The sequence below is a fragment of the Notothenia rossii genome (assembly GCF_949606895.1).
Source record: "Notothenia rossii genome assembly, chromosome: 10".
In the NCBI taxonomy this organism is placed as follows: domain Eukaryota; kingdom Metazoa; phylum Chordata; class Actinopteri; order Perciformes; family Nototheniidae; genus Notothenia; species Notothenia rossii.
Genome location: NC_136908.1, coordinates 20325544 through 20468847, shown reverse-complemented (window position 1 = coordinate 20468847; position 143304 = coordinate 20325544). Strand labels below are relative to the sequence as shown.

The window sequence follows — 143304 nt, the reverse complement described above, 5'->3', positions numbered from 1 at the left end:
TATTGTGCATCCATGGGTAAAGACAAACTTATGTAGTACTGAACATGTCACATGAACGTGCCGGGCGGCGCGGTCCCGCGGGTTAGATGCGCGTTCATAATGCCGAGGGAAATAACTCTCAGAATAACGTTTTAGCACATTTTTACAACTTGAGGAACGAATGTTTTTAATAAGGGCTATACAAACGTTCATACTGGGTAGTTTATTTAGTTTAAAAAAAATTATCCAACGAGTTACAGACCACTCTTTCCCAATGTAAGTCAATGGGAAAAAGTGTTTCCGGGACCAGCAACCAAACGGAAGTGTAGTACCGCCGTTTGGCCACAACTAATATTCTCATCAGACTCCGGCGCACTTCCTGGGGGCTTGGTCTCAACCTATGAGGCTTGTTTGAGACGCGTTGCGGCTTGCCTCGAAAGTAGACGAGAATAGCCGATCGCAGCCGGGGGAGGTCTCAAAAAGCTCGCCTGAAGTCGGACAGCTCCGAGTCGGCAGGCTTGTTTGAGACGCGTTGCGGCTCGCCTCGAAAGTAGACGAGAATAGCCAATCGCAGCCGGGGGAGGTCTCAAAAAGCTCGCCTGAAGTCGGACAGCTCCGAGTCGGCTTCTTCTTCTTCTTCTTCTGCTGCTTCGCCTTCTTCTTCTTCTTCTTCTTCTCTCAGTTTTTTGGCGGATTGCAAACAACTTTAAGGTGCATACCGCCACCTCCGGAATCGGCTTGACTAAGTTTGCATTTATAAAGAATGCACACATGTGTTTAATCGTTAATGTCAGATATGTACTTAGTAAATACATTTGTTCCTGCTCAAGATTAGATTGAACTCTATTTTTATTGCACATATTACAGGTACTGAGACAACGAAATGAAGTTTAGCTTCTAACCAGGAGTGTAACAAGCAGTAAAGTGAAAAGTAATCTACAGAATAAAAGATAGAATGAAGTGAATGATGAATAAACAGTGAGGAGGGTTATGAATACACTAGATATACACAGCAGCCTGTGAGCAGTATGAACAGTGTGTATGAATATGCTAAGATATATAAAGTATAAAAACGGTAAGCAGTGCAAGTATAGTATAACATATATAAATATTAATTTCATGATGATAAAGATTGTGGAACAATGATGAAAAATATGAATGGAAGTGGCAACGTAAAACTGACACAAAACAACAACAAACTTTTGCCGAGCCAATTGGGGAGTTTCATCACCAGCACGGGGTAAAAACCACAAATGAGCGCTCAGCTCGAGATACCAGCGAGTCGTTTCCAATCAAGCATTTAGCTTCCGCAGCCCGTGGAGAGGAACTGCGCCGCCTCGCCGCGCCTCGCTCTCAAGGCTGCGGGCGTCTTTGTCCCGCGAGATTTCAACGTCTTATGTGAGCGAGCCTCCAGAGCAAGTCGGACAAAATGATTAACCATCATGCAACGCACGAGCAAGACGTTGATCGAAATTGCGCAGGTCTCGCTTGTCTCAAACAAGCCTGGCTTCTTCTTCTTCGCCTTCTTCTTCTTCTTCTCTCGGTTTTTTGGCGGATTGCAAACAACTTTAAGGTGCATACCGCCACCTCCGGAGTCGGCTTTACTCGGTTTTCATTTATAAAGAATGCACACATGTGTTTAATTGTTAATGTCAGATATGTACTAAGTAAATACATTTGTTCCTGCTCAAGATTAGATTCAACTTGTTTGTTATTGCACAGATTACAGGTACTGAGACAACGAAATGCAGTTTAGCTTCCAACCAGGAGTGCAACAAGCAGTAAAGTGAAAAGTAATGTACAGAATAAAATATAGAATGAATTGAATGATGAATAAACAGTGAGGAGGGGTATGAATACACTAGATATACACAGCAGTCTGTGAGCAGTATGAACAGTGTGTATGAATATGCTAAGATATATAAAGTATGAAAACGGTAAGCAGTGCAAGTATAGTATAACATATATAAATATTAATTTCATGATGATAAACATTGTGGAACAATTATGCAAAATGTTAATGGAGGGGGCGACGTAAAACTGACACAAAACAACAACAAACTTTTGCTGAGCCAATTGGAGAGATTCATCACCACCACGTGGTAAAAACCACCAATGAGCGCTCAGCTCGAGATAGGATTCAACAGGATATCAAGACACAAAATGTGGTCTACCAAATGGTGGCGCTGGCTAATAAAGGGTTAAGGTTTGAAATTCAGTGGTAAAATCAGCTAGAAACATAATACTGACCTTTTCATGAAGGCCAGCGACGAACAGATCCCTGAAATGCTGTGGTTGTTGTATTATCATCTCACACAAGCCCATGGGCGCGGGAAGGGGGGTGCTGAGGGCGCTGCAGCACCCCCTAGCGGCAGGCAGGGGGTGCGGAGCTCCCCTGTCTGAATTATTATTTGACGGTTATTGCTGCTCCCGCTGTGCATAATCTGTGTAATATGTAGCCAATAAATTCCACATTGTTGGTAAAATAATATTTTGGCCTGCCCCGAATGTTTTTTCTGTAGCCCCGGACAATTCTACCTCAATAATATAATACATTAACCGTGCTTTACGTGAACCTCATCAAGACACTAGAAAGGACGGCAGGACTGTAATTTCCCGTGTTCAGTGAATGCAACAGAGGCAAGACACCAGACCAATCAGAGAGTTGCATGGAAATAAAAGTGTGCTTGTGTCATTCAAGCTTGCGGCTCTGTGTGTGTGCGGAAATAGCGCATTTAGTGTGTGTGAGAGAGGGAGAGAGAGAGGGACCGGTGCCAGCAGCAGGGACCGTGTTGTTAGCATCTGGTTAGCTAGCTGCACTAACGGACATACGGAGCTGTTTGTTCCACAACAAGCTGGAGGAGAGCTCTCCTCTCAGACTGAGAGGCTCAGGTGAGCTAAAGGACTCTCTGAGTGTTTAGATAGTTAACTTTAGTCTAAGTTATCTCAGTGGGTCTCAAACGGTTAGGTCAAAAATTATTCAAAAGATTATTTCCGCGGCACACCTTCATATGATCATTATAGTTATAAAAAAAATAAGAGAATAAAGGAAAAACAGTTATGAAATACTATATGGCAGTAAAACAAGAATACAGTTTGAAAGGCGAGTGATTTGTAAAATATCCATAAAGAAAAAGAACATCTGCTTACAGTTGTGTTTCATCTGGGTGTTGAAAGATCCATAGATCTCTTAATGTTGCTCTCAAAGTGCACCAGATTGATGCTTTAAACTTCAATATTTAAAAAAAATCTTCCCAGGGGAGCATCCCCCCGGACCCCCCTAGAGGAGGTGAGGTCCGCTCCCCACTCGTAAAAAATAGCACTTTACCCCTGCCTATATGCCGTGAGCTGATTATCGAGCCTTCATTGTAACAGTCGCGGGTTTACTGTGTGTTTGCGTGTGGGGAGTTTTTTTGTGTGTGCTCTATAGTGCCCGTAATAGTGTTCACTGGAGTCCAGCACCTCAACACCCCCACTCAAAATACCTTCCCGCGCCTCTGCACAAGCCATAGAGCTTCATGCCTGAGCATATCTGCTGCAGCATTGGTAGAGTGCGGACCGATGAGTGCAAGATAATTGCCCTATAATTCAGTAACAGATAACAGCAATAATATAAAATCATACATAAAAAAGGGAAAGAGTGACTGCACACTCAATATGAAGTATGAGTGTAAAGGAATAATTTATTGGTTTTAAACATGGGTTGTTATGGGTTAAATCACTTAGCATATATGTACATACTTTATTATGTCTTCCTTCCTATCCCACATTGCAGGACCACTGTACCCGCATGCTGTTATCCAATCCAGAAGGTCGTACATAGCTTCAGGTTCAGCTATCTCAACCTTTGCAATTAGAAAAACAGTATCACACAGTAAGTCATGGGAGCCTTAGCTTATTTTAAGAATTAGAAAATATTCACACTACAAAGAGGTGTGTGTGTCAACCATACTAAAACAAACGTCATGTTATATGAAGAGTATCTGAGGAGAAGACAAATATTACCTCTTCCATAAGCTGGCTGAGCTCTGGATCAGTCACATCTTCCTTGGAAATGGAATCTCTATCAATCTCCCCAGTGGATATGTATCCATAGCACCACTCTCTGAAAAAGTTAGGTGGAGGACCACCTTGTACTATACTGACTGCCATAATCTCTCCAGCTGTCCTGCATTAACAAAGTTTAATCAATGCATAGACATTATTAATAAATGAAATAAACATCGAAAAGACATTGCAGAACACAATTCTACATACTTGAAATGCTCTTTGTGGTAGTCAGTAATTGAGTACTTGGGGGTTTTCCCTGTACTCCCTCCCTGAAAAAACTTCCTTTCAACACCTGCCATAATTTCTATAATTGAAAGGAAAAGTGGATCAATAAATACATTGATAATCTCAATTAGACCACTGTATATGTTAAAGAACAGCACGCGTCATGCAAAGCCCTTAACCTGTGCAAGCACAGAAATTGCATGCAACCAGAGAACCGCCACACACTGAGGAATATTTTCATTTATTATAAGGAGGTAAACATATACCTGTTAAGAATTCTTTCCTGAGAGCCCCATGGTCAATTCCAGACTCTCCAATGAAAGACACTCGGAGGTTTTTTTTGGGAGAAGACCTCTTCTGACGTCTCCACTGCCCTAAACCCCTTTCAAACATGTCCTCCCTAGTGACACTAACATTAAAGAGTGTCGTTTTCTCCACTCGTCCACTAAGTGTTTCGATGGCTTCAGCAAGACTTGAAGGAAACAATTAGAAGTCGATTAGACAACTGGATTCAAAACGTTTTCCCTTAAGAGACCCCTTTTGCATCATTGAGTAAACTGACGACCCCTGACTGATGTAAAGTGGCGTCTTTTAAATGATATTCAAGGCATAACAATAACAATGCAGGGCAACTGATGAACAGTACAATTAACACAAATAGTGAACACAATAACTGCAGGACGTTTTTGTTTAAAATAAGCAATTACAGGTACATTTTAAGCATATTACCTTTTCTCTTGCCCTGTCAGTTCTTCACTGCCATGTACTTCCAAATCGATAATTTGTGTCGACTGCAATGTACTGATGAGGGAACAAATATTTCAATGGGGCATGCCTTAATCATGGTTTACAATATCTAACACTGCAAGAAAAAAGTATATAAAGAATGTGCATAATAGGAGAAAAAAAAACCTTTCTCTACAAGTGCTGGCATGTATTTCAACCAAATACTCAGTAAATAACTGAGCACAATGGACAGGCCACCTTTAAAAATACAGAAAAAGCAGAGCAAATATTCAAGTGAATTACTGAGACGCAGAAACCTTCATCATCTGCAATAATTTAATTGATAAATATTGCCCTGATTTTACCTTAATATCGATTTTAGAACCGGAGGTCCTACACGGGAGCACACTTGGAGAAGCCTATAATAAAATGTAGAAAGACTGCCAATTAATGACACATACAATGAAAATTGTTTAGAAACAAACACCTACAATATTAGTGAGCTTACATTCCCAGGATTGCTTGTAGCTGGAGACTCATCTAAATCTGGGTCCAGATCCTGAAAATCGGAACCAGTTAAAAAAGCTGTCGATTCAGGATGATAATGATCCTGCATAGTTATTTGTGGAATAACATTACCGGTTCCAGATCCATGCGGTCAGAACAGCTGCTTGGTTCACACTCTTGTGCATGTAAAGCCAACAGCTGGACAGGCATGCTTAGATGACACGTGGCATATCTGGCTTTTGGCATATTTTCGAACTCCTTCGATGAGTAGGGCAAGGGGGAGGTGTCCAAAGTGTCCTGGATGGGCATTATATAGAGACAGTCTTTTCCACCTAAAGCTTTGGCAAGGTAGGCCCCCGTGTAACCCTCTGTCTCAGGTGCCAAAACACTTAATTTCCGCTGACCTGTTCCTCCTATGTGGGAATACAAACAAGTTGATGTTACTTAATGCACAGAATGTTCTAGGGGAGGCAGTTGATTTTAACAAGATGCACACTTGCAGCGTTAGGCTTTCTCATGGATTGCTTAAAACAAGAGGGTTGGTAAATATGCTAACCATCAAGGGCATTAATGAGCTATTATAAGAGCAGCTATTGTAGGAGAAGATAGAGGGTATAAATAGGATTTAACTGCAGAAATACTAGACCACAGTTGAATTTAATAAGGGAGATTGTATCTTACCAGCAGCTTTATGTAGCATCCAGGCCCCTTCCAATGGTACCATTTTGGAATATGATTCCATAAGTATATATGATATCTATGTGGGAAGAGCAAAACAAGTGTGCAGTTAGAACTAGGGATGTCCCGATCACCTTTTTTTGCTCCCGATCCGATTCCGATCATTTGATTTTGACAATTTGCCGATACTGATTTTTCCCGATCCGATCTTTATGCAATGCATTTAGAGAAAAAAAAGAAAAAAAGCATTCAAGTTGTCCCTTAAGGTTATTTTTTTAATTTAAATTGGATATTCTATCCAACATGGATATAGCTTCTTTTTCGATGTAATTTCGCTGTACTTGTTACAATGACAAATAAAGTATCTACCTATCTATCTATCTATCTAAAACAGACACAAACCAGAAATAGTCAAATTGATTGTCACAATCACAGTGCAAAGACATGTCATCTTGTTTATCCAGATCTGCTAACAGTTAACTTTAGCTAACTTGTATTATTGCGGGCAGACAGCTGTGTCACTTTCTTCTTATACCGTGGCTTGTAAATAATGCAATGTCAATATCTTAAATGCCCGTCAAGTAGATAAAATTATAGTTATGTTAAACCATTGTTTTCTATATGCATAGCTAAAAGTAACGGTTTTTGTACGTACCTCCTTGTCGTCAGCCATTCTTCTTCTGCTGGGCTTTCCCGCTCCGATATCCCTCTTCATTTGAAATCGGCCGATCATAAAAGAGGAGGGGTGTAACCAACTAGATTTGGCGTTACTGGGACACGGTACGCCCACTTCCTAACATTTCTCCGCGCGCGAGAGCAGGCCAGAGTTTCACGAGCAGAAGAGCAGGAATTGCTCGCGAGACCGCAGGAGACCAAGGAGAGCTCATGTAGATGCTGCACATGCTCAAGGCATGTTTCTCCCCTGCAGGATTCAATATTGCTCTCGCGCGAGTGCCGTTTTAGTGCTCGCGAAAATAATATATGTCCGCGGCTGCTTGACTTGTGCTCGCGTGGATCTCATATTCCCTCGCGATTTATGACAGAGATTTGCCGCCATAGTTGCATGATGGTTAGTCATTTTGTCCGACTTGCTCTGGAGGCTCGCCTACATGAGACGTTGAAATCTCGCGGGACAAAGACGCCCGCAGCCTTGAGAGCGAGGCAAGGCGCCGCAGTTCCTCTCCACGGGCTGCGGAAGCGAAATGCTTGATGGGAAACGACTCGCTGGTATCTCGAGCTGAGCGCTCATTGGTGGTTTTTACCACGTGGTGGTGATGACACTCTCCAATTGGCTCAGCAAAAGTTTGTTGTTGTTTTGTGTCAGTTTTACGTCGCCCCCTCCATTAACATTTTTCATCATTGTTCCACAATGTTTATCATCATGAAATTAATATCTATATGTTATACTATACTTGCACTGCTTACCGTTTTCATACTTTATATATCTTAGCATATTCATACACACTGTTCATACTGCTCACAGGCTGCTGTGTATATCTAGTTTATTCATACCCCTCCTCACTGTTTATTCATCATTCAATTCATTCTATATTTTATTCTGTAGATTGTGTACATTACTTTTCACTTTACTGCTTGTTGCACTCCTGGTTGGAAGCTAAACTGCATTTCGTTGTCTCAGTACCTGTAATCTGTGCAATAACAAACAAGTTGAATCTAATCTTGAGCAGGAACAAATGTATTTACTTAGTACATATCTGACATTAACGATTAAACACATGTGTGCATTCTTTATAAATGAAAACCGAGTCAAGCCGACTCCGGAGGTGGCGGTATGCACCTTAAAGTTGTTTGCAATCCGCCAAAAAACCGAGAGAAGAAGAAGAAGAAGGCGAAGAAGAAGAAGCCAGGCTTGTTTGAGACAAGCGAGACCTGCGCAATTTCGATCAACGTCTTGCTTGTGCGTTGCATGATGGTTAGTCATTTTGTCCGACTTGCTTTGGAGGCTCGCTCACATAAGACGTTGAAATCTCGCGGGACAAAGACGCCCGCAGCCTTGAGAGCGAGGCGCGGCGAGGCGGCGCAGTTCCTCTCCACGGGCTGCGGAAGCGAAATGCTTGATGGGAAACGACTCGCTGGTATCTCGAGCTGAGCGCTCATTGGTGGTTTTTACCCCGTGCTGGTGATGAAACTCCCCAATTGGCTCGACAAAGTTTTGTTGTTGTTTGGTGTCAGTTTTACGTTGCCACTTCCATTCACATTGTTCATCATTGTTCCACAATCTTTATCATCATGAAATTAATATCTATATATTTTATCCTATACTTGCACTGCTTACCGTTTTTATACTTTATATATCTTAGCATATTCATACACACTGTTCATACTGCTCACAGGCTGCTGTGTATATCTAGTGTATTCATACCCCTCCTCACTGTTTATTCATCATTCACTTCATTCTATCTTTTATTCTGTAGATTACTTTTCACTTTACTGCTTGTTGCACTCCTGGTTAGAAGCTAAACTGCATTTCGTTGTCTCAGTACCTGTAATATGTGCAATAACAATAGAGTTGAATCTAATCTTGAGCAGGAACAAATGTATTTACTTAGTACATATCTGACATTAACGATTAAACACATGTGTGCATTCTTTATAAATGCAAACTTAGTCAAGCCGACTCCGGAGGTGGCGGTATGCACCTTAAAGTTTTTTTTGCAATCCGCCAAAAAACTGAGAGAAGAAGATGAAGAAGGCGGCGAAGCAGCAGAAGAAGAAGAAGAAGAAGAAGAAGAAGCCGACTCGAAGCTGTCCGACTTCAGGCGAGCTTTTTGAGACCTCCCCCGGCTGCGATCGGCTATTCTCGTCTACTTTCGAGGCGAGCCGCAACGCGTCTCAAACAAGCCTCATAGGTTGAGACCAAGCCCCCAGGAAGTGCGCCGGAGTCTGATGAGAATATTCGTTGTGGCCAAACGGCGGTACTACACTTCCGTTTGGTTGCTGGTCCCGGAAACACTTTTTCCCATTGACTTACATTGGGAAAGAGTGGTCTGTAACTCGTTGGATAATTTTTTTTAAACTAAATAAACTACCCAGTATGAACGTTTGTATAGCCCTTATTAAAAACATTCGTTCCTCAAGTTGTAAAAATGTGCTAATAACGTTATTCTGAGAGTTATTTCCCTTGGCATTATGAACGCGCATCTAACCCACGGAACCGCGCCACCCGGCACGTTCATGTGACATGTTCAGTACTACATGAGTTTGTCTTTACCCATGGATGCACAATAACAACGGACCATATCGCCTTACTGCCATCCCACGGAGCTGTAATAATGAATATATTGCACATGTTTGCTGTAATTCATCATTTGTCAAATATTATACTACATGGGCTGTATGATGTAAATCTTGTAGCGTAAATGTTGTATTACATAAAGTTAATATTACGTTATTATTAAGTGGTTTCATATACAACCCACACAAGTATCATGCTAAATGAAGCTCTGTTGCTTGGAGATCACTAGATCCTGATGCCAGCGTAATATAAAAGTACATAACGATTGATGTGTAACTTAGCATAATTTACTAGCTAGCCGCGTTAATATAAATCCAGTACCATGCTGTCATGAACGCGCGGTGCTGTTACGTGTATATAAATTCACGTGCTTGATGTGAACGAGCCTTTTGGGCGGCGTGGTTAAAGTTGCGCATACTCTATGACCGCACATACGGGTACTTCTCAGGCATGCCGGGTAATCTGTGAAGTTTCGCTCTCTCCAAAGTTGGGCCATTTTGTCGTCATGCGCCATTGAGCAACTCTCATAGGAATGAATGGGGCCCCGCCTCCCACGCTGTATCCAGTTCTTATTATACATCCATGGTTGAGACGTGTTGCAGCTCGCCTCGAAAGTAGACGAGAATAGCCGATCGCAGCCGGGGGAGGTCTCAAAAAGCTCGCCTGAAGTCGGACAGCTCCGAGTCGGCTTCTTTTTCTTCTTCTTCGCCTTCTTCTTCTCTCAGTTTTTCGGCGGATTGCAAACAACTTTAAGGTGCATACCGCCACCTCCGGAGTCGGCTTGACTAAGTTTGCATTTATAAAGAATGCACACATGTGTTTAATCGTTAATGTCAGATATGTACTAAGTAAATACATTTGTTGCTGCTCAAGATTAGATTCAACTGTATTGTTATTGCACATATTACAGGTACTGAGACAACGAAATACAGTTTAGCTTCCAACCAGGAGTGCAACAAGCAGTAAAGTGAAAAGTAATGTACACAATCTACAGAATAAAATATAGAATGAATCGAATGATGAATAAACAGTGAGGGGTATGCATATACACAGCAGCCTTTGAGCAGTATGAACAGTGTGTATTGAAGTATTATTTGAGTTATTTGAAGTATTAAAGTAACGTGTTATGGCAGGAAAGTTCAATCTGGTATATTCATTTTAATGTCACCTTATATAGAATATGTGTTAAACTTTTGATTTCTGCATTGAGTGACTTCTGCCTAGCAGATACCAAGAAGAGGCCCCTAGGGTCTCTCTGTTAATTATCAATAGTCCTTGCAATTAACAGGGGAAGTCCCAGATACATTTTCAGATAATGTAGTTAAAGTCTTGTAGAATTAATGTTTATCTCCTACACATCCTGCAGGCCTGGAGACTTGGGTCACCCAGCAGTAACCAAGATAAACGTCCTTTTGAGCTTATCAATAAAATGTATTCATTCCTAGTTAGCTGACTTTGGGGTGAAGGGAAGTTCAGGGAAGCCATTAAGCCACAAGAACAATTAAACTTCTGTTAATCAACCAAAACTCATGACTTTCAGGGGACAGGACATTCGGACCTATAACAAGGGTCACTTCCTAGAGAATATGTGTGTGTATTTCTTACTGTGATCAGATGTCCTGTATAATCATTTATCAACTATTCCTGTATTGGTGTTTTATTTGATTCCTCTGCTTTTATTCTTTCATATGTGGGTACTGGAGGGCTACAAACAGTGTGGAGAAATTAGCTTAAACATGTTTTATTACTCTATGGGAAATGGAAGCAGCATGTCAAATGATCAGGGAAATCTACTTGTTTTAAATATATGTGTGTGGTTGATTACTTTGTATTAATAATAACAGTATGTGTAAAGGAAGCTGGAAATATGCAATGTGAAACCTTTTATTTGAAATAAAGATTCTGCAGGGAATATTCTTAAAGAACAATAGCTCAAGTGTCTGGAAGAGCTGCAGGCTAAATGAGTGTGCGGTACTTTTTACTGCTTGAGATCAGAGCTGATGTTTTCCTCTTGTTATTATTGTTTGAGGTTAAGGTAACTCACATGTGTTATTTGTATAATCCAACTATAAAAAACTATATCTTAAACCTATCTTTATAAAATGCCAAAAGTATGTGAAACTTGCAAGGAGGGGTTTGTTATCTCGAATGTAAGGGTCGCCTCTGGCTCGCGCTGATTGGCTGTCTTTTCTAAGTGGAGGACCCCTCGGGGGGGGGGGGCAGCCGCATAGCTCCTCCTGGGGTTTTGGATATAAGCCGATGCTTTCTTTAGACGAGTCTCTTCTTTTCTTCAAACTGACCAGATCCGTGAGATTGGAGGAAGAGCAGGAAGTACTTCCTTTGTGTTTGTATTTGTATTTGTATTTGTATTGTTACTTTTTATCATTAAAACAAGATTATTGTTTAACTTGCATTCTGGTGTTTCTTAATCCCTTCCTTTTTACGAATTTACCCAGCTTATCAAACGACACGCGGAGACGAGGTTGGTTTTAAACATCCTCCAAATCTCCAACATATGGTGACCCGACGTGTCTGAGTGGGGTGTTTTCGGGGAAGAGACCACCAGCAGCAAGCGGACGGAATAGTCCAGGGCTAAACATCTCGGCCTCTTCTGACAACTAAAAACAGAGCTCTGTACAATAAGCTACCAGGTGAGCAGACACGATTTAATTCGAAACCTGTGATTTGACCATATTCCAAATTTTAGGGTTGTCAGACGAAGTTTACAGTGTTTTTATAGTAACAGTACAGATACATATTTTAGATAGGTAGGAAAGTTATATAACATAAAAGTGATTCAACGAGGCATGTAAGACGAAGGTGAAAGGCCCCGTACTTTTTTCAGAAAGGAGACGGCTGAAGACTCGTTGGGGGACGTCCAGTGACCGTTTTCAGACGGCATCCAGGAGACGAATCTGAATAACAATTCTTAGGTTCATAGGAATCGAAGTTGAGTTATAAGTACATCCAAAGGAGAGAAACGCAACCTTCAAAAAGCAATTTTGAAGTGACCGGACCTCATTAATCCTTTGTTCTGTGGGGGTTGAATCTATAAAGCCAAACGTCACGATAAAGAGTTCTGTAAGCCTTGGTTACGTCAGCGTCACATCGTTGAAAGACGGTGTTGAAGCGCGCCGAGAGGCTTGCTAAACTTGTTGGAATAAACATCGGACAATAAAAGCTGAATAGACTGTACGGGGAAAAAAAATTCTGTGAATATTTACTGGTACCAAAGACAGTAAGTCAGATCAATAGATATGAAGTCTGTGAATATTTACTGGTAACAGAAACAGTCTAAGTCAGATGAATAGCTCTATACGAATTCATAATGAAAGGAGAATTTTAACGAGAGGAGCGTGAGTTAAGAGCTTACGAGGACAGTGGGTTCAAGCAGAAAAATTGAATAAAAGGATAGCAGAAGTGTTAATTGTTGAAAGAAGCCCTCCTTTTCCAAAGGAGGCTGAGAGCTACAGCAGGAGAGAGAGAAGGGGGTGTCAATATTTGTCTGTGAGAGTTCCCCCCACCCTTTTTCCTCTCGAGAGCAGCAGCGGCCCGGAGGGTGTCTGCTTGCTTTTGTCTCTAGTGATCTGAAGTTGGACTGAAATACATAGAAAATGAACAGATCAAGGTGTGATTTGAAGTGGTAGATATATTGAAATTAATAAACAATGATTTGCTGTTATTTAAATATAGTCTTTGAGAACTGATTGATACCGTTGCATTGCGTTGTGAATTTCATGGTATTTATCATTAACTAAGGATTGTACTTAATTATACTTCAAGGAAAATTATGTTACATACAGTAACCTTAGGGGAAAGTAAAAAGAGATTTACTGAGAATATGAAGTACATTAAAGTTAAGGTTTTATTCAAATTAAATATGATAGGTGGATTTTTCCATCTAGAATACGACATGGAAAGAGGAACATTTGTTAGACATGAAATAACGAACTCATTGGAAGAAATATATATATTGTGAGGTTATTTAGGAGTTGTTATCATATACAGTTACTCTCAGTTGATGGTTGTTTAAAGTAGATAGGAAACGGAAAACGTAAACGATTCACCACAATGGTGTTTTTTAGTTTATGAAGAAGAAGTAGAAAGTAAAAATAAGGTTTTTGTAAATGTGTCAGTCAGAGGGAATCTGTTCATGTTTAAGCATGACAGAGGTCCTGCACGAGGTTTTGCTCCAGCCATCTCACACAGTTTCACAAAGGGGTGATTTGTGAGGGGCTGGAGCGGAGGCAGCTGCAGGGCGCAGTGAGACAGAAAGACAGGAGAAATGAGACGGTTTGAAGAAGTATAGAGAGAGTACAGGTTATATAGAGTTACTACTATTCTGGAAAATGTCATATTGTTTTGTGAGTAACATGAAATAAGAATATATTTACTAGATATAAGAACAACAGGCTTATCTAGGTTAACAGAACATTGCTATTAACCAGTTTCAGCTGCAACTATCCTATCTTTGTTCTGAAGAGAACGTACGTTGCATTTACAATTAATATTAAGAAATGTTCACAATTGATACCATTAAAGACCGTTTGGGATTAATAGGACGAGTTTGTCATAAACATTCGTGCTTAGATGGAATAAAAGTGTTGAGAGATGTTCTCAAAAATGGGAGTTTTCACAATGCTTTTAGTTTTTATTGAAACAATTAAGTAATAAGGACAGAAAAATGTTCCGTGATGATTTATTTAGGTTTCAGCTTTAGTAATAATGAAGATTACATTTTGTAATAATTCCTTTAAGTGTTCCAAAATATATTCATTAACTGTAGTCAGATTACTTGTTTTAAATATATAGCGCTGGATACAGTTAGTTTTGTATTCTGTTACAAATCTAACCATGCTTGTAACACACAACTTAGATAAACAATTTGAAAAGAATAGAATAAGCAAGAAGATTAAAGATGAATCTATAGTGGTTAAGAAAAGTTTTTTGTTTTGCCTATTAACTGAGAACTGAAGTAATGAAGAATAGGAAGACTGTTACCATTAATGGGTTTAACATTCACATGTTTCAGCATTCCTGACCATATAGACACTCAGCTGTTTTATTTTGTCACCCGCTGGGGGAGAGATTTACATTGAGTTTTTCTCAGTAGCTGATTTGCTGTGATTACAGCAGCATTGGATAGTTGTGCGCCACCTTTGGGTTGTACTCTGAATCGGTGTGTTGGTGAAAAGTTGCTCATTGCAAACAGAAGAACTGTGCAAAGAACACATCTCAGAGGAGGGTTTCACAGTTTGCTTGTGCCTCGTTGTCAAGGCAACAGTGGTGTGAAGAGGTACTGCAGTTTTGGGGGATTTCTGCGGCACAGAGGACAACGTGTGTCTGCTGATTGTATCACATTGATCCAGAGGTCCCTTCCCCCTCAGGACATCACAATGCCAGAGAGAGTTTCCTTGGAGCCCACTGACCAGGGCCGGTTCTAGCTTTTTGGGGGCCCTGCCACTGACTACAGCTGAAGAGGACAATGAATCATTGACTGTTTTCAATATGACAAGATCTTGAGACAGGCTGGTCTCAGTCTATTCAGACTCTGAAGAAATCATGCAATGATTTTACAGCATAACTGTGCAAGAGTTTATCAGAAGGTGGTGTAGAACGATATGCTTAGTGTTTAGGAAGGGAGGCTGATTGTTTAATGATGGTCTGGAATGCTGAAAGGGTTAAGGTTTAATATCCTTGTTTGGCAAACAAGACATCTGATTATTATGTCACACATGATAATCTTGACATAGTGACTAGCTATGGGTAAACGTGTGGACGTTATACCATTATTATCATGAACTAAAAATAAATAGGGAAATAGTATCTGGTTAAAGATGAATGGATTTCATATCCTAGAGAGGATTAGTTATATTGTGAATACTTCACAAGGTATTTACTAATGTATTTTGAAGAACACACAAGAACACAGGTCCAGTTTTGTTTTGTTTCTGGATTAAATTTTCCATTACCAAAACTGTTCAGCTTAGGTCTAGCTTTAGACTTTGATAGTAAAAGAGTATTTAGGCTTATTTTTGTATATCTGACATTTTTTAAATATGTTGGCTATTCACTAGATAGAAAGATGGCATTACTCTCTATTTGTTAAGAACATTTCTGAAGATTAAATATTTGTTTCATTCCTAATATTCCTATTTAGGATGTAATTTGAGAGTAACAAGGCTGATGCTGAAATTGGAAAATATGTTAGTGGTTTACATGATGTAAACAAAAAAAAGGTTTTGTGTGTTCAACCTCCAGTTAGATCTGAAACAGTAATAATGATTGATTTGGCCAAAACTTAGTTTAACATCCTGATGTAACATTATGAGGTATGTTCACTTCTAAGGGTAAACAAATTGATAAAATGGATTATTATTATTATTGATTAATTTGGAATATTAATTCGAAAGGCCGTTTTCTGCAGGTTCACTTAAGAATGCCTTGCATGAACATTTGTCAGGTATTGTGTTTCCTAGGGGCGGTATATTAATAAAGTGTATTGATCATTTGTTTGTTAAAAATCTGAAGAAAATGGTGCTGCGAACACGAGAAAAACTTTGTTGCATTGGTTGACATCAACACAATGATGTCACCAGTACAACTCCAGCTAGTAGAATATTAAAGTCTCTGCAGAGCACGACACATGGCCAATGAAACTGAGACCAAATGACCTTTGACCCTGACTGACAGTGTGACTTGAGAAAAGCACTATCAATGACTGACTCTGGGGCTGACCGAACTTGACTTTACTACCTGACAGAGTGAGTGTGAATGTATTTCTGCATGTGATCAGTGCAACTGCATGATTCTAAAACAATAACTAACCGAGCATGTCTTTGGACTAACATATTATTTTGGAGCTCCAAGGGAAACATAGGTTTCCTAAAAATTCTGCAAAAGGGGGTTAACCACATGTGACCCGTTTCTAATTCCCACAGGAGTTGGCGGTTTGCAAATGTAAAACTCAAACTAAAATCTAAAGATTCTGTTTCTTTTAGGACTGCCAGCTGGAAATGAATACTTATTTTCCCTGGAGTGTTTACTGTGAAAGATGATGGATGTACTTTTGTGAATAATGTTTGGTATTTTCTTATAACCACTGGTTACCTGAAGGTTTTCTTCCCATACAGCAGTTTGTTACACATGTGTACATGGGTAAAAAGGGGGAGTGTGGGATTTTTTCATTTAGGGACTGGAAGAAACCTGCCGCCCCAACTCAGATGTTCAATCTGACCATTGATTGACAGTTTTAGATTTAACCTGCTCCATATCTGGGGATAAGATACTGTTTGATGAATGTTGACATGTTTCTAATATTGATTGAGTTATAACAGGTAACACAGATGCAGAATCAGTGGCCGAGGGGCTACTGAGAGAGGTAATTCCAGAATGAGAATGAGAAGGTGAACGGTGATAATGAAAACAATTTTGTAATATTTCAACAGGTATTAAAGTAACTGAGGTTTGAAGTGTAGAAAGAACATATTACAGCTAAGTTAAAACATAGTAATGTAATGAGATAGAATTTAATTTAGACAACATCTTGTAACTAGCCTGGTAAAGAAGTAAAAGCCATAGACTTTTTGGATCATTATTGGGATGTACATTTAATTTAAATTCATAATGGAAAGACAGTTGATGACAGTATGTTGGATTTCTGTATTCATTTTTCAGCTTGATAATATCCAAGCAGTGACAGGTAGAAGCAGTCTCGCCTGGAAATTATTCACTTTGTCAGTATCATGATTTTAGTTGTTTTTAATCCATAACATTAGTGTGTTCCATTACCAGAGACATTAGCAGTTCATATTATATTTAGATTTTAAATAGGATCTCAAGGATTTCATTTAAAATAACACAGATGCTTGTCAGAAATTCAGAGCTATTGAGATATGTTATTTAGTTCACCTGAAGATGTTGGGGTTTATTTTGTTGACACAGGCCAAGTATTAGAATTCTGAAGCGGCCTACCAGTGGTGGGTCAAACACCTGAGGGCCCAGAAGCCCTGAGCGTAGACTTGAGGGGTGGGTATCAGATTTCTCCACACAGGTTGCTGACGCCAAAAGGGGGACCCGAGGAGCAGGAGGCCGACACAGCGGAGTTCGTCTGGCTGAAGGTCAAGAGGCCTACGTGGCTCAACTCCAGGTTCTCCGGCCTCTACAGAGTGACCCAGAGGACATCTCATGCAGTCCGCCGAGGAGCAAAGGGGGACATCTGGTACTACTGGAGCCAGTGTGCGGCGAGGAAATCACCGGCTAGGACCATGGAGGACATCAGGACGGACCTGGCTATCGTCAACGAGGACATCCCTACAGCAGACGACTTGGAAGCAGGCATCAGCGGACTGGAGGAGAAGGACCTCGCGGACATCCTTACAGCAGACGACTTGGAAGCTTCCATCAGCGGACTGGAGGAGAAGGACCTCGCGGACATCCTTACAGCAGACGACTTGGAAGCAGGCATCAGCGGACTGGAGGAGAAGGACCTCGCGGACATCCTTACAGCAGACGACTTGGAAGCTGTCATCAGCGGACTGGAGGAGAAGGACCTCGCGGACATCCCGACAGCAGACGACTCGGAAGCTGGCGTCAGCGGGCTGGGGGACTTCTCGAGGCAGCAGAGGAGTCTACTTCTCTCTGATCAGATTCATCAGTTCAACCTTTGATGGAAAGGCCGCATCTCCCCCTCCCTATCAGCTGCCCTTGTTGGCGTTTTCCGCTGAGGGGGGGGGGGGAGCCCTGAGGATTCAACAACACGCAAGGATGCTGCTTTCTGGCACTCAGGTTCGCACTCTGATAGTTCCTTCACTGACATTGAAAGTTGTGTTCTGTTCACAAAGGTATACTGTTGGGGAGCAGACACAGTGGCAAGGAAGGACAGTAGTTGTGTTTCAAATGTCTTATGTGAGTTGGTCTCGTGGCGGGGAGACCAAAAGGGGGATTGAAGTATTATTTGAGTTATTTGAAGTATTAAAGTAACGTGTTATGGCAGGAAAGTTCAATCTGGTATATTCATTTTAATGTCACCTTATATAGAATATGTGTTAAACTTTTGATTTCTGCATTGAGTGACTTCTGCCTAGCAGATACCAAGAAGAGGCCCCTAGAGTCTCTCTGTTAATTATCAATAGTCCTTGCAATTAACAGGGGAAGTCCCAGATACATTTTCAGATAATGTAGTTAAAGTCTTGTAGAATTAATGTTTATCTCCTACACATCCTGCAGGCCTGGAGACTTGGGTCACCCAGCAGTAACCAAGATAAACGTCCTTTTGAGCTTATCAATAAAATGTATTCATTCCTAGTAAGCTGACTTTGGGGTGAAGGGAAGTTCAGGGAAGCCATTAAGCCACAAGAACAATTAAACTTCTGTTAATCAACCAAAACTCATGACTTTCAGGGGACAGGACATTCGGACCTATAACAAGGGTCACTTCCTAGAGAATATGTGTGTGTATTTCTTACTGTGATCAGATGTCCTGTATAATCATTTATCAACTATTCCTGTATTGGTGTTTTATTTGATTCCTCTGCTTTTATTCTTTCATATGTGGGTACTGGAGGGCTACAAACAGTGTGGAGAAATTAGCTTAAACATGTTTTATTACTCTATGGGAAATGGAAGCAGCATGTCAAATGATCAGGGAAATCTACTTGTTTTAAATATATGTGTGTGGTTGATTACTTTGTATTAATAATAACAGTATGTGTAAAGGAAGCTGGAAATATGCAATGTGAAACCTTTTATTTGAAATAAAGATTCTGCAGGGAATATTCTTAAAGAACAATAGCTCAAGTGTCTGGAAGAGCTGCAGGCTAAATGAGTGTGCGGTACTTTTTACTGCTTGAGATCAGAGCTGATGTTTTCCTCTTGTTATTATTGTTTGAGGTTAAGGTAACTCACATGTGTTATTTGTATAATCCAACTATAAAAAACTATATCTTAAAACTATCTTTATAAAATGCCAAAAGTATGTGAAACTTGCAAGGAGGGGTTTGTTATCTCGAATGTAAGGGTCGCCTCTGGCTCGCGCTGATTGGCTGTCTATTACAGGATAAAGGAAATACAGAACTGCCGTATGCACATGCAGGGAAGACGCCGAAGCCGACGTGTTGCACTTATCATTCATATCACATCATCAATGACATCATCGGTCATATAATATCATAATATATCATATATTTCCTTATGAGTCAGCTTCTTGAGCCGTATCTGGCCGTGCAACACAGTGTCACTGTTACGTTCCCCATTGGGCTCGGGGTACCAAAGGGAACAACACGACCAGAGTAGAATTGGTAACAATTATAAGTGGCTTTATTACAGCAGGTGGCAACAAAAGGACAAGCAAGCAGCCTGAAACAACAACGGCCACCAGCTGATGCAACACAGGAGAGAACTTCAAAAGGAAGTTTATAAGGAAACAAACCCTCACGTTACACGTGGTACAAAATAGGAATGAGGAAAGCTGCACACACACAGCTGTAGCTGGTCTACAGGTGCTAATCACCTGGGTCTAAGCTAACACGTTTACACAGATAACAGCTGATCAACAGGTGCTAATCACCTGGGTCTAAGCTAACACGTTTACACAGATAACACAACAGCTGATCAACAGGTGCTAAACACCTGGGTCTAAGCTAACAATCCTAAGCAAAGTTACACAATATAAGAGGCACAACACACTACTTGCACTCTGCTAAGTATTCTACGGATTACAAGGGAGCTAACAGCATAAACACACGAGTAGAGTATCACGAGGCTAGAGGCGTCTGTCTCCCAACACAGAGCCTCCAGAATGATTTCCATTCCCAGCCTTTGTACTCCTCCCCCGGGAGATGTAAAGGAAGGGGCGGGGATTGGATGACGTCTCATCCAATCACCTCGTCGGATGCAGCGAGGGCGGGACGTCGGAGGAACTGCGCCGCTCATGTGTACACACACACACAAACAGGTTTAACAGCCTTAACAGCCCCAGGAAGGCAGCGGCTGTAACACCCCCTCCCTTAAGACAAAACCCCACAGGGTTTTTGATGAAACATAACACACAGCAACATAACGAACACATTACTACAGTCTGGACAAAGCATCTGCAAACACGTTCTCTTAACCCTTTTTGTGTCGGATCTGCAGGTTGTAGTCTTGGACGATCAGAGCCCACCGCATGAGACGCTGGTTGTGAATGTACATGCGGGACAAAAAGACAATGGGATTATGATCGGTAAATACTGCAACTGGCAAAGAACTGGATCCGACATAAACTTCAAAGTGCTGGAGAGCTAACAACAAAGCAAGGGCCTCTTTTTCAATGGTAGAGTACCGGACCTGATGTTTGTTGAACTTACGGGAGAAGTAGCAGACAGGATGATCAACTCCATCCGCATCCTCCTGCAGTAAAACAGCACCGCCCCCACTGCACTGGCATCCACCTCTAGTGTAAAAGGCTTAGCAAGATCGGGAGCAGCGAGCACAGGAGCGTGACTTAAGAGTGTTTTTACGCACTCAAATGCATATTGGCACTCAGGGGTCCAAACGTAGTCCACCTTGGGACTTATCAAATTAGTTAGCGGTTGGGCTACAGGGGAAAAGTTGCGGCAGAAACTGCGGTAGTAGCCTGCCATGCCGAGAAAACGGCGGAGGTCACTCCTGGTGCCGGGCACCGCACATTCATCCACCGCAGCAACCTTAGCTTCCACTGGTCGGACTTGGCCTTGCCCAACCTGCTTCCCTAAGTAGGTGACAGTAGCTTTCCAAACTCACATTTGGCCAGATTCAAGGTAAGAGATGCTTGTGCGAGGCGGGTGAATACCTGACCCAATATCTGCATGTGCATCTCCCAGGTGGGAGTGTACACAATGAGATCATCTAAATACGCATTACAGTTACTTATTCCTGTTAATACAGTATTCACCAGTCTCTGAAACGTGGCAGGAGCGTTACACATACCGAAAGCCATGACTGTGTACTGTAGGAAACAGTCAGGCGTAGCGAAGGCGGAGATTTTTGAAGCACGGTCTGTTAAAGGTACCTGCCAGTAACCTTTAAGCAAATCCAATTTACTGACGTATTTGGCTGAACCTAAATTGTCGATGCAGTCCTCCATTCTCGGCAATGGATAGCCATCGGACACCGTAACAGCGTTCACTTTACGGTAGTCCGTGATAAAGCGCGGAGAACTGTCAGATTTAACCTCTACTAGGCACGGGGAGCACCATGGGCTAGAGCTCTGTGTAGCTAAGCCATTAGATACCAGATATTCAGCCTCCTGTTTCATAAGGGTGCGCTTGGTCGGATTTGCACGGTACGGGTGCTGCTTAATCGGCCTCGCGCCTTTTACATCGATGTCATGCGTTGTCACATTGGTTTGTGTCGGGACATCCTGAAAAAGGTACGGGAATTGAGCCACTAACTGGGTTAAGTCATGCTGCTGCTCTGCCTGCAGATGGCTTAACGTAGTGGGCAGCGTCTCTATCATCTCCGAGTTACATAACCGGGCACCCGGCTGGTGATGGGAACGCATCACCAAACCGTCATCAGATGGGCCGGAACTATCTGTAACAATTAATGCGGAAGCAGCTACTCTTTGATTAACCAAACCCCCAGGCTGGCTGTCAGCAGCGGTGCGCAAATGATAACGCTTTAACATGTTAACATGGCAAACGCGCGTTTTACGTCGTCTCTCCGGAGTGCAAATAACATAATCGGTGTCACTAAGACAGTCACGGATTTCGTACGGCCCGAGGAATTTAGCGGAGAGCGCAGCGCCAGGGATAGGCAATAATGCGAGAACCTTGTCACCTATCTCAAAGTGCCTAGGAACAGCGGCAACGGTCATAATTACGCTTCATGACAGCCTGTGAAGCGGAGAGCAACTCTCTAGCGAGTGAATTTGCCCGGTGCAGGCGCTCACGAAACTGACTAACGTAATCCAATACGTTCTTATCTGGAGGAGTATCAGCCGAGAGAAACTCATCATGTAAGATTTTAAGGGGGCCGCGGGGCGTATGGCCAAAAACGAGCTCTGCGGGGCTGAATCCTAATGATTCCTGAACAGCTTCACGAGCTGCGAACAAAACGAAGGGAATTCCCTCATCCCAGTTTTTTTCCGTTTCCATACAGTACTTCCGCAGCATGCTTTTTAGGGTCTGATGCCACCGTTCTAACGCACCCTGCGACTCTGGGTGATACGCGCTGGAAATAACATGTTTCACCTGTAGTGTTTGGAGGACCTGTTTGAACAACTTGGATTTAAAGATCTGTCCCTTGGTCACTCTGAATTACACGCGGTATTCCAAATGTGGAAAATAACTTTGTCAACGCCTTAACTACAGCGGCGGAAGTAATACTACGCAGCGGAATAGCTTCAGGGAAACGAGTAGACGTACACATAATGGTGAGCAAATACTGTTGACCCGTTTTTGTACGCGGTAAAGGGCCAACACAATCTATCAACACCCTGTCAAAGGGCTCACCTATAGCCGGTATGGGATGTAACGGAGCTTGCGGAATTTTTTGATTAGGCTTACCGACAACCTGGCACACATAACAGCAGCGGCAAAAGCTAGAGACATCCTTCTTTAAACCTGGCCAAAAGAAATGTTTGAGAACGATCTGATAAGTTTTAGTCACGCCCAAGTGTCCCGACCATTGACTCTCATGCGCTACAGATAGTACATGTTGACGGTATGGCACAACTACCTGATGCACTACACTCCAGTCAGCTTCAGCAGTAGCAGTGAGGGACCATTGGCGCACTAATATCTCCTTATCCAGCACATAAGCTACCTTCTCACCCCTTGCTTTGTTATTACTCACCACCTGCTCGAAACACTTCGCAAGCGTCAGATCGGCCCTCTGCGCAGCGAGTAAACGCTCTCGGGTTACCGGGAGTGTCGAACCGTCAACAACTGGGCTGGCAGGTTGCGCTGGCGCAGCGGCCACGGCAGGGAAAGCGGAAACCACAACTTCTGGTTTTTTCTCCGGCATCTTGTCATATGTAAACAGTGTCCCAAACATAGTATCATTTAAAGACACATCTGAGTCACTCTTACGCGCCTGCGCACGGATGACAGCACAAATGGGGAAAATGTGGGCATTTGTTACCTCAGGCAGTACAGCCTGCGGAGAATCCAATATTTCAAGCGCAGGAGTTACCTTACCTCCTGCAATGTCATTTCCCATTAGGAAAACTATACCACGTATGGGTAATGCTGGACACACAGCAAAAGGGAAAAATCCAGTAATTAACTTAGATTGTACATGTACATTGTGTACGGGCCGGGGCACATAACCCATTTCAATGCCACATAATATTGATCCATACCCACACGTTGATTGGTCGGAGAATGGCAGGGCAGATGCAACAACCACTGACTGGGAACCTCCAGTGTCTCGTAGGATGCGGATGGGTCTCTGATCATCCGACTCACCTGTTAACGATATCAATCCCTCAAACACAAAAGGCTTAAAGCAGGGATCTATTTCTTCATCATGGTCGGAGGAAGGAATATTGGGTGACTCCGCATTAATTAAACCAATGCCTTTCAGCCGGGTCATGCTCGGTGGCTGCTCCTTACGTTTAAGAATCATGCAGTTAGCAATAACATGTCCAGTCTGATGACAATAGTAGCACTCTCTCTCCTCTTTATTTACAGTGAAAGCTTTCGCTGGCTGACCAACAGGTGCACCGGGCATACGGCGAGGTCTCTCGGCAACAACCGGAGAGAACACCGATTTATGCATCAGCACGTATTCGTCAGCCAGTACAGCATCTGCGGAGAGAGACTGTACTTTCGGCTCGGTTATATATCCCGCAATGCGGTCAGGCAACCCCCTTTTAAATTCTTCCATGAGAATTCATTCTTTCAAAGCAGAGTACTCTGCAGCGTTACACGAGTCAATCCACTTGGTAAATAACATCCCTTTCCCCCTGGCAAACTCAACATGAGTTTGATTAGAACCCTTTCTATGGTTCCTGAACTTCTGCCGATAGGCTTTGGGAACTAGCTCGTACACCCCAAGTATGGCATGCTTCACCAGGTCGTAACTTAAGCTGTCCTCTAACGAAAGAGCAGAAACTGCCTCTTGAGCTCTCCCGTGAAGCTTACACTGTACTAACAGCGCCCAGGCTTCAGCCGACCACTGTAATGCCGCAGCAATGCGTTCAAACGCACCAAAATATGCATCCACTTCAGTCTCGCGGAAAACCGGCACTAATGCTACATCTTTCCCTACATTGAAGGCAGGTGGATGAGAAGGAAGTGGAAAGCTTTCTCTAGGATTGCCAACAACACCAGATGCGCGCAGTTCGGAGTCTAGCTCCATCTGCCGTATCCGGACTTCCTTATCTGCTTCGATTTTTTTTATTTCCAACTGAAAGTGCCTGTCTTGCTCCCTGTCTTTAGCTTCCAACTAAAGTTGCCTGTCTTTTGCTTCCAACTGAAGTTGCCTGTCTTTAACTTCCAACTGAAGTCGGGCGAGGCAGACTTTAAGTTTATTCCCTTCCCGGGAATCTGTACTACAAACAGGAGAGGGTGGACATTTACGAGGCGGCATGACTTAATGGGTCTGCAGTTAGAATATTGGACACTGGGAGCTCAGCAGGTACAGCCAGTACTAGTAATTCCCTTCTCACCATCTCATCCCCTACCAATGCCTTCAACTCTTCTTTTAAAATTTGCCGACTTACCACAAGACTGAAGTGCCGCGCTATCTCTATCAAATCGTCCTTCTTACACCGATCCAGCTCCTCATAGGACGGCCAAACTAAGAACGACTCTAAGGCAAAGGACGCCATTCTTGGGTGTACTGCCCCCACGTATTACAAAAAATGTTTTGTTGCTATAACAAACCCACCTATAACCCCAGGAATTCTGTTAAAAATATCCCGGACACGAGACCCCACGTGTTACGTTCCCTATTGGGCTAGGGGTACCAAAGGGAACAACACGACCAGAGTAGAATTGGTAACAATTATAAGTGGCTTTATTACAGCAGGTGGCAACAAAAGGACAAGCAAGCAGCCTGAAACAACAACGGCCACCAGCTGATGCAACACAGGAGAGAACTTCAAAAGGAAGTTTATAAGGAAACAAACCCTCACGTTACACGTGGTACAAAATAGGAATGAGGAAAGCTGCACACACACAGCTGTAGCTGGTCTACAGGTGCTAATCACCTGGGTCTAAGCTAACACGTTTACACAGATAACAGCTGATCAACAGGTGCTAATCACCTGGGTCTAAGCTCACACGTTTACACAGATAACAACAGCTGATCAACAGGTGCTAATCACCTGGGTCTAAGCTAACAATCCTAAGCAAAGTTACACAATATAAGAGGCACAACACACTACTTGCACTCTGCTAAGTATTCTACGGATTACAAGGGAGCTAACAGCATAAACACACGAGTAGAGTATCACGAGGCTAGAGGCGTCTTTCTCCCAACACAGAGCCTCCAGAATGTTCTTCTTCTTCTTCTTCTCCTCTTGCTTTTGGCGGATTGCAAACAACTTAAAAGGTGCATACCGCCACCTACTGTACATGAGTATGCATCATCAAATCATTCCAAGTCATTAACCTATGTTCTAATCAAAATAAAATTAAAATAAATCAATAAAACCATTAAATAAATAAAAACAAAAACAAAACAAATCTATGTTCTTTCCTGACCGAATGTTAAATTATTTTTCCTACCCCAGTTTCACTCAAGAATTTAAAGAGCATCTTGCAGGTTTTTATTTTTTCTACATTTATGCTTAAACTTGCTTGAAAATTACAATTAAAAAAGTGAATGCTGGATTTGATATGTTTTACGAGACATAAGGGCAGGAATTCAGAGGGAAAGGAGCAATTTTGAGCTCTGCTCTTAAAAACTGCTTTTTTTTAAGGTCATACGTTAAACGCGTCATATTACATCACGCAGGGGACACATCTCCGCTCTCTGACCGCGGGTATAGTAGAGTTGCGTTGAGTAGAGCGGTTGTGTTTTAAGGAGCTGGTATTTTTCGGTAGTTTTACATTGTATTTCAGCATTTGTAATCATGGTGCAGTATTGTGTTTGTGCAGGTTGGACAAATGCCAGCCTGTCAGGACATCGAGTCCACAGTAAAAAGGACCGGAGCTAGCGTTCGTTCCTGGGTGCGTTTTGCATCCACCTCCCTGCAGCACATACTCTCCACAGCTTTATCAGGAAACCGTATTACTTCTGTCTCCCCCCCCTTCGCTGCTCTCTCTCTCTCCCCTCCGGTACTGTGTTGTTTGTGTGTGCGTGGTGGCTGTCACTCCTGGCTCCCGGCTCAACCTCCACTCACCTGCTGCAATCAGCTGTGCACCCTCCCCGACTACACACCTGCTTTCCATCAAGCCATTTACAACGACATCTCAACGGAGGCTCCACAACCTTTCTCCGCCAGATCTTCAAGTATCAGCCGTATCTCGCGTCTCTCCTCCGGTACATAGCACCGTAGTGTGGAGTTGCATTAGGTAACGCGAGATACGGCTGATAATTGCGCATTAGTTTCTGCTATGGATCAGTATCAACAGTCCTGCCAGTAACGTTACTATATTATCAATGCTACGTTAGTTATAGCCTGATATATGATAGCTAACTTTACAATGTTGTGATGTGACGTTAGCTAACATTCTGTAGCTAACGCCGGTCACTCACCAAGATAGCTGCCCAGTTCTCTACTGGTTCTCCTCACACCACAGCTCAATTTCTCTCCGATGGCCGTTATTTCTTCTAATCCTTGGCTGCTCCTGGTCTCTTGGACGCCTAGCAGGCTCATAATTATAAGGTTGTGGTCCGTCATATGCATTCGAATATTCATGTTCAACTTCTTCTGTGTCGAAACTAGCATTGGGATCCATGTTTATTAATACGTTACACCGGCCGCTCTCCCCCTTGTGTCCCCCGTGTTACGTCACACGCGGGAGGTCACGTGCCGAAGCTTTTTTATGCGGAAGTGAACATTTCTTACAAAAACGACGCCATATGTCACTGTAGTGTATATTTCTGTATATTTTTTTGAAAATCTAGTGTATTCATCATTTTCCTACACATTTATTCACAGGTTTCTTTAACCTGGAAGTTGCTCTTTAAACAGTGCCTTTCTGGTAGCTTTTACTCCCTCTCCTTTTGTTCCCAAAACACCAACCACACTCCACTCCCTCTCTGCCTCTAAGACTTTAGTCTTTAATTGTTCTCTTTCCGCTTTATAGATGTCACAATGTAACAATATATGTTCTACATCTTCTTTTACTGCACAGTTCCCACACTTGTTACTGTCAATTTCCTACGGTGGCCCTGAGAGGCCAGGGTGCTGCAAATAAAAGAACGCTGCAAATAAAAAAACCGCTGCAAATAAAAAGAAACAGAAATGCCGCGCAAATAAAAACGCCGCGATGCAAATAAAAAAGCCACAACGGAAGTGAATTACCGGGGACTATTATTGCTGATGCACATACGACGGAAGTTAATTACCGGGGACTATTATTGCTGATGCACATGCGTTTTTTTATGCGAGAGAAGAAGAAGGCTGGGGGATCTCCGGGAAACATCTCATGGGTAAGTTTATAATGTTAAAGTTACACAGGATGTAGATAATATCTGTCGCTGCCGTATTTATGACTTTAAATGACGTTATTTTGTGTGTGGGAGCAGATTATGTGTGTAGTGTATAATGTTAGTAGAACATAGCTTTGATCAAAACTGCAGAAAGCTATTTTCAAGTTGTTTGCTTGTCTGTAAAAACTGTTTGATTCTGCTCGATTTATCCGTGCAGCTTGAACCGTTTTAAATCTAGACCACACACACACACACACACACACACACACACACACACACACACACACACAGTATTCTTGCATGTTTAACTGCCGGAAACTTGTCTTGCCCTTGTCAGTGGGGAATGTCGTGATTAAGACACACTTGCAATCCATTTTGGGAGATTCCTTGTATTAAGCCAGCGTTGAAAGTAGTACTGATTAGTCTTTCCAAATGTGTTAGTGTTATTTAAAAACTAGTGCAGTGCCCGTTCGGGGCATGGCCGTTCAAAGCTTGTGCCTGTACTAAGCGGACCGATTGTTTGGCTCCCATAATTGCTGCTTGCAATGTTGTCCGGGGGGCGTACCCGATCGGAGCGCGTAGATTCGTCAAAAATAAAGGTTTAGAAAAATGAATCCCAAAAAATTCTAAATGAAGGATGCAAATCATCATGCAATCCGCAAGCCATATCCGAAAGCTTAGGTCGATCTGACAAACAGTCAGAGAGATATGCGAGCCACAGACACACACACAGACACACACACACACACGGACATTTCTTGCTTTATATATAGATAGATAGATAGATAGATAGAAAGATGTTCATGCAATTGAAGCGCAAAGCAACCTAATGATACTTTATTTGTTTTCTTGCAGGTCATAATGTATTGTCCTTTTTGTGGACAGCAGCAGGACTCTAAATCAGCCTTTTGCTGTTCATATGGCAAGGACCTCAAATTCCTGTGTGATGTTGATAAAACAGGCACAAGTGGAGGTAATTTTTATTTTTTTATTTTTTGAATTAGGCTTAGGCAATGTACACTCTATATCTTATGAGTATGGGTGAGAACACTGTATGTCTCTCTGTTCTTTGTCATTGACGATTGATTGGACTCTTATTTCAAGCAGAGGCTACAGGAAAAAGCACACTGGAGTTATTCCGGACTTTCCGGAGTGTAAAAGAGAAGGAGAGACGAGCAGGTTTTAAGAAAAAAAAAACACCATCAAAAGACAACCTGAAGGTTGTGAAGGTACATTTTTTTGCTGAGATATACTAATAATTTGCCGACAGTCCATTCTGTCATGTATTTATAGTGTCACTGAACTAGTTAACAGTCGCCTATTTCGTTGTTTCTCTGTAGATTTCAGTAGGCCTTATGAGGCTGAAAGATGGTGTACTGAAGACTGTAAGAGGAACAGTACTTCCCCTTTTGATGCGACCAGAGTCGGATGCGGACGAATTGCAGAGAGCTGCTGAGCAAAAAATGAAGACCTTCGACAGAAATGTACATGGTGGTCCCTACGTACTGCTCTACCCTGACGGTACAAAGATAACTAATATACCAGGAACAGAAGTACCCTTCACTCTAAACGAGTACAAAGAGGTAGTGGGGAAGGCCTACCAACGTATCACACTGTACATTTGTACAGCTGAAGATTTCTTTACATCTTGTAAGTAATTGTGAAATTAATTACCAACCAAGAAGAGCTTTTTAAATTGATTTGTTTGTCAAGGAAAGCACTCTGTTGTTCTGAGTAGTCTAAAATCCTCTTATACCTGTTCTTGTATTTCACAGCTCAGGAAACCAGCTCTGAATCCAACTCATCGGATTCAGAGGTGATCATCATGAGTCCAACTTCTGCAGAATTCAATGCAGCTGATACATTAGTGAGTACTACATTTGTTGTATCTTAGATCGCTTATATTGTAAATTCTATCTGGAAGTGAAAATGTTTCTAGATTTCACATAGACGGCATATTTTTACGATGAAACATGTCCCAAAATAGCATTTTAAATTGCGGTAAATGTTGCAGCGTCCTGGCCTACACATATTATACAAACTTAAGAAAACAACTTTATTTAGTGCAGATCCCTGCAAAATCACACCATAATAATGTGTATGTTTTTCACTGAAAGTAATAATGTAAGAAGGATCATTCCCCCTGGCGCAAATCACATACACTTTCTGTCAGAATAATAGAATTCAATATTTATGTTCAAATGTGTTAAGCTCTAGTTCTGTCAAATTTGAAGTGTCACACTGATATATTGTTTTTTACTTCCAGGTATGGGAACCTGCAGAGTCAGGCAGTGATTCAGCAGCTCCGGTAATTGTGGCTCCAAAACATTGTCTTTTGTTCACATTTAGCCTTGTCTGGAAATATTGTCACACAATTAATGTCTTAAACTACATGAAATAACGTGTCACACTGACCCAGAGATCCACGTTTGTGTACATTAGAATAGTCTTTTCTTTCTAGATCAGCCCTCAGATAGCCATGATTTAAAATACTTCAACTTACCTGTCCTATCCCTGTTATGGTTTGTGATTCAGGTCTTATTTTCTGACTCACAAGAGGGCCCAGGAACATCAGGAGGTGTGCTGGAAACTGCGTGCTATAGGTATTATACTTTCCTTTCTACAATTCAAGTATGTTTTATATGAAAACATCAACAATGTAAACTTGTGTATGTCAATTTCTCAGCAAATATACTCAGCTGTATGCGCCCATTGTAATAGAGGATAAGGATGACTCAGAGAGTGTTGAGTGCAGTCATGACATTCCAGAGGATACAAAGTAAGAGAAAAGTTACCCTTACTTCAACTGTGGTTGTTATTTTTCCTGATCAAAAATGTGTGCTATGGTGTACCATTTAACATGGTCATAATTTATCTGATGACAGGGTGGACCAGCAATCACTTTCTGAGATAACTGCAAACCTGGCCCTAGAGATTGACCATCGAGCTGTCAGCAGATTTAACATCTGTCGCTCGAACATCTGGGATGGAGCAGTCAGAGGATTCAAAAGGGCAACATTCTCAGAAAAGAAAGACATCCTGGTGAAATTCTCTGACGATGAAGGGAGGTTTGAGGAAGGTCTCGATACAGGTGGCCCCAAGAGAGAATTCCTCTCCCTTCTCATGAAAGAGCTGAACAAACGGCCCATATTTGATGGACCTGTGGAGAGCCGCTACCTGGTCTACAATTCAACAGGTTCTGTTTTGTGTATAATGTTTTAAAAGAACCCATATTTCAACCTTGCAGTGTTTTCAAATATGGAAACTGATTTAATATTTCTTTATTCTGCATTATCTTGGACAGCTATCAGAGAGGATGAGTATTATTTAGCAGGGAAGATGATTGCTGTGTCCATTGTGCATGGTGGACCTGGTCCTAATTTTCTGTCAGAGGATCTGGTCAGCTACATCTCAGGGCAGAGCAGTTTCAAGGCATCTGTCGGAGACATTACAGATGAGGAGATAGGGAAAGTCCTACAAGAGGTCTGAGAAGGGTGTGAAATTCTAGAATAGGTAAAGAGAGAGTTTTGTCCACTTAAACCATTCTTTCAAGATATACTTCTGGCATTACCATTTTTTATAATTACGTGTCATATTTGAAATGTGTGGGACTCTGTTATCTCTTCTTTTAGATTCAGAATTCACCCTCAGTGGAGATCCTTCAGGACTTGATGATACGGAACAGTGCCATGTTGCAGACTGCTGGGTGCTTCAGACATGTCAGGTCATGTGAAGAAAAAAAAATGATAGTAGAGGATTACCTGAAGTGGTACATAATCCACAGGAACAACACTGCAATCGAAAGGTAGGTTTTTGTATTTCATGGTTATTGCTAAAATAATTATGAAAAACGTGTTGCTGTTGTCCCATTTTCTTGCTTACTTACTTCTACATGATGCACATGTATCTTTGCATGCATCTTTTAATTGTATTTTAGATTCAAGGCTGGACTTGAAAGTTTGCAGTTTCTGACAGCTCTGCAGCAGCATCCGACGGTCCTGACCCCTGCTCTCTGTCATGCCGATGTGAAGCTGTCTGCTGCAGAGATGGAAAATCTGTTCCAGCCTGAATTTAGTCAACAGGGAAGCAACAGAAGGGCTCAGGAAGAGAAAGCTATGAGTTACTGGGCAGATTATCTTCTCGATTGTGAAGGTTAGTCAATTTGCTCTTGTCTGATTTTTATACACACAGATTATAAAGAGTTCCGGTGTTGATGTAGATAGTATTTACTGTCAATTGATTCCAATGTTCTCTACTTTTTAGAAAATGACAGCTCAGTGACCTTGGAGGAGGTGTTAATGTTCGCTACAGGTGTGCCATGTGTGCCTCCTGCTGGTATGAGTCCTCTGCCACGCCTTCAGTTCCTATGTTCTACAACGTCAACATTCCCAATGGCAAATACCTGTGCCAACATTTTAAAGCTTCCTCTTTTGGACACTTATGGTGCCTTCAAAGCCAACATGAACTTTGGCATTAATAATTCCCCCGGCTTTGGGTGCCTTTAAACAATTAAATAACTTGTGGTAAAAGTTAATGTTCCCACACACAGTAGCTACACAGTCCGTTGTTTTAATGTTGCGATCTGTCAGACCAAAATGTTGTGACGTAAGAGAGATGTGAGTATTTTTCATGGCAGATTTGTCCTATTTCATATCTAACATGTGAACAACACCACACATTTGTATTGTATTGTTATTATATTCTCGTTAGGTAGGTAAGGTAGACCGTGGTTAAATCAAGAGTTCAGAACATGTGTTAAGATGTTTTACAAATATTTACATAAACAGTAAATAAAGACTGCAAAAGGCACCTTGTTGTGCAAATGTGCCAATTTTGTTTTGCCCATTTTATCAACATGTTTTTACATGGACTTTGTGAAAGAGTAAAGCTGAATGACTCTTCATTAAATGGTTTAAAAGTGTTTCATTTTAACGTAAGGACTTGTTTTTCTACGTATAGCATATGTTACACACTCGCTACAAAGATGACACGGCTGTAGCTGGTTCACAAGATTTTATTCTCAGATCCACTGTGAAAACAGAAATAACAGTAGCATATGTGACTGATGCAATGAATGAATGTTATTGTTGATTCATCAATTTGTTATGGGCTGTGTCTGAAATCACTCAATACTCCCTATATAGAATTCCCTATATAAGGAGTAGGGAGTAGTGAATGAGAGTGATTTCGGACACGCCTTGGTCTTTAAAATGTCAGAAAGTGAAGCCTCACAGAGAACAAATTAATCCAGCAAATATTCACATTTTAGAGGCTGGAACCTGCTTATATTCAAAATTAAAATCAATTACCAAAATATTAGGTGTATAATCTTCTGACGATCGACCATTCAACTGATAACACGGATGTAACACTAAACATGTTTTACAAAATACATGAATATGGTGTATGTCTATTTAAACAAAGAAAGGTTTCAGTCTAATGACTTATGCAAAGATACAAGCTGAATATTTCACTGGACTTATCTACTAAGAATTGCAGCATTCTAAATAATATTCAACCTACATTGGAAACTTGTACACACAAAAAAGGTTCTGGGGGGCTGGTGGGGCAATGTATTCTACACTCCAGACATGTTTTTCATGGAAATGTAATTCTGAACAGCAGCTGTCCAGTTCACTGGTGGAGCCAACCCACTCCGTCTTTGCAAGTCCACAAAATGAATCTCCAGATTCTCATCGCCACACAAATTGTACTGGGATGATGCTTGCATGATGCCATCAAAGTGGTGTAGGGCTTCCCAGGACACTGGAAATCCACACTCCCTTCCGCCAAACCTATGACCAGTCATAAATTGAAACATGAGTCAAGTGATTACAAATGGATCATTTAACCCCCCAAACATGCTAGATAAGCATTATAACTAAAAATCCATTGAGTCAGTTCTTCGTTAATTAAATCCTAAACAAAGAGCTTTGACTTGAGAAATTAATCTCAGGTTGACAGCAGCTCTTTCAGTCAAATATGGTCATTCTACTCACTTTCTAACACAAGGTACTTTTTGGAATTGAGTAAGATAAATCGACAGAATAGCTTTGGATATCTTCTGATTTAGGTTTTGTGTTGGAATCCATTTTTAGTCGTTTAAGACTTGAAATCATTTTTGAAATAATGAGTTTTCAGACTAAATGAATCACGTTATTTATCAAGTGACAAACTTGTCATATTGGGCTGATACACCAAATTATATGAAGTCAGATATATTTTAAAGTAATATTACCAAACAATTTGAATACAAACCTGTGAGGCAGGTGGTACATGGCATCAGGTTTACCTGATGGACACTGAGACAGGCGAACAGGTCTGATGGTGTGGTTGTTCCACAGCTGTCTGTACTCATCGAGGTCTTTTTGGAAGATGCCCAAAAACACATATCGCAGCAGACACTTGTGCTCATGGCTCCCATTGAAGAGGTGCCTCTCTCTAAGGTCACTGAAGAGCTCGATCCAGAACTGAGTCCTAATGGTGGAATTCAAAACTTTTGTATTTCATGAAAAAAAGACAACTTCAAGTAAAAAGTCACAATATTTCTAGAGATGTTGAACATTTCTTGGTGCGCTCCTACATTATTTCATTTGGGAGCACATAAACTCCCTTGGGAAAATGTTAGTGTACAGCTCTAATGTAATTTCACAATTTTTTTTCATCCAGATAGATTTGAAGTATTTGGGCACCTCTGTGTACACACACACACACACACACACACACACACACACACACACACACACACACACACACACACACACACACACACACACACACACACACACACACACACACACACACACACACACACACACACAATTGGACCTGACCTTAAAAGGCTATACCTTTGCTTTCTGAAGAAAGACCACCAACTCTCGATGCGCTGGTTTGCAGTTGAGGTACCATACATGTGACTGAGGGCTCCTGCAAAATCATCTGTGTGTTGAGATCGTAATGTGCAGTTAATGGCTGCCATAGTGCAGTTTTCAGTTCCACAGTCAGTGCGAAGGCGGGCTGGAAGTAGTCCAAACTCCGATACACACTGCAGGTAGTACTGCGCAATGATGCCCGGATCGTTGTTAGTGCTGCCACTCCTGAGCCACATAACTTTCCTTGAAAAGCCGTCGATGCAGCCACTGATGGCAATACCAAAGGGTTTAAGTTTATCATATCCATCAGCGTGCCACACTTGGTTTGGTCCTGCTGTGACGTATCCCCTTCGGACAAACCTTCGCCTGGAACGAAGTTGAACACCAGATGGATCTAGTCTGGAAATCGTCTGTCTAACATCCTCCCTTTTTACTGTCAGGTGATACTTTTGTTGCAATGTCTGCCACATAGCTCTGTAACCCAACAGCCGACCCGAGCCTCTCAGTTCATGTGCAACAGTTTGGTGTACAGTGCCAATGGGAGTGTAGTCTGTCCTTCTTGTTAAGCCAGCGTTCTGTAGCCTCCTCTTTAAGGTCCTCAGACTAAGAAATGTTGTGTCTTTTTTCTAGAAAATCAAGTATCACTTCATAAGCGTGTCCCTCCGTGAAGTACTTGTGGATGAGGCCTGCCTTGATTCCTTCATTAGATGCTGTGACTGAAGGGAAAAGACAACAGTGTCATTAGGAATGAAACTTAATAACAAAAAACCTATTAAGAAAAAAATGAAAATGTATCAGTAATGAGGAAAATACCTGAAATGTTTGATGCATAAGTGTATGTTTTCAGTATGTTAAATTCGTGAACAATTCCAGACATGAGGAGCAAAAAAGAAGAGAAATAAACAGGCAAAGGACAACATATTGGGATACTTACATAATTGGTAAGGATAAAAATACATATCAATCTAGAGGTAGCGAACAAAAAGGTACCCTTTTAATGCCTGTATTTGTGCATAAACGCATCAGAAGGCTCAACCCTCAGCACATGAAGGAGCACATAATTGGTCAACTTTGGTATTTCACCTGATTTTTTTACTTGTTGGCATTTTTTTTTATCAGTAGTTCTAAAATCATGTTGAAATTGCCATGACTGACAATAATATGTGTATAGCATATATTAAAATGGCAACAAATCATATACAAATAAGACATTATCACTGTACTGGTGAAATTCTTGACTTTTAAGGAGGAGCTTACCATCTTCAAGAAAGGGAGCCAAACATTCAATGTTGCTGCCACAGGAGCCGCAAAACCTCCCAAAACACCCAGCAGTCCCACAATATGGACAATACATTGCCTGTGGAAAAAGAGCAATGTGAATGTTATTCATTTGCAATTAAGTAACAGCTACTTGGTAAGCTATTGCAGCAGGTAATGTTACCTGCAAACAGCTGACACTAATTTAACAGCAGATATCAGCTGCAATCACTTAATATCTGAACCATGCATCTACAATGTCAAAATACATTAAAAAAAAAAGAAAGATTTAAAGCCAGTACACTTCTCAAAGGAAGCACGTCTTGGATAGGATAGAGACCCTTCTCTATCTCTAAGCAGGATAAGAGACCCTCATTTATCTCTAGACAGGCACATTTAGATGACATGTTGATGGAGTCAAGATTGACTACAGGATGTTAGTGAAGATCTATACTTGTATGTATTCAATATAGGGCTGGGCAACGATTATAACGCGTTAACTTGCCCAGCCCTAATTCAGTAAAAGTTGTTCCTTCAGAGCATGTTGAGGAGAGGACCCGAGCTCGTCTGTTGAATAAAGGCATATTCAACTTACTTTGTGTGTCTTAGCATCATCTTTAAGTCCCGGTCGGCTCAGATCCGTTTGTTTAGAAAACAGCTAACGTTAGCAGATAAAAGTAGCTATGTTCTACTAACATTATACACTACACACATAATCTGCTCCCACACACAAAATAACGTCATTTAAAGTCATAAATACGGCAGCGACAGATATTATCTACATCCTGTGTAACTTTAACATTATAAACTTACCCATGAGATGTTTCCTGGAGATCCCCCAGACTTCTTCTTCTCTCGCATAAAAAACCGCATGTGCATCAGCAATAATAGTCCCCGGTAATTCACTTCCGTTGTGGCTTTTTTATTTGCATCGCGGCGTTTTTATTTGCGCGGCATTTCTGTTTCTTTTTATTTGCAGCGTTTTTTTTATTTGCAGCGTTCTTTTATTTGCAGCACCCTGGCCTCTCAGGGCCACCGTACTTTTCCCCATGATATACAGCGTACTGTTCAAAGCCGTTTGATTTATTCGGAGTCTAGCCATCATGATTTCCTCCCTTTTGTTTCTTTTTTTATGAATATTAATTGTAATTGTATTTTGTACTTTGTGATAGTCCTTGCCTTTCTGGTCTTTCTCCCACCTTTTCTGCCAGATCTCCATCCCTTTCTTCTTAATGACTGCTTTTCCTTCTCCTTTACCAAGTTGAACTGGTAATGTTATTTGCTTTTGTAGTGCAGTTTTTGCTAATCTATCAGCACACTCGTTCCCTTTCACCCCCTCATGTGCAGGCACCCAGCACAACTATAGATCTATGTCGCTTCTGTGCAGTCTTAACAGGCTATGATTCAGTTCTATGAGAATGTCTTCTCTAGTAGTTGTTGATTGTATGCTTTGTAATATGGACAATGAATCTGTACATATAACCACCCTATCTGGTCTGACCTCTTCAACCCACTGCAATCCTATTATTACAGCAAGCATTTCTGCTGTATACACTGATAATTGATCAGATGTTCTTTTTAAAATAGATATTTTAAAGTCTGGGATGTATATGCCAACTCCAACACGCTCTTCCTTGTTCTTAGAGCCATCTGTATAAATTTGTAGGTAATTATAGTACTTTTCGTTCAGATACATACTTGTTTTAATTCCCACTTCATTTATTTGCCACTCTTTTTTCCTTTCTACAATACTCATATATATTTTAGCTTCTGGGAACAGCCATGGGGGAACACTGCTAAATGTGGTTGCTTTGGCAAACGTGATATTCTCCACTCCATATGCCCTTGTTCTTTCCTTACTCGTCCAGCCAAACCCACGTCCCTGGAATTTTGCATATTCCCAGCAATCCTGTAATATTCTGTTTGGAATATTTTCTTCTCCACTACCATGTAGTCTGACCCAGTATGACAGAGCAAGTTTCTCTCTTCTGATCTCGAGGTGTCTCTCCTGCTTCTATCAGAACTGCATTAATAGGGGATGAATTTATTGCTCCAATACACAGCCGCAATGCTTTATATTGTATTCTATCAATTTTTAAAAGCGATGTTTTTGCTGCTGCTCCATATACTATACAACCATAGTCTATTGTGGACCTCATAATTGATCTGTAAATGTCTATTAATGCTTGTTTATCTGCGCCCCAGTTGCATCCAGCTACAGCTCGCAATAAATTTAATACTTTTTTGCATTTTGTTTCCACTTGATTAATATGCATTTTCCATGTGTATTTGCTATCAAACCACAGTCCTAGGTATTTGAACTCATTCACCTTTGTCATTGGACGCTCATTTAGTGTTAGCTGTTGGCCATCAATCTTGCGTTTGTTTGTAAATACCATGTAGCATGACTTGCTTTCTGACATTTTGAATCCCCAGTTATATGACCACCTCTCCACTTTTGTAATCGCTCTAGCTATATTCTCCATTACGTATGGGGCATTTCTTCCCCTCATCCAAATAGCCCCATCATCTGCGTACAGAGCCGATTGTATGCATGTGTCTAAGCAAGTAAATATATAATTAATCATGATGTTAAATAATATTGGACTGACTGCACTCCCTTGGGGAATACCATTTTCTATTTCAAAATAGTTGGAAATATCTGCTCCAACCTTTACTCTAAATGTCCTGTCTGTTAAAAAGGCCCATAACCAATTGTACATTCTCCCTCCAATACCATTCTACCCAATTTGATCAGTAACCCATCCCTCCACATAGAGTCATACGCCTTTTCAATGTCAAAGTACACTATTGCCATTATCTCTTTCATTTTCAATGTTTTTTCCACATCGTTACTCAACTCTTACTAGCGCATCTATTGTGGAACGCCCTTTATGAAATCCGCTCTGAAAACTTCTCAGCAGCCCTTTCTGTTCCAGTACATGTGAGAGCCTACGTACAATGATCTTTTCCATCCATTTACATAGGTGTGATGTAAGAGCTATTGGTCTGTAGTTACTAGGGTTAGCTGTATCTTTCCCTGGCTTATTGAATGGTAGCACAATTGCTGTTTTCCACACACTTGGCATATCTCCTTCTCTCCAGATTTTATTGAAAAGACTCAACACCATTTTCATAGTTTCCATAGGTAATTGTCTAAACATAGCATAGCATAGCTGGTCTTGTCCTGGGGCTGTATATCCTGTACCTTGTAAGGCTATTTTGAGTTCTGACATTGTAAATTCCACATCCAGAGCCGACCTATTATCCTGTCTCTTCTCCTTCACGTTTTCATTCTCTTCTAGTAACTGCTGTTTTTGCTGCCTATGAATATCACTGAGATGCTCCCCACTATGTACTGCTGCAAGTGTCCTTCCTAACATATCTGCCTTCTCTTTATCTGTCACTGCCAGCCTCTCCCCATCCACCAAGGCTGGAATTGTAATGGATTTCCTTTTCCCACTCATCCGCTTAAACATGGTCCAGACATCACCTAATTTAACTCCTCTGCCAATGGTAGAACAAAATTCTCTCCATGTTCTCTTTTTTGTATAATTAATTGTCCTTCGAGCAGCTGCCCTTTTCCTTTGAAACTCTATAACATTATTTTGCGTCATGTTTTTCTTTAATTCTCTAAATGCATTATTTCGCTCTTTAATAGCCCTGCTGCATTCCTCATTCCGCCATGGCACCACTTTCTTCCTACCCTTGATTGTTGTTTTGGGTATACTGTTCTCTGCTGCATTCAGTATATGTTGCGTTATTTGGCTTGTAATGACCTCTATGCTTCCCTCTGATGTTATCAGGTGTACCGACTCCTCACACCATATCCTAAATTTCCCCCAATCAGTTTTAGCAAAGCACCACCTGGTTATTACACCTCCTTCCTGCACATATACATTAGTATTCATTTTAGTAAGCACTGGATAATGGTCACTTCCTACAGTGGAGCTATTCAAAATAAACCATTCGCATGTATGAACCAAACAGTTCGACACTAATGTCAGATCCAGGCATGAGACTTTCCCCCTGTGTACATCTACTCTTGTGCCATGTCCATCATTAAGGCATACTAGTGTTCTTTCCTCCAGCATTTCTACCACTATATTTCCGTTACTATCTGTATGGTTGCTGCCCCATAGACTGTTGTGTGCATTGAAATCACCACACCAAAATTCCTTCCTATGTTTATTGCCTATTTCTTTAAATATATCAGTGGTTAGATTTTTACATGGGTTGTATAAATTGATTATCCTAATGTTATCTTGTTTCCTAGGGTTGCACATTTCCACTATAATACACTCTATATCAGATTGCACCTCCCTATATGCCACACCATCTTTGAGAAACGTGGCACACCCTCCACCATTTTGACTATAAGCTCTATCATGCCTTATACAACTAAATCCTGGAATGACAAAGTCTAATTGAGGTCGTAACCAGGTTTCTTGCACACATATTACCTCAGGGACCACCTCTAGCTCATATATATATTTCTTGACCATTAGCTATGAGGCTTCTTGAGTTTCACTGTAATATGTGCAGAACCATGATTAAGGATCTAACCCTCATCCTGATTTTCATTTTCCCCAGCTCCATTTATAGCCAACATTGCATGTATCTGATCTGCTTTAATATCTTTCATGTCTAGGAATTTTCCAGCTGCCTCCACAATGGCTTTGATTCTATCACTTTTCTTTTTTAACTGTAATGCAACATTTACAGTATGGCATATGAATACCACAAAATTCACCTTTTTCACTCCTAGAACATCATCATCCTCTTTACTCTTGGTGGCGCTGTGGGGTTGGATTTGAAGATTACTTTTTGGTGTGTTCCTGCCATTTTGTATTGTAATGCTCTGCTCCATTCCACTAGGGGTCTTATTGATTGTTATTGTTCCCCTTACTTTCTTTATTGCTTCTGCGTATGAAACTTTGTTTGTAATCTTAACCCTCTGCACCTCTCTCTGCACTTCACATCCTCCAAACGCAGCACTGTGATCTCCTCCGCAGTTACAACATTTAACCTTTGCATCCTTTTCACATTTTCCATACTCATGTTTTCCTCCGCATCTCGCACACCTTAGCTGACCTTTACATTGCTGCGCTGTGTGCCCCATTCGTTGACATGCGTAGCACCTGAGAGGTTTGGGAATGTACTCCCTAACAATGAAGTTCAAATATCCCATTTGTACTGCCTTAGGTAATATTCTCTCAAACTGAATGAGAACTGATAATGTTTCTTTGAGTGTGCCATCCCGTTTGCTTTTAAGCCTTGTGACTTCCACTACTTTGCCTCCTTTTAATTCACTTTTAATATCTTCCACTGACATGTCCAATGGTACTCCTGAAATTACTCCTCTCAGTTTTGCCATTGCTCCACATGCACCTTCATTTTCTCCCCATTCAGTGAGTTCATTCCCAGAATCTTTTCCTGCTGCTGTTTGTTATTGGCATGTATCAAAACCCGCTTGTTGTTCATGAATTTAGCAAATTTAATTTTTCCAATCTCTTTTTCAATTGCTTTGGTAAGTTTAATCGGGTGGTAATGCCCACCATCCTGATTGAATTCTATTACAACTTTCCACTTGTGTTCTAGTTCTTTATCCAACATTGCTTGGCTGACACTTTGACTGATTTTTGATTTTTTGCTTTGATTAGCCTTGTCTGCTTCACCCGACCAATCCGACCAACTTCTAGCTCTTACTGAACTATCTCTTTCTTTCAAAGATCTTTTCTTTCTCGCAGCTTTGGATATCATCCATTCCATATCGTCTCTTTGGCTACCATCTGAGCTGGTTGACATGATGAAACACTCAATGTACAGTTTATACAAATCCGCCCAAAAATAACAGTCCAATGCTACCGTTTCTGTATCCGAGTTTTCCGATTCTCTCTGAGCTTTCTGTCACGCGTCTCCGACTTACGGCTCGTGTATCGCCCTCATGTGACGTCCGTCCGTCTGACCCTCAGCACAACAAGAAACGGCACTTAAATATACAGACTCAGCCTCCAGAATGTTCTTCTTCTTCTTCTTCTCTTTTTTTAATGGCGGGTCGCAAACAGCTTTTGGTTGCATACCGCCACCTACCGTACACGAGTGTGTATCATCATGTCCAGCCTCCAGAATGATCTCCGTTCCCAGCCTTTGTACTCCTCCCCCGGGAGATGTGCCGGAAGAGGCGGGGATTGGATGACGTCTCATCCAATCACCTCGTCGGATGCAGCGAGGGCGGGACGTCGGAGGAACTGCGCCGCTCATGTGTACACACACACACACACACACACACACACACACACACACACACACACACACAAACAGGTTTAACAGCTTTAACAGCCCCAGGAAGGCAGCGGATGTAACAGTCACATAGCCTAGCTGTATTCAGAAGTATTATTTTAAGCAACACGAAGTTAAGTTGACGAAAAACTCTACTCAAATGTAATTAAAGTCGGATCCACTCGTGTCTTAGATGAGGCAGTGATATCATAAATGTTCATTTAGGCCTACGCCTAAACACTCGGTAATTTATTCGTTTTTTAACCAGCTGTTCTGTATTCACCTTGCATGTGCAACTATGCTGCTTTTATCCTCGATAAAATGTTTAAGTCATGGATGTTTAAAGTTTAACTTCTTCATATTTGTCTAATATTATAGTTTAATTTTCATTAATGAAGTATGACGCTGCGCTGTCAGTACGCTTGTCCATCTTTGTGATTGGTCAAATGTTGCTAGCCCCGCCCTTGAACGCGCTCTCAGCTGAACAGAGAAACCCTGGGTTGATTTACTGAGTTGATAACCAGTGTCGTAGGACCATGGATGTATAATAAGAACTGACCGCTTAGCGAGATCTCGTTTGTTAGGGTTAGTTAATATAACTCAAACATATCCAGGGTATGTTGAACTGGCTTCGTAGTATGGCTACAGTTTATTGGTGGCTGCATAGCAGCGCTATGTCAAAGACACAAACATTATACATTAGCCTATTTACCAGGATGCAGTGACAAACATATTCACGAAGGCTCAGCCTTCTTGATGTGGAAACCCATAACTCACCTGAAATAAATGGAAGTGAAACTATTATTACCAATAAAAGTGCAAACTTTGGAATTATGTAATGCAACTTGGAAACGCAGAATATAACTCCCTGACTTATTAAAGTAGGCTAAATAAAAATACATTTTTTATTTATTTTATTTTATTATATGGTAGGGGACCAGCTGGAGTCTCAGGCTGTCTGGTGTTGGGTGTTTTCCTAAGGGGCGTGTCGCCACACCTGATATCTGCATACTGCACAGAAAAAAGGAGGCAGCAGCGGCATGTCATCTGTCAACAAGTGCCATCCGTGCACTTTCCCCACTTCGCAGATCAGGTTAATAAATCGACCATAAGCGGAAAAGTAGTTGTGACTCTGTGTAAGGACAAATACCCTCGGTGGCTTTACGTACAGAGGCAGAGATGGCGAAGAGTTCCTCCAGAAAGTCTCTGAAAAGTTTGTTCTCCAGAAGCGAAGCCAACCTGACAGATTCGGTAGACAAGGACAAGAATGAGGGAGAGAAGAAGATATTCAAGTTCTTAAAGTTCAAGACAAAGCCGAAGAGTGACCCTGCCCCCGTGCCGGCTAATGAGAGCCAGCTGCTGCACAGGTTAGTCGCACAATAATCTTCATTGCCTGGTTTTCATGCCTGTGTCTGTGTCATGTTTTCTCATAGCAGCAAGATGAAGTAGCGTCTGACGCTTAAGGAGACATACATCTGCAGTTACTTACAGTGCTCCTGTAGGACTACACTTGCTCCAAATGTTAATTGCTTTTCATATTAAACGTGTTTCAGACATACAAAGGTTTAGCTTAAAATGAACCCACACTAAATTGTAGTCTTCATTAAGCTCCAATAATTAATCTTCTGCACATCATGTATTTATTTTTGCCATGTATATAACTGTCATGTTCATAAATGTTGCATGTGACCGGACTACGGATGGAAATTAGCTCAAAGCTAAAATCCGGCTAATTTACATTTGAAAACATTATTTTGTTTAAAATGTTCATCAATGTGCATTGTCCCGGTTCAAATAAACGATTAAAAAAATAGTTAAAAAAATAATGCAACAACTGTGTGTATCTTGAAGTGTTACTCTTTAGTTCCTGGTTAAGACTTCCACATAGTTGTGTGTTGAATGAGACATCAGTGCCATGCTTAATTCTGATCTAATTAAAGAGTAGTGGTCCTAAAGTCAGTGCTGAAATGTATCGGGCAATAAAGTATTTAATGAAGTTAATGATAGCTCCACCATGCCAAATCAATTTCCTTTGAATTACCATGATTGTGAAGATGATTGAGTTAATGATTTAAGATTGTCCCCAAGCACATTTTTGTCTAGACAAGACTGTTGAACTTTGAAATTCATAAAGTTGCAGTCCATTCTTTCAGATATTATGTAATTGTGCAAAAGAGCAAATTAGATGTGAAACCTCCAGTTCTCTGAGCTTGCAGAGTCATGCAGGGAACATACTGTAAAACAGCTCATGGGCAGACTTGGAACAACTAAAATGCATTAAAAGCCCTATTAGGTGTGAATCTTTTCAACTTGCATTATTTTTACTATTATATTATATCATTTTAGGGGACAAGCAAAACTCTGTTCCTCCAAAATGTTAAGTTGAAACTGTTGATCCGTTATAGAGAGCTGCAACAGAATACCAATCAGCAAGTATTTTGACAATCTTTTCCATTCATCTTTAAGTTAAAAACCTCTGGCTCTAACTTCTCAGTGTGAATATTTTAATTAAAAGTTATTGTAAGCAAAATTGGAGCAGACCCACTTATGTTAAAGACGCTATCCGATACTGTTATCTGCTAACAAATGTGTAAAAGATGCAAGTCAGGCTCCCTCAATTTGACCTGAGGTACTCTTAGTCATGGACTTTTTAAGTGTTGATGCTGCAGGTCGATTTCTTTTTTTTTTTTTTACAGCTGAGCAATAAAGTAATGATTGTAAAAAGAGATAGTCACAACATCTGCTCAATTGCAAACAATGCAGGCTCCTCTACAAGGTAGACAAACATAATGCTCAATGTATGATCCTCAAACAAGGACCAGGGTTTCTGAATTACTACCAATACATTATGTGATTAGCCAATATTGACAGATAGTTAGGTCAAACCGTCTAAACCAGCAAGCTGCTTTCGTTCATCTCTGCTACTATCAGTGGACAAACCCTTAATATCTTTTTACTTTCAAAACCACAAATGAGCTACTTTCTTTTTTCCTGGTCATATGTAACACATGAAAACATGACACCACACAAGACAGTAGAATATTACGCAATGTCTCTGCGAGATATCGCATTTTCACCTCTTTTAGTTGGGTTCAAGAAAGGACTGAGGTGAGAGATGGATGCATCTTGTAAACTGCAGTTTTAAAAGTCAGTTTTGAAGTCTGTCAACTTTACCGTAGCGTTGTTAAATGTTTCCGAAGGATATACAGCGCTCCGTTTGAATCTTGCACAATAAATAAGCAGGGGGTGTGAAGATACACACAGGTGAGGCCATGGTTGAGCCATAAGTCATAAAACAGGACAATGTAATCATGTTGTCCATGTGGTGGTAGATCAGACTTAGTGACAGCTTGTGTTTGCACAAGGAAAAAAAAATGATGGGCTGACCCTGCGAGAACCGCCTTGGCACACAAGAGCTTCATACAGGGGTTATGCAAGGGTAAAATGTAACAGCAACACAATCAGTAAGTGACCAACAACAATTCCTAATAACAGTCACTTCTTCAAATGAGCTTTATTTTCTCTTTAAGTGATTTGCAGTGTCTTAGTGCATTCCTTAATTGTTGACAGTGTAGATGATTGTCCTAGATCAGTGTTAATTCCGGACAAATGCAAAATCTGTTTTTGTTGTTAGTTAAGGATTTAGTTTTAATCCATATCCAGGGTTTAATCCCACCAAGACTTGAGGATTTCAGGGTCTAAGAAATATATGTATTGTTTTTGTTTTGACTCTATAAAGTATTTCGTACAGTTCAAGGGGGATGTCAAAGTCGTATTGGATATTTTTTTAACTTGACCTCCCCTTTTATGAAATGACAGGAAAACTCAAGTTGCATTTTCAAACAAGCTAAACACAACCACATTTGTATTTCCTGTTAAAGTTAGGCGGGTTTCCGAATGGAGTTATGAGTGAATAAGTCCTGTGGAGAAACCAGCCGTTCCACATGCCTACTACTATTTTAGCACAATACAAATAAACACACACATCATCATTGTGCCAAGGGATACTTTGGCAACATCTTAGTCTCAGTTAAAGCTTACATGTCTTACCTCAGCGATGATAACACGTCTGACCTTATTCCAAACAATAGAGGTCATTATGAGTCATACCCGGAACCTGTTTTTTTTAGTATGAACTGTTGTGTTTATATAGAGTGAGTTTGTTGAACTCTTCCCTGTAGAAATAAACGATCATCCTCACGCATGTGTCAGTGCTTTAAAATTGACAAACTTCCTGACAATGTTATTTTCTGTCTGTATTTCTGATTGTCTTTGGAATAGACAATAGCATCACAACTGTGGAGCTTCAAAAAAACAATACGGAAAACAGATGAGTAGTTTAGATGAACCTGAGTTTGAATATGGGTGTGGACCTAATGGAGGCACCAGAAACAGGGCTGAGGAACCCCCATCCCCCCACACACACACACTTTAACCTTTGGCCCGATTTGGCGTTGCGGCAAGTGTAATCTCATTACAAAATGGTTTCCAGTAACATTTTGAAATGTCTCTACTGTCCTTGCTGCCATTGGGGTATCTTGTTACTGACTGATACCAATATATCTGCAAAAAGTTAACAGTGGGCGATATATTTGCGAGGACATTTCTGCTTGTCCGATTTCTTATAAGTTCTTTAGAACTGAGATCATCTAGTTACAGATGGCCTGTGGAACTGCCAGTCAGCTGTTCCTAACGCTGACTTCATTTCTCGCTACGCTTCCCTGCAGTCTCTGGATTTCCTTGCTCTCTGAGTCCTGGATTACTCCATCCAACACAGCCACCCCAGTAGCTCTCTCCACAGCATATTCCTTCACCCATACACCCAGACCCACTGGCAGAGGAGGCAGCACTGGTCTCCTGCTCTCTCCCAACTGGAGCTTTTCCCTCTTCAAGCTACCTAACTTCACTCCTTCCACCTTTGAATTCCATGCCGTCACAGTAGCCCATCCTATTATTAACCATTGTTGTTCTCTACCGTCCACCAGGCACCTTGGGAGACTTCTTGGAGGAATTAAGTAATCTTCTCTCACCCATCCCTGAAACTGGCCCTCCCACTGTACTTCTCAAAGACTTCAACCTCCAGACAGAGAAGATATCTGAATTAACATTTATTTTAACCACCTTTGCTTTCTCACTGTCTCCATCCCCACCAACTCATAAAGCTGGCAATGTCCTTGATCTCATATTCTCAAGGAACTGCACTACTTCTAACCTCTCTGTAAACCCGCTCCACACCTCGGATCACTTCTTCATTTCATTCTCTCTACCCCTTTCCAAACATAACAAACTAATCTCTTCTAACTCTGCACTTGTCCGCCGTAACCTTGTTCCCTCTCCCCCTCTACCTTTTCCTCATCGGTGCTCTCAGCCCTCCCTTCCTCTGACTCGTTCCAACTTCTGCCTCCAAACTCTGCTGCAGAAACTCTCCTCTCTACTCTCTCATCCTCTCTGGACTCTCTCTGTCCTCTCACCTCTCGGCAGGCTCGTCAGTCCCCTCCTGCTCCCTGGCTAAATGACGCACTGCGTGCTAATAGAACCATCCTTAGGGCAGCAGAGCGGAAACGGTGGAAATCCAAACACCATGACGACCTCCTAACCTATCAGGCTCTCCTCTCCTCTTTCTCTGCTTCCATCTCTCAGGCAAAAAGCACCTTCTGTCAAGATAAGATCCATTCTTCCTATTCCAATCCCAAAAAACTATTTTCTATCTTCTCCACCCTCCTCGACCCCCCCAAAGCCCCTTCCCCCTCCTCCCTTCTTCCAAGCGACTTTGTTAACTACTTTGGAAAAAAGGTTGATGATATTCGCTCTTCTTTTTCCGGCTCAGCTTTACTCACCGCTGGGTCACCAGTCCCACCGTTCACCCACACACTGACCTCCTTCTCCCCTCTATCTCCAAGTGAGGTTCTTACCCTCATTACGTCTGTCCGTCCTACCACCTGTCCTCTGGATCCTATCCCCTCAAACCTCCTTCAGACTATCGCTCCTGATATTCTACCGTTTCTCACCCACTTCATCAACACTTCTCTAACTTCTGGGGCCTCATTTATAAAGGGATATACGCTCAAAAAATGGCGTACGGCAGTTTCTACGCAATGTTTGCGATTTATAAAATACTAACTTGACGGAAACCGTGCGGTCCTCCACGCAACTCTAACCCATGCTTACGCACTAAGCACAAAAACGGGAGAGAAGAGAAACTGCGACACCGTTGGCAGAAGGAAGAATGGAGAGAAATATGTGGAAATAATACCATAAATAAAATGTTACCTCTCATTTATATATGAAGAATTCATTTTCAAACATTGATTAAAGCCAATCTTAAAATGATTTAACAAACGCCTGTTTGAGACTCCTCAGTACACACAAAAACATAACTCGGATAAATAAATAAATACGGATATGTTATTTAAAACCACCTCGAATATGTTGTGTTAATGTTATGAAATGTTTTTTTCATAAATGATGCGGTAAGCAGGAGGACAGAATTACGTCTAAACTGACGCTGTTTTGCATTTCTATAGGTTGTAGATACGAGCATGGTTTTATATATGTTTAATACATGTTTAATCATGTTTTATGCCGTTTGCCAAGACTTGATAAGTCGCTCGTAAAACACAGGAGGTATGGAAACTAAGAGCACCATATGTGGTAAATTGTACTGCTAATATAACACAACACATTAGTTGTATTTCCTTTAACTGGTGGATATAGAGTTGCTGCGGGGGGGGGGGGACACAAACCGCCAAATACAAAAACATAATTCAGATCCAGTCGTCATGACTCCACTCCGGAGGGATTCCCCGATCATTTCTTACAGTTTCTCATCAAGGGGGGGTCTCCTGTCCCCGGTACACACACATTGCCTGAGGAAGGCTATATATTTTTTGTCATTAACCTTTTTCGGACCACTTATTTATTTATTTTGGTGGCGATCCGACCTCCATGCTGCTACTCTGGTTCAAACTGCATCCACCAAACAATATGATGTATCTCGACCTCCCCAAAATAACCAAAATCTGACACGGTGTGAGATATTTTTTTTAGCTTTTCTGTCGTCATTTCCTGCGATCTTCGCCATGCAGTCAGTCGAAATTAATGAATGAAAGGGCGTTTCTTTGATTATTTCTAGGCAAACATGGGCGTTACGTGAAGCCCGCAAAAGCTGCACTGCATTTCAAGTCGGTTGTGATTTATAAAGGGAAACAGGCGTAGGAAGTGCCATACGCACTTTCCTCGCCGGTACGCAATGTTTGGTGAATAGGAAAGTGGCGGAAAATGTATGGACCTATTTTTCGGATTTCTACTACGTAAGCAACCTTCCCACGTCAATCCTACGCACGGCGTTATACATGAGGCCCCTTGTCACTTTCCAAACAGTCTCAAGGAGGCAAGACTAAACCCTCTCCTAAAGAAACCCACTCTCAACCCGTCCGATGTTATAAACGACAGGCCTGTCTCTGCGCGCTGTCTTTAAACAACTCTCCTGTTATCTCCATCAGAACAACCTTCTTGATCTGCACCAGTCTGATTTCAAGGCAGGTCACTCAACAGAAACTTCCCTCCTTGCTGTCTCTGAGGACCTGCGCATTGCTAAAGCAGCCTCCCTCTCCTCTGTCATCATCCTTGTGGACCTGTCTGCTGCATTCGACACACTGAACCATCAGATCCTCCTTCACACTCTCCAAGAACTTGGAGTTTCAGGCTCTGGACTTTCCCTCCTCACCTCATACCTCAAAGACCGTACCTACAGGGTAACTTGGAGAGGGTCTGAGTCGGACCCTTGTCAATTAACTACAGGGGTCCCTCAGGGCTCTGTTCTTGATCCCCTCCTCTTCTCTCTGTACACAAACTCGCTCGGATCAGTCATCAGCCCTCATGGTTTTTCATACCACTGCTACGCTGACGACACCCAATTAATTCTGTCTTTTCCACGTTCAGAAACCCAGGTCGTCGCACGCATCTCTGCTTGTCTAACAGACATCTCTCAGTGGATGTCTGTTCACCACCTCAAGCTCAACCTTGACAAGACTGAACTGCTTTTTCTTCCGGGAAAAGAGTGTCCCAACCTTGACCTAACAATCAACATTGGCCCCTCCCGACTCAGACTGCAAGGAATCTGGGTGTGGTCCTAGATAACAAACTGTCCTTCACTGTAAACATCGCTGCAACAACCCGCTGCTGCAGATACACTCTTTACAACATCAGGAGGATACGTCCCCTCCTGACCCAGAAAGCGACGCAACTTCTGGTCCAGGCTCTCGTCATCTCACGCCTAGACTACTGCAACTCCCTCCTGGCTGGTCTACCTGCATGTGCCATCCGACCTCTGCAGCTCATCCAGAATGCAGCGGCTCGTCTGTTCTTCAACCTTCCAACATTTTCCCACACCAGACCGCTCCTCCGCTCCCTTCACTGGCTTCCAGTAACTGCTAGAATCCACTTCAAGACAATGGTACTAGTGTACCATGCTGCAAATGTATCTGGCCCTTCTTACATCCAGGACATGGTTAAACCATACACCCCAGCACGTGCACTCCGCTCTGCGTCAGCCAAAGGGTTCGCTGCACCCGCACTGCGAGGGGGACCAAAGTTCCCATCAGCAAAAACACGTGGGTTTGCTATCCTGGCTCCAAAATGGTGGAATGAGCTCCCCATTGACATCAGAACAGTAGATAGCCTACACATCTTCCGGCGCAGACTGAAAACTAATCTCTTTTGACTCTACTTCGAGCAATACAATTACTAACAAAGCACTAATAAATGACTGGCTTATCGAAAGCAGTTGAGTAGCACTTGAAATGTTTTGGCTCTATGAAACCTGATGTACTTAAAAGATTCTGTTTTCTTCAAGTTTGTATCTTCTTGGTCGAATGCACTTATTGTAAGTCGCTTTGAGAAAAAAGTAAACTTGCCTTTCTAGATGTAATTTTTGCTTCTAACAGGGTTTATGTTTTTACCAAGAGTTATTGGACAATGCCTGTTTTGTCTTCTCAGAAAATGTGATGCTAAAGCTAGCAGGTGGGTTAGCTTAGCTTAGCACAAAGACTGGAAACAGTGGAAACATTTGGCCTGGCTGGAGATAACAAGTTTGCACCAGGTTTTGTCACCTTTGGACCGAGCCAGACTAGCTGTTCCAGTGATGATGCTAAGCTAACTAGCTGGTTGCTCCAGATACATATTTAAAATTGAATATGCTTGTTTGTCGAATATGGAAGACAAATATGTGTATCTGCATATCGCGCTAAATAATTTCATCGTGACATCGTCCAATTGAAACACAATAATTACCACAATTAATTATCGCGGGTTGATGCCTTTTTCAGTCTGTGCATACAGAAAACACAGTGCTTGGCTGTAGCAAGTGTGTGCCAGTTTGATGATGCAAATGTTTGTGGTTCACTGCTGGAGGCCTCACCTTAGTTCCCTCTCTCCATATCATTCTGGTTTTTATGCAAACAAGCATTCCCACACAATACTGCACAGGCACAGAACATCCTGTTGAACTTCGTCCATATCAGGATTATATTTTTCACATTAGCATGTCTTGGTGTTGCAAGTTCAAATAGTTCCCTTGAGTTGACATGTAAACACCTTGGGTCAAAGATAAGACACATCTTTTTATCTCTGGATATCTTTCCTGACCTCTAAATGGGTTATTTGTCTCACACTCGCAATACCTGCCTGATTGGCGGCCTGATTTTGTGTGTCAAAGAAACAAATACACACAAGTGTGTAGCTGTTTAAACACAACATGTTTGTGACGTGTTTGTCTTTTTTCATGTATTTTTGTCCATGTGAGCCTATCATAGAGAGTCAATACTGAACTGTTGAAGCTGCTTTATGTGCTGTTTACACAGGAACTAAACGGGTTGTATCGGCTACTTTTCTCTTTCGTAAAGCCAGTTCGTTCACAAGAGGCCTTAACAGAACCGCGGGAACGGCCCCCTAAAACGATAACTGGTCCTAAGGTGGATAGATCTGCGGACGCAACGCTCTGGGGGCCCAAACGGCTCCGTGTGTACGTCCATGTTTATTGAGCTGTATCCGTGGGAACGGAAGACTTTTTTCATATCGAATTCGGTTCGTTTGCGTTTCGTTTGCGTTCCCGTGTAAATGGGGTCTTAGGCCTTGCTCATTCTCACTGGTAAAAATGCATGAGATTTTATGTCCCAGTGGGTTATTAAATGTGGCGCCGCTACTAATGTTTGCTGGTAATTTGACTTCCTGTTGCATCCAGTTGTACAAAGGAGGACTGCCTTTGTGCATAAAGCGACCTTTGTAGGATTTGTTTTATGTGATGACAGCTCGTGATTATTGATGGAGCCTCTCTGTTTACTCTGAAGCCCCTGCCACCTCACTGACCTCCCCAAGAGTCAGTAAAAAATAAAACAAAAAAACATGTTGCAGAATAGAGCACATGGAAATTATCCCAACTAAATAATTCATTTTATCCTGATGAATGTTGTTTTTTATAAAAGTCATACTTACCAAGCAAGGCTGAAACATAAACTCCCTCTCTGCTTAGTCAGTTTCTATTCATCATTCCCTATGCAATGATTCACTGCTCTAGGCAGCATATTTGTCTGTCTTTTTAAGCCACTGCTTATGCTGGTCAGACAGGATGACTGTATGTAGTCCTCACTATACTACCTCACTACAGTCATTTTACAAAAGAAGTCTCCCAATGTTCATATACTGTAAGAAAAAAAAGAATAAGAAAATGTCAGATGTTGGACAAAACGGCACTTAAAAAGCTTATATTTACATATTCTTTTCTGCTATTTGAAAAATTATAAAAGGCCATATTAGCTGTAATAAATTCAAGTGGGTTTCAGTTATAGCATTTACTAATTTCAAATGTTTAACTGTGTATCCCTCAGTGCTGTTGAGGGTGGAGAAGTAACGTCTGACAACATCACCTCAGACAAAAAGAGGTCTTCTCTCTACGGCACCGCACCCAGGTCAAAGGTCAGTCCACTGCGTTCATTGTGTACATTGTTCACAGGTATTTTGTTGATAATCACCATCAGCCATCACCAATATGTGTTCTAGTACTTTAAACAGTGCAGAACAACAGGAAACATTTTTGACAGAATTATGTCAAGGGGGGTGTGCGTTTGTGTGTTAGTCTAAAAGTGTCAAGCCAAATGCCCACAAGGCAATATATTTGAAATGGCATCTGCAAGGTTTGTTGGGACCTGACATGAGCAATAAACCTTTTTGTTTAACAAGATTGCCTTTAGGTTTCACAGTCACTCAAATTCCTTGGAGGTTAGGTACAGTAAACTTTGAAGTTCACCAATAACTAAAAATGTCATTTTTACAATAGTCTCATTGTTTCTTTATGCTCAGTTATACACCAATTATTCTGATTTAATAACAAAAACTGTGTCAATTTTAAGTATATACATTTGTCTTGCAGCAATAGGCACAGCATTAGTTTTAGCTTGCAAGAAACGTTTGTCACTTTTGAGAAAATAAAGTTGGGCATATGCCGTAGTAAAGTGTCTAAGTTTCATTAACAAACTTAAGTAATTAATTTTTTTGTTTATAAAATTCAAAATACATTGGTTATAGTATTTATTTACTCTTATTAGACACTAAAGACCTGTTAGCAAAGCCCATGATATAAACACTTCTAAAAAAAGAAAGAAAAATATCTTACTTAAAGGAAAAAAAGGAAATGTAAAGGCAGCTGCATCACGCATACTTTTATGTGAATGCTATCTAATCTGGTTGTAGCAGGTTTTGAATATTGTTTTCACCCTTATGGAGTATTTTAACTTGCTAATGCAGTGTGTCTAAATGTAGCAAGTTACTATCATGATTTAAAGCTGGGCCTTTTTGTGTGTGAAATACATTTGTGCTGTAAATATAGGTTATATCATCCTGGGTATAATCATTCACAAATAAAATACATTTAATTACACAGGTCTAATCAATGAAAATATGTCAAGTATTCAGTCAAGCAGCTGTTGACAGAGAGATAACCATTTTAAAATGTCAGCTCTGCCCTGCCCTGACTTTACCACAATGTATATAGGACTAATTTTCTCGTCTTATCCTACTTTTGTTGCTACAATTTGGATAATTCCTTTTAGTATACATTCTGAATGGGGTATTTAGTATTTTAGCTTATTTCTTTGGCACTTTACACCATTACAATTTATATTTAGCACAAAATGTTCAACAGATTTATTTTGTTGATTAGATTTTAAACTTTGCCTTCATGATATTACGACAAACGTTCTCCTCTGTATGAGAATGGAGCGACAACATCTGGAAACCTGTCCTCTGCTGCCTTGGAGGCTAACGGCATGATATTCAGTTGAAACTTTATGTGTTAGTCCCTCTGGCACATGATTTGGCAAGTCAAATAAAATGTGCGTGGAATAAGAAATCCCTCTATATTCATTATTAAGGTTAGTAAAAGTAATTATGGTGCATTATTTTTTATTTTATTTAGTTGCTGTAAGAGATTTTCTCTTTCTTACTTGAATAAATAGGACATTTACATTCTGGTTTCTTCCCCAAATCATCGGTAAAATGTATAAATGTATACTGTATACTTGTTGAAACATAAATATTCTTGGGGGAAATCATTTTTTTGGGGGGGAAATTGAGTAAAATGTCCCTCTGTTGGATAACTTCATGACTCAACTGTAACGACATTCGAGGGTTTGCTGAATCTCCCTCAGGGTTTAACTTACAGTACATAATCACAATCCCCCTTACACTCCAAGGCACACACTTAGTGGTAACTCTAATGTACACCTAGAAAAAAGTCACACTCTTTATTATATTGCTTTATTCATCCATTGTTATTTGATAACTTTTAGATTTAATCATCTTAATCCCAATTGATTTACACCCGCAGAAATACATACAGTACAATCGGCTGCAGGTGAATTATATGTAGAACTCCACTCTAGAGGGCACCATACCCTCAAAAAACAATCAAGCACAGTATGTGCAAGCAGTCTATTCACGTTTTAAATCGCTAGTGATTATTTCATACTTTATTTGCAAAATCTTATTGTTTAATTTCAACATTACTGTGACATTTTGAATGTATTTTACCTGAGAAGTACCATTAGTTTGTGAATCTCTTTTTCAAGGGAGACCTTGAGCAGAAACTAAATATTTTATTTGTTTGAATTTCCATACTGGTGTTTGGGATAAAGTCATGTGAACATAATACATATTGTCCAACACCTTTCTGTGTGATGAAAACATTGCAGTCGATATGACGGTGTGAGATCAACCTAAGTAGGACACTATTTGCTGTTTATTCCATCCACCCGAGAGGGCCAGTGCTTAACTAAACAAAAGTCTTTTGGTAAAGCTCAAAACTGATCTGACTTCTTTGTGTAGCTGAGAGCTGCAGGACAGACGGCATAGAAAGAAAGTAGTCCCGTTCATATATTATATTTCTTTAATGTTTTACTCATTGGTTTGGCAGATTCTACACTCAGAGCAGCATTTTAACAGGAAATTCAGGAGTTGGTTGTATGAATGCAGTGTTTGTTTATGTGTTTAGGATATGTGTGTTCTTAAGTAAGTAACCATTATGTTTGCGTGTTTTCTTTATTGTACACTTTCAAAGCAAAAGAAAACTAGAAAGACATTAATACAATACAAGGAAAATGCTCATGCACATTAAGAAAAATTAAAATAATGGTAAAGGGGTTACAGTATCTATATTATGTAATTAATGTGTTCCCATTCCAGTCCGAGCTTTGCAATGATAAATTACAGACTTTAAGAAAGTAGTTATTATTTCTGGCAGCTTCAATGGTTTGCCTTCCAGCAAAACTAACTTATTGAGATCGAAACTTTGCTATGTGCGAGGCAGCCTATAATTTACGTTTGTGATAAACAATTTTAAGTCAACTGAAGCTAGGACCAATAACTTTGTGATCCATGCAGTCTTGCTTGAGTTTCCTTCACTGTGAAAGGTCTCTAGCTAATGGCATACTAAATTGTCATTTTGAATTAGAATTTTTTTTTTTTCTTTTTTTTTTACTTAGTCTGCTTTTGTTTTAGTACCTATGAAATTCAAAGTTTCCAGTCAATACTTGATTCCAAAGTTCTACAGTACTTAACTTAATTTGAAATTAAGATAAAAAAACAAGTTTTAAACGGTAGGACTTTTACAGTAAATGGGATATCGGATAACTGAATCACAGTGATAGACAATAGATCGATGTATGTCTAAAACAGCAGTGTTACACAATCCACGCACTATAACCTCAGCTAAGATTCCATAGTTTTTCATTGTGTTTGCCCTGCCATACTTTCAAAACTTACACATAGAAGGAAGAATTCGACGGTCACACCCAGTTAAAAACCTGGCTGATGGCAGGTTCCATTCTCCTTTGTCATTGCGTCTCAACAAAACATGTGCGTGCACTAGATTACAATAACATCATCTCAATCAGTCAGTGATTAGTGTCTTTTTAAACAATCTGATAAGGAACACATACAACATACTAGGTCGCTCCCAAAAAAAAGTGTTTTAACTGTATCCTGCCAGATTGACATTTATTTCAATCAGTTAAAAAAAAGTTTCTGTAACAGCAATGGTTTGGAACAGTTTGGTGATACACTGACTCTCACTGACTGCAAATATTATTTGCTGTAGATCTAATAATATACTGTACTGCTTCAGGCCATGCAACAGTATGCTACGGTTATTAAAAATGACATAAAGTTGCATTTGTTTTGTTTAACCTTAACCAAACTAATCCAATTCTCTGTGTCGGAACAAGGAGCCACCAGTGTCAAGTCGATCGTGTTCAGATAGTGTTTCTTTTTTTTTGTTTTGGGTGGAGTGCTTTTACCTGCGTGGAATGAAGTTTTAATTACACAGGATTAGAGTTATTAGCAATGAAGATATGTCAACTATTCAGTCAAACTTGGCAATCAACATCTAATGACAGACTGATAACCATACGAATGTTCAACCGCTGTGGCCTGCCTTGACTTTGACTTAATGTATGTGTGTGTGAGAAATACATTTGTGATTAGGTCACGTCTCCATTGGTATCATCATTCAAGATGATAACTTTTTAATTAGACAGGATCTATCTCAATGAAGTTATGGCAGCCATTCTGTCAATCTTGGCAATCAACAGCTGATGATAGACTGATAACCTAACTACAGAAGCTGTGCCCCGACCTGACTTTACCACATTTGATGTGTCACCATTTTCTCATCAGATCACAGCATTGTTGCTACACATATTTTTCGCTGCAGTGCACTGTGTACCATTAACTATCTGTCTTAAGCGCAACATGTTCACCAGATTCGACTGAACCAGAGAGGTTTTTTAGCCTTTATGTTATTAAGACAAACGTTTTTGCTCAAGTGGCAACATCTGAAAAACGTCTTTCTCTGGCAACAAATGTTAAACACCTGATTTAGCTATTTCAAATGTAATTCCTCAGTTTGCTTTCTTCCCTCAGTTGTTTCAAATTCTACCATATTTACATGGCATAAGAGAAATCAATCAGGGTTATATATTTCCTATAGATTTATCATTTTTTTCAGTTAAAGTAATTGTGATGTAATATTGTTTTTGCCTTTTCAAAGAGATTATCTCATCCTTACAACCTTTCAGTAAAAACATCATTAAAAATACATTCACTCGCTGGTTTCTTTCCCAAATAATTTCCTTAAGTCAGGGTGTAAACTCTTGCAGGTGAAGGGAATCATTGGTAAGGGTCTAAAAGGGTTAGTTGTGTTTGGTATGCAGGGTATTGTCAGTTATTTTAAAATTCTGAAAATTGCACTTCCTGTTCTTTGCTTCATTCAGTATTGGTTAATGCAGCATGCTTTGAAGGACACGTCCTGTTTATTAAATTGAGATTAAATAAGTCACACATTTTTCATTTCTTGCTTCATCTCTCGCTATTTCACTTTACTTCCCTTAATTTTTCCTTCTTCCTCTCAGAACAAAGAGTTGAGCTACTCAGAGTTGGACCTGCGAAAGCCAAAAAGGTTTGCTACCTTCTCCTTTGGTTTTAAAAAGAGAAGAAAGAATGAAGAGGGAATCTCTAAGAGCGTATTTGGCCTTCATCGACCTGACATTGAAGAGCAAGAGGAGGTAAACCCCTTCCCTGAATGTTGTTTAAACTAAACGTGTGACAAATACATTTTCAAATATAGTGCATGAACTATAATCTATGTAGCTTTACAGTATAATCATATTTATTTGGTCTGATCTATCCATAGCCCCAGTTTATTTATCATCATTGAATTGATATTGTCTGTATTACTATTGCAGGGTTAAAAATTAGTTTTTCTGATACACCTGTGATGATTGGACTATTATCATCTTATCTTCTAGACTCCTTCGGACCTCAGTCAGTTGGAGTCGGATCAGGCCAACAGGAAGTTCAGCATGTCTCAACCAGAGCTGGACACCTTCGATACATTCGACATCCCTTCTCCTCCCCCTGTGGCCACAAACCACTCAGAATCATATTTTACTCTCCAAAACCAATCACAGTCATCTGGTTCAAGTATATTTGACGTACATAGGGAACCACAGAAAGCACCGATTGCTACCATCCCTGAGATGGATAATCTGGGCTCATTGGAGGAGAAAGACAACATTCCTGTTCATTATAACTCCGATCCATCTGCTCCTAAGACTCTAACAGAAGCCACCTCCGAAAACCAAACCGTACCTAGCCAGCCTTCAAGCTCTGATCACAAAGCTGTCGCTGGTAACCCCACAAGCAATGATTTGAGTGATAATGATATTCTGCAGCTGTCTAATACAACAGAAATCCCTTTCACCGAATCCCCCAGAGTTACAGTATCACATAATCAACCTGAAGCCCCTGACATAGCTTCCACGCAAAATGGCAAACTCTCCCTAGCAGGTGTTGACTCCAAAATTGACGCTGCAATTACAGACTCAATCCCTGTTCCTCACCCTAAAGACTCAGCTGTAGTCACAGATTTAACTTCTGTCCACCAAGAATTCTCAATTTCTGGATCTGAGAAATCTACTCCTGAAACTGCCACGAGTGTAATCACAACTTCAGCTGTTAGTAAGGAAAATAGTTCTCCTGTCAGCGAATATGCTGCTTATGGAGCTTTGTATGACTCTCTTTTCCCCCAGAGTTTTACCTCGGAGATATTGTCAACCCCTATATCAAACCCTCCACCTAAGGTCCATACTGAGATTATTCATCTTAACACCACATCAAAGCCTGTCGTGGTTAAAACGCTTAATGAATATCAGACAGAAACGTTTGATATTAACCCCAGATATCCACATTCCTCTCTCAGTTCAGGTTCTGCACCAGTTGACAATGATACAATTCCTTACTCAGAGATTACCCACCCACTTTCAGAGGTGAAATCAGACAGTTTAAGCCCTATTCAAGACAATGTCAGTTCTGTGCCCGAGGTTGAAAGCTCTGCCCCTCCCATTTCTGAATGTGTAACATCCCAAGCGGCAGGCACTCGGGTTACTGCCTCTGAACAGAGAGTGAACCCATTCAAACAGTTAGTCGAGGACGAAGCAAGCACCGATCCTGTCAGTCCCGTCAGTCCTTTGCCTGAGAAAATGAGCGCATCAAAGCGTCTTGAGATAAGAATTGAACCAAGGGAGTCTTTTTGTGCTCCTTCTGGACCAACGGAGGGCTCTGAAGGGCCTTTAAGTCCAGCATACCTGAGCGTGGGATCAGATGAAGGCAGTGGTATGGAGATCTACTACAGTGCTGAAGAAGACAACGCAGAGGAGAGCAGGGGAGAAGAGATGTACACGATGAAGGAAAGGGGAGAAATGTCAATGGAAGACGGGGGGCGAGAGGCTGAGTTTCCACAGCGAGAGGAGAGTACAGAAAGATGGATAAGAAAGAGAGATGAGGGAGAATTTCGGGGGTTGATTGTTAAAGTGCAAAATGAAGAAAGGAAAGAGAGAGTCAATAGCCAAATTGAAGTGGAGAAAAAAGTAGCAGGTCAGAGGCCACAGGCTCAAGTGCAGGACATTGAAACGTCTACGTTTCTTGTAGGCGGTGATGCAAGGAGTCAGGAGAAAGGAGTAGCAACCACAGTATGGCCACAGGTGAGAGAAGAGGGGGAGGAGGAAGGAGAAAAGGAGTTACTTGCCACACAGGTTCAGCAGGTGAAAATACTGATGGTATGCAACTTTGCTCCACCCTCCACTGAGCTGCATGGGGAGGGGTCCAGGGGAAACTGGACTGAGGAATTGGAGAAAGAAGACCACTCTAATGGGGACAAGCAACTCCTGAGTGAGGTGATGCAGTATCGGAGTCACAAAGGCATCATGAGCTCTGTACATGCTGATTCCAGGATCACAACAGAGGGAGACATGCTCACACCCAGATTAAGAGAGGCAGGAGAGCTAGTTTCACTCACTGCGGTGCCACACAAAATTGTTGAAGTGAGCAAAGAAAGCACAAAAAGCAGCAGTGTCACTACAGCAAGTGCAGACACAGATACGCCTGCTAGGGTGCAGGTTGTCACAGGTACTTTGACTCGCAGGGCTGATCTGCAATCAGATGCCACGGAGGTTGAACACAATAGGGTTCTAAAGAGTAGTGAGTGGGTGGATACAATTACTCAGAGCACATACAGAACCAGGACAGGGGAAGAACAGGTGGCAGTCGAGTTGTCAGCCCCGAACGCAGACACACAACGTCCTGCTGCAGAGACACAGACACACACATCAGAGAAATACAAGCATCCGGCAGAAGTGCAACCCGATCTGAACCAGGGGTAAGTGGAGAGTCTTATCATCTTTGACGAAAGTTGAGTACATGTAGGTCGTCTGGATTTAAAGCCCAACATATATGAAGTATGTGAAAGAACAATTTATTACCTAGAGAAATTAATTGCTAACAGTTTTGAAGTTGTTTCACAAGCTTATTGCTGTAATTTAGGAAAATGTAGACCTGTAGCTTTGGCGCTGGAATGTTTTACATGTAGCCTAAAGGGGAGTGTTAAAGACACAAGCGAACATCACTTTTTCTTGTGTGTAAATCAATATACTTGTGCAATTGAGATGATACACCTTGAGTAACTTCATCGGGGGCCCTCAGATAAGGCTGAAATGTGCCAATCCTCAACTTTTCCATGATAACAAAAAGACAGAAGTGGATGAACTGCCCTGTTTACCAACATAGCTGATCACATACCTGTGACATAACAGAGGAGGATTGTCGCATACCTTCAGCTTTGTGACTTTAATGATTGACTGACTAATCCATGAAGCATCTGTAGCCAACAGATCACCTGTCATCATCTACATACAGAGTTAGGACTTTTGTTCGACTGAGAGATATCACTCAGTACAGTTAGTCCACTGTAGAGTAATGTTAGCACACAAAGTACAATACACTGTTCACAGTTCAATACTCCTTTGTTTAAGTGGTATTAAATCAGGCCAATGGAGAGAAGGACAACATATTTCAAATTTGACCCCACGTTCAAGGCTCAAGACTAACTTCTGACCCCTTCTGAAAAATGATTTCAACCATCCTATAACTGTGGTTATTTACATAAAACCACAAAGTGCAGATGATTAGAAAATAAATTGTCTTGTTTTTAACATTTCTTAAATATATGCTCCTCAACAACTCATAGAGCTCGTGTGAGTTAAATAGGACATAATTCCCTCTCTAATTTCAGTTTTTATATTGAAGACATTACTTTCAAACAACTGTATCTATTCAACTTTCTCGAAAAAAATGTATCCTATTACTTGACATTTGAACATCATATAATGTTTTATTACATAATTATTTATACATCTCTAACATATTATTATGTCACACGCAACATCCATTACTTGTTGTTTGTCAACATCCATTACTTGTTGTTTGCTACTGTAGGAGCAGGTCTGTGCTGCCTACCGACTGTTAACAGCTAAGAGCTAACGTTAACTAGATTTTCTCACTTTCCAATTTCAACCTGAATTTGTAGTTAAGCCCCAAGCGGGGACCCTGTTTTTTTTTCACGACACTGTGTCTCAGGCATAGACTGTATATATAAAGGTCTCAGGGGATCTTAATATTTAAGAACCTATTAATGTGTTATACCAGATTACCGGAAATAATCTCAGCTAACTGATGATATATACCATTTTTACCAAAACAAAACACAAGTTTCATAAGAAGCATCTAAATGACCCCTTAGCGAAAAATGCTAACGGACATTGTTACAGAACTCAAGATAATAGTACCCTTATTACTTATCGTAGCTGCACATACAAGATATCCGATTTAAAGCTGAGGTTCCACAGATTATTTAGGTATATAGTATCATCACTGAGTGATCCGAGCTTGCGACAGGGGAAGCAAAGACAGACATCACAACACGTACCTTTACATAGCTTCTAGGGAGATCGTCTCACCGTAGCTATTATTCTGATCAAAAGACGTGTTCAATGGAATTAAAACGAGAAAACACGCGGCTGAATCGGTTAATCCATAGGTTGATAAAGTTTCTGGGCAATAATTTGTCTTATTTATAATCCATAATTCAATTTTTATGTAAAAATCGGAGTGCAAAAGTTAGCTGCTAATGGTAGCCACCAGAGTGGCTGCTGCTTCCGGTCTAGGCTATGCGGCAGTCTAGCACACACACATGACCAAATAAGGACTATGTGGCAGTTCCCCTCGATTCCATTGGCTCTGACGGTTAGAAATATATGTCACATGTCAAAATCCAGCAAGGGAAGCCAGAGATATGAAAAATCCACCCAAATGGCCCCAGAAGAAGTTTTTTTGTGCTAAATCTGTCTTCAAAGGTCAAATATCACTTGTTTTGCATCAATCTTGATACAGGGTACTTATTATATGTTGTACTTTGGATTCCTAAAGCTTTTAGTCTACTAACCGATCATCCAAGGTTAGTTTTCACTATAAGTACAAAATATTTTTGGGACGGACTATAATTTACAGTTTTTTACCATGTTCAATCTGAATTTTCTGTAAAATAAAAAAAAAAAATATTGAATCTGACTTTTCTACATCCAACTGACAGGTTTATCATTACTTTGAGAAAAAAGATTATTAATTTAACCCTTTTTAGAAGGGAAGATATGGTCATTTGTTCTGGGAATGTCATTTTCGAGCCTGAAACCTGAAAAACAGGCTCGGGGTTTAACAGGTCAATGTAGCATTATCATCATTGCCCTTTGCGCCGTCCACTGGGCCTTGAGCTGGGGTTATCGGTGCCTGGAAGCGGGCTGTGGTAAATGATTCCTTACTTTACACTCCCAAAGCACACACTTCTTTAAATACACTTTCTATTAAGACCACATTTGTAGAGCATAAGGAGGGAAATCATAGTCAATTAAAATGCTAAACTCAAAAACACCTATTGCTTTCAGATCCACTACATCAACTGTCATAAAACATACTAGAGTGAACTATAATAAAAGATAAGTGTATTTTTGGATTGTAATGTATTTAAAAGAACTATACACACCTCAATAATCAGAATTAGAAATATTTGTCCCAACAGGGAAATGTACATTATTAAAACAACAGATGGTACAGATAACGTGAGGAAAAAATAAATAAATGGCGATAAATAATGAATATCATTCAAACAATTGTTCCATACACATAAGGACATGGAGATTTGAGCAGTTCATACAAACATATTTGGTCACTTATCACTGTGGCATGTTTCCCAGCAGCCTTCATATCCCCAGCCTCTCCCTGCAGTTGACAACATCTGAGTAGTAGGTTTACTGGCAGAGCCCCATCCTACGGTATAAGAGTATCACAGGAAGTGCCACACATTACTCACAGGTTTCACCTTTATGTAATAAGGTTTTGGCATTGCCACAATGTTTAATCAAAGTTTCCTTTGATCAAGAATCTGACTCCACAGGAAATGATTTGACACGGTAAAACAGGCACAGCAGGACTGGAGCAGTGATGTTTTTGTGCCGTTGTGCACAGGCATCTGTTTGTTTTTGCCATGTTCAAAACAGTTGCTACCAGAGACCATGGTTTCCTTTTTTCTGCCAGAAGATACCTGAGAAAGACAAGATTCCTGAGCAATGTGTGGCACATGATGACAGACGCAGATTTTCTGTTGCAGCAACAGATCATTATATAAACCACAAAGCAGCAAAGAAAGGCTTTAATCTTCTACCCTCTGAGTACAATGTAAAAGGATTTAGTGGCATAATAATATCAATACACCTTATTTGTGTAGCACCTTTCCTACACAAAGTGCTTCACAATAATAATAATAATAATAATAATAATAATAATAATACATGCTATTGATAAAGCACTTTTCCTGGTGCTCAAAGCGCTTTACAAGCAAATAAAGAAAAATAACAACAAAAGTGCTAAACTATATAGATATGTTATTTATTGGGATAAACCCCTTGAGATGCACCATCTCGTTTTCAAGGGGGTCCCGACAATAGCAACAACTTACAGACATACATAAACAAAAAGACAAAAACCAAAACATGACACACAAGACAAACCACGTACAGTCTGTTAAGTAAAATTAAAGTAATACATACAATCATTACAATCATTACAATTTGAGAGACAGTCGAGCAAATCAGTTTCATCAATATCAGTTTCATCAATAACAAGTGCAGACCAGTTGAAAGTGAGATGATAATGCATGTTTAAACATACCCAATGATGCAAGAGATCTAATAGCAGCAGGTAAAGTATTCCAGTCTGTTGGGGCTTTGAACATGAATGCTCTTCTGCCAATCCATTTGTTTGCAGAGGGGACAGAGAAATACATCTGGAGAGAGTGTCTAACTTGATGATTTGGCGAGTAGGGTACAAAATACTGCTTTTAAACTAGGTGGAATAGGGGTGAGGGGTTAGTGGATTAGGAGTTGAAGGCAAGAGTGAAAATGTGAGTTTTGAGGGCTTTTACAAAGGAGAAACACAATTGAAGATTAAAACAAGGAAACATGCTTTAATTTAATATAGTTTGAGACTTATTAAATGTCAACTCAAAAGGTTTGACATCTAGTGCATCATTTATTTTAAATACCTATGCAAACAAAGACTCTTCCCAACTTGTGCTTCATAAAGTATTTATGAAGCACAAGATGGCAGCAAAGGCGTCGTTTTAGTTGAGTGGAATACTGAAACTTACACTTAGCAAAACCAACACAAAGAAATAAGACAGGGCCTAGACTCTTTGCGATGCAGTGGGAAGGACAGTGCATTCATTGTATACATAAACAACCCTATCACAAAAAGTTAACTCCAAATGTATATTTATAAACTTAAATTCCTTTTTTGTTCATGCATTAAAAAAAGATGTATACCTGTATGCAAAATACTTGGCTGCTTTGGAAAACAAGTAAATATTGTGTTTAACTGTAAGAATTAAATATATCAGATACATTACAGTTCATAGTGTAATAATATGAATTAAAGACAGACGAAGTTGTTATACTGCTGCAGCTTTTTTCACCACAGTGCGTGTGTCTGTATTACATTTTCCGAAACCTGCCAACAAACTTCCACTCTTAAATCAACACTGTTCCAGCTGCTTATTGAAAGATGAGGCTTTCTGCCAGCCTCACCTCTCTAACAGAGCTCCTGTAATAAGGAGAAACATTAGGCATCTAAAAAAGACATGTGGCGACCGTCTCATCCAAGGTGTTGATTGAAGATACAGATACTTTTCTTAAGAATTGTAATCCAACAGATTACCTTGTTGGGTGTTTTCTTTCTACAGAAACACACGAGTGTCGAGATGTTTCTACTATCATAACATACAAAGCCAGTTGAGCCACTTGCAGGTGTTTAGTCAGAATTCTGCCACTAAACTTTGTCTTTTGTTTTCCATTCATGTGTGACAGACTGGCTTTTGTCTGACAGATTCCTTGGTAATTAGTGGAATGACACACTTGTGGAGAATTATCGTTGTTGTAAATCATGCTGTGACCAAATACATCTTCATGAAATCCTAGCTCTTGACTCTTGGCTTGACAGACTTAATTTACACCTACGATCTGTACAAGTAACTTCTTAGAGGCTTTTTCCTACTGTTTAAAACCAGTTTAGCCCTGAGCCTGTTTTTCAGGTTTCAGGCTCGAAAATGACATTCCCAGAACAACTGACCATATCTTCCCTTCTAAAAGGGTTAAATTAATAATCTTTTTTCTCAAAGTAATGATAAACCTGTGAGTTGGATGTAGAAAAGTCAGAATCAATATAGATGTTTTTTTATTTTAAAGAAAATTCAGATTGAACGTAGTAAAAAAACTGTAAATTATAGTGTCCGTCCAACAATTCTTTTTTACTTATAGTGAAAACTACCCTTGGATGATTGTAAGCTAGACTAAAAGCTTTAGGAATCCAAAGTACAACATATAATAAGTACCCTGTATCAAGAGTGATACAAAACAAGTGATATTTGAACTTTTTAGAGGTTTAGCAAAAAAAACTCCACCTCTGAGGTGATTTGGGTGGAAATGGGGGTTTTACCGTTTCTCTGGAACCCATTGGTCGATTTTGGTGATTGACATCTCTTTCTGACCAGTAGACCCAATAGAATCGAAGGGGAATCTCCTCACACACATGGTAAAACAAAAAGGTTTTTATCGTTTTAATGCCATTGAAGACCACTTTTGACCAGACTACGACACAGGTGAGCCATGTTAGCGTTTTTAACTACCTAGCGCCATATGTTTGATGTCTTTTCTTGTTATTATCTCCGCGAGTTCGTATAATTGAGTTCGATTCTGTGTCTCGTCACGATGTGAAACGATGGGTTGAGATGTGCAGCAAAGATAAATAATAAGGTTTTGTGAGTGAATTTCGGTGCAGTCATCTGTTAGCATTTTTCGTTCGAGGCTCAGCGTTAGCATTGTGGGTTTTTTTTGGAGAAAATTTTTTTTAAATGATCATTTAGATGAGTTTCTTCCCATTACATGGATATAAAACATTCATAGTTTATTAAGAACATGCCCTCAGACACTGTTTCCTGCAAGATGTTGCAGGAGGGCCCCGGTACCGGGGTCTCTCGAGCCCAATTGATAGGTTAACAGAAAATCTTTCTTTTAGTGTTTTTCCACATCATTGCCACTTTAACACTGTTAGTGAGTGATGACGTTGACCGCCTTTTAGAAAACTGATGACCCTAAGTCTCACTGACTGAATAAACTCTATACTGTATGTATTTCAACTGGTCAGAAAAAAACAATCACTAATTTCATGATCCTGACTGGATAGACAATTCTTTAATCCACACCTTTGCCAAAAAACATGACATTTGTCTTTGTTAATTAAAATGTAAAGAGTACCAAGTAAATATTTGAGTCTTTGGTGAAATAACCACAAGAAGTTCCCACCTTGTCTTGGCATAGACATATAGCCAACACTTGTATGAAAGGGCTAAATGCCAGTTTATTTATCAACAGCATTTGAGTAAAAAGTACTCTTTTTGTTGTTGTTTTAAAGAGCACTCCACTGATTTAGAAAGTTTTGACAACAACAAAATCCATGCAGAAGAACCAGAGATGAGGTTTTTTTTTATATCATATTCTTCTTCCTTCAAGTAACCTGGTGCATACATGACCCACAATGCAACTCAAATTATAATGTAGCCTCAAGCAGCAGGCAGAGGAAAGAATGGAGCAATACAAGTCTCCATATCTCTAGATCTTTTTTTTTTTTAATATATAGTCTTCATCTATACAGACGCTCAGTCATGTGACATCACTTCAGGCAGGTTCTGTGCACTTCCCTTTTAAATCTTAACCTCATCTGACTGCATAAGGTCTGGACGCGACATCCTATGCTTAGGATTCATGGTATGAAGACAATGTTCATTGATGATGTCTTACACTTAACCCCTCTGCCTTGAGCTTAGTAAAGCTGCTGGACTTGCCTGTTGACTGACAGCCAGACAGATGTTGGAAAACAGTCACCAGTCATGCTTCTGTTTACTCAGTGGACCATTATCTAATCCCCTGAACATGTGTAAAGAGAGAGGGAGCAAGAAATGTGCTCTTTTCCCACTCATAGATTTATAGAGAGAAATCATATTTTTAGACATGCAGACTCAACCAGATCTAAAGAGTTTGTTTCCATCGCCTTCACGTGTTCTGAATGCTTGATTTCATCTTGGCACATAACTTTAACTGGCAACCATTCAAAATCAATATTATTAAAGACTCCACCCGAGATGTACTGTGTCTAGTAAAGACACATAATAATTATTTTTTTCATAATATAAAAATATCCTAAGCTTCTTATTGCACTTTTTTGGTATGCACATGTTTTCAGCAGTCTTGACAGCGATGCTGGTATTATTTTTTAGCTAGTTGGGTAATGGCTATTGCAACCCCGGCCAACCAAGGTCATTGCAACTTGAGTGATCCCATCACAAGATAGTCTCTTGTTCACCATTGTTTTGAAAGTTTGACTACACTTCGTACAGTGACTACCCTCATAGAGATAATAGAGAAGTATTTTTAGAACGTTAATCAGTACAGAAAGAGGAGTATTCACTGTTAAGAGGAGTTTAATATTTACTGAGAAATTAACTGAAGGCAGATGTAACTCTTTGATCCTCGGTTTTGCATAGACGAGCATGAAAGAGAACTCAAATGATACCATGCTCAAACATAATTGCATAGTATGCTTTCCTTTCATGTGCAACGCTCTCTTAACTCAGAGTCCCTGTTGAGGCTGATACTTGTTACAGCACATGGAATTCCATTTCTGAGTGTGTCTGTCAGTGTTTAGGCTTATATAATGGTCCTGAACATCCAACTTAATATACTAATGTTCTTGTGGATCTGTCTCCTTGCACCATTTAGTAAGGTACGACATATAGTTATTAGCATGAAAGAAGTACAGTCTATGAGGACATGTTGTATCAGTGCCAGCATGTGCAGGAGCCTTCTGGGATAGGTGTGGTTCTGTGGTTACAGCAGAAATGTACTCCACATGTCCCAGGAGCAGAATGTATCCACCTGGGGGATCAAGGGGCTTGGGGAAGACGCCATTATTCCATATCCTATTTTTGGCTCTCTTTTTTTTATTTCACATTTAAACCTTCTTTATTTTGTTGGATTTAAATCAATTTACTCCATTGCACTTCTGAAAAAGAATTCTGTGTGGGTGATTGAAAAAGTAATGAAAAATGTGACGAGAATATATTAAGATAAATGCCAGTGTGAAGGATGAGAGTTAATTAATAAAGACTAGCTTCTTTTCTTTCGACCATTGGATCTGCAGAACCAACAAATTGAGACTCTTTCTCTGTGTTTGGAAACAAATCTGTTCAGGGCCACTGAAACCCAAATGTGTTGCACACATGCACCCAATGATGCTAGGATGATACATGTCCTCAAAAGTTGTGGACATTCCTGCACATTTTTCATGTATTCCTTAAATTGTTTTATGAAATGTTACCTCTGTCTCTTTTCTGTTACAGTGCTAAAATGCCTGCCTCAAATGTGGCAATACAACAACAAAATACCTGTATAATTGTATCCTTTTTTTTGTATCCTCGTGACCTTTGTAAAATCCGCCCTGTGCATGATGACAGTGAGTCACAATGTGCATTTTTGTGTGTCATGTGGCAACCCTGTTCACCTTTACCTGATAGTCACCACAGTCTGTGAGAACAGCACAACATCATTATTATAATATAAGGTCAAATGATTCACTGGGCTTGACTCGGATTGACTCTTGACTTGTGAAAGCTTTTTGCCGTTTAATTAAACGCATATTTAAGTCCCACACAATTGTCATTAAATATTTATTGTTATCTTGTCAAGTATGTGAAGCGTGTATGCACTTGCAAGACTCAAAATATTAATAGAAACCACATTTTGCATAACTTACACTGTCAGATTTTGAGGGCTTTCATGTCTACAATTCCATGAACAAATCCCAACTTCCCTTTTTATTCCGGTTAGAAAGGTTTGCACATGTAAAAAAAAAAAAAAAAAACATTTGATCATCAGTAAATCAGACATTTTACGATATTTATGTGGCCATTTGAAGTGTAACATTTCTGAAGTGCTTGGAAACAAGTCTACGGTACCTATCATTAACAAAATCGTCTTGGGGTTGTTGACTTTATGCCATGGCACACATACCTGTAAATATACAGCATATTGACATTGCTAAAGAGTTTGCTTATCACAGTTCATATACTATAAATGTAGTGTTGACTTTGAGTAACCCTGAATTATAGCTGACAGTTTTTTGCTTATGTGCATACGATCCTCCCTTCATGAACTAATTGTTGGTTATTATGTCATATAACTAACTGCATTTTAGAAACAGTTTGTACAAGAAATTCAGACTCTTCAACAACTTGACAGGACATTGAGATTGGAATCTAGTGCACCAGTCTTTGCATTGATGAGGCCTTTGTAAACTTTATTTGACATTGCCTGACAAAATAAAAGTTGCTTTGTATAATTTGCATTGTTGGCATTGCATAACCACCACGCCCTTAGGCACTGCAGTGTTTGATACACTGTGGTCTATCAAACTCCGGCGCTGTTTATTCTGTGTTTCTCATTTTTGCCCTTTTTTCTGTGTCTACCCAGATCCCTGACAGTAGCTTCAGAAGTCTTTCTTTTAAAGAATCAGCTGCCTAAAGCCGAAACGGAATCTGTGGGCAAAATGAGCTCAGGCTACAGCAGCCTGAGCACCAAACTGTCCCTAAAGAATTCATCTCTCCCTGAAGAGGATGATACCACATTTAAATATCGTAAAGTGTCTCTGATCACTGAAACCAATACCACTGAGGATAGCCAGGACACGGCTACAGATACAGGCTCAGAGTACAGATGGAAGAACCAATTTGACGGGGTTTCTCAGTACACACCGTACACAAAAGAGTCTTCCTCCTATTCTGACTCTCCGGGTTACAGAATATCAAACTCCTACTCCAGTAACTACTCCTCCTCTGATCTCCCAGAGGCTTCGGCATACAAACACCTGAGTGACCCCTCCCTCTCTTCAGAGGATCGCTATGGCAGCAGACTGACTGACAGGAGCAGGATTTATCAGAGCTATGAGAGCGAGCCAGCAGAGGCACCAAAGGATGAGTGGAGGCGGAGTTTAGTGGAGGAGGAGGAGCCTGCTGCACCTGCCATGGAGAGAGAGGCAGAGTCAGAGAGGATAAAGTCAGGCCGGGACTCACAGCAGCTGCCATCGTCTAGCTTCACCTCGACAGAACAATCCATCCAGGACACTTTCGACAGTTTCCAAGACAAAGACGACGACTCATTCCGTTTTACTGGAGTGTTCAAGGCCACGCTGGTGGAGTTGGTTTCTGAGCCTGCAGCTCGCCCCTCCACTCCCCCTGCCTCCCCCGACGCAGACTCCCCGTACCAGTTGGACATGGATAGCCTAGTGGATACCCTGAGGAACATGGGACCTTCCTTGAGACCCAGGAACACAGGACTTCGTGGGCCTCCTCCGGTCCTCCTCTCCTCCCTGCCACCGATCAATGAGGATACTCCCAGCCCCATCACCTTCGACATGCCTGACTTCATCAGGAGCCCCACTAAAAAGATGGAGGCAATGGGAAACCCTGCTGAGTCAATCAAAGTAAATTACACTCTGCCTGCTGATCTGGGACTGAAGAGGAACATCCCCAGAGACACTCGCTCACCACTGGAACTACTCAAGCAGAACCAGCAGGTAGAGTACATTCAGACATTTTTAATTCTGTTAATTGTTGTTACTTAGTCAACAAACGTAATCTCATACTTCTAAAATGCAATTTAAATCAGGGTTAGACTGTTTTCAGTTTTTCACAACAACAGTTCATGCACATTATTGCATTGAGCATGACAATCTACATCTAGGCTCATGACATAACAGTACTATTTATATAAATATATTTAGCTGTTGGAAATGGTTTAATAGCTGTTTTTAACTCTTTGACTGGTAAAAAAAAAAAACTACATTTTTCAATTATCCATCTGTGGTTTATCTGAAGTAACAGAAGACCGAATGTCCTGTTTTTGTTGTGTTTTGTAACTTGGTCTAATCAAGCCTTTACCTTTCTTTACTCCCCTGCAGGAGCAGCAGCCGCCTGGATCCAAGATGCTGAACTTGCCCCTGAGAGCGTCTGCAACCAACAGTCTAGTAATGAGAACATCCTTTGACTCTTCGCCTGAGGAATTAAAATCCCCTGTGCTGAATGGAAATGGATTGCATTCACCTTCCGGCATTGGCTCCCGCCTAGACAACAGTCTCATCTTTAAAAACCACAGGTTATCATCCATAGATCAGACCATGGAAAACGGAAAGACCCATCACCCGCTCTTCCGCACCGGCTCGCTTCCTGATACGGGGCTTTCAAACGACCGCATCAGTATGGGACACAAGAAGCTCGGTGAACCGGGAACAGAAGCAGGGGGGTCTCGCTTCGAGCGCCTCTCCTTCCTTTTGAACTCCTCGTCGAGCTCCTTGTCCGGGGCTGAAGACCCCAACAGTCGTATGAGTCGGCCCCCCCTGCTGGGCATCGGCTCACCCACCTCCAGCAACAGTCCCACCCGCCTCCTCAGCCCCACCAGCTCCATAGACCTCCAGAGGCCTTACAACACCCCAAACTCCCCCTTATTCATGTTCGGCCAGACACAGGGGATTGGTGCAGGTACTGGAGCACTGGGCAATCCTATCCTGCAGAGGAGCTTCATTAGTGATGGCGGCATGGGGGGCTACCAGGCAAGGCAAGAAATGGAGCCTGAGAAGATTTTAGCGTCCAAATACAGGGCCTTCCCTGATGCCTATGTGAGTATTCCTAAAAAAGTTATAAAGTGTCACTTAGGGTTATTGCTTAGAAGACACATGTGGTGCAGGGATAACTTATAGGCCAAGTAAGCAGAAGTTAGCATCAAATTTCCCTCAACAAACGCCCAAGGGGAATTCTTTTTTATTGGATTTTTGCAGAGAATTAGCTCGTGAGGAATAAATGTTCTTTCAGAAGGATCATCGTCATAAGTTAACACCAATTGTAAACATTTTGAAGTATATTAGCAATCCCCTGAACAATTTATTCCAGTTCAATAAGAAGTCAGACCTTATTTCAGACATCCAACCAATTTTAAAAAACAAACATTGACTTCGATATGAAGTAACAAAGTGCTTATAGCTAACTCATTTCTGGGTTTAAGGACTCACTCCTGCAGCTCTCTGTATATCACCACGGAGGCCTATACATTTTACATTTTCACAAGCATGATGTTGCTGCAGAAAAATGGGGATTTGCAATTCTATAATGAATATTGCTAGTCTACGTTTTGGTGAATAGCTTGTAGAGGTAATGTCTATTGGAGCAGGCCCACATCACATGAGACGCACATTTTTATACAACCCCAGGCAAAGTTTAGTTTAAGAATGCTGTAGAAGAAACACTTATCTTCTTGTGGCATCATTCTTCATACTGACATGCATGCACTGTATGCAAATACAGTGTGTGCGGCTTAAAATGGTAGCTATACAGTAACAGCATTACAAAGAAGATCCTCTACACATATATCTTCCTTTTGTATTATAACTGTGTTTACTCTTTTATTATGTTGGCTCCTACTTCCCAGATCTGTTTGAACTCCAGGTTGTGAAAAAGACAGGCAGCAGGTCAGGTTAGGTGAGAGAGATGACTTCAAATGTAGATTGTTGTGCACACAGGAAAAAACTCTATTTATGTTGCTTCAGATACTGCATCATGAACCATTAATAGAGACATTTAAATCAAATACGTGTATGAGCAATTGGAAGTGTCTGGTTTCGGTGTAACCCAGAGCATCAGTGGCATCAAGCATCAAACATGCTTAGCAAAAAAATAAAAGTGTATTAGACCCAAACCGTTAAGCCCCACCTGTCAGGTACATGCACTCCCCACGCAGAATCAGAAAAAAGGGTGTGTATGCGGTCTTGTGTTCATGCATGTATGCACTCGTTCTCCGATGTACGAATTCAGGTGAAGTGCTTAACTGATTAGGACAAGTCTTTAAATGAGAAAGAACATAATTTCACAAGTTTGCACACACACGCTCTCTACTTGTGTTTCTACCTGTCTTTCTGTTTTTGGCAAAGTTTGTGGCTCACTGCAAATTTCTATTGTTCTCACCTCTGCACAGAAAAACGGTTGAACTCACACCCTACTATTAACCTATATTTTAACCATAAATGTACTATGCCAACAGTGACGAGCACTAAAAACATTTCCTAGCATTGTACTTTTTAATTATGCTGTTCCCTACGGGTAGCTATTATTTGTTAATTTACTCCCATGCATACCACATGTGCGTAGTGTTATTTGTGTCCGTGCAATAACAAAAGAGTATCAGCTGGATACTAGAGATGTAAGTACTGTTTGCTCTACAGCTATCCTGTGCTGTTTGAACACAAGTGTTTGCACAGGATGTTTGTTCATGTTCATGCAATACATAGATGGCCTCAGCTGCATCAGTTATATGGCTGCAGCAGCTCCTTTTCCCCGGCTAAAGTATGCAGTCTGACCACAGCTCATATGACTGACTAAGCCGCTGAGACTGATGCTTTAGAGAGGGGCCCTTTAAAAAACGTACAGGGAAATATTTCTGCAGCACAACAAACATTTCACACATTTTAAGAGTTTTAAACTCTCTCCTCTTAGTCGAGAATTTATAACAGCGCTTTGAAACAGTATGGAGAGAAGGCAGACAGAAGGCAGGATGCAATTGTACCACACTTCCTGTTTATGATTACTACCACAGAAGCAGCTAATTACAAGTAGTCACCTATCACTTGTTTGTTTGATCTTGATATCAGGCCACTTTTTGTAAAACTAAAAGGCCCATTAGCTTTACTGGTAGTTATAATGTAGATTTATAGAATTCAGTTCTATATAAAATGCATAACGCTGTGTAAACTAAAGTTATGTACACAAGGTATTCAGACAATGAACTGGCTTGTATCAGTTAAAGTAGTGTGTTGGTTTCCTATTATGCAGTGGGTGGGAACAGGGATATATTTTACAGCTGCATCCTGCTTGGGCCACGTCAATAAAAAGTAAGAAGAAATGGAAACAACTATGCTATTGAACTAACCCCTGGGGAAAGGGAATTTGGCACTCGTCCCTTTTATTAGACTTTTAGACAGGCTGCATGATGAGTGTGTATCTCGTTTTGTCAAGCACATGCTGTAAACTCTTCAATGCATGTAAACCATCAGCGGGTGCGCGTGAGGCCTCTAAATCATTTCATCCCTGCAGAAAATGTTCTGCTTCTCTCTGTTTTTTTTCTCTACTGGGCTATCCACTCATTCCAGTTATCTGTCGGATCCTGCAGAGACACAGCCACACCTCGTCTTTTGTTTTCATTCGCATACCTCTCTTCTTGATTCGTTGATAATTGATTGAGTGAAGTTGACAGGGAGGAATATGAAGTAGGCAGGGTGAGAAAAGATGACAAAGAGATGATTTGTTTCCTCTTATTAGTGTTCATTTACTCTGATCGTTAGTTTCATCGCACATCTTTTTGTGTCTTCTTTTATTATGTCCTTTGCTGAAACGGCACATTCCACAATGTGGTTATTAATTTTATGGGAGAGCAGATCGTGTTTCAGGCAGCTGGGAGTGAAAGGATCGAGAGGGGGAAATATGTGTTGTAGTATAGATTTGTATTAGGCATTAAAGCAGCAGTAAACAATGAACTCCTAATGAATAATGCTGGGTTTTCTTTAGCTGCATAGTGAAGACATGCAGTTAGTACAGAAGGAAGTACATGTGCAAAAACCACACAGCAGTGAGTAAAGCGTAGACAGGACTTCATTGGAACTTCTTTTAAAGGAAGTATTAATTATTGGAATGTGAGTGATTTGCTATTCTTTTATTGCTGTAATGTATACGTGTACCTCAAGAAGCAGGTGAGAGTTTAATTAAGATAAATGTAATGTGATTAAATGACATCATTAGGTTAGAATATTACTGTTTTAACAAATAAAAAATGCAAAGAACAGAATAATGTATTTAACTGGTTCTCCATGTGGAGACTAGCTGGATTATGTGTTGTCCAAAATGCAACCAATAGACAACCAATGAAGGCCTGGACTTAATTGTATAGACATCACAAATACAATTCCAACGCCTCATTTGTCAGGCCAACATAAAACATTCCACCCTTAGACTTTTAGTCACACTGGCCTTTGCCGATGGTTGTCAGATAAATTGAGTAATAATCCTTCTAAGAAGCATGACTGTCCCTCAAATAATCTGTAAAGAAACCCTGTGAGACCGATTCAAGTGTCGCAGCCAGGCGAGATCATACGACAACTACTCCTCCATTGTCTCAGTGTTTGTCACTCAACTGTAAAGATAACATGAACATACAGTCACATTATGCAATGTCCGGCTGCGAGACAAATTAATACATTGAACTTGAGAAAAACTAAGAAATGGAAAAAAAAAGATTCTCTTAATACCCTTCGGGAAAATGTTTGTATGGTTGAAAAAGGTATCTTGAAGCTCTGCCTTTAATAAGCTTTGGTTTAACACTTATTCCTGGTTTCATGTAAAGCATGATACAAGTGGAGCTAATGTATTTTGTGAGAAATAAGAGATCATCATCTGCATTTATTCTTCTTGACTCAAAATGCAGGGAATTGACAGATAAAAGGGAGTAGATTTTATAATAGGCTTTATAGATGGAAACTTCTGTTGTTATATAGTACATTTGTGAACAGTGAATGACTCTTATTCACAAGGTCAATACTGAAAAAGCACCATTGAACCCCTCACCTTGCTTTAACTGAACATGTAAAAAATATAGAAAGTAAATCCATTGTTATTTACATTCTAACTACATTTGGTTGGGTTTGGTTATTTTTCCTAAGAATGCATTAAATTAAAAAAGTTTCTAAAGTACATGAGGGCTTGGTGGGACAGTAATGCGGCCTGTTGAAATGAGAGCTTCTGTAGGAGGTCCACTTTGGTCTGTAACCTGATCCAGATCATACCCTGTTTCCTACTAGGCTTCCAGAGAGTGGAGTGATACATGAGACCAAACACTGCTCCCTTTGACAAATCGATTTGATAATTGCATGGCACTCATCTGCAACCACAATCCAAGTTGCACAATCAAACAACCTAGAAATTCAAGCAGCATACCAGCTGAGATTCGAAGGCCCTAAAGAACACGCACGCACACACACACGGACACACTCACTCAGTCCTCATGTCATTTCAGAACGGATCTCCTGTTATCAATGGGAGTAGTACTAGAATGTCCGGTTTATAGATACTGTACATGGGAGGAATGTAAAGTATTCACACCTGTCATAGAGGTGCTTATTTTGTCATGGAGTGGTCCTCTGTCCTCATTCTGCCCCCCCGGCGCCAACAGAACCTGTTGAACATAAACAGATTGTCTGGCATGTGTAAATCCACAAGGCAGAAACTGGGTGCAGTCTACATAAAATGTATGCGGACATGGGGTCTAACCTAAACATGTGTAATAGTGCTCATGCTTTTGAAGCTCAGTCTTTGTTTTCACATTCATACAGTCGTTTGTATTATTGATAGAAGTCCTCTTATTTGTATACAGTACTGTACTTACTCTTTGCTTTTATCTTGACCGTGTGTAAAACAAAAGACAATGCACTGCTTAATACTACACATATAAGAAAGCTTTCTAAAATAAATGTGTTTTTCTTTTGTAGCTCACAAAAGAGAAGGAGCATGGGAAGCTCAATCCTCGTCCTGGAAAGGTGAGTCTCCACACGACATAGTTCAATACATTCATCTAAATACTAGTCAGATACATGTGTGAATGTGTGTTCAAATCGATAGAATGGTCTACAAAAGCAAAAATCCCAAAGTTCATTCCAGAAGGAGTTTCTCTCCCACACAGTTGTGCTGCAACACATTTGCACGTTTGTTCTTAACCAGATCATCCAAAATATCCCAGGCAACATCTACCTGGTAGTTATGATTTATTCCGTTAAAATGCACACATTTCCCTATGCCAAGACACATCATTATTAACTTTTAAAGGTCAGGCTTGCTGCTGCATGCAGCACACCTTGTATACGAGCAATCCTGAGAACCAGAGGTGGAGCTGACATTTAGGATCAGCTTCTAGGTACTCTTCCATGCCCCTGGGCCTTAGACCTGAATGGACCCAACATGTCTGTACTGTAGAAAGGGGAAAGGTTATTTAGAAAGCAACCGTCAACAAAGTCAAGCTCAAGAAACAAAGAGCCTCCTAAAGCTATTCTGTTCTTAACTAGACTGGTTTTAGCATTGATCCATCTTAGAATAACTTTCCTTTCTTTTTTTCCTCACTCTCACTGCTTTTTCATTGAGAAAATGCAAATAATAAATAATTAGGACAACTCTACAACTCCCATACCCCTACATTCTACAGTGTTGTGTCTGATGTTTTAAGGCAGGGGTGTCAAACTCAATTTCATCACGGGCCACATTCGCATTATGGTTGCACTCAAAGGGCCGGTTGTAACTTTAAGAATATATAAAAATACATATATCAATATTTAATATATATAACATAATGTATTATATGACATCATTGCCTCTGCATTGGATTATTATAGGATAGGGTAATAACTTAATAATTAACTAGGTCTGAAAGCAGAGGTCTAGGGCAAATAATTGCAAGTCTCTTCGAGAATGTCATAAAATAATTTAAAAAGAAAAGCCAAATCCTCCAAATAAAGTGACATTTTGAAAAAAAAGTCAAATCTGAGAAAAAAAGTCAAATTTAAGATGCATTGTGCTCCATGTATGGGCAATGTGTTTCTGTAAATCGCCATTTAACCGTATAACAAACATGATATGCTTTGCAAGCTCTTGTGGGGCCACATAAAATGAAGTCGCGGGCCGGATTTGGCCCCCGGGCCTTGAGTTTGACACCCCTGTTTTAAGGGGATAAGCATGACATTTAAGATTCATGCTTTGACATGAAACTTGAGATGATGCCACCAGATGATATTGACTCCCTTCTTGACATTTGCACATAAAGGATTTTTCAGCCAAACAGGTTAAACTCTTGCTTGCAGTAACTCTTTATCATTCCTGTGATTTAATCTGGTTTGCCATTTCGACATTCTTACCAAAATGACTCCCTTTGCAAAGCATTACATGTGACTACATCTTTGTAATAAATCTTTCTGAGGCTGCTGAGGTGCATAGTGAGCAGGGAATTGCCCTCATCCACAGTCACAGACATCACACCTGTATTTGCAGAAGCCCGCCCTGGGGACGCAAGTAACACCATGTAGTAAATATGATCTATAATCTTTTTCTAAATCTCTTCACCTTTGCTCTAGTTGTATATCTTTGACCGACCTGGAATGTGCGGCCAGAGGCTCGAGGTGCGCAGTGATGTCATCGATGCTACGCCATGGGACCTGCAAGAGACCATCTCCATCAGGGTCGTCAGAGGAGGGTGAGTGGCTGAACGGCACACACATTGCAGAAGTTCATGTACATTTGTAAATGTTTCCCGTAAAACGATATTCAATCCATTACTACTGTACAAAAAACATCATTCAAAATGTAGCTTCTGTACACTGCTGGTGCTGTAAGTAGTTAGTATCCCAAAATACTGCACTTCTACAAATGTGTACATGCAAGAAATGACACAGGAATTGCCAAAGATTGTGATTCTGTTAGGTCTTATTTTGGGTTAAATGTTTCCCCATCAGAGTTTATTTGTTGCAGTCTCCTTCATTTACTTGTGCATTGCATTGTGAGACAATGGCGTACATTGACGGCAAGAATTTTTAGTTTTTTAACCATCCGGTGCAGCTAGAGTGTAACTTTCGCAAATGGTTGCAGAAAACAAACAATAAACCCAAAACCTCCTTAGATCTTCAAAATTGCACAAATAGATAGGATTACACCTCCAGTCCTGGTTTCACTCAAAATTATAGTTGTGTAATAAAACACTGAACTCTCTCCGGATACACTCATGTGGTGTCAATTCAAAACAAACCAGCTATTGATGCTCTGTGGTCATGCGAATGCCTTAAATTGTTCAAACTCCCACGCACATGCTTAAACACACACTTCCCTCAGATGTGGAATGTTTTATTAAACCTAGCCACAGTGTTCAGTTGGAGCAGCACTGATCCAACCAGTACCACCAGGCTAACACCTGCTTCAAATAAATAATTAAGCCTTCATCTGAAGCATCACACCCTGCATTACTGACCAAACCACAACTAATTCTCTGATTAAAAAATATCAAGGAGAAGGAAGTGTTTATTCTAATACAGTTTCGCATTAAAAACTAATATATTATCAGAATCAGAAATCCTTTATTACTCCCAAAGCGGGGAAATGTACAGTGTTTGCATTTTAACGAAACTATTACTAATTAAAATAAAGACTACATAAGTAGGTAAGTACACATCCATGGCTCAAAATGATGGGCAGCAACTTAACAACTTAGCATTATGTAATGTTCAGACATTATAACAAATGTTAGGACATTCATTACAATGTAGATTTTTCAAGTCAAGTTGCATTGTTTGAGAAGATAATCAGCAACATCACTTAGAGAAAAACTGAGACACTTTTGTGCCCATGTCTGAGCACTGTTGAAGAACAAAATAATAGAACACATCAAGAGCATGGTATACCAACACACCCAGGATAACTGCTGATATTACAGTGGAGGTTATAACCCCAGCCCTTTCCCCCTCTTAGATGGGTGCTGTATGAGAAGCCTAACTTCAAAGGGGAGAAGATCGCTCTGGACGAGGGAGACCTAGAGCTCACCAACCCCTTCAACCCCCCAGAGGAGGAACTGCAGAACGGGCAGATAGAGGGTGGAGACCAGAACAGAGAATCAAGTGAAGAGAAAACTGAGACTAAGCCTGAGAGGAAGTTCATCATCGGGTCCATTCGAAGAGCGGTCAGGGTGAGTTCACTTCACTCTGTTGTTTTTGCTGTCGTCAGAAATAGGATAAAGTTCATCGGATATCCTTTCTGTTCTGATCTTATCTCTTTAACATTGTTATCTGATGCTAAAAAGGCTGTTTAGTACAGTAGCTAATCAGTTATGACGGGGTTTAACTCTGTAGCACCATCTAGTGTCAAATGTACGAGCAACCACCTGTTGTTATTTGGTGCATTGGATATTTCAATTATTTTAAGGAGAAACCTATTGAATATACTCAAGTTAATGTTTTATTTATTTCTCAAATTGTTAACATCTTTTTTTCCCCTGTATGTTTCCATCTTAACTAGTTTACTAGTGCAGCAGCTCAGCCACCGCATACTTCACACTTTGTATAGTCCCAGACTTTTCAATGTGAACCAAAGCAACAACATAAGCTACAAGAATTAAAAACCATAAAGCTATACATTATTAGCTTTTTAGTTTTGGAGCTATCTTCAAGGTTGTTAAACATCATCATATAGTCCACCATTTGTCGACCAGAGAGTAATGACAAATGTATTTTTTATTTGTAAAATGTCCAGCTCAGTCCATATCTTGGTCATGTTTCTGTAAAAAGCAAACACATCCTTTTCAAATATGTTATTTATGTTATGTGTTGATTGCATGTGTATCAATCATAAATAACTGGTCCTGGTTGGGCTTTAAAATACATTTAAAACAGCATCAGAGAACCTAAACAACTTGGATATGTTTTCTGTCCTCCCTCAGGACTACAGCGTCCCAGAAATCGGTCTTTTCCCAGAGGAGAACGCAGAAGGGAAGAAGGTCACCTTCAGAGACACGTCTGAAGATGCCAGGATTTTTGGTTACCCCATCAAGGCCAACTCTATCATCATTAATGCTGGGCTGTGAGTTCTGAATGATAAATTGTGAAAAAATGTTTTGTCTAGTGAAACTACATAAGAACGTTGTTCATATATGTCTGTCTGTAACTTTGTGTGGTAGTGTTACCACTGAACAGGTCTCTCTTGAAAATGAGACCTTGTGTCTCAATGAGATCTAAACCTGTATAAATAAAGACTAAATAAAAATAAATAAATAATAATAATAGTGTATAATTTGCCATTATGGTTAATTTAATCTTGTTTTCTATATTTTCTCCTGCTCAGATGGCTGGTGTACGCACATCCCTTCTTCCAGGGCATACCACGTGTCCTGGAGGTGGGGGGGTTCCCCAATCCCGCGGCATGGGGAGTGGAACAGCCCTATGTGGGATCACTGCATCCACTCAAAGTCGTAAGTGGCACAGTTTAAAATATTTTACAAGCCATGTTCTTTACTGAGTCTGTATACTTATGAATGAAAGTATATCCACTGCTTGTTTTATTAAGTTAAATGTATTTCTTTTTCATCACAGGGTGAACCTAAAGTGGAAAATATAAGTGAACCAAAGGTAAGAAAGTATGCCAAAAATTGATGCTTAATACTTAGGCTGTGATATGCATTGGTGTAAAGTAACTAAGTAAACGTACTTTTTATTTAAGTAAAATTTCAAGCTTACTGTACTCGGAATTGTTTACTTTAATGCTACTGTATACTACATCTCATATGCAAATATTGTACCTTTTATTCCACTACGTGGTTAGTTTACACAGTTATTCTACACCTTTTTTCAACAAACAATACAGGATATGTTATTGTTATAGATAAAGCTGATCGGCTGTATATAAAAAAAAAAAAAAAAACTAGGACCACCTTTACAATCTCCAACATTGCATTTATCTATCAAATGTTTGATTATAGTCCAATAATGTTTTATTATTATGAAATGGGTTATTTGGTAAAATATATATACTTTTAACTTGAGTAGCTAACTGAATTCAGGACTATCACTTTTAACAGTATTTCTACACTGTAGAATATGTATGATTAGAGTACTTCTTCTACCACTTGTCATATAATGTACTGCGTATCAGACACAGTATGATCTCTGACACTTTAGAAACTATCATTGTTCAAATTGTAAAGGACACCCTTGGTTCCTAGATGGAGGTATTTGAAAAGCCATACTTCTCTGGGAAATCGAGGACCATTCACATGGACATGAGGAACTTCATGACCAGAGAAGACCGGCAGCAGACGGCCTTTATGCACAACGTGGGCTCTCTTAAAGTCCAAGGAGGAATGTGAGTGCTGCCTTTTCTGTTTGTATCCACTGAACCTTGAAAAGACTTCTTAGTGATGATTAATAATTAAGTCCCACAATTCAGGTGGGCTTAGAGCCACTATGAAAAAGATTAAAAATAATGTGTGTGTTTCTGCAGCTGGGTGGGCTACGAGAAGGAGGGCTACCGAGGGCGCCAGTACCTGCTGGAGGAGGGGGACTACCACGACTGGAGGGTGTGGGGGGGCAACGACGCCGAGATGCGATCCGTCAGGGTGATACGAGCAGTAAGTAACGAGGAATATTTCTTTGTTAATAATTAAAAAGGTGGGGCTAACCGCAGAGGAAATTGTCTAATTACAAAAAAAGGTGAACTGTGTAACCTTGATTTAACCAACGATGACATTATTTTGTAATGGAAGGATTAACTTTGATCTGAATTTGAGTTTCAGTAAATGTCAAGTCAGACCTGCAGTCGATGATAGGTTATATTATCCACATTACATCACATTTGCATTTTATTTGAGTAACTATACCTGTAGTCAAACTGTGCTTAATCTCTTCCTGCATTATTCACTTTGTATTATGTGTATACATTGTTCTTTGTGGTTTTGTTTCCTTTTGTCGATCTTATCATTTTTGTACATCAATTGGGTCTTTTCTTATGTAAAAGTGGCTTTGAACCCTGATAAATGGCCATTATAGTCCTGCACCACAAGTTGAATGGCATGAAAGGCAACTCGGGACATCAGCGTTATGATTCAAATTCCGATTTATTAGCTCAGGATCATGTTAATATGTTGCAGTTTACAAAACACAAATACATTTTGAATAGTGTGTGGTTCCCAGCAGGTATGATCTGCCACATAAAATACTCAAATATTTTTCAATAAGGATGCTCGACCTTGTATATCAATTCATTTGTGCAGTTTTTGTAATGTTGTTAATCATGCAGGGATAGTTTTAATTTGTCAGTGCTCTTTCCTAATTTTCACTGCACATTGTAGCATTGATACAAGTTGAAAAGTGACTCAAACAGAATGTTATTTTCAGCCAAAATATCTGTTCATCCCCATGAGACTTAATTAAAATGTACCCATTTTCTATTTCTTGCGTAGGACCTAACAGAGCCCATGATGGTGATGTTTGAGCAGCCAGAGGAAGACCAGGAGGGAATGGCGGAGGACAACACCTTCGAAGTGACGGACGCCATTGCTGACGTTGAGCTGTTGGAGTACAAACCCTCCACACGCTCCATCCAAGTATTCAGTGGGGCGTAAGTTGAAAGATTCTAAAATGTATTAAACAATCCTCCTGTGAAGTGGGAATGTATCCCATTAATGAGGTGATTGTTTCCTCCTTACAGATGGATAGCCTATTCTCATGTGGACTTCTCTGGTAACCAGTACATCTTAGAGAAAGGTTTCTATAACAACTGTGCTGACTGGGGCTCTCAGGACAACCGCATCTGCTCCGTGCAGCCCATCCTGATGGTGAGGACCATCACAACGTCTTCAAAATATCAATTAAATATCCATTTCTGGTGTTGCTGATGCCTTTTCTGTGTTATTTTTAAGGCTCCAACGGACAGCACAAGGACCAGCAATGAGGTATTCTGACTTGATTTTCTCAGTTTCATCTTGTTTTATGCATATCATTATTTTATCTGATATTGTAGGCAATTGTATATGGAGTGTTATGTTACTCCTAGATAGGATAGTTGCCAATTAGTTTATAGAAAACATAGCTTGACTTTTGGACACAAGAAAATGATGGTATGTAGGGTTTTTAAACAGATGCACACATGTCTTTTATGTCAACAGGGCTACAGATTGGGATTAAAAAAAAATATATATATAGCCTGCATCTTTTTACTTTTTATTTTTTGCTAGGATGGTGCACATTTTTAACCCCATTTTTTGGGCACAAGCTGGATCATATGTTTATGAAGGGAAAGTCCCTTTTATATACATGTCGGCATGTATCGATGCTTGAAACTGATTTGCTTCGGAGCCCAAGGTTTCCTTGGCCAGAGACACCCAAACGTTTACTTTTTCATATTTTGTAAGAACCTTTTATTAAAAGACCACTATAAAAATGAAGAATGAAGATGCTTTTACAGGGGCAGGGCAAGGTTTTATTTGTAGTATGTTGCATTCAGTGCCAAAAAGGCAAACATAATTAGAAGAAAAATAACACCTCAGGTTATAAATGTGTTCATCTAATTTCTTTCCTTTACTTCTATCTCTACCTGACAGCTGATACTGTACTCTGAGGCAGACTTCAAAGGCCAGTGTCACATCTTTAACTGCAACCAGGAAGAAATCCCAGAAAAAGTACTGACCAAGTCCTGCAGAGTGTCCGGGGGAAGGTGAGGAGCCTTTACCGAAACATTACAATAATCACAGGAAAAAAGATCAAGAGGGGACAAGTCCATGGGTGAACAACATGGAGTTGCAGTCGTGAGGGTAAGATAGAGGAGGGTCAAACATAACGATGCGTTTGTCTGTGTTTCAGCTGGGTGCTCTACGAGGATAAAAAGTACTCTGGGAACTTGTTCGTCTTATCTGAAGGAGACTACCGCAATCTGACCAGCATGGGATGTCTGCCCGGCTCCTACATCCGCTCTGCCAAGGTCATCCCGATGGTGAGAGAGCCCTCATTTGAATAAAAATGCTCTGTATTCTGTCCTTTGTCTCGCTCTGAACCTCCATCTCTCCCTCTCTAGACATTCTCCGTCCCCTCCATCTCTCTGTTTGGCCTGGAGTGTCTGGAGGGCAGAGAGATCACCATGGACTCAGAGATCAACAGCATGATGGAAGAGGGCTTCAACAACCACATCCTGTCTGTCAGAGTCAACAGCGGCTGGTACGCGTCTCACACAATGTTTAGCAGTGCTGGAAAACTGAGTACAATTAATCACGTACTAGACTATACATACTTCTTGCTACTATATACTTCAGAAAAATGTATTAAATACAAATAAATCAACAAATAACTTTCATGTAATAATACATTATTATAAGTTTAGATACACTTTATTGATCCCTTGATGAAACTCATAATCTAGTATAAATTCTACCAGCTGCAACATTAAAGTGATACATACATTTTAGCATTAAACGTTTATTATTTAATTATATATCATTAACATACAGCTCTTGAAAGAAGAGACCACTCCAAAATGTTTCTTAAATCTCAATCTCTACATGTATAGCAGCCATTCCATTCCAGTGTCGGTTGAATACCATCACAGAGAAATGTTGTCAGTATTTTATAGAATAATAAAAAACATATATAATTTTAATACATATTTATAAATAGTAAAACCAGAGAAAATGAGAATTGCTTCAGTGGTCTCTTAATATTTTCCAGAGCTGTATATGAGCCGACTTAGAATGTTTCCTTTTATTTTTTGAATAACATTTTGAGTGCAAAGTCTTCTCTAATGTTGTCTCTCTTCCTTTGCAGTTGGGTGATATGTCAATACAGTAACTACAGGGGACGCCAATTCCTACTAGAACCAATTGAGATCACCAACTGGTTGAAGTTCAGCTCGCTAGAGACTATTGGCTCAATGTTCCCAATCAGACAGGTTTGTTAACCCTCAATATTGGTAAATATTTGTATTAAATCTGTAAATTGGCATTAGTAAACTAAATGTTTGAAGAGTACAGTTTCTTGTGACTGATGTTATATTTTAGTATTGACACAAGTTAAAGAACATTTATTTAAACGTTAGGGGTTTCCTAACTTTCGTAAAAAGAACAAATTTAATAAGCATTAACTGCTATGAATACCAGAACATGCCTAAGATAACATTATTGGTTGTTTAACCAAACACAAAGCCTGTACCAGAAGTAAAAGAAAGAATAATATATGAAAACAAAAGAGGAAGAACTGGATTTAAATGTGATTATCTGCTCAAACTGTAAACTATTCAAACTAAATATGACAAAAATCTTATGTTATTCCTTTGGTATTAATGAATGTGATTTTATTTGTGTGGGGTCAACACAGACAAACCTCCATTGATCTCTAACTCTAATTACATATTTTGTGATATTTCGCCTCCTGCAGAAGCGCCACTTTCTCCGCATCAAGAACAAAGAGAGGGGTCACTTCCTGTCGATCCAGGGCGGCGTGGAGGAGCTGAAATCAGGACGAGTGGTGGTGACACCAGAGTGTGAGCCTATGAGCGACGTCTGGTTCTATCAGGACGGCTTCATCAAGAGCAAGGTAAGCAATACAGGACGTGTGTGACATTTCATAAGGTTTGATCCAAGTGGCAAACTAAAGCCTGAACCTGTCATCTTACCTGAGCCGGTCTAATCTGTGTGTGTGTGTGTGTGTGTGTGTGTGTGTGTGTGTGTGTGTGTGTGTGTGTGTGTGTGTGTGTGTGTGTGTGTGTGTGTGTGTGTGTGTGTGTGTGTGTGTGTGTGTGTGTGTGTGTGTGTGTGTGTGTGTGTGTGTGTGTGTGTGTGTGTGTGTGTGTGTGTGTGTGTGTGTGTGTGTGTGTGTGTGTGTGTGTGTGTGTGTGTGTGTGTGTGTGTGTGTGTGTGTGTGTGTTGCAGTTGTCCCCCGTCATGAGCCTGCAGGTGGTGGGCAATGTAGAGCCGGGAGCCAAGGTGGTCCTGTGGGCAGAGACCCGGCAGCCCGTCCAGTACTGGTCCGCCAAGATGAGAGGCCTCATCACCAACCTGACTTTACCTGGCTACGTCCTGGATGTCAAAGGTATGAGGAAAAAAACATTGGCATTGGCTAATTGTACAATAATTTATGAATTTATGACACTTTTTCTGATAATGCTAAAATGAATGCAAAATTATGTAAGGGTAATTTATGAGTCCCTTAATTATTATGAGATAGATAGATAGATCCATAGGAAGACTGTCTTTTCTGTACAAAGTAACTGTTAAAAAGTACTCATGTGAATGTGTTACATTCCATCACTGTCTGCTATTAAAAAATACATTTTTACCTTATCTATATTCATTATAGCATGAGATTATATCTTGAATTTGGAATTAGTGCTACATTTTATTAAGTTATTATATTTTATTTCCTCAGGTGGCAAATCTTACGACAAGGACCATGTGGTGATTATGCCGGAGGATGATGAGAGGCCAAGCCAACAGTGGGAGATAGAGCTGCTATAAAAAGCTCCCACCTCCCTTTTCAAACTTTCCTCAGCAGTGCATCTCTTTACAAACCCATGATGCCACAGCCTGGGATCCACTGTTTTATTTGTTCCCACTTCATGAATGATGTCACTTTTATGAACATTGTGAGAGTGAGAATTTAACTAAGCACTGGAAAGCTGCACCAAACAGTGCAGTGCAGTACAGTGCTTTGCAGAGTTTTCTATTTTTATTTTTTCTGGCATTCAAATCCTCCCAGTCAAATTAGGATTTCTGTATGCAAGGACTTAAAAAGAGAAAGTGCCTTCTCCTGCTGCAGAGGTTCATCACGAGTTGTAAAGCTGGAATACAATGTATTTTTGGAGGATGTACATACACTGCATTGACAGAACAAATTGACTTTTATCAAATCGTATCACTTTAATTAAAGTATTTAACCTAAAATCTCCCTGATTACTGCTCATGTACATTCTCTGACTGTGGAAGTTTGATGTAGTTCATGCTTTGTTAACCTTTTTTACAATGAAGCAAACCTAGTTTCCATTTTAAGACATTGTTTTCCTGCTGTAAAGAAACAAGGGGCAACCAGTACTTTAAACAGATTGTGGAAAAATGAAGCCAAACAGATGCATAGTGTGCAGGAAACTTATGCTTTGGTTTATTAACAGTGTTTTATGTTATGTATGTATGGATGGATGTTTGTTTGTGGGACATGTTGCACTCATGTTGCAGTATATCACATTTGAATTGTGCAGGGCAAGGAGATGTCAAGTTACCATGTATTTGTTGTACTTTTAAATGTTTAAATTGTTACATATATTTTACTTTGTGTCTGCATCAGCTGTATGTTAATATATAGTCTATGGTTAATATTTGATGCTAAAGTTGTGATGTCAGATTTATGTAAGAGGGAATGGTTTTGAAATATTAAATAAAATTAAACCTTGTTTATTGGAAGCTGTCTTGTGTATTCTTTAAATACACACTTTATTCACATTCAGAAAACCAACTAAATTATTTGTATTTTTTTTTATTAAGTGCTTCCCTTTTCTTCTTTTTAATATTCATTAACTTTCATAACATGATCTCCACTTACTATTATCTTGATGTAAATACACCTTTTTTGAAAAAAAAGCTCCTTTTGCTGATTGATCTGTACATTTTAATTAAATTAATGTCAACAACATCCTCCTAAACAAAGGGATAATAAACAAAGGGTTCATACGTATCAATGTTCAATTTTTTCCGTTTTTTTTTGTTTACCTTGCATATGTCTAAGAAGCTATAAACAACCTGGTTGATGACATTTGGTTTTCTTCTGATTCCTGTTGATGCGCAGCACACAGTTCCATGGTTTCATTAACACTCTTAAACTGTTATCACCTGTCAATTGACACTTAACAGTGAACAGATGTTTTATTAACTTACACATCCCCTGACAGTTCAACATACTGTATGTCTTCTACTTTGAAAATGACTGCAGTCATGAGTGTTGGGGGGAAAGCATTGCGTTTCAAGCTTCCATTACATCTAAGTAAGAAGTTGAACTCCAGCAAAGCTACTCTCAGAATAAATAAAAGTTACCATAAACTGCACTAATACGCTTATAATTTATAACAAAAATATAATATTAAAGAGTCACTTGCCAGCAATAATACAACTAATTTGAGTTCATTTTTAAAAGGGCCCTCTTGTCCATCCATCCATCTTCTACCAGTTATCCGAGTCGGGTCGCGGAGGTAGCAGTTCCAGCACAGAGCCCCAAACGTCCCTTTCCCCGGCCACATCAACCAGCTCTGACTGGGGGATTCCAAGGCGCTCCCAGGCCAGGGCAGGGATAAAATCCCTCCACCTGGTCCTGGATCTGCCCCTCTGTCTCTTCCCGGGTGGACATGCCGAACATCTCCCTGAACCACCTCAGCTGGCTCCTGTTAACGCCAAGGAGCAACGGTTCTACTCCAAGCCCCTCCCAGATGACTGAACTTCTCACCTTATACCTAAGGGAGATGCCAGCCTACCTCCGGAGTAAACCCATTTTGGCCACTTGTATCCAGGATTATCCTTTTGGTCATGAGTCATGACCCATCCTTCATGACCATAGCAGGTGAGGTTGGACAAAGATGGACTGATAGACTGAGAGCTTTGCCTTCTGGCTTCAGCTCTTTCTTTGTCCCAACAATGCGGTAAAGTGACTGCAATACCACTCAGACTCTCCAGCCCATCTCGCGCTCCATTGTTACCTCTCACGAGAACAAATGTCGCAGAATTGCTTGCATACATCAGATTTATTTCAGAAGACAACTTTGTTGAGGAAATATTATTTTTGCAAAACACTGGAAGGTAGGATCAAGAGACATTTTCCAAGTTTTAGATGAGTACATCATCTCAAATGGACTTGACTGGTCTCGTTGTGTGGGTGTGTGTTCAGATGGGGCAGCTGCTATGACAGGCAAAAAAAGCGGAGTGACAGCTTTGATCAGGCAGAAGGCGCCAAATGTAGTGGAAATGTACTGCATGTTCCATCGGGGGGCACTTGTGCACATCATTTAAAAAAAAATTGCAACAGGGTGGCCCCGCCAGAGGATAATGCTATAAGGGGGACCCTGGCACGGCAACGTTTGGGAACCCCTGGTCTAACTCATCAACATATGACTTGTACAATCAGTAGTAAAAGAGGTTTCAATACAGTTGTAGAGCAGTGGTGGAAAAAAATAAGGAAAATTATTCCTCTCCTGTTCAACTTTTCAGTTGTCAACACAAAAGTGGCAAAACTCATTGACACTTAAAGTTCATTCATTGTTTAAACATGAACTTGAACACCCCCATTCTCCGCAATGTGTTGATTTTGAAATGCATGTTGAGCACATCATACTTCATGTTACCGAAAGGCGAAGGAGGTATCTGTTGATCAGCAGTTTGTAATATTCACACAGGTGTCATGTTTCGGCAGGTAGAAGTGAAGCAGCACAGAGGACTAGAGAGATTAAAAATGATAAGAGGAAAACACTTGTTCAATGGTTTTATCTTGCTAAGGCAGTCACTGTTTTTTCTGTTAAACATTACCTTAATGTTTTTCTACTCAATGTTTCTGTAACTTATCTGGCCTATAATTTGTGTCAACTGAGTTTGAGAGTGAACATGATATGCGTGTCTTTGCCTCTTACACTCTTGACCCTCTGTCATGACTAAGGGAAAAGGGAAAATAATCATTTTGGAGTTTTAGATTGTTGTCAGTACTACTGGTACTAAATAGCCCTTTGTTTTCTATCGAGACACAATTCAGTTTTCAGGTTTTGGAAACAAGGTACATTATTTTAAAGACAGGTTATTGATGAGCACACCATTCTTAGGGAGGTCTGTTTCACCCTGAAACCAGAGTACGCCCCTCGCTCCCTGTCAGGCATGTCGTCTGGTGGGTTTGTATTTCAGCTGACAAATGTCAAAGCAGTCCTGTACTTTAAAAATCTGAAAACCAAACTTTCTACAATAAAAGTGTTAATTATATACCCTAAAACAACAATAATTATTCTTTTTTTCAGAATCTGCCACGAGATCAACAGTCAATGGTCATTTCACAACAAAGGCTACCTGTAAACAAACTCGCCTGTCTTCATTCCTCCTCTGAAAGGAATGTCAGTTTTTTACAGGTGGGCTGTTTCAGTATTTCTAGAGACCAATAGTGTTGACACAGCTGTGAAGAAACTGAGCAGCGATTGGTCAGCTGTCTGATCTACAGTCAGGTGGGTTACTACAGCAGGTGTGGCACAGTGAGGGTTGGACGGTGATACGGAACTGATTACAAGAGGTTGTAAAACAAAAACTCCACTCCATTCTTACCTTCCTAGCTGCCACTATATCCTGTTACAGGTAAAGACACATATTTAAAAATGTTGTTCTTGTGTAATTCTGTAAGCTGTTTGTGTTAATCGACTGTGACAAACACAGAGTTATGTGTTTAGTTTTGTTTGGATAAGTATGAGTCATGAATACATTGTCATCAAGGGATTCAGTGAATACAACAATTCAGAGTATGGTTACTTCAATTTTACATGTCCTTTTATTCACACCATCACATTGGATACTTTCTATACTGTGTCCATGTGCCTGTATGTGTCATTGACTGCATATTTCTGTATTTGTTCTGGATGGACCATTTGTAACTTATTCACATTCTTTCTTGCAGTTAAGACAAAGCCATGGACCCTGAGTATTTCCAATCTTATGTAAGTAGACATGTTCTTCCTTTTTCTGCCTTTGCATTAAGACTCTGTTTGCCAAGACGCCACATTTCCAGATAATGCAATCTTCTGTCTCGTGTTCTCTTATTATCTGCATACCTTTTAACGATATCTACAAAAGTCACTATGTACATGACATGGTTATTGGAATGCTGCAATGAGTTCATCATGTCCATCAAGTTATTCTGAATGAATGAATAAGTTCAACTCTTACCCAATCTACTATTGTGTTTCCTGCACCCCCATCCACCCTCACACACTTACTCAGAGAAGCACTATAGAATATTTGGCATTCTTCTCGGCAGAAGATGAGCAAAGATACCAAACATATCTTCGCTCATCTTCGGCCAACGCCTATAGCTTCCTTTCACAAATTCCACTAGCTTCCTGACAAACTCTTATTATATGTTGATATTTTAACAATAATAAACCAGACAGAATCAATATCCAGTGTCAGGATTTATGCTCAATCCTTCTTTTCATTGATCATTGCAATTATTCCCTAAATAACAGTTTCACTTTCTACTATTCCTACCATACAGGAGATGTGCTGGGGCACCCTGGGAACGGTGCGACCCTTCGCCAATTTCCACTCTGACCTGGATGCCATGGAGATCCAGAAAGCGTTGGAAATGAAAGGTACTTCAAATGGTTTGAACCATTCCTTTGAATTGGTTGACCATCAGTGTTGAATAAAGCTGCATACAATTCACATTTTTGTTTTGCCTCATACCATGCCTCTCCCCATCATTAAATATTAGTATGAATACATGTTGTTCTTTTCTCAGATGCAGGGACTCTGGTGAGAATCTTGACCAATCGGAACAACGCTCAGAGACAAGAGATCGCCAAGGCCTTTGAGGAAATGACACACAAGGTAAGGAAACAAAGAACCTGACAACACATAGAATAAGAAATATAACAAGACAAAAAAGGCAACAAAAAAAAAACCTGTTTAGGAAATGTAAATGTTACATTCAAAAGAATAGTTTAAATGATCGGTGCTACAGCAGCCCCCCTTGTGAAATATTTCTTAAAAATGTATGCTATGCAGTACAAGAGAATGGGGAGTTACAATGACAATTCTGTATGTTGCAAATGTGTGTTTGCCCATCTGTCACTTCCAAGTGTTTGCTGTACAAACATGATTTAAACTGGTTTTAAAGGATTGGAACTCACCCTTGTTTACAGAAGGAGTAGTATGAGGTGTGTGGTAGAGGATGAATATGATGCTGCAGTGTCAACGTTTATCTACAAACAACCATCATTACAAATGTTACCGTACTTGTAGCTGACTTATATTTATTTAGTATTATTCTACTTTAAAGTTATCCTCTTATGTTTGGCAGCCAATATTATACTTTTAATGCCACTTCATTTGTTTCCAATAATGAAATGTTAACATCTCTATAGATTCACTTTATTAATACAAAATGTAAATCAACTAATAATTATGATGTATTGTAATGCATCAAGCTACCTGGCAGTTTATGAGAAATAAAAACATTTGCTCCAACTTAACCATTATTAAAAACTCATACATTAATTAAGCATTGACCAGAAATGTAATATACAATTTTCTAGTAGGGTAATCATTCTGCATTTTGAGTACTTGATGTACTTTTACTTAAGTAAGATCTCAAATGAAGGACATTCCCCTAAAAGTCTTACCAAAGCATACAGTAGTAAGACCTAAAAAAAAAAAAGCTAGTGTTTTTTCCTTCTGTTCTGATAGATTGATATTCATTAAGTCAATGTCTAAGAAATTTGAAAACAGGAGTATTTACTGTGACTCTGTTCCAGAACTTGGCAGCGGCTCTGAAGAAGGCTCTGTCTGGAGAGCTGGAGGTCCTCCTGTTGGAGCTGCTGATGCCTCCTCTGCAGTACGAGGCATATCGCCTGCAGCAGGCCATGGTGGTGAGTGGCTTGTTTTTGTTTGTGTTTACATATTTTTCCTGCCTGTCATATCCCAGGGTCTAAGAATAGCATGTGGTGTGTGTGCAGGGTATAGGAACAGATGAGGAAACACTACTGGAGATCCTGTGTACACATTCTGGGATGGAGCTCCAAGAAATCAGTGCTGCATACAAAGAAAGTAAGTCACAAATCTTGTAAAGTTTTTCCCTTCAAATTGTTTGGTTGATTATCATGGACATTTAAACCCTTATCCCTAATCCTATAATGTCTTATTGCCTGGTATTTGTGACATTTTGTTTGTTTTCTCTCCCTATTTAGTTTATAAGAAGGACCTGGATAAGGAACTGAAAGGAGAAACCAGTGGAGACTTTTACAAGCTTCTCATGGCTTTGTTGAATGTAATCCTAATTTTGTTTCTTTAACCATCAATTTTAAATTCATAAATAAGTAAATAGACCTTTATTGGGATTGTTTGAACTGGGGTTGTTTCCGGTACCTATCCATACTGTAGTCAGTCAGTTACCTACAGTAGATGGCCGTCAGCACACCCCTAGGTTGGAAAAACAGATAGGAGTTTTTGCAAGGAAGCTAAGCAATGGACTGCTGTGGAAGGGGACCTGCAGTAAAACATATTTTAGACGCCTCAAAAAAGGCCCATCCAAAAAATCCATATGAGGTTAAGTTTACACTTTATTTAAAATATTTGAACAGTTTTACCCTGCCGTCAGACAGGGTCCAGAAGCTGTTCTATTAGTTCATGCTCTCTTTAAAGCCTCCAAATAATCAGGGTAGATTGCACTATTTGACTGTCAAGGTTTAATGCCTCCTTTTTTCTAATTTATGGGTTCTGTTTATTTAGCGAAAGCACAGATAATAATAAATGATATTTTTAGTTCTACTCCCGTTGAAATCACTACAATATTGCTTTGCTTCCGTGCTTTATTTCCAGTGTGTTTCTCCAATCTGGGGGTGTGTCAACCATCTTCTACTGTAGGTTGTACGCAGACAACGGATAAATATCTCATACAACCGTACAACCATTCAAACAATCCCAGCTGACCCTTGCATAATATTGTAGTGGGTGTTAATCCCCCACCTTTTATATAATTGAAACTATGTATCTTGGGTATGAAATATTAGTGGTGCACCGTTACAGAGAAAATATGTCTGTGATATCTGTGACAGGTAATCATTTAACTAAGATTACCCTTATAAAGCTGTCACAAATGTGTTCTGACTTCTCTCCCAACAGAAAGACGAGGTTCCTGGTGGGGTTCGAAGAGATATTGAGGTAATATTGCCCATTATATTTTTATACACAAATATTGTAGTCTAGGTTTAATATGATATGATAGTAAGGCTAGCAATATTTACTATACCCTTACTAAACCTGTGTTAAGGAGTGTTCTTTCAAATGAAAATATCAGTCATCTAAAATAAGTTATCCAGACCATCACTCATTTTGGTCAGGACTCAATTAAATACCAATAAACTACTGTGTTAAAGAATACATTTCCTAGTACTCTGACTCAGTATCACACCTGCTGTTTGCTTCCTGTGAAAATGTGGTTCCTAAGCTGGCATTGTACATGTGGGCCTCGCATGTATAGTAGTAGTTGCAACACATCACAAGTCTGTCACCCAATTTCTGATTGTGTTTTATTCTTCTAGGCTCTCTCTGCCACGCTGAATGGGAAAAAAGCTGAGGCAGGACCGTGGATTGACATACTGACCTCTCGAGACTCGGACCATCTGAACAAAGGTGAGGCTGTAACATATTTATCTAACCTATGCGTCTTTCTTGTACATTTGTTTATGTACATTAGAGTCCATTCTCCTGACCTTGTATGTGGTTTATCTGTATCTCACAGTGCTTACGGGACTGGAGCTGGACATTGGGCAGATGGTGGATCAGGCTCTGGAGAAAAAGTTTTCGGGAGACACTCGACTGGGTTTGAAAGTTTTAGGTAAATATAGTTTAAGATTCTTCTTAGTTCTGGGTATTAAGTGCTGACTAGCTGTCCATCTTGATTGCTCACATTTTTTTAAATCTGTTTTATTACAGTGGAGTGCATTCAAAGCCCTGAGGGCTACCTCGCTAAGAGACTAACTGCCACCAAGGTAAAATGCCCTCATAATGAATTGTCTCTTTTGTGAGTGACTGAACATTGCCTATATTATTGCACTCTCTGTCATTTCTGTATATAATATTAATCGGGTTTATGATATCCTTTTTACTTATAGACATTTATATACTCATGAAAAAAAATTAACTAGAATGGTAATGTTGTCTTGTATGCAATATATTATAGTGGTTTGTTTGTTCTCAACTGGTTTTTGAGTTTTAATTTCTGAAAAGTACTTCCTGTATGGATTGCGCTGTACAGATAAAAGTTATTTTTGCCCTGCCTAGACCACGGTCAATAATACAAAGATCAAGTTAAACGATCACTCCCATTGAAAGCAGACCTATTATTATTCACTTTTATAAATTTAAAAAGATCATCTCACATCTAAGATTTTGAAACGCAAAAAGATTCACGCAGAAAACATTTCCATTTTGCAGACACCCATATTGCAGGGGATAATGGTGTCTCATTCTGAGGAGGATCTGCTGTGTATCAGAACAGCCTACCTCAAATTAACAGGCACGTCCCTCTACACCGCTCTACAGGTGGGTCCCACTCCTTCCACTGTATTACACATTATAACACAAGACCTGAATACTTGACATGATAATGTTTTTTCAAATTATGCATTTAAATCAGAACAGTGACATTTTGAAAAGTAGTTTATGTTTGTATTATTAAATGAAAGGAATATTAATTTCATACATGTGAACGTCTTTCTCCAACAGAAACAGTTCAAAGGAGATCATCTACAGGCTCTGCTGGCCATCTGTCGATCTGAAGATTAAACATAAACTACAGCATTTTTTTAAATTTAATTTGCATAGTTACCCCCCCCCCCCCCCCCCCCCGAATTGCACCGAACATTGCAATGTAAAAATAAACTTGATACTTTATTGCATCTTTACAATTTAGTTGAATCTCATTTAATTGCATGATTTGCTTATGATTTTTAAATGATGTATACATGCTAATTAATGTATTATTTTAATGTTTGGTTATTTGCTTTTATTACTTTGTACTTTGCCACAATACCTCTTTTCATCCCAATGTTTTATCTACATAAAAGAATGTTCAAAAAGTTACAATGGCACCCATTTTTTCTCTTTCTCGTTAATGTTATACATTTAGAATCAATGCTTGGCACAGTATATGTATACATTTGTGTATACAGACCCTATAAGGACTGTACTGTACTTACTCTGTCTAATATGATAGTCATGCAGCCATCAGACCAAACATTTTAATAGGGAGCTCTTAATCATACACGAAACACACATTACAAGTAACATCATTCTTCCCATTAATTTTCTCAGTTTATAGTTATTCCTGATGCCAGATATACTTTAGATACATTATATGACATGTTAAATGTTAACCTGCTGATCACAAATACCTTAAGTTAATTAATAAACATGGTAAGGGAATTAAAGAACAATCTGAAAATGTTATGCTGTACTGTGAATAGATGCAACTTGGTCATTCAGTCCCTACATGGATCTGCATTAATTCCAACTTACCTATTTACACTTAGAAACATTAACACCTCAAGGAACTCTCTTCCTCTTTTCATCCCTTAGGTGAAATTTGCTGCTCAGGGGCAGAGCGTGTAGAGCAACAATGGCACAACAGAAAACAGCACAGAGGCTTCGACTCCTGAGCCTCCACTGGTGATAGTTTTGGTCGTCGAAGTCTTTGTTGGCGTTGTTGTGGTGTTTGGAGAGGAGCTTGGTCTTATGGTGATAGGGTTGACTGTAGCAGTCACAGAAATGGTTGGGGCAACAGTAACAGTAGAAGTGGTTGAGGAGATGGTTGTATCCGTTGGCACAGGGGTGGTCCCACCACTAGTCGTAGAACTTGGGGGAACAGTTGTAGTCGTCGATTGGGCAACAGTTGTAGAAGTGGTTGAGGAGTTGTTTCCAATCGTTGACGTAAGGGTAGTCACACCACTGGTCGTTTTGTTTGGGACGACAGTGCTAGGTGTTGTTGGTGAAGAGTTGTTTGTAGTTGTTGGCGTAGGGGTAGTCCGACCAGTAGTCGTAGAACTTGGGGGAACAGTTGTAGTTGTAGACTGGGCAACAGTTGTAGTAACAGTTGGGGAATTGGTTGTAGTTGTGGGCGTAGGGGTAGTTGTGGTCCGACCACTAGTCGTAGAACTTGGGGGTACAGTTGCAGTCGTAGATGGGGCAAAAGTTGTAGAAGTGGTTGAGTAGTTGGTTGTAGCTGTTGGCGTAGGGGTGGTCCCGCGAGTAGTCGTAGAGCTTGGGGGAACAGTTGTAGTCTTAGACTGGGCAACAGTTGTAGAAACAGTTGTGGAGTTGGTTGTAGTTGTTGGCGTAGGGGTGGTCGCGGTCCGACCAGTAGTCGTAGAACTTGGGGGAACAGTTGTAGTCGTAGACTGGGCAACAGTTGTAGAAGTGGTTGAGGAGTTGGTTGTAGTTGTAGACTCAGTTTGTGCCTGCTTTGAAATAAATGGAGAAAATAATAAAATCAGTTGATTGTGTACAGCAATACGACTTTCCATAGTTTCAATTAGGGATGGGAACGATTAATTGAATATTCCAATATTCGAAATTATTCAGGTATTCAAATAATTATTCATGTGTTCAGAGGCGCGGGAAGGTATTTTGAGTGGGGGTGCTGAGGTGCTGGACTCCAGTGAACACTATTACGGGCACTATAGAGCACGCACAAAAGCACTCCCCACACGCACACACACAGTACACCCGCAACTGTTACAATGAAGGCTCGATAATCAGCTCACGGCATATAGGCAGAGGTAAAGTGCTATTTTTTACGAGTGGGGAGCGGACCTCACCTCCTCTAGGGGGGTCCGGGGGGTATGCTCCCCCGGGAAGATTTTTTTTAAATATTGAAGTTAAAAGCATCAATCTGGTGCACTTTGAGAGCAACATTAAGAGATCTATGGATACATCTCTCAACACCCAGATGAAACACAACTGTAAGCAGATGTTCTTTTTCTTTATGGATATTTTACAAATCACTCCCCTTTCAAACTGTATTCTTGTTTTACTGCCATATAGTATTTCATAACTGTTTTTCCTTTATTCTCTTGGTTTTTTTATAACGATAATGATCTCTCTCTCTCTCACACACACACTAAATGCGCTATTTCCACGCCGAGCTTGAATGACAAGCACACTTTTATTTCCATGCAACTCTCTGATTGGTCTGGTGTCTTGCCTCTGTTGCATTCACTGAACACGGGAAATTACAGTCCTGCCGTCCTCTCTAGTGTCATGATGAGGTTCACGTAAAGCACGGTTAGTGTATTATATTATTGAGGTAGAATTGTCCGGGGCTACAGAAAAAAACATCCGGGGAAGGCCAAAATATTATTTTACCAACAATGTGGAATTTATTGGCTACATATCACACAGATTATGCACAGCGGGAGCAGCAATAACCGTCAAATAATAATTCAGACAGGGGAGCTCCGCACCGCCTGCCTGCCGCTAGGGGTGCTGCAGCGCCCTCAGCACCCACCTTCCCGCGCCCATGCATGTGTTCGAATATGAGTTATGAATCTTTTTATAATTTTTTTTTTTTTTTGGGAGTGATGCCTAAATTGATTACATATTATCAAATTAAATAATTCAATGTATATGTATACGACAGTGCCATAGCTAAATGTGTTAGTTGACGTCTAAATGTGTGTTTTGCTCCGCTCACCGGTCCCTCACAGCGGGCAGAGATGCAGGTGCTGGTCTCTCGCGTCCGGTTATACTTCACTCGTGTTTATGTCCAAATCCATCACATATAGCTAGTTCTAGCCAATGATATGGCTGCTGCCCCTCCCTACACGCAGATCACGCAGACTCGAACCTCATCTTAGGCCCAAATGTGGCGCAAATGCGCTCCGCAGCCGTTGTGAGGTTCCGGCGCTAACAGTTCATGAGCGTGCTCCCCCGCCCCCTGTCAACACTCGCGACACATGAGTGGCCAGCCTAAACAACAATAAGCGCTGCTTGGCAACCGTGTGTGGCGGGAAAGTACATAGACATTTTGACAGGAGAGATTTAGTTTTGCCGGTATTCAACATATTTTACCAGTCATAGTCCGGTAATTATTTACACTCTAAGAAGAGTCCTACACAACAGACATGGCGTCAAAAAGGAGTAATGTGTGGAAATATTTCGACCAGGTTAGTGAGTGCGGTGTAGAGGTCAAACTATGCCAAATTAAACTTATATATACATGCTATACCTTGCTATACCCGCAACCTCCGTCCCAGCTGAGGGTCTTTACAGCTGGGCTGATTGTGAATCGCCTCCGCACATGAAAGCTGTAGGCCTATAGCTGTCAAACTGTGATCACCAGTTCAATACATTTGACAAATTCGACTTGGTTTCTACACTTATTTGAACATGTATGTATTTATTTTCAAAAATTATTGAAAAAAAATTGGATAAAAAAAAAAGAAATTGGACATTTTTACCCAATTTTTTTTTTATATAGGATATGTACATTTCGGTTAACCGGTTAACCATTTTTTTGGGGGTCGAATATTCAAATATACATTTGCTTTCAAATTCCCATCCCTAGTTTCAATACATCAATGAGCACGATTTATCCAGGGCATTCCATGAGAGACTACTTGCTTTTATACTTCTTCTAAACGTCTTTTTTGTCCTGTTATTAAAGTTAGATGCTAAGACATTAGCTCTCTTTTCATGTTGCAGAGATATTTGTTTTGCTCACTTGTAATTTATTCCAACACCACTCAAAACATAAACAAAAAGAAAACAACTTTTTTCTGGAACTCCTTCTGATTAAAAATGTTCCTTACAATAACTATTTTCTCATGACTATAACAGCTAAAAACACATTACAAAAATCATTTGATTGCTGTTCAAGATCTATTAGATGATATAATGATTATGTATGTATTATTTATTGGTTAAATATTTGTATTCATAATGCATTTGCAAAAACAATATACATACTTTCTTGAGAAGCAAAAAAAACTTTGTTACCTTTACCAATGTCAGCAGAGCCATAATGCAAAATAACTTCATGGTGTTGAGTGGAGAGGAGGCAAAGATGTACCAGAAATGTTGCTGAAAGTGTCCTGATGCAAGGAAAGCAGGTGGATGGTTTTATAGTGCAGTGAAGTTCTCCACTGTAACCTGGTCTACTTCTGCTGAGATGATCCTTTATACAATAGCACGGTTCAGTAGGGGTAGGTGTGAATTTATGATGACGTACAATAAGAAGTTGGCTTGGGAGGTGTGTGTGTGTGTGTGTGTGTGTGTGTGTGTGTGTGTGTGTGTGTGTGTGTGTGTGTGTGTGTGTGTGTGTGTGTGTGTGCGTGCGTGCGTGCGTGCGTGCGTGCGTGCGTGCGTGTGTGTGTATAGTATACATTTGGATTATTGGCTGCACATCCCTTCAAGCAAACCCCTCAATGACTTCCTGGAACACACGTTATACTTACTGTGTATTTATTAACACCTGGGAAACTTAAGAAGACATTTTATATTGGTTATGCTAGTTTTGTACTGGGATGGAATATTCTACCGACTTCCTCAATGTGACTGAACTTCTGGTTTAATTCAATGAGACTGAACTTCTGGTTTTTAGATAATTTTATAATTATAACCACAGACAAGTGTCTAAAAAGGTACTTCCCTATGTGTGTCAATACCCATTCATTGGAGTAGTCATAATCAATTGATACAGATAGAAAATCAGAAAAAACAAATAGGAATTTTCCTTCCTCCTCCTGGTGTATGATTGACCAATTGCTTAACAAACAGGTTACAATATTATTTCCTCATGCGTGACAGCTTAAATTGCAGGATAGAAATCATTGTCACATTTTAATCTTTCAGGTTTTTGTTCAAACTCTGCAACTGAACGGCTTTAATCAGCATTCGATAGCATTCATGTCTGCACCTGCAAACACAGCGCCGATATTCTCTATGCATCGGACATGAGATGGACCAATACATGTTGTCTTTTTTGTTTGTCATCATGATAAGTTCTTATTTTGTTTCAGAATCAATTACTCACTTTGACTTAATCTGTTTTTCAATTATGTTTCAAATTCAGATTAATACATGTTAATTATTACATTTGGGGGCTGTCCACTCGTCCAGATTTGAATAATAAAAACCCTTGGATGACATTATTTCAGCAATGACCAACATGCTGCTCTTACAGTTTTTCTCAATCGCTAAACCCACTATTTAGAATCAAAATTCCTTTCATCAAACCAACAGCACAGCCATCGAAACAGAAAACCATTTCTCTACAACAGTATACCATTTATCATTGATATCACACAAAATGCAGATGCTAAGCAGTGTTTTGCAAAACAGATCACACAATTCTCTAACTGAAGTTACAATTCTCTACACAAAGATCAAAAATCTTTTGTGTAACTCATGTCTACAAAACAAAAATAATCTTCTCACAGTGGATAACACTTCCTCATAAACTTAGACCATAGCTACACTAATTGACACTTGATGTGCAAAATATTAACACTTGTTATCAGTCAATCACCCCATTGAAAAAGGTAACTCCATGGAATGTACTGTATACCTTACAGTAATGATGTTACATTGAAAACATTTACATGATAGAATTTGCATGACTGTACTTAAAATATTTGTTTACTAAATGGTGCCGGTAAAGCTATAATAGTGTTGATATGACTTGCATAGCTCTTTGAGATGTTCATATGGGGAGGATTAGCTATAGCTGATACAACATTTTTACAGTCAGTAATTGTGGTCTTTTCCTTTTTGCACATTGAGAAATGTTTTTTTTTGTATTGGGGTGAATTGAGTACTTCACTTCCATGTAAATGAATTGCTCACAGCTGACATCAATGAATTTCCTATAGTAATTGTAATTAGTGAGAATCCTATAAAAGACCTCCCTCACTTCAGTAAGATGTTTGTCAAGGGTGGTGTCGACACGCAAGGAGATATTTCCCACGCTGCCTTGCAAGGGAAGACATACGCTGTGACGTAGATGAGGCTATGTGGCCAGACAGACGGCAAAGAGCAGATCAGTAAAGCTATATAGATCTCATTCTCTGCTTTACTGCTGATTTACATCATTTACCCATGTTATTTTTTTTCCAGTGTATTGCTATTCATCTTTTGTTTCTGTTACGGTGCACTACTGAAAATGAGAAATAAAAACAATGACATAGTTACAGTAACACACTGTTTTTCCTATATGTAAGTTTGTTTCTCCCAACTTGTCAGTTTTCCGTTCAGTTTCCAATATCGATAGCTTGAGGTTTGTGTATTGATGATTGTAGTCAGTATTTAGTGTGCCACTTACTGTAGTAATGACTGTTCAAATAGTCTTCTAATGAGCTGACAAATGTTTGTTTTTGGAGAAGGTATCTGGTTTTGGAAGGGGTATTTTTAGTTTTGAGTGCCTTAGAGCACTTTGCAAGAAATGTATATTGTTATGGTAGAATGGGTTATTATGGTGACCGGAGTTTCAGTTATGAAAACACATTTGTCTCATTAGAGGACAATTTGTTCTGTTTAGATCGACTTATTCTTTTTTGTGACCAGTATTTTCAGTTTTGGTCATGTAAGTGCATTTCGCAAAAGATATTCAGAGTTATGGCAAGTGTGTTTCTGTTTAGATGGCTATGTTCTTGTTTTGAAGAAATGAATTTTGATTTTAAATAGTGGGTTTAGCAATTGAGAAAAACTGTAATGCTCTGCTTTTAATTAACCAACCACATCACTTCTTGTAAAGAAGTTAATGACTTGTATTTAACTGGTCCCAACAGGTTAAAGTTAATGTCTAATCCTTCTCAATAGTGAAATTGGCAAGCGTGCCCCCAATAAATACTTGTGAATACAAATGGGTTATAAACTCAAAAGGACTGCCCACTTACATTTTCTGTGTGCTCAGAGACTTGCTCCAAAGAATATTGGTGTATGATTTTAGATAATTTTATAATGATAATGTCCTATAATACTGTGATGGAAAGCATCATTAGTTTTGGAATGGCAAACTGGTATGGCTCCCTTATAGTCTACCTCAAATCAAAAATGGAGAATGTTGTAAAATCAGCAATGAAATATTCAAGCAGGGAAGAATATTTCTCCCCTGACAAACCAAAGAATGTAAAGGACCAATCATCTTACTGTGTCCAAATGTTACCTTCAGGCACATGTTACAGAGCCAGCAACTGCCAAAACAACCGCTACATAGCGAAAGCACCAGCCTGTCGTCCTAAGAAAAAATGTGTTGTTTGTTGTTTGTTCATTTCCTTATTACGACCCAGAGACAAGTGTATGTTGTTGTATGTTGAAACAACATGCTCCCGGCCCATTCATTAAAAACGCTGAGGAGGGACGTTTATTCACAAATAACCCTCTCTGGACAATCCTAAATTGTGGAATGGTTTGGCCATTAAAATGCTTTTTGATTCGATTTCTGGCGAGAAGTGTATATTGCACTCTTAGAATCCACGTCCAGTCGATGTGTAGCATCTATAGTTTGATAGATATTACGAAGATGATTTGAGGTCTTGCCAGGATAACGTGTATGCAGCTTCCATGTAAAGTTAGCGTGGGTGAAAACAGTTTTTCCGGTCTCGAAGTTTTCATAATAAAACCGGATATATTCCCCTCACTGTCAAATAATTACACAGTGATATCTGCATTACTCATCCACTAAAAAACATCAGTTTATCCTTGTTAATTACACAATATTGTTTAGTTTAAATTGTGTACAATGCTTTTGTGTTTTTAACCTTTGATTCAGAGAAACAAATAGTTTTTGGGGAGTTTAGACACTACAGTTTCCGAAGTCACTACTCTACCCAGAATCCCCAGCTATCGTTTGGGACTACAACATCCGCCTTGCTTTACAAACCCTGGCCGTTTCTCAATCTCGAGTATGCTGGCTTGGTAGCATTTTGGTAGTCGCGTACTTCCAAGTCACTTCCTTCAGAAACGAAGCAAGTATGCTTCCAAGCCGCGGCTTCGGAAAACGAAGAAGAATGGAACAGGCTAACAAGTGTGCCACTCTCTCTAACGGTTTCAACATAAACTGTACCGAAAATAAATACCTCACGATGTCTATCTAATTATGAACTTGCTTGACTTTCACGGAACACATTTTTGGTGATAACAAATGTAACAAAGTAACATATTTACCAACACATGTTCTACGCCACAACATTTACATTTAAATGTGTGCTGAATCGGTTCAGCCATTCTCCGCAAGGGTTTTTGAAATTGGTCCATGCGCAAAGCATTGCGGGGATTTTAAGGACGCAAAGTTTTCGTATTTCCCACAATTAGAAGTTGCCAGTATTAAACTGTGTACACCCTGGAGGTTTAGGGGATACGAAAAACAGTGGTGTTATCACATTTTAAAACATATAATTGATAAATGGGTGAATTAATATACCCACATGACACCTATGGTCAGAAGAGCTTTATTCTCTGGTCTTATGTCTGTGACCCCTCCTGTTGTTCATTGATAAGCCTGAGACTTGCACTTGTCAAGGTTCAGAGGCAAAATTTGCAAATATGGCAGTAGCCATCGATCATCTTAAGACAAGATATATATACTTTATTGATCCCAAGCTGGGAAATGTTTTTGTTACAGCAGCATACTACTTTGTTCTACTCCACTACAATTCAGAGGTTAACCTGGTATTTTTACTCCACTACATTTATTTTAGTTACTTTGCAGATTCTGATTAATGATGTGAAACATAAACAACCCTTACATCAGACTTTAGTTACACCTGAGTCAAATTTAGGGAAGGTGATTGTCAAGTGCCAAAATAAACTATGCAATATATTGGACATTAAGTACTTTGTCAGACTTCATATTTATCTGTGGATAACCCCAACGTTTTTTTCTTATTCAAAAGAAGACGTTCTTACTATTATAATATATTATGATAAATAATTATTAATATGACATATTATTATTTATGATTAGAAATGAGAAAGTTTTAGGTTATAAGAAATAGGTAATATTATATTATTACTTTATTATTATTAAGGTTCGAGTGCCACAGTGACGCGTCCTAAAACTTTCTAATTTCTAATCATAAATCTATCGATTTGTCACTGTGGCACTCTATATGTCTTATTTTTAACTTAACATTATTGCTTTCAACTACTAACCTAATACAGTGATATGGAATTTGTTGACATAATACGTTTAATTAAAGTGATCGTTTCAGTTTTTTCAGTGTAGTTTATTTCGGCTTTACAGTTACTTAAAACATCATTTTGATAATGTATTGATTATTTTATCTTACTGCACATGTGTAATATTTAATCATGTTTTAGTTTCAGCTTTCATCATTTCATCATTCATATTTGAATGCCTATTTAATACTTTGGCTACACATTGTTTTATGTTCAAGGCAGCTGAAATACTTTCCCCCAAAAAAATCCCCTCTGATGCAATAAAGTACATTCTTATTTGATTGGATCTTGTATTGATTTTCCCTGAAACGCTTTACTGATGTTCCAGAAAATCCCATGGTTACTTTTCTAAAGATCATTACCAGCCCACCTTTTTCTTTACTGCTGAAGTATTTCTTTACAGACTTTTCCTGGTATCATCTCTCCATGTCTTTACAACGTGTGAGAGTATTTGCGAAAGCCACACCTTTCCATGTTGGACAAAAACATTTGAGCCTGCAGAGGGAGACAGTGTCCAAGTGAGTTGTTTTTGTATCAGTCATTCTCTTTTATTTATGTTTTCTAACTATCTACAGTATATAAATCATATTTCTTTTACATTTTTGCAGCAGACATGCATTTCATACTGTATGATAACATGTATTTCATCAAACCATCTGGAGCCTCCACTAGGAGTAGAACAGTAGCATAAAACATGAATCACACTTGACTGAATGAATGACTTGCTGATCCATCTTTTTCACTGCACCTGCGATGTTGATTCAAACTGCGTTGCTTCTATCATGAACTTCAGGGCAATTTACCAACCAATGTTGGATTAAGATATTTTAATATGCCACTGTATATAATAAAGTGTGAATGTGATTAAGGATACGCCACACTCGAATGCAGATCAAGCCACAATCATCTTAACAAATAAACATTCATAACTATCTGTCATTTCTATCACATACATTACATGTTACTTGTCAGTAATACATATCAGTGCACAATCTAAACCACAGTCTGTGGAAAGTTTATTTGTCAGTTAATTAACAAGCTGGCTATGTCACATAGACTCGCTAATCGTTTCCTAATCTCATATTCCACCACCTTGTTGAACACACACAACTGAAATCATATTTTCTCTATAGCAAATATTCTAAAATAATCAGATTTGCAAAGATTTTTCAACAGCACTATTAAGAGTCACGAAGGAGCTCATTGCCAAAGAGTTTGAAGAAGAAATGATGCGACTATCAGACTGACAGACGTGAAGATGTGGTTCTGTCCGTTCTTTGTTGTCTTGGCAACCATGGTCATGGGTTTAGTTGGTATGTTGTTGTTGTTGTTGTTGTTGTTGTTGTTGTTGTTGTTGGTGTTGTTGTTGTTGTTGTTGTTGTTGCTGTTGTTGGTGGTGTTGTTGTTGTTGCTGTTGGTGGTGTTGTCATTGTCAGTGGTGCTGTTGGATGGCATTGATCGGACAGACTGGCCATTTGATCTCTGTGTGAAGGATAAAGGATGAGACAGAGGTTTAAGACATAAGAGTAAATTGAATGTAGCATAATCCTGCCTATTATTAAATGTTGTTTCCAATTAATTTAAATGAGGAATACAGGTGGAGAATATTGAAAGATTTTTGACATTTCACTTTGATGAATTTGTTTTATTATTAACTTTTTGTAGACATTGTCCTATTTCATCTTTCAACTCAAAGTTTCCTCGTTCCTTATTCAGGCTATGGTTCATTTCTACCCTATTTCTATATTATACAGCCAGTAAAGAGTATTTTTACCTGGATGAATCCCAGCAGAGTCAGTGAGAACAGCCCCAGGACCAGATACTTCATGTTGGAAAAGAGATGACTTCCTTTTGAGGACAAGAAGACAGCTGGAGATATATTTTGAAAGCCTCGCTGTTTTTAAAAATGTTTGTCTTTTCTATCAAGGTCGGGTCGGTCATAAACTTGTGTATCCTTGCTGAGAGCTTTTTAAGAAATGTTTTTCTTGAGTGTTGCCTTTTATAAGGCATTCAGATTTCACGTGATACCTTTTCCCATCCAGGAAGCTATTCCTCAGTCTCCACCCAGGCTATGGACCACAAATGCAAAACTTCACAGTGAGCCAATTGAAAACAACAAAGATATTGATGTAAGACATAACTTGTCACTGCCTTTATCTAAATACCTGCAGTGAGTGGTATCCGTTCATAGCTGGGTTTTGTTATTTATTTATCTGTAGAATCAATCTAGAATAGATCATGTCAATAAAGGCTTCACCTTGAATGAAGTGTTAAATATAGCACACTCTTTATTTCAATTGCTCAGGAACATATTTGTTGGCCTGAAAAACTTGAGTTCAATGATAAACATACATCTGATGAGACCTTGGTGATCATCTCACTGCATCAGCACACTTTAGCAAATGTATCCAACTCAAATGTAAAATACACAAATGACTTTCTTTACAATTCCACAATAGCAATTCCCCTGTTGTTTTTATCTCTAATATAATGTCACATTTAATTGATTTTGCACATAGACTACTCGAGCCAAAGTGTAAGTCATCCTCATACTTTAAGAGTCAACAGTTTGCAATCATCTTCAGATAAACTTAAATACAGTCTTGTCAATGGCCCAAAAACAGTTATATAAGAAAACAAAAACAGACATTTAAATGCTGTTCAAGACGAGCAGCCTTAATTTGAATGTGATGTTGTTTGAATATAAAATGGGGTATCGTTTTAATATTAAAAGCAAGATGCAAATAAAGTGGCAGCTTTGGCAGTACCATGTCTAGTTTTATTGAGCACTGCACCCCAAAAAACTCCCTACATTTTCATACTAGATGCTGATTACATTACATGTCATTTGTTAGACGCTTTTATCCAAAGCGACTTACATACATTCAGTACTGTGGGCAATCCCCCCAGGAGCAATTTGGAGTGAAGTGTCTTGCCCAGGGACACAACGACATGCTGACTGCAGTGGGACTCAAACTACCCCCTGATTCAAAGTCCAGCACTCTATCCACTGAGCCACAGCCGCCCTCAGCCGCTGATATGTTCTAAAATTGAAATCTAGGAAATTGCCATATCTCGTGTTCATGTTTGCTATGTTTGATTAAGATTCATTTTTATATCTGAAGCATAGAGTTATACACCCATTATTGAAATTGTGTGGAACATTCTTGATCAAAAGTGGGAAAAATCTCAGTACAAACAGAACACTGCACAGCATTATTATGATACATGTATACAAAGAGTGAGGAATACAATATTGCCATTGAGAAAAAGGGTGAATCTGTGATTTATTTTACATTTTTAGAGCAAGACACACCCTATCAGAACAGTCACCAGTACTTGACTGCAGGGCCCGAAGAAAGAGGCAGAGGTCGCAGCTGAAGAGTGATGATGGCAGGTGTGAGCTGGTGACGAGGCTTCAGGGGACTTAGTGGGCTGCCGTGATGAAGTGATGGGGGTGGTTGTAGTGGTAGTGGGCGGGGGGAGAACTACGGTGATGGGTGCTGACAAGTTGTTGGAGATAAGAGGATTAGAGGTGTGACCAAGTACTGGTGTGGTGTTGTTGGACGTCACTGTTGCATTTGCTACAGATGGCTCCTATCAAAAGAAAACAACAGTTTGCATATGTAGATGTGATAAATCCAGAGTCACTTTATATTTAAGAACACAGGGGAGCAATGATTAACCTGTGGGTTTTGAATTGGATACTTTTTTAATTTTTTTTAGTAGTACTGAAAGTGCCGCCTTTACAAAGCATGTAGTTTGGCTTACTGCAAATTGTGCCTGGATGCAGCCATTGTGGTATGTTATTGCATGGCATACTGCATTTTAAATGAATGGGGTTTAATTGTCAAAAAAGTTTTGCCTTTCATTCATGTGTTTTTTCATAACCACTATTCTTTAACCTCAGTGAAAACCATAATGGGTTTAAGGAAAGATATATAGCAGAAAAAGGAATATGTTAATATTTCTCTCATACACATAGTGGTATTAAGGCTAACTGGAAATCGGTTATAGTTCCAGCCTGTGGCTTCCTCTAAAACCATAAATTGTCTATCCCTAAGCCACTGTATGGTAACCTGTCCTGATTTTAGCTCTTTAAAAAACGCTCAGCCATGAGATTGATATGGAACTTCACATTTCATTCTTCCGCAAATGTTAAGCTATTCCATTAAACTATGTGCTAGTGTTGACTTTTTTGATTGAGCCCTACAGTATATTAAATTCCTCCATTGTACAAGAGGCAGAAATCTTAGACATAGACCTTATACCACTAATAAGCAGGGAAACAGGTCACTTGAGTGAATTAACCTTTGAGAAACAGAAATGTAACATGTGTTCACAAATGTAACAAAGATTAAAACTTTAAAAAATGGCTTCCAGAAGCAGACATTATAGGCATGACAATTTTATAATAACAGTAATAAGAAGACTACATTGTATCACTTGGCTAATCTTTCTTTCTCCCTGCCTTTAAAGGACACCAATGTATCCTGCTATTATTTCCCGCCTGTGTTTTACTATCAGTCGATGACATACAAGCACCTGCAGGAGGAGATTAACCTCAATTTGCATGTTCTGTGGTTTGAATAAACCTGCAGTACATCTCTGCCCTTGACTGCATGTCCTCTGACTGCACACAGTGTATCTGCATCTGTTTCTTTGTTGTTTTTCTTGCCCGTAGCCCAAATCTAAACTTTATTTTTCCTAACAGTAATATACCGTTTTCTAAAACTCCAGTGGCAGACACCGCACAGACACTCCCTCCAGCAAAAAGAAAGGATTAATGAGGGTTGACCAAGTAAGTTAGGTCTAATGTATTCAGTGTTACTGATTTATAGAAGTGGAGGAGCTATAAATACATTTGCTGAACTTAATTATGCAGATGTGGAACAATCGAAATTTAACACAAGTGACCACTCAGTTTTCTGAGGAATTTGTACCAAAGGTTAATCCAAGCTAATGTTTAACCCTCGTAACTTTTGCAATTTGACATGCTATTTAAAGATGAGGTTAAACTCATGAAATAAGCCAAGAGCCAAATATTTGTTAACTCTTCATTAAGTGTTAAAGTTTTCCAAGAAATATATTTTGTTTCAGTTAAAAATGAAATCCAAACAGAAAAATGTACTATCTATTTGTTCCAAAACATTTTTTTTAAGTGTTTACATTTACCTCCATTTGCGTAGACTTTAAGATGCATTTACATGTTGCATTCACCTCTAACTAATTTGACTGGCATCCCACTTTAACTAGAAAAACAAGCGTCAGCTGTGCGTGTTTTGACCTCCGCATGAATTCCCTTTCCAGACAGTGTCAACAATCAGAGAGGCTGAACTATTAGGCCATCTCTGCCCAACACAGCCCTCTGAAATAGTCAGGTCCATCAAAGAGTCCCTCACCTGAGTGCAGCCCCGTATCATGAAGATCAAAAAGGCGAAGAGGACCATCATCTTTGTGTTCTCCATCTTCAGGTGTGCTTTACGGCCGTTCCCACCCTTTCATATCTCCTTTTATACCTGCCAGCTTTCCATAACACTGATGCTGATAACTGTAGGTCGTCATGGAGGGAAAATCAAATCATGTGCTTGACTTTTCCATTTTGCCCTGTGGTTTTAATACTGAGAGAGGTCAGGTGAAATGAAATAGGGCCTGAGACTCAATCTCACACTGAGTTTTAACAAAAGCAGATATTCCAAGTTACCTTAGCTAGATTTACATTTTGTTTTTAGAGCTTTGGCAAATACGTGAAATTACAAATAAATTGCTTAAACCTTAACACTGTATTTATCCCAGCTTAGGTAGTATTTGCAGATAATTATAAAGGTATTCCCTTTAGAGTTACGTGTCTCCTTTGTGCAACATGGTGAAAATAAATAAACAAAAAAACGTTACCACTTTACATTGCGATAAAATGTGTTGGGCTTAAATTGGTCCTACCTAATGTTTTATATTCTGTTTTACTTGGTTTTCAAGCCCCTAAACCTTCTGTTGGTTTTCACTATCGCTGCTCTCATACCGTTTGTTTGAAATGTTGTTAATAATAAGCTAACAATATTCATACCACTTTAAAGTTAACTATAACAGAAAAGTTAATAATTATAGTATTAGTAATAAGGAGATTTTATCGAGTCGAGCAGAATAAACAAGTTCTGTTCTTGCATTCTGAAACTAAAGTTTAGAGGTTATCATAACTTAATCACTTTGTAAATAATCATAGTTCACAGACTAGAATCCTACTCTGCTCCCTACCTGGCTCCCTATCACTTTGTTAGAAACAGAGCACTGACTAAAATGTTGGTATTTGTTTCACCTCAAATAACATTTAAACATATCTATTTTTGCCAAAAGCAAACAGACATTGCTCTCCATTTAGACTGTATACTCGTTTGAAGATGAAAGAGGGAAGGGTGTGACAGAGAGGTTTAAAGTGAAATTACAAATTGTTTACACTCTGTGTGTCATGAGTATAGCTTCCAGATTTTAACTGACTGTCCACAAATGCAACCCACAAATTCAGTTATTCAGTCCACAACCCACTTTAGTCTGATCATTGCCACACAACCTGAAGGACAGAGAGGGAAAAACCCTGCGTGTGTAACAGGATGTTCTGGTAGCTATGACAGCGGAGCAGAGTCTTTGTAATGTTTTATCAGTTGTGTTATCACTGTACTGCTTATTCCTTGTATCAGACATTCAAATACCCCTTCAGATAAGCCCATGCTGTCGTCAGTGTGGTTCATTTGTGGCACTGTGATGTGTATCTACATATCTGTGTGTTGGATTTGCTCAGAATCAGGATATTATTATTTGCCCCATCCTGAGGCCTGTACTACGAAGCTGGTTCAACCTAACCTGGATATGTTTGAGTTAGCCGGTTGGCCTAATCCAAAACATACGCACTCTCGCTAAACTGTACTACGACGCGGGTTATCAAGTGGATTGCTCAAGCCAGCCGTGTCCTATCTAGTTAGGTGCACGTTCACATGAAAGGGGTGGTATTTGGAGCATTCGACCAATCACAAACATGGAGAAGCGTACTGACAGCGTAGCGTATACTTCCTGAATGAAAAGTCAACTATAATATTTGACAAATATGAAGAAGTTAAACTTTAAACATCCATTACTTAAACACTTTATCCAGGATAAAAGCCACATAGTTGCACCTGCAAGGTGAATACAGCTGGTGAAAGAGTGTTTGAATGAGTACATTAACAGGTTTATGATATGCCCTGTCTAAGACACGAGTGGATCTGACTTTAATTACATTTGTCTCAAGTGTTTCGTCAACTTAATGTGTTGCTTAAAATAATACTTCTTGTTGAGCATATTTGTATAGTAACAAAGTCATGTTTCAGTTTTATGTGTATGACATCATCAGAATGTGCCTGAAACGTGGTGATGCTAATGAGCATGCGCTGATGCAATAAGAAGTCCGCTTAAGAAGAATAAGACCTATTTTGTTCACACTATATATGCTTCCGTTAGGCAATATTATAAGAAATCATTCTGTAAACTTTCATTGTTATGCGGATGATACTCAACTATATTTATCAATCAAGCCTGATGAAATTAATCATCTAAATAAAATTCAAGACTGCCTCAAGGACTTAAAAACGTGGATGACCTTACATTTTTTGATGTTAAACACGACCAAAACTGAAGTTATTGTACTTGGCCCGAAGAATCTACGAAACAAATTATCTAAAGATATACTAACTATGGATGGCATTAATTTGGCCTCCAGTGAGACTGTAAGGAATCTTGGTGTTATATTTGATCAGGATTTATCCTTTAACACCCACATAAAATCAATTTCAAGGACCGCCTACTTCCATCTACGTAACATTGCAAAAATCAGGCATATCTTCCCTCAAAACGATGCAGAGAAACTAGTCCATGCATTTGTTACTTCAAGGCTGGATTATTGTAACTCCTTATTATCAGGGTGTACCAAGAAGTCAGTCAAGTCGCTTCAGTTGATTCAAAATGCTGCAGCTCGTGTACTAACCAGAGTTAGGAAATGGGACCACATTACTCCTGTTCTGGCTGCCTTACACTGGCTCCCTATAGAACACAGGATAGAATTTAAAATTCTTCTTCTCGCCTCCAAAGCCCTTAATGGGCAGGCGCCATCTTACCTTAAAGAACTCATTATACCCTACTGTCCTACTAGGGCATTGCGTTCCAAGAATGCAGGGTTGTTGGTTGTTCCTAGAGTCTCTAAAAGTACAATGGGAGCCAGAGCCTTTTCTTATCAAGCTCCACTTTTGTGGAATCAGCTTCCAGTTTGTGTTCGGGCGGCAGACACCCTATCCGTTTTTAAGAGTGCGCTTAAGACCTTCCTTTTTGATAAAGCTTATAGTTAGGGCTGATTAGATTCAGCCCCTAGTTTTGCTGATATAGGCTTAGTTTGTCGGGGGACATCTTACTTCTTCCTTCTCTCTGTCTATACCTGTGTACTCTCATGTTCCGATTAACCCAGCTTTCCCAAATTTCTTTCTTTTTGGTGTCTATATACGCCGGGATCCGGAGTCATGGATGATCCTGCGGTCCTGTGTCATGGATCGCGAGTCCTGGATCTTGAGTCGTGGCTGTGGTCCTGGATCATGAGTCCTGGATTGATATCCTCGTGGATTCATCTTCCTATTATACACACATGCATTTCCAAACATTTGGACTACCTATGTTGCAAATGTATTATCTTTTCAATTTGCACACGGCATCTATTGCACGTCTGTCCGTCCTGGGAGAAGGATCCCTCCTCTGTTGCTCTCCCTGAGGTTTCTCCCATTTTTCCCTTTAAACTGTGGGTTTTCTCACGATGTGAGGGTCTAAGGACAGAGGGTGTCGTATTGTCATACTGATATTCTGTACAAACTGTGAAGTCCACTGAGACAAATGTAACATTTGTGATATTGGGCTATATAAATAAACATTGATTGATTGAGTTGTTATTCGACGGTGACGAGAAAAACTTTGAGTTATGGGAGACGAGGTTTTTGGCGCACATGGAACTGCGCGGCCTCAGTGAAATTATCCTGGAAGAGCCAGCGATAGACTACAACGACGAATAAGCACTTGAAGAAGACGCAACAAAGAATGCAGAAGCTACTGAATTATTATGAGAGACGCGAAACGAGATGGAAGAAAAGCGTTGGCAATACTCCGAGAGCACTATGCAGGAAAGGACAAACCACGAGTCGTGAGCCTGTACTGTGAACTCTCTTCTCTCCACAAAGCAAGCAACGAGACTGTTACTGATTATATTATTTGAGCGGAGACTATATTCACGTCTTTGAGAAGGGCCGAAGAAAATATCAGTGACGGGTTGCAGATTGCCATGGTAGTGAAGGGGTTACCGGACTCATTCAACCCGTTACTCAAACCAACGACCGTCTAACGTTCGGTGAGTTCAAAGCTAAACTGCGGAGCTATGAGAGCACTGACAAATACAGGACGAGTGACATGAATGCGGACGAGGACGGCGTTATGAGGACTAGCGGGGCGAGGACACAAGGACGTGGAATAGCGAAGAAGATGGACTTAGCCGACACTGAATGCTAAACATGCGGAAAGATGGGGCATATGGCTAGGACATGCCCTAACGAGATCCAAGCGAGGCGAGAGGAGCGACGGTGGGACACGCCACACAGAGGAAGGGGGCGAGGCCGAGGCAGAGGGCTGGGCCGTGATCAGGTGAAGAAGGCAGACGGAGACACGGAGGATGATACCGGTGCATCATTCTTTTTCAAAATAAGTGACCAGGTTAGCCACACAGCATAAGTTACCATGGAGATCTAGCCTGCTAAAAAGAGAACCAGCTTCGTAGGACCGGAAACCCCGAGTTTTCCCTGAAGTTAGCCGGCTAAGCGAAAATCCTGCTTCGTAGTATACCCCCCTGATGTTTAATATGCTATTGACTTCTCTTGTAATCCATGTTATGTCTGATAATCAAAGTGATGGTGGAATTCAGCAATAACATGAAATAATGCATAAGAAGGAGGAGGACAGTATATCGCAATGAATGATGTTTCAGAAGATCAAATCAAATCATCAAATGTTTTGAAAACCATAAACTGAAAAGGGATGTGTGTAAGAGTACTCATGGATTATTCACTGTCCTTGCTTTCCCTTGTCATCAGTGTCTTCCTGTGACGTCTGTCTTTAATGCCTGTCTGAAAACCAAATTTGCCTCAAGATATCATTAAGTTAAATCACCGCAATTAACTCACACAGCCTTTATGAAAATAATGAATTATATAAACAAAAAAAGGGAGGAAGAAATAAAACTCCAACAGTTCAGAGGTGCACTGTACAGACAAAATATTGCAGTTTCACAGAGCAGCTTTCAGCATTGCAATCGATTGTGTAGGGTTTTATTCCTTTTCTTGTTTCTGTTCTTGCCAGTGTCTTTGCAGACCGCCTAATTTTAACAATCCGACCTTGGAGAACATTTAAATGTGCAATTAGAGATATATATATTTTTTGGACCCATTGAAATTATTGTGTTTTGCTTTAAAGGTCAAGAGACATTTTAAACTACAAACCACAACGCACGAAAAAACATGATGTACTTCCTTAACAAGACTAGCCCGTCGAACAACCTTTGCTCTTATGTAAACCACAGGAAAAGTCAGCCACACTGATTAAACAAATAAAGAAAGCAGGTCAGCACACATTATGAATGATTTGCCTTTACTGAATCTCCCTGTGCGGGCTTTGCTTCAAGTCTCCCTCAAATGACCTTCATTTACCCAAACAAGTCAATATTATTGCCCATTAGTGCATGCTCATTTATGTAATTTTAATTAATTATGAGGTAAATAAAACATTTGAATAGATAAAATAAAAAAGCAATATATATAGATATTCAAAAAGTAAATAATATTTATATTTGATAAACATGCAAATACTAGCTTACTGTCTACCCTTTGTGACATGTACAAATAAAACACTATGGGGACTTTTACATTTTTTTATGCAGGACTTTAACTTGTCAATCATTATTATGTAATTATTTTCAGACTTTTTTTTATTGGGTTTTCAGACAAATAACAGGCAACAGTAGTATACAGAGTATCACATTGTGCTTTAGGTAAAAGAAAAAACAGGTAAGAAATACAAGATTAGAGAAGGAGAGTAAACAGCGCACCTGTCTGGTAAAACAAAAACAAAAAAAGCGACAAGCAAACAAAACAACACGATAGGTCGCCTCTGACAGTTAAGAAATTATCTTGATACATGGCAATTGTAAATGAGTGTTCACATATACTCGTGCATATATTGAGTGCAAAGCAGTAATACACCAATTAAGTCATTCCAGCTGATTAGGCGTGTCTAAGAGTTTGTAAGTCCGGGTATCAAAGGTCATTTTATCAGTATATGCAAAAAATGGTCCCCATGTCTTCTTAAAACTAGCAGACGAACCTCTCAGCGTACATCAAATTTTTTCCATATTAACAAAGAAAAATATATCTCTAATCCAGTCCTGATGGGCAGGTGAAACTGGGGATTTGCACTTGAGTAGAATCAAGCGTCTAGCTAAGAGGGTAGCAAAAGCTACAAAGTTATTCTTATAATTTGGCATTGCATGTCAGGGTTTCAGTTTTTGTGTGTCTAGTTTTTGGGTTATTTGGCTGTTCTGCCCTCCCTGTCGTTAATTTCCCTGGTGTGTCTAATTGTCTGATTGTGTTCACCTGTTGCCCTTGTGTTTCTCCTCCCCTGCCCGGCTGTTTCTCGTCTTTTGATTATCCCTCCCTGTTTTTAGTCTTGTCTCTTCCTTTGTTCAGTGTTGGTTCATTATTTGTCGTTCATGTCTCCCTTCATGTTGGTCACAGTCCCTTTTTGTTTTGGATGCTACCTCGTGCCTTGTACCTTTTCTTGGATTCTTGTTTTTTCAGCTTTTTGTGATTAAAGCTCGCCTTTTGTTCCATTTTGAAACCTGCTTCCCTCCTCCTTCTGCATTTGGGTCCTATTTTCCCCATCCAGTGACAGAATGAACCAACCACATATGGACCCAGCAGATGATCCATTTGAAGTGGAGTTATATTCATTTACCTACTTGCTGGCTTGCTGCTATGGTGAATGGAGAGGAGCAACCAATGCGGAGCAGTGGGCAGAGGCGTAACAGAGGGCAACGGAGAAACCAGGGTTAGTGAAGTTCTTACCTGGCTGGATTATGGACTTCCTCCAGATATGCGTTTCCCGGCCTGCTAGCCCCAGGCATGCAAACCCCCTGCCTGCCACAGTTACCAACATAGCTTCTTTCGAGAACGCTTTTGATGGGTCTCGTCTGGCTTTTGGAGGTCCACGGAGCCTCCAAAAGCCTCCTAAGAGAAGGAGGTCCAGGCTACCAGCCCGAGCCCCTGCAGCCATGTTTCCGGCTCCAGCACCGGCCCCTGCAGCCATGTTTCTGGCTCCAGCACCGGCCCCAGCAGCCATGGTTCCAGCCCTAGTTCTGGCCCCAGCAGCCATGGTTCCGGCTCCAGAACCGGCCCACACAGCCATGGTTCCAGCCCCAGTTCTGGCCCCAGCAGCCATGGTTCCAGCCCCAGTTCTGGCCCCAGCAGCCATTGTTTCGGCTCCAGTACTGGCTCTCCGGCCGATGCCAGCTCCCTGTGTCTTGTCGGCGTACCGGCCGACTCCAGCTCCTCGTCTCCTGTTGGCTCTCCGGCCGACGCCAGCTCCCCGTGTCATGTCAGTAGTTCGGCACGCTCCAGCCCCTCGTGTCCTGTCGGCGTTCCGGCCGATCCCAGCTCCCCGTGTCCTGTCGGCGTACCGACGGACAAAAGTCCTCTCTCAAGTCCCTTCTCGAGTTCCCTCTCAAGGCACCTCTCTAGTTCCCTCTCGAGTCACCTCTCGATTCCCCTCTCAAGTCACCTCTCGATTCCCCTCTCGAGTCCCCTCTCGATTCCCCTCTCGAGTCCCCTCTCAAGTCCCCTCTCTAGTCCCCTCTCAAGTCCCCTCTCGAGTCTACTCTCGAGTTCCTTCTCAAGTCCTTTCTCGAGTCTCTTCTCCAGTCCCCTTTCAAGTCACCTCTCGAGTCACCTCTCGAGTCACCTCTCAAGTCTCCTCTTGAGTTCCCTCTCAAGTCACCTCTCAAGTTCCCTCTCAAGTCTCCTCTCTAGTTCCCTCTCAAGACTCATCTCGAGTTCCCTCTCAAGTCCCTATCCAATGTCCTGGTCCGTTGGAGGTTCCGCTGGGGTTCCTGCCAACTCTATGTCCTGTGCCGTTGGAGGCCCCACGACTACTGTTCTGCCGGCGATCCTGTCAACCCTATGTCCTGTGCCGTTGGAGGCCCCGATGACTACTCTTCTGCCGGAGGTCCTGCCAACCCTATGTCCGGTGCCGTTGGAGGTCCAGCCGACACCTGTTTCGCCGGGGGTCCTGCCAACTCTTGTTTCGCCGGGGGTCCTGCCAACTCCATGTCCTGTGTCGTTGGGGGTTCCGCTGAGAGTCCTGCCAACCCCATGTCCTGTTCCGTTGGAGGTCCCGCTGAGAGTCCTGCCAATCCCATGTCTTGTTCCGTTGGAGGTCCCGCCGTCACCTGTCTCGCCGGTGGTCCTGCCAACTCCTGGTCCTCTTCCGTGGGGGATCCTGCCGAAACCGGTCCCACCGGTTCCTCTCCGGCTGACACCGGGTCTTGCCCGGCCTCCGGAGCTGTCCCGTCAGCGCCTTCCTATCCCGTCCTCCGGAGTTGTCCCGTCGCCACCTTCTTCGCCCTTGAGCCCGGCCCCCTGAGAGCCGCGGTCTTCGCCCTCGGGCCCGGCCCCCTGAGTTCGCCCACACCAAAAAGAGCTGGAACTAAGATTAGTTCATGAGAACCTTTTCACCCCCTTTTCAGTCCCTGCTAGAGAGCAGGTACTTCCGTGGGAGAAAAAGGTTCCTATGTCTGATTGGCTGGGCGGAATGCAAACCACGCCCCGTCAAACTCCCAAAAAGTTTTGTGAAGCCGCCATTTTATTATCCTTGCATTAGCATGATTAGCATTAGCATTAGTCCAGAGCAGAAACGCAGAGAGACTTACTTATGGCAACACAAAGGAAAACATGGGAGCGGTGGAGATGAGGAGGTGTCGGCGTTCTGGCGATTTACTCGGAAGGCTTCAGTAGAAGCTGCTGGGAGTCCCAGCAGCTTCTACTGAAGCCAGTCCCCAACTCCGGGGACTTCTGGCCGGGGATTTCCGGCCGGGAACTCCGGGTGGCAGTAAACGCCATGAAGTTGTTTGCGGTCTGCCAGTAAACCCAAAGCGGAAGAAGAAGAAGTGACGTCAGCGGCTATTGTGTTCACCTGTTGCCCTTGTGTTTCTCCTCCCCTGCCCGGCTGTTTCTCGTCTTGTGATTACCCCTCACTGTCTTTAGTCTTGTCTCTTCCTGTGTTCAGCTACCTCGTGCCTTGTACCTTTTCTTGGATTCTTGTTTTTTCAGCTTTTTGTGATTAAAGCTCGCCTTTTGTTCCATTCTGAAACCCGTTTCCCTCCTTATTCTGCATTTGGGTCCTATTTTCCCCATCCCGTGACATTGCAGTCTCAATGATGACTCCGAATAGGGCAATGATTGCAGAAGGCTCGACAGAGATAGAGATAACCTGTGATATTGTATTGAATATTTCAGACCAAAAGTTATGCAGAGAGGGGCAAGTCCAAAACATATGGATGTCAGTAGCCGGAGATTGACAGCATCTGTCGCAGACAGGGTCAACGCCGTCATATATTTTGGATAACCTGACCTTAGTTAAGTGATAGCGGTGAAGAACCTTACACTGAAGCAATCCATGCCTAGCAGAGATGGAGGAGGAGTGAACCCGTCTCAGACACTCATTCCAAATATCTTCTTCAATTTCAAATTGTAAATCACCCTCCCATTGTGTTTTAATAGTTTGAGGCAGGGATTAGAGAGTGGATGAGACCATAAAAAACAGAGATATTGCCTTTCATAGTTGGTAGTGGAGTCAAAAAGGGGTCGACAATAGCAGCTGCTTGTAGGTCAGGAAAATTAGGATATGTTTTTCTAACAAAACTACAAATCTGTAAGTACCTGAAAGAATCACGTTTAGGAAGAATAAACTTGTCGGAGAGCTGTTGGAAAGATGAGAATACTTTATCTGCGTACAGGTCTTTTATTGATTTGATACCACAAGCATGCCAGAAGGAGAATGTTTCATCTGATAAAGAGGGTTGAAAGAAAGGGTTCGCTGCTAGTGGAGCGAGGAAAGAGGGGGTCTGAAGGCCAAAATATCGCCGGAATGTTTCCATATTTTCAGTGTTGATTTAACTATTACATTATTTGAGTAGGGAGGGTCTGATCAATTTAAAGGAGCATGCACAAGAGCAGGTAGAGAGGCAGGCCTGGATGAGGACGACTCCATTATTATCCATGATGGAGGAGAATGGGAGCGCTCGAGATGAAGCCAGAACTGAATTGCTCTCAAGTTAGAGGCCCAGTAGTAACATTTTTAATTTGGCAAAGCCATTCCCCCAAGTAGTTTTGGCCTCTGAAGCAAGGCTTTACGGAGTCTTGGCGTCTTCCGGTTCCAGATGAATTCAGATATTAATTTATCAATCTTACAAAAGAAGGACTGCGGAATAAAAATGGGTAAGATTTGAAAGAAATATGTACATTTGGGGAGGATATTCGTTTTTGACAGAGTTGATACAAGCTGCAGCTCGGGAGAGCCAGCGCACAAAATCATCCTAAGTTTTGGTAAAGAACGGGAGAAAGTTAGACTTAAATAAGTCTTCGAACCGGGTTGTAACCTGAACACCCAAGTACACAATGCTATCTGAGGCAACCTTAAACGGAAAATTATGCAGCGGGTAGTTTCTACCTGCCAGATTCAAAGGTAATATTTCACTTTTGGCCAGATTGAGTTTGTAGCCAGATATACGGCCAAAAGAAGTAAATATGTTTAGACCAGTTGGGACTGATACAGAGGGGTCAGAGATATACACTAAGAGGTCGTCCGCGTAAAGAGAAACAGTATGCTCATCACCATACCTGAGTACACCTTTAATATGTGGGTGTGACCGAAGAGCCACTGCGAGTGGCTCGATGGCAATAGCAAACAGAAGGGGACTCAATGGACAGCCTTGCCGAGTGGAGCGGTGGAGGGGAAAATATTTTGAGTGGTCGTTATTGGTTCTAACAGAAGCCATGGGCGAAGTGTATAATAGTCTCACCCAAGAAATAAAGTTATCACTAAAACAACATTTCTGTAGAGTAAAGAACAGATAGCTCCACTCCACCCGGTCAAAGGCCTTTTCTGCATCCAGTGAAATTAGGATCTCTGGTGTGATTGAGAAAGAAGTGTTGTACAAGATATTGAAGAGCCTTCGAAGATTAGTAAAGGAGTGCCTGCCACGGACAAATCCTATCTGGTCGGGGGAAATGATAGATGGAAGAACTGATTCCATGCGCATGGCAAGGAGTTTAGACTGAAGGTTTAGGTCAACTGGTAATAAACGTATTGGTCGATAGCTCATAGCCAAAAGAGGGTCTTGACCCTTTTTTTAAATCAGTGAGATTGTAGCTTGCATGAGAGTTGGCAGGAGTTAAGAGGACAGAAATGATACATTAAACATATCAATTAGGGTTGGTGCCAATTTATCAAAACATTTCCTAAAAAATTCGATTGGGAAACCATCTGGCCCCGGACATTTCCTGGTCTGCATAGAAAAAGCTGCATGTCTCAGTTCCGCTGTTGTTACGCTCTCCCGGAGTTTACAGGATTGAACTCACAATGCTGAAAACCAGGAAGAGAAGACAGAGTTTATGTGGTAAAAAAGGTTTATTAACCAAAAAAACCCTTCAGGAGACAAAAAGAGGGATAAGATGTCCACTTAATCCAGGGCCAGGGTTTATCACCAGCGGAAGTGCGGAGAAGCACGGAGGTACGCTGGCGAGATGAGCCGAGGATTCTGAGCTGGCGAGAGTTACCCGGTTGGAGCTTGTGTGCGTGGAAGCACGGGGAAAACACCGGCGAGCAGAGCCGGGGATCCAGAGCCGGCGAGAGTAGACAGGCTTGAGCCGGTGTGCGTGGAAGCACGGAGGAACACAGACGAGGGGTTGATGGCTGGACGTGGCAAGCAGAGGAGTAGGCAGACGGATACTGGACAGAGAGAGCACAAGGTATGGATTACAAGAACACAGAGAGTATAGTTTAGCTACAGCTAATTTACCAAGTCGTATTACCAGCGTGGTGAAACGACAAACTGGTGAATACTGGATGGAGGAAGTTAGTTGAAGGTATACAGTGGGGCAAAAAAGTATTTAGTCAGCCACCAATTGTGCAAATTCTCCCACTTAAAAAGATGAGAGAGGCCTGTAATTTTCATCCTATGTATACCTGAACTATGAGAGACAAAATGAGAAAAAAAAAATCCAGCAAATCACATGATTTTTAAAGAATTTATTTGCAAATGATGGTGAAAAATAAGTATTTGGTCAATAACAAAAGTTCATCTCAATACTTTGTTATATACCCTTTGTTGGCAATGACAGAGGTCAAACGTTTTCTGTAAGTCTTCACAATGTTCATTTTGTTGTAGTTGCCAGCGCGTCCTGTTTGAATGATGCGAGTAAACACAGCTGACAACCGCCGTAAAACTCGAGTGTTTAGAGCGATGTGATAGGAGCGATTAGAGCGAAGCGAATATTTGCATCTTGTCCGGTGTGAACGCAGCATAAGCTTTGCACGGAGAGCGTGGAGGGCTCGGTCGAGTAGGGGCGTCTCATCCAGCTTCAGTGTGTCTTGTAGCACCTCTGCAACAAAGTCGGTTGGCCGAGGACCCTCCAAGCCTTCTGGAACTCCAATAAGACGAATGTTATTCCTCCTCGACCTCCCTTCTAAGTCCTCACACTTGTCACTCAGTAATTTCAATCAATCAACAACTGTATTAATCCCGCAAGGGGCAATTGGTTATGAGCAGCAGCTTATGTCATGTACACAGGCAGGAACATACAAGAAGAAAACACACAGATACACCCGGGAGCACAGATGTGGATAATTCCAATTTACACTATAAATAGTTTATAGCATCACAATAATACATACAGTTGCAAGAAAAAGTATGTGAACCCTTTGGAATTACCTGGATTTCTGCATAAGTTGGTCATAAAATGGAGGAAGCCACTGCTGTCCAGAAAAAACATTGCTGCACGTTTGAAGTTTGCAAAAGAGCACCTGGATTTTCCACAGCACTACTGGCAAAATATTCTGTGGACAGATGAAACCAAAGTTGAGTTGTTTGGAAGGAACACACAACGCTATGTGTGGAGAAAAAAAGGCACAGCACACCAACATCAAAACCTCATCCCAACTGTGAAGTATGGTGGAGGGAGCGTCATGGTTTGGGGCTGCTTTGCTGCCTCAGGACCTGGACAGATTGCCATCATCGACAGAAAAATGAATTCTCAAGTTTATCAAGACATTTTGCTGGAGAACTTAAGGCCATCTGTCCACCAATTGAAGCTCAACAGAAGATGGGTGATGCAACAGGACAACGACCCAAAGCACAGAAGTAAATCAACAATAGAATGGCTTCAACAGAAGAAAATACGCCTTCTGGAGTGGCCCAGTCAGAGTCCTGACCTCAACCCAATTGAGATGCTGTGGCATGACCTCAAGAGAGCGATTCACACCAGACATCCCAAGAATATTGCTGAACTGAAACAGTTTTGTAAAGAGGAATGGTCCACAATTCCTCCTGACCATTGTGCAGGTCTGATATGCAACTATAGGAAACGTTTGGTTGAGGTTATTGCTGCCAAAGGAGGGTCAACCAGTTATTAGATACAAGGGTTCACATACTTTTTCCACCCTGCACTGTGAATGTTTACAATAAAAACATATAATTGTTTGTGTGGTTTTAACTTAAGCAGACTGTGTTTTTCTATTGTTGTGACTTAGATGAACATCAGAACACATTTTATGACCAATTTATGCAGAAATCCAGGTATTTCCAAAGGGTTCACATACTTTTTCTTGCAACTGTAAATAAATAAATAAATAAATAATCAAGTTAAAAGCCTTTCAATAATTTAAAAGTTTGAGTGCAGAAGGGATAAATGATTTTGAAAAGCGATTAGTCCTTTGATCAGGTAGAGCATATCTACGCCCTGATGGCAACAGACGGAATTCATGTGAAAGTAAATGACCTGGAGAGTTCAGAATGCTCTCTGCTTTCCGCAGAATCTGTTGGTTACAGAAGGAATTTAAGTCTCTGTTTCACGCCGATGATCTTGGAGCAGGTTTTTACTAGGGATGTCCCGATCACCTTTTTTTGCTCCCGATCCGATTCCGATCATTTGATTTCGACAATTTGCCGATACCGATTTTTCCCGATCCGATCTTTATGCAATGCATTTAGAGAAAAAAAAGAAAAAAAGCATTCAAGTTGTCCCTTAAGGTTATTTTTTTATTTAAATTGGATATTCTATCCAACATGGATATAGCTTCTTTTTTTCACAGCAGCATTGGATCAGTTCAGTTGTGCAGCATTGGATCAAAACAAAATAAAGCTTATCAGTACGCGTTAGCTTACTGCTACAATTAGACACTGCGCCCTGGCCACTCTGTTGCCAGATTTGAGAGAAATAGGTCTATGAAAACAAGCCCCAAAGAAGCAACACATACATGATGTTGTGTAATTTGAAACCAAAACTAAGGCCTCGGGATGACTTTAAGACTTGAACATGGTCATTTTTGTTTTGTAACATTGAATACAAAAAAAAAAAAAGTATTTATAAAAAAAAAAAAATCCCGATCCCCGATTTTTTTCCTCCCGATTCCGATCTTTTGAAAATCACGTGATCGGCTCCGATCCCCGATCACGTGATCGGATCGGGACATCTCTAGTTTTTACAATGCTGTTCAGGCTGTTCCTGTCTTTCAGTGTAAGGCTATGGAACCAGCAGATAAAAGAAAAACAAATAAGACTCTCAATGAAAGCTTGGTAAAAACGACAAAGAATAAAAGGCCTGACAGAGAAAGAGTTCAGTTTGCGAAGAAGGTGCATTTTCTGTTGACCCCGCTTCACAATACACTCAGTATTCACATCAAATGTGAGGTGGTCATCGAAAATGGTGCCCAACTATTGATGTGACCATTTCTACCTTGTCATTGTGTATGACGCACTCCTTAGGAGAATCCTTGTGACGTCTAAAATCAATGATCAATTCCTGGGTTTTAGAGACATTTAAATCCAGAAAACTGTCATCACACCAGGAAATAAAATCGGTAAGAGCACACTCAAGGCCTGATTCTGAGCCGCTAAGGAGGGACAAGAGGGCGGTATCGTCAGAGAATTTCACCTGAGCTTTGAGAAAGTTCACTGTCGTGTCCAGCTCAGACAGTTGGCTACAGTTGTCCGAGTTCACCCGCTCCAGCTCAAGTATGGTCCGGTCATGGGAATTAAGCCGCTGTCGTATGGGTTCAACTGTATTTTCTAATACTTGCTTTACTGAAGTTATCTCAGAGCGAAGTTCAGAGGACAATGAGTAAATTCTCCCGCATATTACACACTTCATGGAAGTGAGCATTGATTCAAGCCGTTCCCAGTCTGGGGGGTTAGCTTGATTAGAATCTAGCTTCGGCAGGGGGTCAGGTTCAATCGAGGGCGAGGCTTTGAAGCGGCCTCCTCGCGATGTATCCGTCTTCGGTGCAGGCGACATAGCTCGCTCAAAAGTGCAAAAAACACAATAAACTTGTGCTAAGGCAAATAAATAAAAGTTATCAACAAGTCTCTGTGAATAAGTAGTGCTCGTAGTTTGACTTTAGTCACAGCCTCGCGGAGCTACGAGGAGACACGTCTTACATGGTGAAGAGCAGACCGGAAGTCCCCTCAACTTGTCAATTAGTACAGGATTGATATCATTCTGAATACTTCCAAGACTACTGTGCTGTGTTTAGGTTTTTTTTAGTTCAATTTTTTATTTAGTACAGTAGCCTACAGGCCGGAGACACAAACATGGACATAACAACAGTATAGAGAAGATGACATTCACATTGTTAAGGTTGGTATTTACAATGACATCTTCTGTCTCCATCTAGTGGTGAAATATGTGTCCTGCCCTAACGGGAAGTGACGCAATGAAAACAATAACGTGCAGCGCTCTCTGAAAGAAAGCAGTGGAGAGGTCTCATTATGTTTTATTTAAAATAATAAATACTCAAACTATTTGTTGCCATTACTGGAGCAAGAGGGCGATATTTGGACAGCATTTATCTGATAGAAGATCATTGAGGTAAGCAGTTATTTGCACTCGCCGCCAGGTAGATAGCTAGCTAGCGGCTAACTAGCTAGCCTCAGTGTCTTTACATTAACATTACATTGTTTCGGCTAGCCTGTTTAGCCACCAAGACTAGCCTTTGTTGCTGTAGTACCTTTGGTTTAGTGGGTGGTTCAATCATATACCTGTTAGTGTTTGTTATCAATAACAGTGAGTATAGTGTAGAGACACGTTACACCGTCAGGACTTTGTGCAAAAGTATATTTTGAAACTCCCGGTTATTCTAATGAACTAGCCCGGGTTAACGTTTGTGAGTAACCTTAGTACGTTAGTCCCATTCTAGACATCAAGTTGGTTCTGAGTACTAAGATCACATTATGTATTGCACTGGTGAGAAAAGTACTCAGATATTGTAAAAGTAGAAGTACCAGAGTGTAGGAATACTCTGTTACAAGCCTGCTGCATACAAAAAGTTATTCAAGTAAAAGTATTAGCATCAAAATATACTTAAAGTACCACAAGTAAAAGTAGTCATTATGCAGATCTGCCTATTTCAAAATAATATATATTACATGTTTTCATTATAATTATTGATGCATTAAAGTGTTATCAAAGCTGGTTTTAATGACTTTGTATACTGCAGGGTAGCTTGTGAATTTACTCCAGGTGTAACTAAAGTCTGATTTAAGAGTTGATTATATTTCACATCATTAATCAAAATCTGCAAAGTCACTTGAGGTATTCATTAAATGTTCTGGAGTAAAAGTACATAATTCACCTTTACAAAGTAGCAACAAATTGAAATACTCCAGCAAAGTACAATTACCTGAAATTCTTACTTAAGTACAGTACTTGAGTAAATCAACTTACTGGTACTTACTTTACTGTTTCTTGTGCATTTAAAGTGTCCCTCTCATCCCTTTCCCACAGACCTGCTGAGTGATGGCAGCCTCATTGCCTCAAAAGCCAGGGATGGCAGGGATGCCCCCCCAGCAGCAGCCCCACCTGGCCCCCCCCGGTGCTGCCTCGGCCGCGGGGCAGCAGCCCGTGCCCCCCCAGGGAGCCCTGAGGGAGATCTCTCCGGTGTTCCTCTGCAGGATCGGACAGGAGACTGTCCAGGACATCGTCGCTCGCACCATGGAGATTTTCCAGATCACACGAGCAACGCAGGTACTGGATATATGGACTGAGCTGAATATCTGAATTAGTTTTACTCCATATGTATGAGAAATGTTGTGTGAATAACTGGTTTTGCATTAGAGCACATAGTCTCTTATTTAGTAGCATCACCTGTTATAGTAAAACCACGTGGCTACTTTTGAGAAAAAACTTCCTTTTATGAATGTAGTGTAATAAAGACACATTTAAGAGCCTATATGGTGTTGTTCAGGGTGTTCAAGTGTTGCTTATTTTGTATGAATAATAATTAAAACATGAACATTCCAAGACGCATTTTTTAAAAGTTCTAATAGCAGCAAAAGCTCACATATGACAGTCAAACAATAGAGAAAGATTTTCCTGTGAGAGAGAATGGAGTAATCAATAGTGGATTGGAGAGGCTTTGTCCACCTCTATCTACATTGATGAGCGGGCCATAACATTTTAATTCAGGACTTTACTGTGACCTAATTTAACTTACGTTTCACTACAGAGTAAACTACACTCTGCTCTTCCTGTATGGTGTGTTTGGAGGTTAACCTTATGGCTGTTGTGTTTTGCTTACAGGGATCCTTTCTCATCTGTCAGTCTGCATTATCACCCTTCCCCGGCGTATCTGCTTAGCATGCTCCTCAGCATCTGTCTTACTAAGTCTTCCATCTCCCCTCATCTCTGTCTCTAATTGTCTCTCACCGTGTTTCTCTCACCTCTCCCAGCTTGTCCTTGTCCATTTAAATTGAGCAAGCTTTTTTCTCTCTAATGAAACTCCAACAGCAAAGGACCGTGGACTCAAACATTTAGTTGTCAAGCATTTCACAATCGACACAACACCATATACATTCTATCACATCAAATACGGCGTTAAAATATTGAAAAAAGGTGGAATTCTTGACAATGTTTTACAGTTTCAGCTTTTAACCACTCAGAAAACCAAGAGTAAAAACTTGAATTGTATTCTTTCTTCAGACTCTTCTGATTATAAGCAACTCATTTTTGATATCTGCACATGTAAATGATAGTGAAACTGACAACAGATTCTGTGTGTTTTGTTTCCTTAGCTTCCTAACGGTGTGACCCAGAGCCAGGCCATGTACCAGGACCGCTTTGGGAAGCTGCAGGAACACCTGAGGCAGCTCGCCCTGCTCTTCAGGAAGCTGCGGCTGCTGTACGAACGCTGTGTGGAGATGACCTCTGACCTCCAGGAAGGACCAGCAGAGGTCAGGAAGGGACCATTCAGTCCTGCTTGGATATTAGTTTGATGTGTATTTCCCTTTTTTCTTGACGGAAATAAATGATAAATATATCTTGAAACACATATGTTGCTATCCTTTCATCAGGGCAAGAGTGAAGACATCTGCAAAATAGTCAGTTTATCAAACCTCTTTTCTGTCTGCATCAAAACCCAATGCATTCAGGAGGGAATAACTGTTTTCCATGTACTCTGTGGCCTCAGATTCTGCCATACGTTGGAGAGGAGCTTCTTTCTGTCAAAGTGGAGCCCTGCAGTCCTGCTGTCAACCAGGAGAGGAAAGAGGTTCTGGAGGTGTGTTCCTGTTTTCTGTTTTCGTCACAAGTATTAATCACCAGCAGTTACTTCACACGTATTCACTGCACAGAGAGGAGTAGTGTGACAGCTACACCTCCCTATGCTGCTGTCAGGTTGCAATTAGTCGTTATATTGCACTATTATATAAAACTCATGCTGTAAGGTGATTACAAATTTGGAGAAAGTGCCACGAATTGCCAGATATTTCAGTGGGACTTGGTCTAGAAAAATAAAAAGAACATCTAAAAGCAAACACTGACAAGCTTCTAAATCAATTAAATATGATGTAGTGAAGTCTGACATTGTTATACTTTTTTTTTTTACATTCGTGATATCAGTTGACTTCTCATTAGGATTTGAGTTTAACCAACATAGCTTTTAGAGTCCGCTGCAACTTCCTCTAGGTGGCAGTGCAGACACAGGCGGATGCTACTCATTGGTCTTGTGGGTGAAATGCAGGAAGACAAGCATCGTGTGCAGCTTGAATACATTTAAATCCCAGTTCAAACATAAGAGAGGATTTAGAGTTCCATTGGGATGAAGATTTCAGGTATGTTTGGAAATTGCCGTCGGGCAGCCATAGGCAAAATATAGGAAAAGCTTGCCTGAGGCTTGTTAGATTGTTTGTTTTATTAACTACATGGTAGGACATCATTTAAAATAACTATATTTTTAATCCTGAAAGTCCTCCAGCAAGAATCAAATGAAGCCTCAATAATATATAATATATTTTTTTATGGTGGGTATATTTCTGATGATTGTAAGGTAAAAGCTTGATGGACGTCATGTGTCTTTTCCTGCAGAAGGTGCGTCAGAAGAACCAGGAGATGAAGGTGCTGATGGATCAGATGAGGAACCTGCTGTGGGACGTCAACGCCATGCTGACGCTCAGGAAGTGACACGTGCACTCTCTCATGAGGAGAAGCATTGCTCTGTAGACGTATGGACTGCATAATGGCAAATGGGAACATTTAGCTGGATTTGGAATACAGGACATTTGTGTTGGCACTTCATCACTAAAACACTCACAGTTCGACCAAGAGCTTCTGCTGTTAATAATGTATTATATTTAAGCTGTTAAAGGGGAAATATGATTTAGATAGGATTCATGAGAGCAAAAAGGATACAATGTGTTAACCTGATGCACTCCAACTCCAACATTCTCTTTTTTACAAGGCAGCTGCCAGGTTTAGGTTTGTACTGTTTGTCATGGTGTTTACTCAAATGGACTAATGTTTTCATACTATTTAAAACCTGTATTGTCTCAGGTAAGAACACCCTCTTCACAGTGTGTTCAGCAGACGGACTTGAATGCATCGCAGGTGATTATGAGAGTTCAGGAGCTGATCTGATGACTGTGTTTACAAAAGGAACAATTTCCCCCTTTTACTATGCTCCGTCAGTTGTAGAAACACTTTGAGTTCAGAATTGAAATTAGCCTCTTGGCAGCTATGCATCTCAGGTGCTTTGTACATAAGTGAGTGTGTGTGTGTGTGTGTGCATGTGCTTAATGAGATTAGCTTCCTGAGTGCTACACACCTGTTTACCCTGAGGCTGTGCAGACTTGCTTGCCTGTGAATTTATTTTTGTAAACTGGGATGAAGGTAGGCCTAAAGGGGTAATTTGCGTTTTCTATAAAATAAACTTTTTTTCAACAAATCTTTTGAACATATACTTTCATGTACTGTTTCACTGTGTGATTGTTTTCAATTCCAACCCTGAGGCCAGGCGTGGGAATGCATTATCTGCTTTACAATTGAGATGATATTATAAGTATGAAGGCATATCCACCAACACAACATGATGCATATTTTGACCCGGACCTTTTGTATTCTTCTGTCATTACTCACCAACAGATCATCAGTTTAACACTCCGACATCACATCAAGGCAACAACGAACATTCACAAAAGCATGGGGCATGTGATTGAGGAATTCTTTTGATTGCTGTAATTGTATTTTTTAGATTGAATTGCAGCCAATTACATTTGTCCAAACAGGGTTTTCAACCAAATGTTTGCTAAGGAAATAAAATACAATTATTTAAACGGTTTTGACAGTTGTTTAATAAAAATGATTAGTCATTTGATAGAAAATGAATTGGCAAATACTTTTGATAACTGATTTATTTATTTTATTGTTAAAACTTCACTTGTTCCGGCTTCTCAGACTTGACTATTGAGTGCTTTCCTTTCAGTAATGTGTGGTGGCACATTTAAAATTAAATGATTGGTTAGCTGCCGTGCTAGTCAAGACTGAAAGAATAGGATGGTTATATGTTATTCAATAATGTATACAGGACTAGTTTAATGTCTTTTTTTGCCTGTTCACTAAATATGTGTTTTACATACTTCATCTCTGCTGAAAAACGTGTCTTGGTCTTCCTTGAATAAAAAAGGGTGTGCCAAGTTAGCGGGAAACAACTTGAAAAGTATGCAGCATGATGCCAGAATTTGCATTTATAAATCACTTTATTGATTTTACAGTTAGCATTTTGATGTGAAATGATCTGTTTCCATGGCAACAGTCCCTTCACTGATTGCTGAAACAAACACTGACAGCTGGAGTGCATGGCACCAATACCAGTCCCTTCTGGCATGAAATAGCCTTTTCCTTCCCATTGTCAAAGCAATAGCACTGACATCTGAAGAGCACACACACTCTTCCTTTCTCTGCTGTCCAATCGGGATGTTCCTCGGTTGGAGGCCCAATCACAGGGCCTCGTTCATGGCCAAGACATGTCCTCCTTTGTTGTCCTACCACACTGGGAGAATCCTTTAAAGTTCTTATCAAACTTTTATTGGCCATTTCTCTTCATATGTTTAACAGTCCACCAGGGTCTGTTGAATGATTGTACTTTGTCCATGTCAGAAATGGGCAAAATCCCACCCACTCCAACCTCTGATCGCCTCTGATAGGTCCATCTGTCTGTCCAAAAGGCTACTAGACCAGACCTCGATGCTTTCCTGCCCTTCTCTCGATTCTATCCTTCATGTTCATGCCCTCTCCAGGTCTTTGTACTTCTTGCGGAAGACAGACACTTGATCTTTGAAAAGCACGGGGTCCAGGCGAAACTGAGAGTGGACCAGAGGCATGTAGCCAAACCAGTTGGCGAAGGTGTTGATACACTCCTGCCGCTGGTTGAAGTGCTCCGGGTTGGCCCAGGGGACGGTTTTTGTGCCCTGAGAGGTAGGACGAGACACATTTATCATCACCTGACATTAGAGTCAACATTCTAAACGCACCTGAGGAAGACAAATGGCTACCAACCTGTGGACTGGGCAACTCTTTGTACTGCTTCCTTTGGGCCACTTTGATTGGCGGCAGGTGGGTTACCGCGGAGACCAGGAAGTTCATCAGGATGTCCTCACAGTTGGAGGTGCGGTCCACCAGAGTGCGCAGAGACTGGGGCAGGTAATGTGTGAACAGGTAGTGGTAGTACCTGTGGGGCAGGGGGAGTGTTATACAGGCATCGGTGTCATTTTATCAAAATGTGGATAGGACATTTGTAGTGAGGATAAAAACGTATGTCTTTCAATAACTACGCGGACATCACAGATTACATTCCCAAAGGCGCTTTGTCCACAAAAACACAATTTGGAAACACAAACAGACTATTTCATTGTATGAATACAACATAGAAATTGCGTGGTAAAAAAAGTACATACGCTTAAACACTTTCAAAAATGTTAGCTAAATGAGGAGTGTAAATGTTTTCTCTGCTTTCTTTAACAACTGTTTGTATTGCAGAACAGAATTTTCTGTTGATATTGCTGCAGACTCTCTGTTTGACGACAAGAGGATAACACAAACTGATACAATACTATAAGTACTGATAAAATAAAAGGTCTGGAATGACATCAAAGACTTGTCAACATAAAGATAAACCAGCTTTTTCAATCAGAAAGACACTGCTGGATCACGTTTTTCATAGATACTGTTGATTTAATTAACTCATTTTCCATGATTTCTACTTCTTGGTACCCATTTAAAAGAAATATCTACAGGATTTGAAAGTAGGATTTAAAAATGTATTTTTCTAACGAAGGACCTCCCTTACACCTTGATCTATTATTCATCTTGCAGGAATATTTTGTCACATCTGTTGCCAGTTCTGTCTCACTATTATTAGTCTGTATTCACAACTCTAGCTACTTGCACTTGCACAGCAAATCCCTTTAGATAACACCTCAGATAAGCACCTACAATAAGTATGTATCATAGAGACAAAAAGAGATCTCTGCAATGTGATCTATCTCAGGTGGGGGCCGGGCACGCAGCACCTGTATGCTAATAGGCATGGTAGCTTGACAGAAATTTGAAGATGGCGTGATGTATGTTGATGATATGTATCTGGGACAAGTTAACCATTTCCCTGCAAGTGGGATTTGATATTTATATAGAGCCCAACAAACTGTGGTTCAATGCATATGTTCTACATTCCTTTAATTTACAATACTGGAGATTGTATCTGGTATTTTTGCATTACATTTTTGTGACGTAGTACCTGTTATTGTTCTTTTTTAAATTAGTTTTAATTTTGCAAAGGGAGTAAAAATAACAATGTATAACTTAATGACATTTGTTGCAGGGAAATTATTTACTATGTTATTTTGTCAAATGTATTGTGTAGGCCTACTGAGAAAAGCCATTTGGTGCCTTCCCTTTACCAATACAATAAGCGATTAAAACATTTGCCTAAATTGACAAAAAATACTAAATTGAGCATTTTCAGAATGAACAAGCCAGGATTTTACTGACTTCTCATTTTCATTTATCTGATAAATGATGAAACAGGCATTTGTGGTAATGCAAATGTGCCTTGCAAATGTCAGTTGCTTTATGGATTCAAATTAAAATGACAAAAGTGTGTTTTCATAAAACTGCTGACAAAAATGACCACTTTGTGAAAACGTGTCATGGTTTCAACAGCTGTTAAAGTGCCCTGCCTGTGGAGTTATTACATTTATAATCATTCATAATGTGTAAGAGCTTACTGCATCGCTCTGCCATCGCACATATCGACTTCGGTCTTCTCAAATGAATCAAGCATCTTGAAGTAAAGATGAGTCAAACAGCCTCCCTCCTTTTTCTCTCACGCTGACCCATACACATAATTACTCCCTTCTGTTTGATTTTCCCTTTTTGATTTTCGTGTCTAGACTTATGTGATTATGATCGCTGCTGTTGCAATTCATAAAGGTGTCCCTTGTTTTAAGTCGTTGATATCTGACAGGTAATCTTCTTTTGATCTGGGTTACAAGTCTGCATGTCTAAATGAAGGTGCGTGCATATTTTTTAATTTCTAATTTTATATACCCTTAATCGTCCCACAAAGGGGAAATGTACATTCTGCATTTGACCCATCCTAGTGTTAGGAGCAGTGGGCTGCCATTATGTACGGCGCCCGGGAAGAATATATTAAACTTGTTAGAAGTTAATGAGTTAAATATCTGATGAAAAATATTCAAAAACAAACCATATGCAGTCTTAAATGCTGGCAATGTGACAAATATGAGTACGTTCGGTCAGTCCACCACTTTTTTCTGGACTGAAATGTCTCAACTACTGTCAAATGGATCGTTATAGATGCATCCTAATTACTGTGGATTCTCCTGACTTGTATTTAAAATTGTTACCTGGATTAGCATGACCCTAGCATATAGCTCGAAGCAACACTTAGCTTTATACCTTTACGTCAGACAGCCTTTTTTCAAAGGGGAACTGAAGTGGTTATCTACAATCTCTTCAATAACACTCTCTGGAAGGAAACTGTAATTTCACCTTAAGTTACAAGGCAGCTGCTCATCAACCACTGCCTCGATGGGTTACATTGTTTCTATGTTGTTATTGTTGTTATTGTGTGAACTAGGTGAATCTGAAATAACACAACTAACTAACCGAGGCAGAGGTAGCCTCTGGAAAAATACCTCATACAAGCCTACTTCAAATATGCGATTTTAATCCTTTCTATAGGGAGAACATGAAAATAAAAACAGGCTCCAAATGGTACTTTCTATTTATTCAGTCTGTTGGTGTACCTGTGGTAGAAGGCAGCTCCAGTCAGGACGATGGAGTAGTCATTGGTCCATTTCGAGGTGTAGCCCCAGGCACGCTTCAGGGGGTCCCAGAAGTGGCTCCTGGGAGGGTAGCCAACAATGCGTTCAGGGAAGCTCCGCCATACCAAGAAGGCAAAGTTCACCTACAAGGACAGACATGGAATTTACCCATATTGCTGCTTATTTTTCAGGAATATTGACATCTACATGTGTTCAGTTCTGCTGGTTTGTACACGCACCTCACTGGTCAGCAGGACTGTATCCTCGTCCAGACTCAGCACTGCTTCCGTCTCTATGGCAACATGAGGTAGGAACCGACTGGTGGTCTGAGAGAGAAATACAGCAGTGAATTTAGTTCTGGTACAGTGGGCTTTATGGTGTCTGGTCTTTGCTTAGGGAGATTATGAGAGTGAGTGAGAGATGATAATGTAACAGTTAATCATGTAGAGTGACTGAGATGATGGAACCACTACAGATTCTGCCTTTGGGAAAAACAAAGGAGACAGACAGCGAAAGTGAGACGGAGAAGAAATATTGAGGATGAGTGACATTTATGAAACCGAATGCTACACGGATCAGTGGACATGTCAGATATACATGGATAGAAAGAAAGACAGAGAAAAATAGACATCAATGAGGGGGGGGCAGAAAATGGGGTAACAGAAAGAAAGACAAAGGGCGACTGAGCAGCCGACAGTTTGTCATGCCGTCACTCAGACGTCAGGGTGGGCTTCAGTGTGAGCTTTGAGGGGGCTTTGGCTCTCACCTTCCTTCTGCCGTCTGTCACAGTGAGGGGGACGGGCATCGGAGGCCATTTGCTGCGACCGGGAGGGGGCTTCTCGCTGTTCCACAGGATGATGATCTGGAGCAGGAGGAAGTAAATTAATATTACTCATACTGTATAGGGAAAGAGATATAAGATTAGTGATTCCCATTTTCTTGCCATAGTGGACATCTTTTCTACAATTCATTGAACTGACATTTGACATATGTTTATTTCATACAATTCTAAATGCGAGGGATGGCTCTAGCTTCTGTTCAAGTTTTTACTGTGCCCTTATCACGTCAGATAAAAAAAAAAATATGTGTCCTAAAAAATAATCTAAAACTAACAAATTATAGTTTCATGTAGTTTATTCACATATAATAATTCCAGGGATATAGACAACTATATATTGCGAAATAAATCACCTGGTACGGTTCTCACAAGTATTTGTCTTTTACTTTTTTTCTTGCTTATTCATTTAATTATATTGTGTACCTGCGAGCAGTATTTGGACTTGGAGACAACTTGAAGCAGCTTCATGATTGGCTGAGATTGGGAGACCAATGGGGACACGGCATTGATGACAGCAGTAAACTCTTGACCTGGACTGACCCCTGTGTAAGGTCACAGAAAAAATACAAAGGGTAAGAGAGTGTTTGGCACACCCATTGGCGGTGTCAAAAAAACATCGCGTAAGAGAGTAACACACATGCTGCTGTTAGGCAACAAGTTTTTCCAGAATTGTTACAAGTTTCTTTAAAAACATAAAAAAATTACTGCTTAAATAAATTGAAATAATCATACCCTATATTCTTAACATATATTTTAGCATGTTTAAAGAAAATTCCAACTACATAAAAGTACTTCAGTAAATACAGTTGATTGCTCCACTCACACCTCAATAGCTCTGACATAATAGTCTCACCAACATCCTCGATGTGCAATCAAGATGTGCATGTTGTGCACACTGATTTAAATGAAGAGTGTGTTTACCTAATCCCAGGTAGTAGAAAGGGAAATGTGCAAGGTGAGTGGAGTACTCTGGCAGGACCAGCAGGCCTCCTGGCAGGGAGTTCCACATGTACTTGTTTCTCGATATGTGAGAGAAAACACGATCCTTAATAATCTGTGGAAGGGAAAAAAGGACAATGTTCCAGAAGGGTTGCAATGTGAGAAGCAGAGAGTTTCCTTAGCGTTGTTAAAGTGGCTGTTGTGCTCATCTGGTATAATCCTGCAACACATTTTTTCTCCCTCTAAGCTGGTTAATGAGAGTCTTAGCGCCTAATGTAAACTCCACTGCAATTTGAGACCTGACACACTTGTGTTTGCAAATTATAGCAACCCAAATGTATACACTGTGTACTTCCTATGCTACACCAACAGGAGGTGTCCACACTGCAACAGCCTCTGCCTCGCTGACCTCAGGCTGACTGCACAGCTGTCTCCCATGGGGAGAGGTTCCCCTCTGCATGCTGTATGTATATAAGCAGCTTATCACCAACCTCCAGAATCTCTCCTTTATTATCTCTAGCATAAATCCCCAGAAGCAAATACACTAGGAGGCTGCCAGACTCGCCTTTATACACAACCCAGTGCAAATCCTACCACTCACTGTGTGATTTCTTCAGATTTCAGAGGGGTTAAATCTGTTGTTCCACCATTTTTTTATTTGCTTAAAATTCTCATTGACAGTGTGCAGAAAAGCTGTTTATTAGAGGAGGTGTTTTTTTCCGTTTCATCATCCAACCCTTAGGCTAACCTTCAAATGACATGAACTTAGTGGAACAACTACCTTTGAAGTACACTTTATACTTGGCGTATTCAAATATCCAAAACAACATTTGGAGAAGTAGAACTGCGAAGATCACAGAAAATATCCCAAGCAGCTTTCTGATTCTACTGTATAGTTTGATAATAGCAAGCAGTGAGGCAGAAACTGGCAGGTTGAGACTGATGTTTGCAAAGTAATGATATATAATTTCTTTACATCGGGGGACTTTCTCTGAGACTTCAGGCAGATCGGATGTGGGCTGCTTTGAAATGCTCCCTCGAACCTTTAGTGCCACACAGATAGTAAAAGGGTAAGAATATGGAGCACAGACCAAGGTCCAACCCCGTAATCATAATGATAGAAGGTTGGTTTGATTCAAATGTGAAAAGATTTTCTGAGAGGACTGATGATAGCACACAGGCAGTAAACCACAGAGAGGTAGCAACTATGGCTGTTTGTTCAACAGGAAACCTGTGTTTACTGCAGTGGCTGCATTTGTAGATGTTTTCACTGGATGTCTTCTCACATTCCCAAACAGAATTGTATGGTAGCAGAAACTCTCAGCGTTTAAACATTTGGTTTCTAGGCAATGCTCATCAGCCAAAAACAACATTATCTAAATGCATTTGTGGGAGCAAGAGGTCCTGAGGGGGCCAAAAAGCTAAGATTATATATATGATCGTTTAGAGTTGTTCTGACTTTAAGACTACTGTAGCATTTAAAACCGCTACATTGCAATGCAACATTAACTCAACATGCTTGTATTATCAACAATTCAATGTTTTATATGTATGCTTATTCTACATTTTAATTCCTCTTACTGTGTTGATGTATTAACAGTTTAGAAAAAAAAGCTAATTTCTGGAATTTGAAAAACTACCTTTGCGATAAACCCAATTTTGATTTTAAAACAGAGCAATAGTGACAGTTCACCATAAATGTGTGAACTCATTAAAGTTAAGTGGGCAAAATTGTTTCTGTCAGAAATGTAGAATATCTCAAACTTGAAATTATAAATGGAGACCTGACGTGAAGATTTTTTCAAAGATGTCAGTTCATATCTTATTGTACTGTCGGTTAGATGACGATTGTTATTTTTTGGTAACCTACAGCCAGATTGATGGCTTTTTTCCCCTCTCCAATGAGTACCAAATATACAATCCAAAAAAATACTGGTACAGTAAATATAGCGCTTACATTTTCCCGTCAGAAGTTAGATCACCAGCTACCGTTTACTAGTCCTTGCAGTTTTCCCTGTGTCAGTTAGTTTCTGTAGCCATAGAAAAATATTTCTATCACATGGGGCCATTATTACTGAGTTTTAAAGCTGAGGCTTACCTCCAGTGTGGTGAGGACTATCTTGTCCACAGAGGAAAAGTAGGCTTCCCATAGCATCTGGGTCCTCTGTCTGAGGGCCAAGACCCTCTCATTCCCTACGGCTCTCACTGTGGATGGCACCTGAAGACAAAAGATGAGAAGAGTAAAACATCCAGACAGTGAGAAAACTAAATGAAAAATAAGAACAGGGAATAATTGAACTTGGTTTTTGAAGCAAGTTGTGTTCAAATAGAACAGAAAAAAGAAAAAGGAGGAAATAGCATTTAAGTGATCAAAACTGCGTTAACTAAATTGAGTAGTTGGTTAATCTGGCCCCCTAAAAACACATTTTAATCAGAGTTTATTTGGGTTTGTTGTTCAGATAATCAGACTCTAATTAGTAAAGACGACATTCATTTTCAAGTGAATCCCCAAAATTGATTAAATCACTTAGAGAGTTTAGCTCGGCGGCTCAATCAAAGTGCAAAAAAGCCACGTTGAACTGAGAAAAGTGGGAGCTCTTTCCTTCTTTAAACCCTTTTGTCTCCACACAGCTAACACATTTCCTAATGAGCGCCAGTTAAAAAAGCCGGGAGGCCGCTAAATCTCTTTTTTCTCTCTTATTCACACATTCTTGTCTTTGTTCTTTAAACCTCACATTTTCTCTTCGCATACCTCCCTTTCTCCAGACTTCACTACTTAACCTTGCTCCCACTTTCTCCCTATCCTTCTACTTTTTTGCCAAAGTACATCTGAAGGACAGCTTCACTAGAGTTTGTCTGAAGTGTCTACCCTCAATCTGCCTCTCCTACAAAAAACCTGACGCTCCTTACCCTCAGATCATAGACAGGCAGAATATTTGTGTGTATATTATATAGTTTTGCAGGCAGGTGTGCAGAAATGCCACTGATGAGTTCGGCTTCAGTCCATTTCTGTCTTGATTCGTAAATGTCTCCCCTGCTCCGAGCTCTCGGGTCTGGTTCGTGTTCATTAGCTGAATGCCAATTTGTGTCCTCTACTGGGCGAGATCAATGCAGAGCAGACATGGTGTGCTTTGTGTGAGGGAGAGAGATAAAGGTTGTAGCTTAGGGTGAGCCGGCTTTTCTTTTCCATTGTGTTTGTGAATGTGTGAGAAGAGACATACACAGGATGAGCAAGCGAGAGCGTTTGAACTGTCTCTGGATTAAGGTCTCTGTGGGTGTGTAATGTCAAGGGGCCCCAACCTGCAACCACTCTCCTTGATACAGGTAACAGAGAGCCGCAGTGATGAAGCCTGGTCTGGGCTAAACCAACTAGAATCTGTTCCTCAATGTAATCTCTCATTCCGCATTTGATTATTACATTGGTGTGTGTGTGTGTGTGTGTGTGTGTGTGTGTGTGTGTGTGTGTGTGTGTGTGTGTGTGTGTGTGTGTGTGTGTGTGTGTGTGTGTGTGTGTGTGTGTGTGTGTGTGTGTGTGTGTGTGTGTGTGTATGTGTGCTTGTGTACCTGTCTGTCTGTCTGTAGCTGATATCACATACTACTGGATCTGCCTGATATCTTTGTGCACATTTCTGACTGTATACTCAAGGCCCTCGTATTTGCGTTCATTGCAATTTAAAAAAAACAAGCCTAACCTAGTTACCAAGGGGCACAATTGATGACTTACTACCAAGTCCAAAATGTTATAATCCACTTAAATTAGGCACATACCGAGGTGAAGAGAAAATCCCCAATGTTGTTATTTTCACCGCTATTTTGACTTTAATCGATCAGGGAGGGACAATTGAAAGATTTGAAACTGTTCTTAGTTTGGGATGTGAGAGGAAGACCCTCCAGCCTTTTCTAGTTGTGTGTCTGTGTTTGTCTGCATCTGTAAATGAAAGTGAGCAAACGTCTGTGTGTGTGTGTGTGTGTGTGTGTGTGTGTGTGTGTGTGTGTGTGTGTGTGTGTGTGTGTGTGTGTGTGTGTGTGTGTGTGTGTGTGTGTGTGTGTGTGTGTGTGTGTGTGTGTGTGTGTGTTGTTACCTGTAGTAGTAATCTCTCATCTCCTTCAATGACTGCCTGGTTCCACTGTATGACATCAGAGAACGGCAGCTCCCAACCGTTACTCAGCAGCACTGGGATACAAGCCGCCTGGACACACACACATACACAATCACAGTCTCAGAGACGAATTGACACTGATGGCATGAAGAGCAAATTGAAACAAACATATACAGTATATCACTTTTAATTGCAATCAGCTGTAGTTTGACTTGGTTCCTCCCTTGTTGCCAGCTTCTCTTTGGCAACACAACATGACATAATGCAGCTGCGTGGATATAATACACTCTGTAGGAGTTCAGTCTCAGCTGCTTGGCACGGTGACATCCCTGGAGGATCAGACAATGTGATCAATACCCTTGTGTGTAAATGTATGTG

General features: G+C 40.4%; 8 protein-coding genes and 3 long non-coding RNA genes across 19 annotated transcripts in view; 4 read left to right on the top strand and 7 right to left on the bottom strand.

Annotated features, from left to right (window-relative positions):
• Positions 1–3642: 3642 nt before the first annotated feature.
• On the bottom strand, positions 3643–8009 carry LOC307021540 (uncharacterized protein). Of its 4 annotated transcripts, none has more exons than XR_013803176.1 (8): positions 5620–8009; positions 5489–5539; positions 5167–5399; positions 4984–5055; positions 4521–4726; positions 4237–4333; positions 3985–4147; positions 3643–3824 (listed from the first exon to the last, which is right to left on the bottom strand). XR_013803176.1 is itself a non-coding variant. In XM_079653745.1 (8 exons), exons 1-5 carry the CDS (start codon positions 6227–6229, stop codon positions 5206–5208), a joined length of 480 nt encoding a protein of 159 aa, XP_079509871.1. In that variant the 5' UTR covers positions 6230–8009; the 3' UTR covers positions 3643–3824; positions 3985–4147; positions 4237–4333; positions 4521–5205. The 4 variants fall into 4 exon arrangements, 1 of the variants encoding a protein (XP_079509871.1); XM_079653745.1 differs by having other exon boundaries at positions 4521–5238; positions 5346–5399; positions 5620–5900; positions 6169–8009; XR_013803174.1 differs by having other exon boundaries at positions 4984–5399.
• A 19818-nt stretch (positions 8010–27827) lies between these two features.
• Positions 27828–32912, top strand: LOC307022334 (G2/M phase-specific E3 ubiquitin-protein ligase-like). Of its 3 annotated transcripts, none has more exons than XM_079655087.1 (13): positions 27828–27991; positions 28847–28964; positions 29099–29211; positions 29332–29641; positions 29767–29858; positions 30258–30299; positions 30527–30594; positions 30678–30770; positions 30877–31187; positions 31296–31474; positions 31624–31796; positions 31929–32143; positions 32255–32912. In XM_079655087.1, exons 1-13 carry the CDS (start codon positions 27926–27928, stop codon positions 32494–32496), a joined length of 2022 nt encoding a protein of 673 aa, XP_079511213.1. In that variant the 5' UTR covers positions 27828–27925; the 3' UTR covers positions 32497–32912. The 3 variants fall into 3 exon arrangements, with proteins under 3 accessions (XP_079511213.1, XP_079511212.1, XP_079511214.1); XM_079655086.1 differs by having other exon boundaries at positions 27831–27991; positions 29099–29220; XM_079655088.1 differs by lacking the exon at positions 30678–30770 and having other exon boundaries at positions 27832–27991; positions 29099–29220.
• A 77-nt stretch (positions 32913–32989) lies between these two features.
• LOC307022335 (uncharacterized protein) lies at positions 32990–35698 on the bottom strand. Of its 2 annotated transcripts, none has more exons than XM_079655089.1 (3): positions 34840–35698; positions 34250–34468; positions 32990–33786 (listed from the first exon to the last, which is right to left on the bottom strand). In XM_079655089.1, the coding sequence occupies exons 1-3, from the start codon at positions 35331–35333 to the stop codon at positions 33570–33572; spliced, it is 930 nt and encodes a 309-aa protein (XP_079511215.1). In that variant the 5' UTR covers positions 35334–35698; the 3' UTR covers positions 32990–33569. The 2 variants fall into 2 exon arrangements, with proteins under 2 accessions (XP_079511215.1, XP_079511216.1); XM_079655090.1 differs by having other exon boundaries at positions 34284–34468.
• A 7665-nt stretch (positions 35699–43363) lies between these two features.
• Positions 43364–89552, top strand: crybg2 (crystallin beta-gamma domain containing 2). Its single transcript, XM_079653285.1, has 24 exons — positions 43364–43769; positions 53286–53373; positions 58362–58514; positions 58758–61165; positions 70974–72075; positions 72460–73173; positions 78082–78129; positions 79711–79829; positions 81095–81308; positions 82059–82198; positions 82460–82586; positions 82708–82743; positions 83337–83476; positions 83615–83741; positions 84573–84730; positions 84821–84947; positions 85032–85064; positions 85713–85825; positions 85972–86101; positions 86183–86322; positions 86926–87049; positions 87535–87693; positions 88029–88188; positions 88525–89552. The coding sequence occupies exons 1-24, from the start codon at positions 43582–43584 to the stop codon at positions 88611–88613; spliced, it is 6837 nt and encodes a 2278-aa protein (XP_079509411.1). The 5' UTR covers positions 43364–43581; the 3' UTR covers positions 88614–89552.
• Positions 89553–92371: 2819 nt separating this feature from the next.
• Positions 92372–97722, top strand: anxa14 (annexin A14). Its single transcript, XM_079655425.1, has 13 exons — positions 92372–92462; positions 92779–92818; positions 93376–93472; positions 93622–93710; positions 94637–94750; positions 94838–94928; positions 95069–95148; positions 96003–96041; positions 96422–96512; positions 96622–96717; positions 96816–96871; positions 97317–97424; positions 97608–97722. The coding sequence occupies exons 2-13, from the start codon at positions 92792–92794 to the stop codon at positions 97665–97667; spliced, it is 948 nt and encodes a 315-aa protein (XP_079511551.1). The 5' UTR covers positions 92372–92462; positions 92779–92791; the 3' UTR covers positions 97668–97722.
• A 369-nt stretch (positions 97723–98091) lies between these two features.
• LOC307022584 lies at positions 98092–101129 on the bottom strand. Its single transcript, XR_013803443.1, has 2 exons — positions 100573–101129; positions 98092–99340 (listed from the first exon to the last, which is right to left on the bottom strand). It is a non-coding gene; the product is annotated as an uncharacterized lncRNA (long non-coding RNA).
• Positions 101130–107695: 6566 nt separating this feature from the next.
• LOC307022005 (uncharacterized protein) lies at positions 107696–109008 on the bottom strand. The gene is made up of 2 exons (XM_079654575.1): positions 108832–109008; positions 107696–108539 (listed from the first exon to the last, which is right to left on the bottom strand). Exons 1-2 carry the CDS (start codon positions 108883–108885, stop codon positions 108258–108260), a joined length of 336 nt encoding a protein of 111 aa, XP_079510701.1. The 5' UTR covers positions 108886–109008; the 3' UTR covers positions 107696–108257.
• A 312-nt stretch (positions 109009–109320) lies between these two features.
• Positions 109321–112631, bottom strand: LOC307021539. The gene is made up of 2 exons (XR_013803173.1): positions 112460–112631; positions 109321–110654 (listed from the first exon to the last, which is right to left on the bottom strand). It is a non-coding gene; the product is annotated as an uncharacterized lncRNA (long non-coding RNA).
• Positions 112632–123826: 11195 nt separating this feature from the next.
• On the bottom strand, positions 123827–128009 carry LOC307023097. The gene is made up of 2 exons (XR_013803595.1): positions 127370–128009; positions 123827–124166 (listed from the first exon to the last, which is right to left on the bottom strand). It is a non-coding gene; the product is annotated as an uncharacterized lncRNA (long non-coding RNA).
• A 109-nt stretch (positions 128010–128118) lies between these two features.
• On the top strand, positions 128119–132991 carry LOC307021429 (mediator of RNA polymerase II transcription subunit 30). 3 transcript variants are annotated; one of them, XR_013803147.1, is made up of 6 exons: positions 128119–128302; positions 129218–129457; positions 130504–130662; positions 130899–130988; positions 131795–132313; positions 132848–132991. XR_013803147.1 is itself a non-coding variant. In XM_079653547.1 (5 exons), the coding sequence occupies exons 2-5, from the start codon at positions 129230–129232 to the stop codon at positions 131888–131890; spliced, it is 570 nt and encodes a 189-aa protein (XP_079509673.1). In that variant the 5' UTR covers positions 128119–128302; positions 129218–129229; the 3' UTR covers positions 131891–132650. The 3 variants fall into 3 exon arrangements, 2 of the variants coding, with proteins under 2 accessions (XP_079509673.1, XP_079509672.1); XM_079653547.1 differs by lacking the exon at positions 132848–132991 and having other exon boundaries at positions 131798–132650; XM_079653546.1 differs by lacking the exon at positions 132848–132991 and having other exon boundaries at positions 131795–132650.
• A 451-nt stretch (positions 132992–133442) lies between these two features.
• ext1c (exostoses (multiple) 1c) overlaps positions 133443–143304 on the bottom strand; it is an 81547-nt gene continuing 71685 nt past the window's right edge. The window contains exons 4-12 of the mRNA XM_079653545.1: positions 142909–143016; positions 140925–141044; positions 138809–138941; positions 138311–138429; positions 137816–137911; positions 137289–137375; positions 137032–137192; positions 134261–134432; positions 133443–134172 (exon numbers count right to left, since the gene is read on the bottom strand). Coding sequence (XP_079509671.1) covers positions 133987–134172; positions 134261–134432; positions 137032–137192; positions 137289–137375; positions 137816–137911; positions 138311–138429; positions 138809–138941; positions 140925–141044; positions 142909–143016 — 1182 coding nt within the window. The 3' untranslated portion in view covers positions 133443–133986. The remainder of the gene's footprint in view (positions 134173–134260; positions 134433–137031; positions 137193–137288; positions 137376–137815; positions 137912–138310; positions 138430–138808; positions 138942–140924; positions 141045–142908; positions 143017–143304) is intronic.

Bases quoted from the DNA above. Each gene is read 5' to 3' on its own strand.
- LOC307022005 (XM_079654575.1), bottom strand. From the start codon at position 108,885: ATGAAGTATCTGGTCCTGGGGCTGTTCTCACTGACTCTGCTGGGATTC. The intron at 108,540-108,831 runs GTAAAAATACTC...TCCTTCACACAG, and splicing joins CTCTGCTGGGATTCATCCAG to AGATCAAATGGCCAGTCTGT.
- LOC307021429 (XM_079653546.1), top strand. From the start codon at position 129,230: ATGGCAGCCTCATTGCCTCAAAAGCCAGGGATGGCAGGGATGCCCCCC. The intron at 130,663-130,898 runs GTCAGGAAGGGA...CTGTGGCCTCAG, and splicing joins TCCAGGAAGGACCAGCAGAG to ATTCTGCCATACGTTGGAGA. The intron at 130,989-131,794 runs GTGTGTTCCTGT...CTTTTCCTGCAG, and splicing joins AGAGGAAAGAGGTTCTGGAG to AAGGTGCGTCAGAAGAACCA.
- crybg2 (XM_079653285.1), top strand. From the start codon at position 43,582: ATGGCGAAGAGTTCCTCCAGAAAGTCTCTGAAAAGTTTGTTCTCCAGA. The intron at 81,309-82,058 runs GTGAGTTCACTT...GTCCTCCCTCAG, and splicing joins CCATTCGAAGAGCGGTCAGG to GACTACAGCGTCCCAGAAAT. The intron at 87,050-87,534 runs GTTTGTTAACCC...CGCCTCCTGCAG, and splicing joins CAATGTTCCCAATCAGACAG to AAGCGCCACTTTCTCCGCAT.
- LOC307021540 (XM_079653745.1), bottom strand. From the start codon at position 6,229: ATGGAATCATATTCCAAAATGGTACCATTGGAAGGGGCCTGGATGCTA. The intron at 5,400-5,488 runs GTAAGCTCACTA...ATTTTATTATAG, and splicing joins CTACAAGCAATCCTGGGAAT to GCTTCTCCAAGTGTGCTCCC. The intron at 5,239-5,345 runs GTAAAATCAGGG...GTATTTTTAAAG, and splicing joins GTTCTAAAATCGATATTAAG to GTGGCCTGTCCATTGTGCTC.
- LOC307022335 (XM_079655089.1), bottom strand. From the start codon at position 35,333: ATGTGGCAGACATTGCAACAAAAGTATCACCTGACAGTAAAAAGGGAG. The intron at 34,469-34,839 runs GTATAGCCTTTT...TTCCACCATTAG, and splicing joins TCTTTCTTCAGAAAGCAAAG to GACTCAGTTCTGGATCGAGC. The intron at 33,787-34,249 runs GTTTGTATTCAA...GACTGGTCATAG, and splicing joins ATGTACCACCTGCCTCACAG to GTTTGGCGGAAGGGAGTGTG.
- anxa14 (XM_079655425.1), top strand. From the start codon at position 92,792: ATGGACCCTGAGTATTTCCAATCTTAT. The intron at 96,872-97,316 runs GTAAAATGCCCT...TCCATTTTGCAG, and splicing joins AGAGACTAACTGCCACCAAG to ACACCCATATTGCAGGGGAT. The intron at 97,425-97,607 runs GTGGGTCCCACT...TTTCTCCAACAG, and splicing joins CCCTCTACACCGCTCTACAG to AAACAGTTCAAAGGAGATCA.
- LOC307022334 (XM_079655086.1), top strand. From the start codon at position 27,926: ATGCACATGCGTTTTTTTATGCGAGAGAAGAAGAAGGCTGGGGGATCT. The intron at 29,642-29,766 runs GTAAGTAATTGT...TGTATTTCACAG, and splicing joins TGAAGATTTCTTTACATCTT to CTCAGGAAACCAGCTCTGAA. The intron at 30,300-30,526 runs GTAATTGTGGCT...TTTGTGATTCAG, and splicing joins GCAGTGATTCAGCAGCTCCG to GTCTTATTTTCTGACTCACA.